This window comes from Lycorma delicatula, chromosome 8 (genome assembly GCF_047948215.1).
Source record: "Lycorma delicatula isolate Av1 chromosome 8, ASM4794821v1, whole genome shotgun sequence".
In the NCBI taxonomy this organism is placed as follows: Eukaryota; Metazoa; Arthropoda; class Insecta; order Hemiptera; family Fulgoridae; genus Lycorma; species Lycorma delicatula.
Window position 1 is genome coordinate 23,685,279 of NC_134462.1, and position 144,179 is coordinate 23,829,457.

The following is a 144,179-nucleotide window of genomic DNA, read 5'->3' on the forward strand; positions in this document are numbered from 1 at the left end:
TGAAGAAGCTGCAGGAGTTGGACCAGATTCTGGAGCGGGTGCAGGCTCTGGTGCAGGTGCTGGAAGATCAGGTTCAGGTTCTGGTGATGGTGCATGTTCTGGTTCGGGTACGGGAAGATTAGGTTCAGATTCTGGTGCTGGTGCAGGTTCAGGTGCTGCTGCTTCATAAGCTTTTAGGACCCAATGTTGACTGTATAAATCCACCACTGAAGAAGAAAAATGTGGCTCCAGTTTATAAAAAATAATTAATATGATTTTTCGGAACCGTTAGAAGAGTCATAAATATATAATTATTTTTTAATAATTAATATAGAAATAATTCTCAAGAATTTCGTTTGACAGAATATTAAGCATATTGTACTATACATGCTGTTAAATCACACAAATTTCAGAATTGTGATTCCATCATCCAATAAAATACATGAGATAATTTAGTATTTTATTTTTTATGTCTTAATCTACGTTATTACAATCAAAACAGAATTCAGCATTTTTGACGAAAGATTAACCTGAAGAAAAGGATATTATTTTATATTCAGATTATAATTATTTTTATTTTACTTCGGCGGTAATTACCTTTTTAACTTAACACTAAATAAATTCGGTTTTACATATAAATGGTCAGAGATCTAAAAATGGCACCTCAACTGGAATAAAATGAAGAGAATGCACACATAAAACTCAATAAAATAAGATTTAAAATAATAATAAAAAAACAAACAGACTTGCAATGACGATTTACTACAATGAGAATAAAAATAATACTGCGTGTCCCAAATGTAACTCCTTAAATAAAAGCATCTAGATCTCAATCAATGAAATACGATTTAACTTGTTTTTTTTTTTTTATATTGTCAGCATTAAAATTAAGAGTTTATCTTGTTCATAGTTGAATTTCAAGTTTCAATGTTGACAATATTTCCATAATAATGGAAGCTTTTGTTTTCAATGTGTTGCAAAGTTTTTAACCCTTGAAGCTCGTATTATTTTTTTTTTTTTTTTGGCTGTTGAAAATATGTTTCGTTGTAATGGTGAGTAATCACAATATATGTGAAGAAAATGTTTGACAAAAGTTTCCAGACATTGATATTCCATATTGCAGTACTGTAAAAAACTCAACTAATAAGTATCGAAAAATTAAATCTATCAAAGTAAGCCATCTCTCCGAACAGAGAAAAAGTCCAGTGATATTTCTGATCGCATTGCGCAAAGTTAAAAAAAAATTTAATAAGGAAATTGGCACAAGGAGCAGAAATTTCATGTAGTATGCGCAGAACAATAATAAAACATTTAAACCTGCACCGTTACAAAATAATTTCAATGTATTAATTACACGATACTGATTTTTCTGAACATGTTGAATGTTGCCAGGGATTTTTGGATTTTATAAATGAAAAAAGGCATTTTTAATGTGTTTTTAAAAAAAAAATAAAACGTGCTTTCATTTATCGAGCCATGTCACCAGATAAAATATTTGTGTCTGGTCTGGAAATAATTCTAATAAGATCTTGGAACGGCCATTATATGACAAAAAAACATGAAATTTGGCGTGTTATATTATGTAAGCGGATTGTCGTTCAGTTTTTCCAAAATACAATTAACTGAGAATCATACTGCAATGAAATCATTTATCGTTAATATTATAATATTACCATAATATAAAAATATTATTTATTATAAATTTATGATAAAGAAAGGAGGAATTAAATTATAATTTTATAAGGAAGAAAGATCTTAAGGTTACTTCTAACAAGATGGAATAGCCGCGCACAACGTCAATGTTTCGTTAAATTTGCTGCGTGAAGTTTTCGGAGATAGGTTCATTTTAAAGCGCACCTGGCCATCGAGATCCTCAGATCTTCCATATACAGATTTTTTATTATGAGGAACAATGAAAGGATCTAGTTTTAAGAACGATCCTCATATTCTAGATGTATTAAAAAATTATACTACTGAATTTATAAAAAGCGATCACGCCTTTAGAGCTTCAACATGTTTTTTCAAAGTTTGAAAACGTGTTTAGGCATGCCTGGAGGCAAACTGAGGCCATATTGAACATTTCCTATAAATAAAAATTCATTGTATTATTCCTGTAACTATCATTATTATTTTAAAATAAAGAATTAAATGTTGTAAACATCGGTTCATAATTTCATTTGGAACACACGATATAATCTGCTCTAAGAAATAAAAAGTGATACTTATTAAATTAAACAATATCGAATTTTACAACTCCAAATATATATAAATAAAAATATACGTGTTCGTTTTTTCAAAATGGTAAATCTCTTAAAGTTCTTCACCGATTGCTTTGAAATATTAACACAACATTGCATTCGAATATGCGTGTGTTTTTATATGCCTACTATTTATATACCTATGATGTCACACATGTGACAGGTAAAAACATGCTTTTTGAAAAACAGCGCTATCTGTTGGACGGAAAAGCAACACACACTATACTAAATGAGTCATTTCATTTCAATGAGTCCGATATGTGTGTCAGCTATTGACTAAAAAACTACTGGACCGATTTACGCGCGGGGGAAAAAGGGAAAAAGAGAAAAATCGGTAAAGGGAAAATCTAAAAGGGAAGAAGGTAAAAAGAGAAGAAGGGGAAAATGGAAAAAAGAAAAAAGGAGAAAACAGGGAAAAGGAAATAGAATGAATGAGGAAAGGAGAAAAAATAAAAGGTGAAAGGGGATGAAAGAGGAATGGGAAAGGAAAATAAGGGAAAGAAAAATAGGCGAAGGAAAGGAAAATGTGGAGGAAAAGGGGGAATTAAAGGGAATATGTTAAAAATGAAAATGACTGTCTACAATTTTTTTAATATTTTCTATAGTTTCATCTCTTCCTACACGTTAGTGTTCTATGAATTTTGACCAAACGGTAACTGAAGGTTGTTAAGAGTTCAACGCATCCTTATCGAACTCTTTGGAGATTTTGTCTTTGTAAATATTCGTCGTATATTGTGTTTCCTATCCGGTGAAAAAATCAACGTGTTATGAGTAAAGTCGAACTATCTCATTCCACCTTATAAATTCGTTCTCGGTGGATACACAGTTTGTGATATTAAACGGTAAACTCAGTAAATGAGCAGTAAAGGGTAAATAATAATATACCCTATATTATAGCCTATATTCCCTATATACCCATTATTATTAGTTAAATCGTAGCAATTTTTAATTATACAATTTCTTTTTGTTAAATCATAGATAAAAGAAATACCTTCTATAGAGTAGAATTCCGATAAAAAAAAACTAAAAAATAACATTGGAATTTAAAACAATTACCAGTCCGACTAACGTTACGTACATGTTATCTACTTTTTTAGCTTAATTATTAAGTAAAATATTATTGTTTTTTAGTGATGAAATACTGAATATCAAACTTATGCCAAAAATTAATAAAAATTCTGTTAAAGAAGTCATCAGGATATTTTTTTGTGTATCGTACGTCACGAAGATATCAAATAAATACAGAACAGTTGATTGTATGACTTAAAAACGATTTTGTTTCAAATTAACTTAACTTAATCGCTGTTGATCTGTCCAATATAATAGATGAATGGTAGTAAAACTCTGTTTCCATTTAGGATTGGCGGTTGTGGAATTCAAGTCAGTTTATAGTAAGTAGAAATTAATATAATTTATTTATAGGCACACGATATGCTGTACTGTAATAACCAATAAATAAAATTGCACAACTCTTATCCCAAATACTGTTAAATATGCTTTCATATGTTTTCAGAATAATAATGCAATTCTTTCCAATAATTTTATGATCCGTAATATATTTCTACATAAAAATTAAAAGAGTTAGACCCAAAAAACAGAATTTTTTTTTAATTGGGAAATAAATTTTAAGTACTGCATTCATTTTCTAAAAATATTTTAATTCTGGTTAAGTTTAAAAAAATTTATTTAAGTAAAGTTTTGTCTAAATCTAATATTCCCTTCAATGGAGGCTAAAATAAGAAAAATAAAATTTTGATAAAACTTTTCTGCATTTTAGATCCGGGGATATAATTTTAAAAGGTGCTACATTTCTTGATAGCTCTATATATAAAGTATAAACTATCAAAAAATTGTTTGAAATATTTAAACCGAAGAGAAATAGAGTAAAACAACAAACAAAAAACTTAAATTGTATATCAATTTTAAGAGATGGGGGTTGATTTTTGAAAAAAAAATTGTTTTGATTAAACAATATAGGTAACAAATTTGCTTTAAAAAAATTTAATCTAAAATACCTCTGAAGAAAATCGAAATCTATTTTTTTACGAGGTCCCCTAACCTCCTTAACAAGTTTTTTAAAAAAAATCATTATGATAAATGTCTCATATATAGAAATATTTGGGCCAAATTTGGAGAAAATCGGTTCGATGAATCCTGAGATATAAGGACAAAAGTAGTGTGACACACGTACATACATATGTTTTTTTTGTCTAAATAACTATTTAGATCCTAAAACGTAAAGATTTGCAAAAAACACGAACCCCATTTTTGAAATTATCTTATATTCTTTACCTTTTAATATAGCTATTCTACCTATATTCGCCAGAAAAGTAAAATATAACATTAAACTTATCATTTTAAGTAAATAAACATGTACAATATATATACGAGTAAAAAATTTTGTGATTTAAAAAAGACGTAAAAACAAAAATTAAAACGTAAAAACTCCAGCGATACTACAACACGAACGATTTTAAGTGACGAGAAATTTATGAAAACTGCACTTGATATAACGAAACTCAAATCTATGTAGAATTAAAATTCAAGTGTAAAGAAATTGGAAAAATTTAATAATCCAAAAATTAATTGTATAATTAATTAAAACTTTTTTCACATATAGAATTTTTAAAACGGTTAAATACATGACTAAATTTTTTACCTAATATTTGATGGAATTAACACTTTCTACACTTTTTTCAGGTGTAACCGATATCGAAGAGAATCGATCGAACAGAACAGAACAGAATGGTGACAGATTTCCTGGTTTTGTTTTCGGTTCAGGTGCCGGTGCCGGGTGGAGGTTTTGGTGGCGGTCTAGATTTTGGAGGTCCCGGTATAAGTGTTGCAGGTGCTGGTTCAGGTAATGCCTTGCTCGGATTGGGCCACTGGTTTAATTTTTGAGCATCATCAGAAGAGAGTAGAATGCACTCTATCAAAACTGATTATTTTTTTTTGTGTAATAATCAAAATTAATAATTAATTCTCTAGACATCGAAAATTGTTGTATCATTATTAAATTACCGGAATTAAAAAAAAAAAAAAAAATTAAAATTACATTTACGAAAATATGTATTATTTAATATAAATTATTTTAACCACTTGTGACGATTATCCTATAATTTTAAATAAAAAATCTGATGTGGACACCACATGACTTCCTTGTATGCCTATTAAATTACATATATACCCATTTTTCTAAAATGAAAAGTACATAAAATTTTATTTCATTAATAACTTTTGATATTTTTTTTGTTATTATTGAAATATTATTTATTTAATTTTTTTTTTGCAATCAGAGGTTAATAATTAATTATTAATTAATCAATATATTTAAATTTAAAAAAAGTTAAAAAAATGAAATGAAGTTTGATTCGAACCGATATGCCTTCCCCTTGTAAGATCAAAATATTTCATTAATTATAATTTATTTGGCTATAACTCTGGAACCAATGAAAATAAGTACCACTTATGATACATCGTTGAAAAGCTCTCAATGCGGGCTTATTACTGCAGTTAAGAAAAAGTGTAAAATCCAAATTTTACACTTTTTTGGGCACTTTTAGTCCAGTCGATTGCAATCAAAAGGCGAGGTGCACAACTAGATGCTACAACAGTCCTAAATCCAAAATTTAACATCCTACGGCTAATCGTTTTTGAGTTACACGAGTTACATACGTACATACGTACGTACGTACAGACGTCACGCCGATACTAATCAAAATGGATTCAGGATGGTCAAAATGGATATTTCCGTTGAAATCTAAAAACTGAAATTTTTCGCGATCACAATACTTCCTTTGTTTCGTACAAGGAAGTAAAAATTAAATTAAATAATTTTATTAGCAGAGCTCTATTATATATAGTAGTTAAATACGTATTATGCAGCGACTACACAAATGCATTAACTATCATGGAAGGTTATTTATTCAATAAGGTGTTGTAAATATGAAAAATATTTGGCTTTTAAATACAGTTTCTATATACACATATTTGTATTTATTTAGTGCAAATAGTATGCATTCAGTTATCTGAGAAATCACATAAGTAATCATAAGAAATCTCCATACTCAATCATCACGAGTAGTGCTGTCTAATTTGATAATTGTCAAATTTTAAATTTTTTTTTGTGTAAACCACTAACTAAAAAGCTTGGTAATCTGAGTAGTTCACTCGGTATTTTATATTTATATAAAAATAAGAAACATTTTTTTTTTTTTTAAAGACAAGCCATTTTTAAAACATAAAAAAATCGTTCTAAAAAGTAAAAAATAATTTTTTTTCAAGAAAACTACGTTTAGAAAAATTTTCTATTTATGCATGACTAAAAAGAAAAGCGTGGGGAGGGCACTCATACGGAACGACTTTATAATTAGAGCACGCCCCACGCTTTTCTTTTTAGTCGTGCATAAATAGAAAATTTTAATAAAATTAATTCTCTTAAAAGTAATTTTCTTGAAAACAAAATCATTTTTTACTTTTTAGTACAAATTATTTTATTTTTTTTTTTTTTTAAGGAAATCATGTTTTTAAAAATTATTTTTTTTTATTTCCTACCTTTTAGTCATAATTAATGAAATTGTAAAATTTTATAACTTAATAATTTAAATCTTTATAGCAACAAAGTAGGTGTTGATTTTTTGTTTCAATTAGTTTGACGGATTTGATGTTTGGTGGTTTGTTACTGCAAATCGAAATGTAGAAACCACATTAGGATAGCATCGTTTCGTACAAATTTCACAGATGCTATTACATTCTCCCGTAGTGTAAGATCACCATTCAATTAATGACGTCATTGACACTTAGGCTCTAAAATAATTTCATATATCGTCTCTAATTCCTACATATATAAATAGCGCCGGCGTTGACTTTCCAAACGCGCTTCACGGTCTTGAGGTGTCTCTGTTGCACGATATTGCGTTCGCGCTGGCGACGAAGTGGCAATCGAACTTCACGCTGTTCTGACGTTTAGATAGATCTCAACTGCACTTTGTATCGGTTATGAATATCCAATTTTACCCATTTGACTTCTTTATTTCATTTGCTTCTTCTTTCTTGGTATTATGTATTTATTTTCTTTGTAGAATTTTATTTCCTTGCCTACATGTCTGCTGAGATTCCGTGTCTTTCGACACTTTTAGGTGGAATTCAAAAGAAAGTTACCTATTGTAATGGGTACCATGGGTTCGACTTCCGGAAGATTTTGACATATCTTCGCCTTTCACATCTCCCAGACCCCAAAACCAACGTCAGCTCAAATGTTTATATATATATATATATATATATATATATATATATATTTCACTTTCTTGTGGACACGATAACTGCCGTAATTTTGCGCCAATCACCTTCAAATTGTTCCTTAAAAATAACTCGTCCCAAAATCTCGGTCGAATTTGTTAACGGCCAAAATCGGACCAAGGGGCTTTTTCGAATAACAAAAAATATCGCTATAACTTTCTTATTAAGTAAAATATCGAATTCGTTTAAAGTTCCTACTATTCTTTGGATAAGGACCTAAAACTTATATATATATATAAAGTTTTTTGATATCACCAAGCCCAGGGGGTGGAAAAAATGGGTTTCGAAGAAAAAAAAATCATACCTCCCTTAATATGCGCAGTATCGAATCGGTTTAAAATGGTCGTTAGTCCTCTAAGCATTACCTAAAACGTTTGTCTTAAACAATTTTTGATATTACCAATCCCTAAGGCAAGGGATGACCAAAATATTGCTGGAATTGTAAGAAGATGGGGCTTGTTTGCTAAACATAAAAAACAATTTTTCACATACAACCATTGTCGTATTGAGTAAATTTGATGTTTTTCTTAAGTTGAAGGTGAAATCTTTTTTATCCGCTACTTAGCACCGGTGAAATCTACCTCCGCCTTCTGATGTACTGAAAGGGATTTTTTTTTTAATATGATTTCTGAGGAATTATATTAATACGTTTTTTATTTCCTTCACAAAAATTAATTGTTTGAAATCATATTACAAACAAATTAAATTCTTTTAAGTTATAAAATTTCTTCGTATGTTAATTTTACCTCTTTTTGTTGTTTTTTTTATGTGTATAATTAATTTAAACTGACAAGTAAATATTTACTTTTAGTTGTTTTAATTCTTAAGCCGACAAAAAGTATTTGCATGCAGTTTTATTCTATATTATAATCTAAACAATTAATTTTCATTATTATAAATGATACCAGTTATTTATAACAGAATCTGATGATTAGCAAACATAAATTTTTGAAGATAAATTTAAACTAGTTATACGATTTATTAAAATCCGCTTCAATAAGTACCTCATCTACTCATACTGAATCGACAGGTAAAATCAGTCGTTCCGATAACAAAATCTTAATTCAGATCGCTTCTTCAAAAAGTTCCCCTTTTATCTTCGACAACTTAAATATAAAAGTTCTATATAAAAGAAAAAAATTTATAGAAATATATGAAATTAACAATGGAATATTGTATTGTCTCCCGATTTATCTCTCCGTGTAAAATTTCACCACTGTATGACCTCGGAAAATAAGTTTAATTAAGGTTGCAAGATTTATAGACGCGATTAAACCATTTTAAGTTAAAGAAAAGAGTGTAATAATTCATTTTCTTCTTTCTCCAGAATACTTAAGTAATACTATAACTGTACTAAAAATTGTTAAATAATTTAAAATAATATTACTGCAAATAAGTACGAAATTGGCCTACTCAGTTCATAAAACTTTTATTTAATTTTCACCTCCTCTCAAAAAGTGATATTCAATGTGATAATAAAAAATGGAAACTATTAAATAACTTTTCAACAATTAAGCGCAAAAAAATTAAATTTAATAAATGCTCCTATTTTGAAACAATCTATTTTTATTTTCCCCGCTACACCAATATACCGTACTATAGCAGCTACAGCTATAACGGAAAATTATATAGATCGATAAAAAAAAAATCCAAAGAATTTGGCCTTTCTTAAGTTTTTTGCTTTAAGGAGACATTTAAAAAAATGTTTAATTAGAAAATAGATTTAAATAAAATTGTAAATTATCGGCAAAAAATTTTGTATTCCATTGCCCCCAAGTCCAAAAACCCAATTTTTATCAGAACATCTGTGCGTATGTAAATAGATATGCGGTTTGGCCTGTTTTTAATCTTATAACTCTGGACCCCGTTGACCGATTTTCTTCAAACTTGATAGATAGATATTACCTGTCTACCATGAAAGAAAATGGGAGGGAGAATTTTTGCAAAAATTGGAAAAGGAGTGGGGATGTTTTGGCCGAAATAAAATTTCAAATCTTTACTGAGGCACTTTTTCTCGCAAAAATTAAAGTTTTTTTTTATTGAGATCACAAGTTACAAAAACTTTTATTTAATTTTCACCTCCTCTCAAAAAGTGATATTATACGTGTTTCTTTGTATATATATATATATATATATATATATATATATATATATTTATTTATTTATTTATATATAAAAATGTTAAGTTCGTTTGTGTACGGCTTCAAAAACTCAAAATTTCTGCACCGATTGAGCTCAAATTTTAGCACGATATATAACCCGCATCAAAGATTGTTTTCATCTATTTTTAATAAATCTATCTATCTATTTTTAATTTGGAAATGTAAACAAAGGAAAACCAATCAGATCAATTCAAAATGGCCGCTGTCAAACACAACGACCAAATTTCTTTGAATTATATTTAACAGCTAAACATCTGTATTTTATTTAAAAAAAGAAAAACACGATAAAAAAATTTTAGCACGATATATAACCCGCATCAAAGATTGTTTTCATCTATTTTTAATAAATCAATCTATCTATTTTTAATTTGTACAGTTTTTTAATAAATAAGAGGCTAATAAATAAGATGGAAATGTAAACAAAGGAAAACCAATCAGATCAATGCAAGATGGCCGCTGTCAAACACAACGACCAATCACAAAGAGCCCGTATGGCCGTTGCCAATGTAAACAAAATCACAACTGATTAAGTAACAAATTTCTTTGAATTATATTTAACAGCTAAAACATCTGTATTTTATTTTTAAAAAAACAAAAAAAAACACCAAAACAAAAAGAAAAGCCACCAAGAAGGACAACCGCAGTTGGTGATGATATGAATGATTTATAGCGTATGATAATGCCATGCCTGACCGGGATTCCAACTCAGAACCACCAGATTAAAGTCCGAGACGTTACCACTCGCGCCACGGAGGCCGGCAAACATATTCGTTAGGAGCCGAATAAAAACACGACTTACCAATATGGCGTTGTGTGTCAAACCAATTTTATACGGACTATAATTACTTTGTATACGCGAAACCCTTTGCGTATGACTCACCAGAGTCGCCAGGGTCAGGTGACTGGGTCCTGAGTCTCCTGATACCTCCCCCCCCCCCATCGTTGGCATTGGAAGAACGTATGCTCCGTTGAGTCTTCCTCAGCAAATTCTCCATGCTCGGAGAGGAGTCGGGTGAGATAGTATTCCACCACCCCAAAACCTCTCCGGACCCACGGTCCACTCTAGGAATCAACCTCTTCTTCCAGCTTCCAGCAGGTTGGAGACGTCCAACAGCGAACGTTTCACATAAAATCAATTCCTATTCTAACTTCAACTGAACTATGCACTCAAATCATTACTTGATTGATACTTAAATAGCAAAAATACTATGCTCATAAAAAAAAGGTACTGATCGCAACGACTACAATTGTTCCCTACAATTCAATTTATTCTAAGTCCTCTTGATTTATTTAAAAATCAAGAAACCGATCCACAAATTTAACAAGCCTCTAATAAAAATATACCATATTTCTCTTTGCACTGGTCCGTTTTCGGGAGCGAGGTCAGTGCCTACAGCCTCTCAGACCGCAATTCCTTCACAGAGTTCTCCACACATCAATTCTCATCCTAACAGCGAATATTTCAGCTAACCGGGGTTCGATGTCAAATGCCTATCTTGGCGAAGTAGCACCCAGGCGGGCCCCTAGCCACCCGGGTTGGTATTCTATCTATACATCTATAATAACAAGAAAATGTTTGGGTCGAGTTCTGAATTTTTATTGCCAATTTATTCAGTACTTGGTTTGACCGTTTCATCAAAGATAAACGCCATCAAAGTGACAATTGTTATCACAAATGCTCTTTTTATTAGCCATTATAAATTTAATCGCTACATTTGTTCGAAATTTTAAATATTAAGTACATTCGATTCCAAGGTAACAGATATTGTCAAAGAACGAGTGAACGGAATTCAACAAGATAAAAACGTTTTGGTTGAACGGTAAAATTTGTATCTGAATTCCACTGAAAATGGAAATAATTTATCTCAGTTTTCCCCAAGGTTTATATTCTTATGACAACTGAATATTTTTTTATCACAGGACATTTAATTAGTAAATTACCCTATAAATAATTAAAAATGTATAATTGCACTTAAAAGATTGTAGATTAACTAAATCTGTCACCTTTTTTCACGGTAATAATAATTTCCTTTACAATATTGAAGTAATAGATAACATTTTAAGAAATCTGTAACGAACAAAACCCTAAATTAGCTATTTTTAGAATATTACAGTATGAATGTCGATAATCATTAATATTCAATACGTTATTTTATTTCAACCGTACTGCAATTTTTACTTCCAAAGTAAAGTAAGATCAAGAAAAATTTCGGTTTTCAGATTTCACCGGGAATATCCATTTTGACCATCCCTGAATCCATTTTGACTAGTTTCGACATGATGTCTGTACGTACATATGTATGTATGTATGTACGAACGTATCTCGCGTAATTCAAAAACGATTAGCCGTAATATGTTGAAATTTCGGATTTAAGACAGTTGTAACATCTAGTTGTGCACCTCCCCTTTTGATTGCAATCGACTGGACCAAAAGTGCCCAAAAAACCCCAAAATACAAAAAATTTGGATTTTGAACTTTTTCTTAACTGTAGTAATAAGCCCTTATTGAGAACTTTTCAACGATATATCACAAGTGGTACTTATTTTTATTGGTTCCAGAGAAGTAGCCAAATAAAATTTTAATTAATGAAATATTTGGATCTTTGAAGAGGAAGGTACATCGGTTCAAATCAGACTTCATCTCCTTTTTTTAATTTTCTTTTTTTTAATTTAAATATATTGATTTATTAATAATTATTAACCACTGATTGTGAAAAACTTTTACGATAAATAATAACAATTAAAAAAATATCTAAGTTATTAATCAAATAAAATTTTATATACTTTTCATTTTATAAAAATATGTATATGTAATTTAATAGGCTTACAAGGAAGTCATGTGATATCCACATGAGATTTTTATAATTATTGATAGTAGCTGTTTATAGCAATAATTTTGTATTTATATAAATAATATTACACAGGTAATGAAGTTGTGTTATAATAATTACAGATATATTCGGAATATTAAGAATAAGAAGGCGATGATGTTAGACCTAGTTATTAAAAAAAGTAGTACCAATTTGAAAAATAGTTGTTCACCGATATTTATAAACCAGTCGTACTCTAGTCATCTCGAGGTTCACTACATGAACTACGATAAATCAACGAGACGATGACATAGCGACTACTGCAATAGTAGATAAGAAGCCGTGACATCTACTCGTTACGTGCGTGTTTACGGGTAATGTAGTGTGATTTACGAAGAATAGATTATAAGAAAGAGGATAAATATTTCCTAGTTTAATCAATGTACACCGGCCGGCAGTTTATTCCGATATACTTTTTGCTTTTTTTCGGTGTGAGAGCGAATAAGTGATAATACTGTCCCCTCCAATCGTGTGAAGAGGTTCGCGTCATATAAGTCTTTGCGACGCCGTAACAATTCTTCAGTTTACATCGTGACGGCGCACGGAAGCTCCACCACCATGAAACACTTCTATTACTCGGTCAGTCAGTCAATAATCTATATGAGTGTTGAAGTGCGTGTATTCTTATCAGATAGGTTTTTATATAGCTTTATCATAAAATATCTTGCTTCGTAAAAAATTGAAATGTGTATAATTCGAAGTTTATGATGAAAGAAATCTGATTACAAAATTGAAATTTGGATAATTACAGTTGTACTTTCATGCTATAAAAATATTTATTTATGACAAAATGTTTACTGGTCTTATAGATATTTACTCAAATTATTTTTTGTTAAATAAGTTATTTAAATATTACCTGTTAATCTTGTTATAAACAACCGGGTAATTTCAATTTTCGTCCGGGTAAGTGAGTAACAATGAAAATAATAGAATGGACCGAACATTAATTAAATTTATATAAATTAAATTATACTATTAACATATTTTGTTGTTTTTTTATAAATATCCCTGTAAAAAACAGAGAAAAAAGTTATTATAATAATAATAATAATTCTAAAAAATATGCAGGTAATGAACGAATGAATAACAGTACATAAAAGTCAAAAAAACAATCTAATTTCATTATTAAATTAAATGTAAGATCACAGAAGAAAATTAACAAATTAAATTTATTTTTCATCTATAATTATTTAGTTTGTATATATATAAAATTAATTTATATAATTTATAATCTAATAATTATAAACAATAACACACATACCAACAAATATATGTGTGAAATAACTTTTAATTTATTATAATTAATGAATTTCAGCCGGTTTTAAAATATTGTAACTGATATTTTTTTGGACAATTTATCAAATTAATAATATAGATCCTTGTTAAAAAAAAAACTTTTTTTGTTAAATATTTCTTACTTTTAATCTAAATTTTAATGGGAAAAATTTCTATGTACATTATCAAAATTTTCCAGGATTGTCGATATAAAAAATATCGATATATACAAAAAATATATAACATAAATTAACTAGGTGCTATATTTAACATACTAAAAATAAATAAAATAATAAATCATTCTAATATTATTATTATTATTTATATTAATTTTGCGAGTAAAGAGATTACAAAGGTTTTTTATTATTAACTGAAAAAAATACAGATCTTTTTTTTAAATCTGATTAAGTTCCTTTTTATCTTTACATGTTAAAATAACCGAGTTAGATTTTTTCAAACATTTCGGAGCTACAAATTTTGTTGTTTATTTATTTATTTTTTTACATTTTGATTTGTATATATAATAAATTATATAGATTAATCAGGAATGGGTTAATATGCTTCTCGAACAAGAAAAAATTGCCCCCACATTTATCTGAATAAATCTAGGGAAACAGAGGTAAAACCTTGATCAAAGCAGCGTTACAGAATATGCAATTATAAAATAAAAAATAAATAAGAAGAGTTTACATATTAATTAATTAAAATATAAACATACATCTAAAAATGTTAGAATAAGTATGTGAAGGTACTAAATAAAACAAAAAAAATAATGATAATTAATGATAAAATAATGAAAATTATTTAAGCATATATTTTTTAAATTTTAAATGGATATGCAAAAAATTCACGGTTTTTTAAATTTTAAATACCATAATTTAAAAATTCATCGAACTTCTCGTAAGCCGAAATATTATGTTGTGTTACACAACAGTTCTATAGTCTGGTTTGAAAGAGATCAATATTGTTATTTAAATATTAAGAAAAAGTGACTTTTCTATTTAGCAATGAATTTATAAATATAGACACAGGATAAGTTAGCATATTTATTTTACTAAATATCAGTTAAAATTATGTATATTGTTCAAAAACAATACGCCGTACATTAAAAATAATTCTTATTAAATCAAAAATCTCATTTTTTTGTTTTTTGCTCCCTTAAGATAAAAAACATTCTTGGAGTTACCGCGTTTTAAAGTTATCCACCAGACTTATAACCTAAAAATTTTCAATTACTTTACTACTCATAATAGATGAAATAATACATCAAATTACGACTATATGTTTTCCATTTTACTAATCACCTAACTCACACTTATATAAAAATTAAATTCGTTACGTCAATTGTTCAACAATCCAAAGTATTAGAGGAAACTAATGGCTCTTTATTGTACACATAAATTTTGGAATTTCAAGATCAATGAACTTGTCTTTTATTCAGAAAATTTTTTGTTCTCAGCTCCTCAGTTCTCAGGAAATTAAATTTATTACTAATAATGTAAATATATGTACATATATAAAAAAATTAAATTATATTTTAAACAGGAAAGATTTATTAAAAATATTTTATGATTTTGTAAAAATCACATAACAAAATCAGTGTATCAAAAATCACACATAATAGTAAGTGTAATCATAGTAATAAGTGTCACGTATAATAAAAACGACTGATTATTAATATCTGCTAATGTCAACGTTTTATGCAAATAAGTAAAGAAATGATGACATACAGGTATGCGAAAATTTCATTCGATGATGCATGTTAATTTTCACTAATTTTTGCATGTGTGTGAGGTCCCAAAAAATATTGTAATACAATTTTTTTTAATAAATTTCCTTATGATGCTAAAGCCAACAAAAAATTCTAAAAAATGTGTGCGTAAATATTTTTTCCCCATAAGTTGCCTTATACTTTCCCGTCTTGATAATGCTGTAACAAATCTATAAGTGTAGAAGGGAAATTATTGTAATCGATCCAATTTGCGTATATGCGGTTTTCACCGGATCTTGACGATTTGACACTTAAGGAACCCCAAAAACCGGATGGAAATTTTTCCGGATGTTCATATGTACATGTGTGTATTCGGTGTCACACTCTAAATCACCTTACATCTCCAGAACTACTGAACCGATTTTGACCAAATTTTATCAGATTACTTCTATGTATATAGGACATTAAATTGTCAACTTAAAAGGTCAAGGGAGTGAGGCTGTAGGTCAAGGTTATGCTCAGTATGTAGTTTTCGCCTACTTAAGGTCTAGTTTTTCTTAGGTACATTTGTTAACAATTAAAAAATAATATTTGCAAAAAACAAATTTTGCAAAATTGCATCCCCGTCCCAAAAAATGCTCTAAACTAGTGGCTGAGTGGGTATATTGCATCAATAGTACCTCCTGTTACCACAAGGAGCGCTAGTGTAGTGCTGACGTATTTTAAATTAAGTTATGTGTGTAAGCCGTGCATGAAAAAAGCTGCGTGACGGGAAAGTCCTACTGTGTTGTCAGCTTTTTTTTGCGAGCGAAAATATTTTCGCATTTTTGTGATTTAATAACCAATGAGGCGTTGACCAAATTTAAGGACTGATTCAAGATATCAAAATATTCAAAAAGGTTTATTTGGACAAATGCCCTTCCTTTCGCTTTATTTTCCCTTTGTCCGCCTTCTCAATAAAAGAATATATCTTATGAACGGATTGTGATATTGGTGCACATATATATATATATACCCAGCAAAATTTTCTAAAAAATAAACGAGTTTGAAAATTTTGCTTTTAATAAAATAAAAAAAAAAATTATTAATGGTTGCCATTAAAATATTTTAATCATTAACAGCTCCATAAATATTAGTTTTATTTAATTAAAATATTTATCAAACCTTTAATTATTCAAATGAATTGATAAACAGCTAAAATATGGGTAAAATTATTAAAATGGATTATAAAAATTACGCAGCAGAAATATTTTGTGCCTGTTTTCACTTCCTTCACTAATTAAAAAATAATTAATAATAATAGGAAAGAATAACACAAATAAATTACAATTCATAAAATTATTTGAGCACATATTTATATATACGTTAAAAGGGATAGAGAAAATTCAAGGTTTAGAAATTCACAATATTGTTTTTGTAAAAGAAAATTTTTTAATTGAATTTTTAATAAATCGGTGGATTTTTTAAATGTTTCTGTATTTATTAAAATTATTAATGGAAGCATGAAAAAATCCTTTTTTTGTAAGCCAAAATATTTTGTTGACTTATATGAAAACAGATGTGTTTCTGGTTTGATAGAGATGGTTATTGTTATTATTTTTAAGAATAATTGACTATTCTTTTTAGCAAAGATTGTCTGTATATTCATAATGAAATTAAAGCTTTGTCTGTAAGTTTTCCCCTAATGTTTACATTGCAATCTGTTCAACTAATAAATAATAAGAAACCTCCCCCCTCCCACTAGAGAAATGAGATGAGAATAATATGTATGATATGCAAATGAGGTCTAGTCTTGTAAAGGCTCAGACTGGGCATATCTGAGACGTGTAGTTAATTGAACCCCAACCACCAAAGTACACCGGTATCCACAGTTTAGTATAAATCCGTATAAAAAGTAATTAGATCTTACTAGGATTCAAACCTCAGAATCTTCGACTACAAAAATTAGTTTGTTAAACAACTGATTAGAAAGTCTATAAAACTGAATTTAAATTATTAATTTTTAGATAAGTTTTGCTGTTTTAATAAGAGTGGAGATGTGTTTTAATACGTTTGATATTTGGGAGAATGAATTAAATAAATAAAATCTTAAACAATTTTTATAGGAAACATTTTTTTTAGTTTTCTAGAATTCCTTTCTGTATATTATATTAGGAATGATATCTGGAGAAACAATTAAAAGTCAACTTGTATAAATTATACTGTAGAATTTTCAATAGATTCATTAAATAATAAAAAAAGTTTCTTTTAAATATAAGCACAATAAACTAACATAATTAATTTTTATTATTATTATTATTTTGTATAATTATTTATAAATTATATAAATAAAAAAATAATGCACAATTAAGATGCTGAATTAAAAGTTTATGTGTTTTTTAACACTGTAAAACATAATGTCTGATTAATATAAATAAAGAAAATAAAACCTGAAATTCTCTCGAGTGAAAAAGCCTAGAGCAGTGACCTACAAACTAACATATTACACTTCATTTCTATAAAGATAATCATACGTTTATTATATTTATGTTTATTTATAATAATTTGATTATATTTTATTTTATAAGTAACACATCACTGTAACATTTTTTAAAATAAAATACTAAATAAATAAAAAATAATAAAAAATTCAGTCGACAATTTTTCAAAATAAACATAATTATTTCTTAAATAAATACCTTTCTAAGATATGTTGATGTAATATTACAGAAATTCAATTCCAGACTTCGTAAACCTTTTTTTTTCGTTACTATGTGAAAAAACTGATGTAAACACCACATGACTTCCTTATATGCCTATTAAATTATATAAACACATTTTTTTTTTAAATGAAAAGCCTAAAAACTTCTGATTTTTTCATATATTTGTTATTATTGAATTATTATTTATCGTAAAAACGTTTTTACAATCAGAGGTTAATAATTGTTAATAAATCAAAAAAAAAATTTGTTGAATTAAAAACAAAGTAAATAAAGTCGGATTAGAACTGATGTGCCTTCCCCTTGTAAGATCCTAATATTTCATTAATTAAAATCTTACTGGGTTATAACTCTTGGAACCAATCAAAATAACTACCACTAAATGATATATTGTTGAAAAGCTCTCAATGAGGACTTATTACTGCAGTTAAGAAAAAGTCCAAAATCTAATTTTTTTTGGATTTTGGGCTTTTTTGGACACTTTTGGTTCAATGGATTGCAATAAAAAGAGGAGATGCACAACTATATGTTACAACACAATTTCCTAAATCCACAATTTCAACATTTTACGGCTAATCGTTTTTGAGTGCGAGATACATATGTACATACGTACAGACGTCACGCCGAAAATAGTCAGAGCGGATTCAGAGGTGGTCAAAATGGATATCTCCGTTAAAATCTGAGAACCGTAATTTTTCGCGATCACAATACTTCCTTTACTTCGTACAAGGAATATAAAAGAAAAAAACCGTCATTTATTACTAAATTTTTTAGACCTTAAAACTTCAAAGCTAATATGATACAGTCTTTGTGTTACAACAAAAATGTAACAAGTTTAACTGTTAAATTTTTTTAAATTTAAAGATTGTATTATAATTTGGTCACTGGAACAGTAATTTTACTGTCTCAGTTGTTATACAGGAGAAATTACGTTAATCAGGTCAAATTTTTGATGTAGAGGTGTTTTTTAGATCTGGAATTTCCATATCTTTCTCTAATAAAAAGCATAATTTTCGAATTGAAAAATTCTGGAAGGATGTTTTGTTTGATATTAGTTTGTATTTTGCTTGATATCTCCAGACTGGATGGACCAATATAGATGAAATTCCACGATGATTTTTGTATAGATGAGGAATTAATCCCGTTTAATTTTGATCACAATCGGTTAAATGGACAGAGAAATACAAACGTCATGGGTTCTGTATCTCAGAATTTTATCCTTACGATAAGTAATTTTTTTTTATATTATCTAATTCCTCTTTGGTAGCTTAGGTACAAAATAATGGTGTTTGGTCTTAATCATACCCTCATAAAGGGGTGGGAAAAAATAGTTCCTTTTTACTTTCTTGTACGAAGTAAAAGAAGTATTGTGATCGCAAAAAATTTCGATTTTCAGATTTCATCGGAAATATTCGTTTTCACCATCCCTGAATCCATTTTGACTAGTTTCGGCGTAACATCTGTACGTACGTATCTCTCATAACACAACAATGATTAGCCATAGGATGTTAAAATTTTGAATTTATGACTGTTGCAACATCTAGATGTGCAACTTCCCTTTTTATTCCAATCGACTGAACCAAAAGTGTCCAAAAAAAGCCCAAAATCCAAAATATTTGAATTTTGGACTTTTACTTATCTGCAGTAATAAGCCCTCATTGAGAGCTTTTCAACGATACATCATTTAGTGACATTTATTTTGATTGGTTCCAGAGTTATAACCCAATAAAATTGTAATTAATGAAACATTTGGATCTTATCAGGGGAAGGCACATCCGTTCAAATCCGATTTTATTTCCTTTTTTTAACACAAATATATTGATTTATTAATAATCATTAACCTCTGATTGTTTAAAAAATTTTACAAAAAATAATAATTCAATAAAAACAAAAAGAAATATGAAAAAAATATATGTAATAAAAAATGTCTGTAATTTAATAGGAGTACTAGGAAGTCATATGGTGTCCACATCAGATTTTTCTTTTTTATCATTTCTGGATTCGAAGGTAACATTATTGAACTAATTAGATGACTCATTATATTAATATATTAATACATTTATGTCTTAATATATTACGTGACGATCTCATTCAGGAATGAAAAATAGTAAGCCTAATACTTTTGGTTTTTAATTTTGGTTACATTACGGTTACAATGGTTGCTGTATCTCAAAACTTTACTCAAAGAGTAAAATAATTTGTTTACATTAATAAATTTTTGTATTAGAACTTTTATACTTTAATGTTCCACTTGATTTTCCTTTTAAGTAATAGTCCATCGAGAGTAAAGTTAAACAACTCGGAAAGTTACGCAATTCTGCTTCTTCTTCCCTTTTGATACGTCTTTATAAAACCCAGTTACTTGGTATTTGTGGTAAAAAAAAAATGTTAATTAGATTAAAATAAAGATAAAAGCGTAAACTTGCTATTTTATAATCGATTATAAAATAAGATTCAATAATTTATTCAATCTGTGTTAAGTAATAAACATGTTTTTTTATAGGTTTAGTATAATTTATTAAAAATGCATTTACATAAAATATAATTTACATGACAGATTATTCTATTAAAATACTCGTATAATTAATGGTATCGTAACTATAAAAAAACATTTTATAATCTTTTTTTTTTATCTACTTCATTCAGTAACTCTTAAATAAACCATATTTATGTATATAAGAAGGATTTAATTAATGATTATTTTAAATAATTAAAATTATAATCCACTAATTATGGTTTGAATCTATAATCTTCGTTAACGAAATTAAAAACGATAGAAATTTTTGCAATATTACGTTTGCCGACAGCCGTTCCGTTCACATTACTTGAACCAGGTAGTAGCCTTTTTGTCTCGTTTCCATTTAATGTCGATGGCGTCTCTCCTCTATAGTTATAATTTTGTTAAGTGTTTCACTCTTATACAATGTCATCCCGTCTAGCCCGGCAGTTCTACTGCCATCAAATATATGCCTCACTCTTACGTTTAATATCTCCAAAAGGATTTTTTGGCTTCTTCATTTTTTCAGACTTTTTTTATAACAGTTAACCCTTAATAAGGCTTTAGTTTTCTTTCTTGGTAATTTGCTATTTTCGCACAGATAATTTATCATCGGCGCATTGATTAAAGCTTTTGTCGACCTTTGTATTTTCACTAAATCAATGTTTACCAATACTATTTAATACCCGCCTCCAAGAATTTGTATTTATATTAATTGTTAAATATATTTCAATATTATTAAAATGAAAAATAATTATTTAATTAATCTATATTAATTAAATAATTCATCCAAACTATTTAGAACTTCGTTGTTATTTTTTAAAGCCTTTTTATGTAATACTATTCTATGTTTTTATTTGACTCATTCTTATATATGATTATTTATTAAAACAATAAAAAAGTATAAAATGTAAAGCAAACAGATATCGATCTATGATATAATGACTTACTCGATGATCCACTCTTAAATAACACAAATAAAACAAAATATAAAATCATATTAATGTACTAAAATAAAGAAGAATCATAAATTTAAACAGGTAATTATAATCTAGCTTTTAGAACAGGAAAAAATTATACCTAAACATAATTATCTAATAAAAACAACCTCTTAGCATTGTAAACTAAACTGTACCGAATTGTACAATTTTCTAAATTGGATAATCAGATAAAAGAGTTAAACAAAATCAAACTAAATATGTAAAAGCAGTTATTATCAAATAATATAGAATAAATATTTGCTAACTAAATAACAATACTGATAAATAAATATACAAGTTGGTTTTCCCGGCTAAAAAAATATAACCCCATATAAACATCAGATGATACCACAGTGAAAAAAAAACCTAATTGGTCATTGAGAAATAGGTGTAAAAAGATTAATTGCACAACAACGCCAGATTAAAAATTAATTAATTTAAAACAATTTTGGTTTATTTAAATAAATAAACAATTTACTGTAATCGATATAAGTTACGTAGATCACATCAGGAATGAATAGATATATATTACAACATGGATAAAAAAGGATCTATTTTTAAGACCAAGGGAAATTATGATAAAACCTTAACCAGAGAAGCATCTCAAATACAGAATTAATTATAAAATAAAAAATATAAAGGATTAAAACCCATATTAATTATAAACACAACAAATAACTTTCAAGTAAATGCATTAAGATAGTAAATATAAAAAATAATTATAAAATAATTCACAATTCAGAAAGCGTTAATGAAATTTATTTGAACACATATTTTAGTACAAGTTGAACAAGTTCAAAAAAATTCAGGTTTGTTTTTTAAATTAATATCATATAAAAATTTTTGTAAATCAAAATAAGTATACCATTTTTATTTTATGTTTGCTGTATTTAAAAATTGCTTAAAATTAAGTCAACTGCAAGTATCATTACTAATTCTAGCTTCCGTAGCAGAATGTCTTCTTTTATTTCATTAATGAATTGAAAATTTTCTAACCAGGACTGAAACTTAGTTTCAATCCTTGTTAGAAATTATTCATACAAATATTACACGTACAACCTTTGTGTGCGTTAATGATTATCAAATCATCTTATAAAAAAAGCCAGCAAAGAGTTACGTTGATTATGCAATGTGGCGACAGAGGGCTTAACTCTTAGAAGATTACTACTTATGAGGAAAATTAGCTTTAGTAATGGTAGTTTTTACAAAAATTACCATGACGCTTTGTTTATTTAACTCAAAGATTTTACATAGACTATAGTTTTCGGAAATTATTCATTATACGAAAATCTAATTTTTTTAAAATAGTTTATATAAAAAATTAGCAAAAAAATTGATTAATGTAACAAATTTAACTTAATTTTTTGTGGCAAATTTAAAATTTTTATCTGAAGTTTTCCTTAAGCTTCATATATATATTCTAAATATAAGTTATGCAAAGATTTGCATAAGCGTGGAAAATCTTTTTACTCAAGTTACCGAACAGCGTCCTTAGCTGATATACTAATCCTTAAAATTTTATTAAAGTATTAAATTAAACATTTTAATAAACACCTGACGTCAAATAAAATGAAGTAAAAAGTTAAAAAGAATAATAAAGAAGTAAAATCAAAGATCTTTTAACGAATTTTATTATATTTATTATAGTTTTTTTTCAATTTTTTGAAAAACTTTCACGAAGTTCGGTTCATATAGTCTGAAGATATTAAGCAAAATAGTACATATTCATAAATCAGTTCGGAATCTTTCATTGATAAAATTTATTTTTTTTTATTATTTTTTTTTTTTAGCATCAATCTGCAAAAACTCCGATACAAAAATTGGTCTGATTAGCATACCTTCTCTTTTATAACACATGTTTAGCTCTATATAATAATAACTATAGTAGAGTCGAGTAAGTAAAGATATAATTATTTTACAAAAGACCTTAGTAATTTTCAAGATTATTTTTAAGCACTTCTTTTATTCCGTTCGATTTTAAAATAATTCTTAATTTAAATAAAATTCACTGCTTTCTTAGTTTCTAGAATAAATCCAAAATACCGTTTTTGTCGCTATTTGTTTAATTTTAGTAAAAATTAAATCGGTAAGATTCTGTTCTTGTTGCTCATAAATTCGAATATTGTATTCATTTTACAAGGTATTGTAAATGGAATTTATAGTCCTTTCAGGTTATTTATTATTAAATACTAATATTCCCTTTAAATATTTAAAAAAAAAATTCAAACCATAATTAACGTACAAGTATATATATTTTTAATGTACTTATATTTTTATAGACGTAATTTCAGTTCCTTGATGTAAATAATCGTAATTAAATCATAATACTTCCATGAAAGTTACATATATATATATATATATATATATATATATATATATATATACATATATATATATATATATATATATATATACAATGTTTCTAAAATGGTGGGTTGGCTATACTTTTTCGGATTCTACTTGTAAAACTAAACAAAAAATATTCTTAAGAAAAATGGCAATTTCTCTTTCGTTCTCCCACAGTCCGCCATTTTGTTATTTTTATATAAAAATTTATATCTCAAGATCGGTTAAACGAATCACATTAATATTGTGTAAGCGTCTTTGCAATAAAGTTGTAAAATTAGCAAAAAATCAGGACTTAAATACCTTCGCAAATTTCAAAATGGCGGCCATGTTTAGTTTTTAATCCGTTATATCTCCATAAATATAAATTTTATCAAAATGTATGATTAAGCTAAAACATTAAGCCTTTTATTTTGAACAAAATGAAATTTGATTTTATTAAATCGGTTAAAAAATAGCTGAGTTGTGGCAGAAAATTGATGTTGTAATTTTGCGTATGTTTTCATGTCCTTCACTTTACGTTCAATTCGAATTATTATTAATTGTTTTTATTTGTTGTTAATTCTAATATTGTATTTACAAAATATTCTAAGAATATTTTTTGTTTAGTTTTACAAGTAGAATCCGAAAACGTATAGCCAGCCCACCACTTAGGAAACATTCTATATATATATATATATATATATATAAAATTTATTGAATTTACTAAATTCGACCTCAAAAGGGTGAAGAAGGTAGAAAATTTTGAAACAATTACAAGTATTCCCCATTTCCGACTTTACTAAACGAAATATTCAATAGATTTGGACTTGTTAATACTCTTCAAATAAATATTTAAAAACCGTTTTCTCGTTTTCATGAATTTTGATTTTTTGAGGGGATCGACGGTGTACGGCGCGGCGGCTGAACCAACACAACCACTGCCACTGTTACCGCATATGCGACGAGAGTGGCTACACCAGCCTCCGGTTACTTGAATAAAAAAATGAAATAAGAAAAATTGTTCGCGATGAAAAACGTAAGTAATCATATAGCGTGGGCGAAGCCGCGACGAGATGCTGGTTTGTAATAAATAAGATAATCCATCATCCTTTAAATGTTTATTTATTGAGCTTAACACATCATAAGTTTTTAACAATGAATTTCATTCAATCTTTTTAATCGTTTTCTGTCGTATACAGAAACAAAAAAGTGTTGGATTTAAATCAGATTTTTTTTATAGTAATTATCAGGAGCTTAAAAAGGAAAATACCATACTTATAAAGAATAGATACCAATCTTCTATGGACATGATAAATTGCTTGAAAAATAAATATTTTGAATTTAAATGTTATCTTTATTAGTCTTTTTTTATATAAAAAATTATTTAAACTTAAATCGCAGAATATGGTTCATAAATCTGGTTATTTTTATTTTTTAGAAAAAATGCTTTCCTACCTTTATTATAAAGTCTGAGATAAATTATTATTTTTTTTTTTACGATTAGATTTTCCTTTCCGAAATGTGCAAAATATTTCCATGTAAGGTATTTTAAATTACATTTTATAATATTTTAGCGTAGATGTTTGATTTTCTACAATTTTTTTAATAGTTTTCTATTAATTTAACAATTTTTCTATTTTACGTCTCCCGAAATCAGCTGATTTGGAAGTCGAGAGTTCCAGCGTTCAAGGCTTAGTAAAGTCAGTTATTTTTACACGGATTTGAATACTAGATCGTGGATGCCGGTGTTCTTTGGTGGTTGGGTTTCTCAGAAATGGTCGAACTGAGACTGTACAAGACTACATTTCATTTACACTCATACATATCATCCTCATTCATCCTCTGAAGTATTATCTGAACGGTAATTACCGGAGGCTAAACCGGAAAAAGAATTAAAAAAGTTGTGTTTGTGTAAAATGCCTTATTAAGGCCAGGAGAGGATAGCTGTAGTTGAGGCCTACATTCGTTCTGGATCGTTTGAAGAATCGCGTCAAATATTCGTAGAAAAATTTCCGAATCCCTGTATTCCAGCGAAGAGTAGCATACACGATTTAGTAAAAAAATGGCGTACAATAGGTTCAAATGCTAAACGAAATAGGCAACCTTCCGCTACGACTCCATAGGACATTGCCGATATTGAAAGAAGAATTACTCCGAGTCCAGAAGACGCCATTTTTGAAGAATTTTATGCGCAATTAACTGATAATGACAAAGAATACAGCTTCTTCCAATAAGACGGATTAACGTGTCACATATCAAACGTTTCACTGAATCGCGTTCATGCAGGTTTCACAAATGAACGAGCTGTCAGCAGAGGACGATGGCCTTTACGTTCCCTACAGTTATCTACTTGCGATTTTTTCCTTTGGGACTTAAAAGAGAGAGTTTATGCATCTAATCCCCACAATATTGATGAACTGCAGGTGAACATTCAACAAGAAATCAACTCGATTGACAACAACGTTTTGTGACAGACGACTCAATATGATCAATCGAGCACAAAAGTGCATCGATGCCCAGGGTGGTCATTTTGAACGTCTTTTGTAACAATAAGGTAAATAATGCAGCATTTAAATTGCGTTTTATGTTTTTTTATTTAATTTATCCGTATCATTCATAAAATTTCAATCCAAATAACCTACCGATTCTGCAGTGTTTACGTTATGGGTTCAGTTTTATGTTGCTCACTCTGTAGTATAACCATTAAGCCGGGAAAGCAATAATATACCTAACATATAATGGTAACTCAGAAGTGTTAAAATAATTTCTTTAATTACAAAAATTACTTTCACCAAAATCAGAATATACATATACGGGGAGAAAGTAATAAATATTATCTAATTGTATAAGTAAAATTAGGTTAGATCTTAGTAAAAAAAAAAAAAAATAATAATAATAAAATAAAAGTTATGATTTTTAAACACATCTAAATAACCCGTTTTCGAAATTTTTTATACACTTAAATTACTTATGTTTTTTTCTACTTCTTATTATAAAAATAAACATAAATTTTTAATTAATAGAAAGGTAATTAAAAATATATAATTTTTTTATTATGATTTTGACCAACTGTGATAAACAAAATATTTTTGAAAGAAGAATTCACATAAAAATATGAAGCTATGAAATTATATTATTATGAAAATGGGAGTAATTTTTAAAAAAATACTAGGCCATAAATTTATATCGGAGTATCATGAATGAAATTTATTACTAAATCGATTTTTTAACGTGTAGATTATTTCTGACCTCGTATTAAAACTATTTAATTATAAGATTATATAAAACCAAATTCGGCAACTTCTAACCTGAAGATTAACTAATTAAAAGATTAATTACGTTTAGCCTTTTCCAACAAAATTAGGTTTCTAATAGGTAAACCAGTCAATTATAAATCAGCTTCTACACTGTTGAGGCCAAAAAAAAAACTGTATCGCTTGATTTAAATTATTTTCAATTAAAAAGACATTAATACTGTATTATTATTGTTCTTGTTATTATTATTACTATTATTATTATTCTCTTGGGCAAGCCCAGTAAAAAGCATCCTGGCCGGCCCAAAGGCAAGGCGCAGGAGCTATAACTATTGTTCTGACATGCATTGTATATGGTAACATGAACTATTGAATACTATGGGTGAAATATATGAATGAAGGACAAAATACCAGACAAAAAAATGTATGAACTGCCAGATGTTAACGGCCATTGTCCCCCGTCTGCAGCTCCATCTGATGACGATCAGGTGGCCCTTCAAGAACAGGCGTTAGCTTATCGCTCGAGCTTGTGATGTACCGACAGACCAAGCGGCATGTATCCAGCAACGCAGCCTTCTGCATTGGTCGAAACAGATTTGCTGGTGCTCCAACGGATCTTAATGAACCATGCAGAGAACGTGGAATCTCTCCCATCGCGCCCAAAACCACCGGGACCACCGTTACGCTCTCCTGGTCCCAAATCTCCCTGACTTGTTCTGCAAGATCCCTATACTTCACTAGTTTTTCCGTGTACTTCTTCACTATGTTGGTGGACAATGGGATTGTGACATCAATCAGGAAGGTGATCTTTTCCTGCTTCTTGGTCAGAACGATGTCTGGCCTATTATGCTCCAATGTCCTGTCCGTCATAACAGTACGATCGTAGTACAGTTTATACTGATCGTCCTCTAATACAGGCTGAGGAGCATACTTAAAATACGGGACTGAAACGGCAAGGAGACCCAGGTCCAAAGCGAGTCTCTGATGAAGTATCTTCGCCACGTTGTTATGTCGGACTGTATATTCCCTTGGAGCTAAAATATGACACCCGCTAACGACATGTTCGATGGACTCGTTGGTCGATCCACAAAGACGGCACAGGTCAATGGTTACAGCAGGATCCTTGACGACATGCTTTCTCTAGCTGAGTGTGCTGACGACCCTATCCTGTATAGCAAATACAAGGCCCTCCGTCTCAGCAAACAACTCGGCATACTCCAGCCAGGCCACAGACGCATCTCGATCAACCGCTTCATCCATAAGCGCCGCATAGTACCTCCCGTGCAACTCCCTCGAACGCCACCTATCCATCACACTGTTCTCGGAGAAGGTATCCTCAAGGGGCTGAAATTTCTCATCACTGAGGCGCAGTGGGGTTAGATTACTGTCATTTTTTTACTATAACCCCGTGCAGCAAGCTGGATTGGCTCTTCTCTAAGAAGTATTTCCGGAGATTCAGCAGTTGTTTTGCATGAACCTCCCGCAAATCCACTACGCCTCTTCCTCCTCTATTCCTGGACAGGTGAAACCGCTCGACGGAGCTGAGCGGGTGATGAGAGCGGTGTCGCGTGAACGATACACGAATCATTCTATTAAGCCCTTCAAGGTCTGTCCGCGTCCAATTTATCACGCCAAAGCTATAAGAAATCAACGGAACGGCAAATATGTTAATGGCCTTTACCTTATTAGAACCACTCAACTGGGAACTCATGACGGCTCTTACTCTACTCTTGAAGCCAGATGTAAGGGCCTGTTTCGCTCGACTATGGCTAATTCCAATATCCTGCAGGAAACCAATGTCTCACCACGCTGCATTGCATTCATGAGTGCAGAAGCATCCATCTGCGGCACTTCACACGCCTCAATCTGCGACCATTTTCCTCTCTTCATAGCATTGACCCTATACTTGTCAAGACCAAAACTCATGCATATGTCGACACTGAACCTCTCGACTAATTTGACAAGTTGCCGGATCCCTTTTTCAGTGTCAGAAATAAGCTTAATATCATCCATATACATGAGGTGGCTAAAACTGTACTGCCCAAGAGCAAAACCCTTCTTGGACTTCTGTAAGATGGAAGACAGAGGGTTCAACGCTAAGCAAAACCATAGAGCGCTCAAGGAATCGCCCTGAAAAATGCCTCGGTTGATCTGTGTTACTCCGACCTTAACGGGGTTCTTATCTGGAATAGTCAACAAAAGATTTGTGCACCATTTACTCATAACGACACTTAGGCACTCAACGACAACGGGATCGACTTTGTAGAGACGTAAGACCTCTATCAACCAGAAGTGCGGAACCGAGTCAAAGGCCTTTCTGTAGTCTATATAACCAGTATATAGGCTGCCCCGACTCTTCTTTGCCGTTACAGAGATAACGCTATCAATCACTATCTGCTCTTTGCAGCCCCTACTACCCTGACGACACCCTTTTTGCTCCTCAGCTAAGATCTGATGCCTCTCAAGATGCTTATTGATTTTGGCAGTGAGAACAGAAGTAAAAAGCTTATATATTGTGGGGAGATATGTAATAGGTCTGTACTTGGACGGATCTGCCTTCGCAGTAGAAGATTTCGGGATCAGATAGGTCATCCCCTAGGTGAAAAAGGTCGGCATTAGACTTGCATCTCGCAAGATGGCAGAGTAAAATTCTGCAAGACGCCAGTGAACAGAAGAAAAGCGCTTGTACCAAAAGTTATGCACTCCATCAATCCCAGGCGCCTTCCAATTATGGGTTTTCCTAATCGCCTCCTGTACATCTTCTAGAGTGATTAAATTATCTACCATTGTCTGGACTCTATCAACTCGTTTTCGTTCCTCACGAATCCACCTTGCCCCACTGTTATGTTGTGAGGAACACGACCAAAGCGGGTCCCAATAACCCAAGACCTCTTCACTAGTAGGGGACGCGTTCACCTGAGGTTGTTGTTGAGGTGAAACTTGCAACCGCTTATACAGCTCCTTTTGATTGGTACGGAACAAGTGAGCTTGTTCCCGGCGCATTTTACTCTGCCGATACCGCCGCAGCCGACATGACAGTACCATCAATCGTTGCTTTAACAAATACAGAACTTCATGGCCGGTGGTGTTTTCCGGGTTCTATATGTTCGGATTATCGACTCCGCCGCCGATCGGATCCTTCCACTGGGGTTAGCAGATGTTAAGAAACTGGACAAACGACCAATCTCTTTTCTCAGCTTATCGACTTTCCTACACAGTCTCTCCTCCCAAGGTGGACGCTGAGGACTCTTACGCATTGCAGAAGCGACGATTCGCTGGCCATTCGCTTTGACTGCCGTAATCGCACCGATGTACACTAACTCATGGAGCTCAGTTATGGAGGGTACTAATCTTACTTTTTCTTCAAGAATCTCATTAATAAGGCTCACTATGTTCCTCGTTCCGCAATTAACCCTCAGCCTTGGTATACGCTGTCTGGCCGACGGATCCATACCACCATACAGCATCTCGTTCTCAGCAAATTGATCGGAGAGGGGATTGTCGGCTCTTATCGTTTCTTCTACAGTACTTTCATCTGAAGATGGGCTGGACAACAACCCTAACTCCCTAGAAACATCAGCTCGGATTAACGCCACCACATCCGCAGGAACCCTATTAGACTTAAAAAGGGATCTGCGCTGATCCAGGATGTTTTGGACAGTCTTACATCGTAGCTCAGGGAACTTCTCAACCATCGCTTGGTGCAGCGGAACACTATACGGTTTCATGTCCGATTCCATTTTTGTTATAGTTAGGTAGGTACGGTAAAGGAAGGCATTATGTTCATCTGTCCATTAACACCGCTTCCTACCCCGGGGTTCTACAGCACTGGGTGACTGAACTTCAGCCACAACAGAAGCCACAGAAGACGTTCCAGGCCTTGTGGTACCATTAGGTGAGGCGTCGCCACTCGCTCCAGCACTCCTCATCCCAGACTGAACATCACGACGGCTCCCAAGGGTGTCAGCCCGCAACACCCTACCACCCCGGCATTAATTCACATCGTTGTACTCCATTAATTTTCAAAACAAATGGGTAACAGGATAAGCTCCTGCGGGCAAGGCTCCGACACCTCTAGAAACGGCCGTCCCTAACATGGGAAACAGACGCCGACCAAACGCCGCCCAATCTGGAACAGACGCGTTGGACTTAAAGTACCTGTTATGGTCCGCGGGTGGGCCTTTGAAGAACACCACCTACCCTGTATATATACAAGGTCTTCCTCTATCCGCCACCTTGAGGACGCGCTCAGTAGGGAGACAGGATCCCCCCTGGGTTATTATTATTATTATTATTATTATTCATATTTGCCCTTAAGGACAGTGTTTGAATTTGAATGTTTAATGATTATGCGATCTTTAGTTGTATTCTCCTTCTATTTCTCTTTCCAAAATCTCTTCATTCTTTTACTATGTTCTTTTATTTATTTATTATTAGAAAGAATTTAAAAAATCCTATTATAGATAATAAATCAAAAAATAGACGTTTAAATATACACATCATTATTTTTACTTTGTTAATCATTAACAAAAATGCAGTACTCAAATTAAAAATACAAAATTACAACGTAATAACAAAATTACAACAAAAAATTGGAATAAAAAAAAAATAATAACTCTTTTTGACCAACTTTTCGTTTCTGACGCCCTCTGTATTTCGCAATCAGAAACGTACTAATTTTCAGAGTACAACGGTGATAGATAGATACGTTCGATTAACGAGTAGACCCAACAGATAAGCATTAAGTTTAAACTCACTTATCACTGTGATTAATTGCATAAGTGTGTATGAAAATACACCAATACAAATTTAACAAACTTGAAATTGAGATCAAATTTCTACGTACACAACTTTAGATAAAATACTACAGTATATCTAAATTTCAATGAAATCGATCTAATAGTTTTGGAGATTTTCGAGCCACAAATTTGATACATAAGCCTATATTTATAAAGAAAATTACACTTTAAATTAATAGTATTTTCAGAACAAACACCTTAAAACGTAAAAAAAAATTCAATTTCATTCCCAATTTTGCCGTGCTACCTAAAGTCTTTCTTCTTCGAAGTCGATAAAAAGTAAAACAATTAAAATATATAATTTTATATATATATATATAGTTATATATATACAATAGTTTTACTTGTATAGGATTAACATGAACTTAAAATCAATATTAGAAGTTATTTACGTAGATAGATATAACTTAACAAACGATAAATATATCAGTACTGATTTTAAAACGTGAAATCGATAAATAATAAAAGTAAAGTTCAAAACTATCCAACATCGATAATCGATCAAATATGTGAAAATTATTTAAATATATGAGAAATTGGAATATTAAATTAAAACAGCGGTGAAAAATTATGTATAATTTTTTTATAAAATTTCAAAAATAATATTAAGGTATAAAACATTTTGACTCGAAAATTGTCAAAACTACTAGTTCAATTTCATTAAAAATGAAATATTGTGTAGTAGTGTATCTGAAGCTGTGCATGTGAAAATTTGATGAAGATTGGTTGAGTAGTTCTTTAGTTACGCTCAATTTAAGGTTTACAACAGACAACCTCATTTCTATTAAATTCATTTTGAAGTTATCAAACCTCAATTTGAGGTATGTTGACTTTGTATTGGTATAATTTCATACGCTCTTTTGCTGTGAGTCACAGTGGTAAGCGAGTTTACAGTAGATGCTTGTGTGTGGGACCTAATCGTTATTTTTAATTATTACATCAAATTAAACTTAAATTATATAATAATTTAAGTTTTCTTATAAACCAAAAAAATATTTTAATATTAAATTTAAAAAAATTATACCTCTTTTGTTTTTTTCATTTAATTTATGTTTTGTAAATTTCTTGTACAAAAGATTACACAAAAAATATTATTAAAAAATATTATTAATAAATTCCGAAAAATCGTCTTTTTTTTATTATATATAAAACTGACACACACAAGAAAATTTTAGCTTTCGTTGGAGATGGCATCAGAGTAAGGAATACGCATAAATATTTGTATGAGATATAAATAATAAATATATTATTATTATTGTTACAAAATCGCGTCACTTTAAGGAAATTTACAAATTTATATATATTTCATATAAATATGAAATTTGTCGAACGCTATTATCTTATAGCGATCTATTTTACGGTATGATATTACTATATCATATGCACTCATGTGGGGAAATAAGGAGGCAACTTAAAAATTTTAAATTAAATGGGGGTAGGATTGCGACATCATTTTAAAGGGCATTGAAAAACAAAAATCTTCATAAAAACTTAAGACTACGTCAACCATAACCAAATCAGTAGTTTGGCAACTTTTTATTTTTTTTCACAGCTAGTTTCAGAAGCGGACAAAGAATACCAAAAACAGTGGTCTCATTCCGAAAAATATATTCGATACGATGTAGAAGCATTAACAAATTTCATTAGTTCTATGTTTAATTGTTGAAAAGTTATTTAAGGATCCCATACTTTTATAAACACCCGACAGACACACATACACACACACACACACACATAATATATATATATATATATAGTACTGAATTCATCAAGGTCTTGAGAGTGACAACAATAAAAAAGATATTTATATTTTTTTATTGCTTACCAGCTGTAAAGATATTAAATGGCTGCCATTTTTATTGGGATGTCGTAGCCCAAAGTGTTTTACATCAAAACGTTTGTTATTCGATGCTCTTTAAAATGATTTGACACAATACTACCCTTTTTATTTAAATATTTTGAATTACCACTCATGGAAATGTTATCAAGACAGTAGAACGGTGTCGGCTAAACCGAGTCAGTTGATGGCTGAGTCAGCTTATTGCATCCGAAATAATTTGATTGAGGATTTTATTAAACACACACACACACACACACACACACACACACACACACACACACACACACACACACACACACACACACACACACACACACACACACACACACACATATATATATATATACATACACACACACACACACACACACACACACACACACACACACACACACACACACACACAACTTTAAATAAATGAATTTCTTTATATAAAACAATATTATATTCTAATAGACGCAGTCATAACGTTCTTTAACAATAACTAACGCACTAACTAGTATAGAAGACAAATAGGAATCAAAATAACGAAAAAAAAAATAATAAAAAGAAGAGAAAAAATTATAAAAAGCATGCTAAGAATAAATAAATAAAAAATTTAATTAAATTTATAAAAAATAAATTCTTAAATATTATTTAATTTATTTATAAAAATAAGTTCTTATTTTTATTTAACTTAGTTTAAACTTGATTCTAGTTTAATACTTCGTCAAAAAATTAAAAGAGTTTTTGTCAAATTATTTACCTAACTTGAATTGAATTATTAAAAAGTCTCAATTGTACGTCTTATTTAATACACACGTCATTTCTACAAGAAAAAAAAATAGAAATCTATAACAAAGTTGAAAACAAAAAAACAAGGTAAAAATGATGAGCCAGTATTCAATTATACATTACTTTATAAACTATTTTTTTTGTAATGAAACGTAATGCAATAACAAACCAAACAAAAGACATGACAAATGATTACTGGAGTAACTAATAATAGACTTTTAAATAATCTATTTGTGTATTACATTTACCCGTTTCTCGATATCCGGAATAAATTTCTTTGTCACTGAAGTTAATAAATAACATTGTTTATACGTAGACTTGGTTATTATTGTAATATTTTTTTTTCATATTTTATCAGGTATTTTAATTTGTAAACCGAAGTTAAAGTATTATTTGTAGGTTTTTATAACATCACGCAATTTATTCTTGTTTTTATTTATGTCGGTAAATAATTTTTAGAACTGTCACTACAATTATTTAATGGAATTTATTTACCGACAGATAATATAATGCAAGATGCACATAAAATTTAAATTATTATGGAAATTAAACAAATATATATTAAGACTACATGTAGTTGTATAAATAAAATTTATATAAGCAAATAAATTCTTAATTAACTTGAACAATTTGATATTAACTTGTACTTTTAATTCATCTATTAATGAAAATTCTTGATCATTGATGAGAATAAAAGATAAGATAGTCACACGCGCGCACGCACACACACACACACAACTTAATTTATAATTTTATTTAAGTAATAGCAGATCCGGCAATGCCTTCCTATTGCTAGATTTGAGTATATAAATATAGATTAAATGAACACAATTGAAAGTTTGATAAAACATTCATAAAATAAGCATTACGGAACTACACAAAATTTAACCTTACTCTTTCTTCCTTTTACACTTCTCCATTTCCTTTTTCCCCTTTTCCCCATTTTAATTTTCCCGTTTCCCACTTTCATTTTTACCATATTCCTTTCCCCATTCCCCATTCCCCCTTTCCTATTCGATAATTCCCCCTTTCCGTCACATTTACCTTTAATTTCCCAATTTCTCTTTTCTTATTTCCCTTTGCCCTTTCCACTTTTTTGTTTTTTATCCTTTCTCCTTTTTATTTCCTTTTCCCGATTTTCCTTTTCCCCTTTTCCTTTTTTCCATTTTCCCCTTCTTCTCTTTTTACCTTCTTCCCAAATACGTTTATCGATTTTTCCTTTTCCGATTTTTCCCGATTTCCCTTTTCCGGGTTTTCCCTTTTTCTCTTTTCCCCGCACGAAAATCGGTCCAATAGTTTTTTAGTCTATATCGGACACATATCGAACACATTGAAATGGAATCGTAAAATATTTAGTAGACGTGTGTTGCTTTACCTTCCAACAGATAGTGCTGTTTTTTTTAAAAAAAACATGTTTTACCTGTCACAGGTGTGACATCTTAGGTATATAAATAGTAGGTATATAAAAACACTCGCGTATTCGAATCATTGTCAAAATTTCAAAGCAATCGATGAGGAACTTTCAAAGATTTAAGATTCTGAACAAACGAACATTTACATTTTTATTTATATAGATATGTTTTGTACAGCGTACATCAGTGCTACACTAGCTCTCCTTGTGGTGACAGGGGGTACTAATGAAGCAGTAATTACTACTTATCCACTAGTTTACAGCATTTTTTGGGGTGGGGGTGCAATTTTGAAAAGGTTTTTTGCAAATATTATTTTTTAATTGTTAACAAATGTGCCAAAGAAAAATAATAATTACGCGATATCTCGAGATACTGAGAGTGATCTTGCTCTACAGTCGTACCCTCTTGACCTTTTAAGTTGAAAATTTAAAGGCATCAATGCCCGAAACACAGAAGTAATCTGATCAAGTTTTGTAAAAATCGGTTCAGTTGGTCCGGAGATATATAGTGATTTAAAGGCCAACATCCAACACACACGCGTACATACGAACATTAACATTCAGAAAATCTCCATCCAATTTTTTTGGGTTCCTTAGGGGTCAAAACATCAAGATCCGGTGAAAACTGTATTTGCCCAAATTCAACCGATTACAATACTTTCCCTTCTACTGCTGTAGCGCTAACGGAAAAGTAATATTAAATTAGTACGTACAAATTAATTTTTTAATTTTTTTTATGTTAACAATGAAGTATTAAATGAAAACGAACGCACGAGGTATTTAATGTAGGTACTGATTGCAATGTTGAAAGTAAATTTCTGACAACGAGCATAGGTGTCGGCTTAAAATGAAAATTGAACATAAATAATTTGATAGGAAAATTATATATAAAGGAAATATTTATTATTACAAAATTTCATTAATTAGAAAAATATTTTTAAGCCTATAATGCCTGTAACAAATATTTTTAAGAAAACAAGCTGATATCCCTATTGTTAACTAGATCTTGAGCTCTGAATATATATATATATACTTCCAAATATTTATATATTTAAATTAACGGTGTTGGTCTTCAAAAATCCAATATATGGACAGAAAAATTGCAACAACCGATACCATGATCGCATTTTTCCCTCCGGTTAAATAAATAAATCATTATTCTGTTCAGAACATAATAAAAAATTACATATATTACGTCATTATAAGATAATGTCGCGTGTTCGCGGCTCGACCTGATTATTAAGAGAGAAACTAAAAATATTTTATAAATATAATTTATATTAAATAAGATAGAATCTTATAATATAAGATAGAATAGATCTAAATAAAATCCCTCTGAAAGAAAAATACCAACTTACAAACAATAGAAAAGGTAAAAAAATATATATATTGATAAAAATAAAAAAGGTAATGCAGACCAACTAAATTAAGGCCTGCTGTGATCTAACATTCACTGATTGTAAAAATACGTATTATTATTTTAATATAATTATTACCAAACGTTTTATGAATTTTTATGGTAAAAAAATAATTTGAATATCAGAATGATTTCAAATTATGTAAAACAATCAAATATTAATATATAATAAACTAATGAATAATCGCGTACTTAACATCATTAAAAGTTGCAATCCCTTGGCTTGCAGAAATACGAAAAGATTTACAACACACCGGAATACGCTGGATGGGATCATAGACAAATACACGAACAGAAACGAAATAGATAAATCGGAGGTTAAACCAGAAGCGCCGAAGCCTAAACAACATCGTCCGAAATGGTCTAAAGAAAGAAAGACGACCTTTTCCGAAAGAATGAAAAAATTTTGGAGAGAAAAGAAGAATGCCAAGCGGAAGAAATATGAATCGTGAATGCTTAACGTTTTCCATTGGGAAATTCTCGAATTTAATAATAATAATAAACTAATGAACGAAAATATTTCTACTATGTATATCTAGAAAGACAAAGTAATTTCGCTGGAAAAATCTTCCAGCGAATTATCTAAAAATAAAGTTGAGTAAAGAAGAAGAGACCAAAAAAAGCAACATCATTTAAGAACCTTTAAAAAGGTTTATCCAAAACGTTCTGTTTGATCAAGAGAAGTAAGAAAAATATTTTTATTTTTTTTTTTAATATTCATACACTTCGAATTGAGAATCTTCCCCTCTTTTGAAGAAAAATCTTACAACATAGTTGTAGGACTTTCCCGACACTAGGCTAAAGCCGCGATCCGGGAATGTCGTGCAACTGTGGGTCGTTTCTGAAGCACGGCATAAACACACAACTTAATTTAAAATATTTATTATTTTATAAAAAATTTTTTTTTCATTTATTTAATTCACTGATTCTAACTAAAGCGCGCACACATATCGAATTTAATTCGCGTGAGTGTGGCAGTACTAGCGGCGACGATCGAGACTAACGTAATTATCAAAACTAATAACGTAAGTATCAAGACTAATGTAATTTTACTATTTACATAGAATAAATTTCGCTTGTGTGGTCGACAGATAGGTGTAGCCGCAGGGCATAATACATCAGGTATCGAGTCGATCGGGCAATCGAGTTGGAGACAGTCAGACGAGTAACATTTTTACATTTCAAATATTATTTATTTATTTAATTCCACCGTCCACTTGTGACGTCAAAACATAGGAGAAGACTACAACAGATGTACGTCAGTGCTACACTAGCGCTTCTTGTGACAAGAAGTACTATTGACGCAATATGTTCACTTCGCCACTAGTTTAGAGCATTTTTATGGGGTGAGGGTGCGATTTTGCAAAAAACGTTTTTCTTACAAATATTGTTATTTTGTAATTGTTAAAAAAAAACAATGTCATATAATCTATATGACCTATAATTGAGAAAAATATGACCTTAAATCTCGTCAAGACTGGTCAAAATCGGTCCAGTAGTTATAGAGGTATAAGGTAATTTACAGGTAAACACCGAATATATACTCGTACATACGAACATTCGGACATCCGGAAAATTTCCATCCGAATTTTTGGATTTACTAGGTGTCAAAACGTCAAGATCCGGTGAAAACTGCATATATCCAAACTGGACCGATTACAATACTTTCCCTTCTAGAGTCATAGAGGAGCTATGTAGACAGAAAAATAAAAGATTAAATAAAAAATTAGATAAAATTAAGAGATTAATTTTATAATTAAAATATTTATAAGAAACAAAAAAATACAATTTAGAATTATACATTCCATTAAAATTATGTACAAAACTAAAATAAAACTAAATTAAAATGGGTTAATGGTATGTTTAGTTTATTAAGGGTTTAATTTCTATAATTATTATTTATATTTATTTCTTATAGGTGGTGGTGATATGTGTAGTTGGAACAGTTATATCCAGTCCAGTAACGTCACCAACTCCAAATTCACAAGACAAATCAGATTCTGTCAAAGATTCAGGAAATAGACAGAAGAAAAGGTTAGTTTATTTATACAATTCTTTTTTTTAGTTTCTATAATAAATCAATTTTATTACGATTTAGGTTTGGACTACTTTTAAATAATAATTGGAACTTTATGTTACACAAATTTTTATTTCTCAAAATGTAGATCGTTAAAAATAAATACGAGCAAGAAAAAACATGAAATTTTTAAACCTATGCTTTATTTCAAAGATTTATTCCGAGATACAATACTTATGATGCAGAGTAAAAAAAAATTATTTTAATTAACCTAAAAAATTTATAAACTTTTGATAAATAATCTATGTATACAAGAAACTTATTATGTATCTGTACAATATATTTATCATTTAGTATACTTTATTATCATATCGTCATATGGTTATTTACCCTGAGGTAGATCCATCGTGCAAGGTCGAAAACAATTTGAGGTTATGTTGACTTTTCTTTTTCGGTTTAGCCTCCAGAACCACCGAAAGGTATTACTTCAGAGGATGAATGAGGATGATATGTATCAAAATGTAAATGAAATGTAGTCTTGTACAGTCTCAAGTCGACCATTCCTGGGGTGTGTGGTTAATTGAAACCAAACCACCAAAAATAACGGTATCAACGATCTAGTATTACAGGTTATGTTGCCTGTGTAATGGTGTATTTTTTTTTTTTTTTTTGCTGTGCATGCGTTTTTTTTTACTTTTTAGTGAAATTTTTGGTTCTTTTTCGTAATCCGCCGACAGTCACTTTTCAGTTTTTTATTCCAAATCAGTAGGTATTTGGAGTTATTTGAAGAGAAATTATAAATATAATCTAACCAAACTTAACACGCTTGTTTTACTTACTAACTTATTTTTTTATTTCTACTCGTCGATTTTATTCAAACATGGGTCTTCCAAATGTACCTGTGAGAGGTCCAATATAAGCGTCATACTTATAAATATAATCTAAAAAGATAACCTACGCTCACTTCGCTCGCTAGTCAAGGTTAGCGAGCGAAGCGAATGTAGGTTAAGTTTGGTTAGATTATATTTATAATTTTTCTCCAAATACCTGCTCTTTTTAAAGAAAAGACAGAAAAAAGTGGCCGTCGGATTCCGAAAAATTTGCATTAAGAAGTTTATTTTACTTTTTATTTTGAGCCAATTCGATTTAAGAAAGTATATTTTTCATTATTTTATTTTGTTTTTAAAAAAATATCAACTAATTCTAATCTAAAATTTTACAAAAAAAATCCGTGATCTATTAAAAAAAATAGCCACACATGTAAAATGCACAAAAAAATTAAAAAAAGATGTTTTTTACTCATAACCTCAGAATTTTTTTCCACCTTAAATTAAGCGTAACTCAAAAACGACTCAACAAATCTTCATCAAATATTCTCGTGTACAACTTCAGATTTACTATTACAGACAGCTTAACTAAATCTCAGTGAAATTTATTCAGTAATTTTGGAGATTTTCTTGCCACAAAATTTTATACTTAGGCACACACACACACACACACAAACACAAACACAAACACACACATATATATATATATATATATGTTTATATCAGGAAACCCGATTTTAGGTAAATGGTATTTCTGTACTTCTCATACCTGAAAATGTAAAGAAAATTCCTGTTAACCCCACACTCCCACTAGCGAACGAAAGTAATTCCATTCTTTCTCCGAAAAGTTGGTAAAAATATTTCCTCTACGGTCTCAATACAATCTTTGAAACTTATTTTTACAAGTCTCTTAATCTGTACCTCGTTCACTGTAATTCATTTAAAATATGGCTTCGATTTCGAAAAATAAGTTTCTAAAATTGTACTGAAGGCGTAATGGAAAAATTTCAGTATAATGTCAAAATTCAGTGCAATTTATTTTAATTTTTTTTTAAGTCGATTAATTTTTTTAAAAAGTTTTTATTACTATTACAGATTTTGATATTGGCGTTATCGTAATAAGGAGTTCTCTTCCTACAGAAGTGTACACAGGTGAAAATTTAAAACCGTTATTCCTTGCAACTTCGTGAAAGTCGTTTATCGCTCACTGAAATTTATACTTCATCGTAACTTTAGTGTTGCTGGCATAATTAATTGCCAAATCATCAAAGTATAAATACTTTTGCTAATTTCTACTGGAATGGTTAACATCACTTTATTGATGGCGATCGAGAACAAGGTACCGCTAAAACCGAGCCTTGTTTCTAACTTTGTTTTCTGATGAGTACTCATTGTAAACACATATTTGAAAATTACGATCGTTCATATAGTTGCCAAATAATACTGGTAGATTGCCGTGAATGCCCCATTCATGTAGTTGAAGCACTATTCAATGACACCAGGTCATGTAGCCTGTTTCCTTGTGATATAGCTATTATATATAATACTTTCTAAATTGATCCGTTGGTCAGTAGTTGTGTGATGTGAGGATAAAAGACATTCTCTTTCTAAAATCCAACAAATAAATTGTTTATTATTTTTTCAAAGAAAATAGGATAACCATATGATAGGATGGATAGGTAACCATATGAATCTGTCAGATTTTTTATTTTTTTTGGAATTGGAACAATTTGTGATTTCTTCCCCTGCTGTGGGTACATTCCATCCCGCCATATCTGATTAAATAGTTCTAACAATCGGTACTTAACTGTCTGATCATGACGTAATGAACTTCGTCTGGACCAGAAGCTGTATTATCGGTTTTATCCGACTCTTTCGTAAGTTCTTCTATTTTGAATGGTACATTATATAAAAGATTCATTTTAGTTCCGAAATTTAGCACACCGGATGTTCTGGGGATATACCTTGATGCCGAGTCAAATGTAGCATTCGTTATAATATCGGTTTGATAACTCCATTTGTTTCAGGAAATATCGTATTAGTAGTGAAGCTGGTCCAATCTGCCTTATCAAATAGCCATCTTTTGGAAATGGGATATAATTTTCTTGTAGCATCAGTTGTAATTTTCAAGTTGTAGTCTCGGCGGAAATGTGTTACTTGCAGGCATATACAAATTGGTTCTACGTCAAATGCCAAGTCTTGCAGCTCATGGATGTTTACAAACATCCATTGATGTTCCATTGAAGAATCGACTTGTTTATTTTTCAACGAGTTAATATCGTGGTTTGCCTTTCGGCTATCTTTTTTTCCTCTTCTTCTCCATCTTTTGAACCGCTTCGTGTTCGATAAGAATATCATCGCCTGTGTAGCACACGGCCTCCGAGTCAGACGCCATCGAAGCAGTGGAGAACGACGGACATGATTCGGTGCCTGGTTTAGACGGCGATTGAGAAGCGTGAACGGGAAGACCCCTACGACAGGAGTTGCACCAGTCACGTTTCAATCCTAGGGGAAACAGACTCCCTGCTTGGTTTTAGGTAGTCTCTATCATTTTGATGAGACCACCTCAGATGTACAAGGTTTGGAAGCCTCCATAGAAGGCTCCGAAGCAATCACTTTCTTCAGGATCTCATCTGACAGATTATGCAAACGAACATGAACTTCTACTTTATTATCTGTCTTCCTTTGGTCAGATGTTCTTTTGTTCTTAGTCGACGTATTATCCGGTGGCTTTATCTTGGACTACGGTTTTAAAACTTCCTTATGAGAGAGACTTATTCTATTGTCGATTATTCTCTTTATCAAATAGCCAAAGTAGGTGCAAGCTTTTCAAGAAGCTGGTCAGAATTCACAATTAGAGCAGGAACAATAGTCGCTGCCTGAGCATAAGTTGTTATTCTAGGCTTACGGTTGTTTACTGTCTTCTTCGCCTCGAAATAGCTGACCTTCTGCAGGGTAAATATCTTACCTTTGTAAATAAGACCGTTTTTTGATCGGCACGAATGCTGTCCTTCGCAGTTTACACAGGCAGAAGGATCTTTGCATTGTTCCCCTTCATGAACCTCTTCACCACAGATGGATTTTTCTATTTTTCATATCTGGCCGCGGTGTGGCCAAAACGTTGATACTTAAAATAGCTCATAGGTTGCGGCATAAAAGCACGCACATCCAAACAGCGTTTTTTTCGGCAGGGTTGGTCTGTTAAAGGTGAAAGGTAAAGGTCTGTTAAAGAGGCAGAAGATAGAACTTCGCCGTTCTTTTTCATGTTCAGCCTTCGGCACTCTATTACTCCTTGCTGTGACGGCTACTCTGTAATTTCCTGTTCAGTACAATTCAGTAGATCTCGACGGACCACAACAACCTTTGAGGTATTTAGGGTGCTGCATTGAATCAACTCGTACAGTAAACTCGCCTATGCTCTCTTTAGTCCAAGGGTCTTCTACGACTGGATGTCGTTAATAATTTCTACCTAAAGTTCGTTGTAGGTTTTCTGAATTTCCTTTACTGGTCTTCTGGTGCAATCACTTATTTCACGAGGGATAAGAAAAGAACTTACCCTCGCAAAATTACCACCTTCTTTCGTAACTCTGGATACGCTGATCTAGGTAAATTGTTCTTGAAACAGCTTTCTGCAAACTCTTCAGTTCATTTTGTATTCTTTTTGACTCATAACTCTGACTCCGTTTCGCTTCTGGCGACACTACCAGTTCAAGACTAGGGTGTTTACGTTAACCCTCTGCCACGTTCGATTGTTGTTCAAATTGTATGACTTTTAAAGCAATAATTGTAGCTTCTGTAGCAAGGCTAGCCGCCGGGGTACACCCCCACTTTAGGGCTATCAACTCTTGAAGTCCGGCCCGGTACTCCGGTGGAACCCTTATATGTCCTGCCAGAAAGGGGATGCGCATTCTCTGCAATGACTCCAAGCCTCTACACACAGAAGCTTCCAGGGCTCACGTGCACCAACATACATGGGGACCCTAGCTACATGTTTGCCATCGTGGGGGGCATGTGGTCAGCGGAATGGTCTCCGTTGCACCTGCAATCACTTGACTCTGGCCGCCACATCGCCAGCGCTAAAGGTGGTGTGAATCCATTCCTAATCGTTTTTAAATGTTCATATCTGCAGGCGGCCGAAAAGTTAAGTTATTGTAGTGACATGTAGATGGAATTAGGTCAAAGAAATATTAACATTTCCGAGGAAAATAACTCGGAGCCCCATTAGCCAGCTATATATGTACAGTACTTATATACAGTTTTTTCCGACCTTGACGTGGAATATAGATTGTATGTTCTTGACATAGGGATTATTTACCTCAGGGCAATATTAATATTAATATTATTATAAGACTATTATTATCATCGATCCACACATAAAAGGATAAATATTAAATTTGTTATAGTGATTTTTATTTATACCTATGATGTACTACTACATAGATATATAATTTTAATAGAAGCGTTCTATTCTAGTGAAATATTGATTGCTTTCACTAAAAACTATAAAGAATTCTTACACATGCATACTTGAAAGCATGATCTAATTTTCTACGGAGAAATACTGGAAACAGTCGGGTGTGCTAAAATTTAGTTCCATTTATAATAGAATATAATTATTATTTTATAATATTTTCTTTCCCGACGACTGATATTTATAAAATTTATACATAATTTATAATGAAATAAATATAGGTTATTAATAAAATTTATCTCATAAATGCTGCAGCAATAATTTATAACAGATTAATTTTTTATGAAAAAACTTGCACGCGATGTATTTTAACACTTTTCATCAAGAATAATATATACGAGTATACATAATGTATTTCTTGTAAGAAAAAAGCAACCCACTTTTATAAATTAACTACTGTATCATTTTATTATGCGATTTAATAATAAAATGTTCGTACATGGAATAAAAACAATTTTATCAATTTTTATTTTACCGAGCTTGTATTGTACACGTCGGGTATCGTAAAATCGACATACCATATATAACCTGATATAAAAAACTACTCGTTTCCATAAATAGGATAGCTATTATCGAATTAAAAAACATTCCAGCTCTAGAGCTTTGCTACAAGAAGGAAAGTATGGTAATCAGTCAAAAAATGGGGTATAGGTGTTTTCTTGCATTTCTTGACATTTCATGACCCAGGGATCCCAAAATCCCAAAAAAAAGGGGATAATGTTCTTACGTATGTGTGTTGGCGTGTCTGAAGCTTAATAACGTTTGACTGGATAAACCGATTTTGATGAAATTTGGTACAGAAGCTTGTGTATATAAGGCAATTTGTTGATAAAAGTTTGGAGTCAAACTTTTCCCTCAGGGGGAGCGGTAGATATTTTTTATGGTCAATTTTCTCAAAGTTTTGGAAACATAACCCCATTTTATGTTAAGCTCAGTACATGCGTACATGCTTATCTTACCACTTTTAACAAAATTTTTGCCATCAAAATTCTCCCTTTCCCAAAGAATTGAAAAAGAGCTATCTTTTTATTTAATGAAAATTTTTTAACGAACTTTTGTCTTCCTGGGAATAGTAGTAGTAGTATAAACGACCGCAAAAAATAGGAGACAATATTGGGAATAGGAAAGCCGATCAAAGTTTAAAAATATCGAATTTTGAGTAATTAACTTCAGAGAAAGCGATTCTGACTAGTATTAAGATTTTTACGGCTTCTATCCGTGTGAAATGATACAAATAAAAAAATTAATATCCTTTTCTAGTATGTAAAATGCACGACATATAGACTTCCTCCGGCTATTACGCCAAGGATAGAGGTTTTAGCTGTTATAAAGAATACACGCTTGTAATAATTACAATATAACAATAATAATAATATAACATTTTTATAAGTTTTTAATTCAAAATAAAATTTTTTGTTCGAGACCTTTTTGCCAATTATATTGTCATTTGACAACTTTTAAAATGCCCTTTCATGATTACTTGGAAGAAAATATTGTAAAACAGGATTGAATTGTTTTTTTCTTTTGCACGTACTTTAACGAGAAAGATGGGATGATAAAATGGTAGATAAAAAATTGCTAGATCCTTGCCTGGAATCGAACCGAAGACCAAATAAAGAACATAGGAAGGAGAGAAAATTAATTTTTATGTCCTATTACTTTTTTTTAATGCATCATAAATAAATTTCAAAAATTCATCCGGATAACGGTCTACTTGTAAATATTTCAAATAAAGATGTAATCGACAGCTATAATTTCAGTAATTTTAATTTCTATATGGTAAAAATACGTTAAATTTTTTGTGCATGTTTCATTAAACCAAAATCTGACTGTCCATGCTTAAAACAGACATACATCTAGAAAAACGGACTAAATCGGAATAAATGACTGGTTGATACTGATGAATCATTTCAACCAGTATAACTTTAAATAATGAACTTTTCTATTAATTTTATATAGAACGAATCGATCACGTAAAAACAAAAAGCGTGTAGTAATTTACAAAAGACAAACGTGTGTGTGGATATATATATATATATATGTGTGTGTGTGTGTGCGTGTGTTTGTAGAGAGAGAGAGAGAGAGAAAATTATTTCATTCATTTTATTCTTTTAAAAATATAAAAGCTTATAGTTTCTTAAAAGAAAAAAACTGTTTACTGTAAATTTTTGTCAAATTTAAAACAAATTTTAAATTAACATAATACCTGAAAAACTTACGTTTTCTGATATAACTTACATAAAACTGATTTTATGTAACGTTTTATTTCATAAAAAAAATTACGTCATCACCATCCTACAAAAATGTGAAACAAAGAAAAACTTTGTTTTAATCACAAAATTGTCAAATACCTAATCCAGTTTTGATAAATGAGACACCAAAATAAAATTCCGTCTATTTATAAATATCTTTCACGGGAAAAATATGCTAATCTTTCAAAATATGATTTAGTCAATGACTCAAAAGATTACAATAAAAAAAAAAACCTTTCAGCACGCCGGAAAGTGGAGGTAGATTTCACCGGTGCTAAGAAGGGGATAAAATAGATTTTCATTTTAAAGTTAAGAAAAACTTCAAATTTATTTAATACGACAATGGTTGCATGTAATAAAAAAATTTCACATGTTATCATATGACAAGCCCCATCTTCTTACAATTCCAGCAACATTTTTGGTCATCCCTTGACGTAAGGATTGATCATATCAAAAGATATTTCCGACAAAAGTTTTAGGCAATGTTTAGAGGACTAACGACCATTTTAAACGGATTCGATACTGTGCCTATTAAGGAAGGTATGATTTTTTTTTTGTCTTCGAAACCCCATTTTTTTCACCTTCTGGGTCAATGTTTGGTGATATCAAAAAACTTTATTTAGATACGTTTTAGACTCTTATCCAAAGAATAGTAGTAACTTTAAACAAATTCGATGTTTTACTTAAGAAGGTTATAGCGATATTTTGTTTTTTCGAAAAAGCCCCCAGTTCCACCCCCATAGTCCGATTTTGAGGGACAAACTCGACAGAGGTTTTGGGACGAGTTATTTTTAAGGAATAATTTGAAGGTGATTGGCGCTAAATTACGGCCGTTATCGTGACCATAAGAAAGTGAAATCTATATATATATATATATATATATATATATATACTGTATGTATAAATTTATTAATCAACTTTTAAACTGATGGTGGTTTTGGGTTCTAGGGAATGTGAAACGCGAAAATATGTCGAAATTTTCCAGATGTCGAATCATGGTACCCATTACAAAAGGTAGCTTTCTTATGAAATCTACCTAATACATTGATTGATACGACATGCTCTCAATTTAATTCTTTCTTACTGCCCAGATATTTACATTATCTGGAAAATTTATGCCTAAAAACCTCTTTAAAGATCGATTAAATGCAGTGTTTAAATACAGTAAAAAATCATTCAGATCAGTGATTACTGAGTATTAATAAAAAAATGTTATTAATACGTTCTAAAATTTTGATTTATGTATAATATAAGGCTGCGTGTTACAGTCATGAAATAAGAGAAAATTATATAATAGTACGAATATTATTCAGCATTTTTCACCACTTATCTAAAATCAATTGTTCTTTGTTATGATGTAAAAAAAGACATTAAAATTATTTTAAACGGTACAACATTTCCTGATAGTCCTGTCACAAATATTATGTATTTGTTAAAAAAAAATTAAAAATGAAATTAGTTTTGCTGCGTATTTTTGTTGCTATATATGTAATTTACAATTATAGGAAAAAGTGACGTGTAATATTTTCATACTTTCATTCTTATACAATAAAATACAGCAGCTGGTTTTTATTCAATTTTATAAAAAACATTTAAAAAATACTAAAACTATGCTTTACGCATATGCTTTACTGTTACGCTATGCTTTTATGCTTTACTGTGTCTATGCTTTACGTAACTTCTTATTTAAAACCGATTAAAATAAGATTAGTCAGTTTAAAATATTTATGTAATTCAATTTACAGTGTTACAGAATACAAGAAAAATATAGAATTGTAGGATACAACAATCAGGAAATAGGTTGGTTAACCTTTTCGTTTAGGAATTTTTCCACTGCATAATGGGCCTTGTTAACAATACTTTGTGTAGGTACGCAACGGTTGCGATATGTAAAAACATTTTTAGGGATGTAGCATGTAGAGAGTCTAGCGAAATAAAACGACTAGCACTAGATAGGAAACCTTGAAGAGCTTCATGTCTCAGACCAGTCATTTGACTATTTGAAAAAAAAAAAACAATATTTTATAAGCGAATAGCATATGCCTACAAAGTTTTAGCTTTTTATTGATTAAAAACTGTCAGATTGTTTTATTTATTTTTAATTTTGGTTCTTTTTTATGAACAGAATAATTATTAGTATAATCTAATTACGTACAATAATTTTCAATTTTGAAAATAAAATTTTTTTTTAATTATATTGCCTGAAGGGCACAAAATAAACAATTTTTAAATCTGTTTACACAAGTAAAGTTAGATGAAGAAAAATAACTTTTTCCCTAAATGTTATTAAATTTTATGTTTATTCCATTATCTACAAAAAAAAACCTCAATCATTGATATATTAGTTGTTGTGTAATTTATAAGGCGAAGGAAGTATAAAATTATAATTTACGTCGATAAGAAAGAAAAAATACCACAAATAAAATATATTTTACTTCTATTTATAACATTGTCATTAACACCTACAATGATATTTTTAAACGAAAACTAGTATTTTATTTATGGTGTTACACACATTTCAAAGAAAAGTATTGTATTACTTTCGGTCGCATGGTGTGAGTGTAGGGTGAAATTTAATTTTCTTTACGTTTTGAGGTATGTATTACGAAGATATCATTCACTTAAACTGGGATTTCCTTTTATATATATATATATGTGTGTGTGGGGGGGGGGATGTGTGTGTGCGTGTGATTCTACTTAACATACTAAAGAAAAAATTTTCAGTGAATATAGGTCCGAAAACGCATATTTTTCTGTATGTCCGTCATTTTGTGTATTCTAATAAAAAGATTGTTTTTCAAGAATGGTTGGAGATAACGCAATAAAATTTTGTATTTTATTTTAAACTAATATTTTTTTTAATAGGAAAAAAATAACGATACTCTTCGTTGACAGATTTCAAAACTGTAATCGTTTCAATTTTTCAATCTTAAATATCTTATGAATTATTAGATTCATTAAATTGTGTTGTATTATAAAATAAAGATTTTTTTTTGTGAACAAAATGACACCTTAGTCGTAAAATTCCGACGACAAACGACAGAGTTATTGCAAAAGGTAGGCCTAAATTGCTATTGCAGCCATCTTGTTTTTTTTTATTATCGTGGTTTCTGATTAAAATTGCTAATTTTAGCAAATTTAATCAGAAAATTTGATTTCAAGGGAGTAACGATAATAAAAAAAACAAGATTGTCGCCACATTGATCTACTTTTTGCAATAACTCTGTTGTTTGTCGTCGGATTTTTACGACTAAAGTGTCGTTTTGTTCACACAAAAATGCTTCATAAGTTTTATAATACAACACAATTTGATAAATCTAATAATTCCTAGAATATATTAAAGATTGAAAAATTGAAACGACCGCCATTTTGAAAATTGTCAAGAGTACCTTATTTTTTTCCTATTAAAAAATATTAGTTTAAATTAAAGAACAAATTTTTACTGCATTATTTTCAACTGTTCTTGACAAATAATTTTTTTTTCTTAAAAAACACAAAATTGCGGACAGACAGAAAAGTATCGGTTTTCGGACCTATCTTCAGTGGACATTTTTTTCTTCAGTATATTATGTAGAATCACCTCGTAGAGTTTGGTCTCATCTTTTAAGGACATTGTGTGTGTGTGTGTGTGTGTGTGTGTGTGTGTGTGTGTGTGTGTGTGTGTGTGTGTGTGTGTGTGTGTGTGTGTGTGTGTGTGTGTGTGTGTGTGTGTGTGTGTGTGTGTGTGTGTGTGTGTGTGTGTGTGTGTGTGTGTGTGTGTGTGTGTGTGTGTGTGTGTGTGTGTGTGTGTGTGTGTGTGTGTGTGTGTGTGTGTGTGTGTGTGTGTGTGTGTGTGTGTGTGGGTGTGGGTGTGGGTGTGGGTGTGGGTGTGGGTGTGGGTGTGGGTGTGGGTGTGGGTGTGTGTGTGTGTGTGTGTGTGTATATATATATATATATATATATGTCTACGTATAAAATATTGTGGCTCAAAAATTCCCAAAATTGCTAATTCAATTTCATTTAAATTTAGATATGTTTCAGAAGTGTGTGTTTCAGAAGTGCAGTTGTACATGTGAACATTTTATAAAGATTGGTTGAGTCGTTCTTGATTTACGCTTAATATAAGGTCGAAACAGATTTGAGCGGGATAAATTAGAATCGTGGTTCGTTATGCTGCTGCAAGTTGGAACATTGGCGTTTCTTTATCTGCTTCTTTATCTTTTATCTTTATCTACATTTGAGTTAAACATGACATATTTTTTCAAATACTGAAAAATTTAAACAAATTGTTTTATTGTAGTGCGTTTTGATGTGTAACTATTTTTTATGGATCAAAGATTTTCTTTTTTTTTTTGTAAAATTTTAGATTAGAATGAGTTGATACTCTAACGCAGTTGAGAACTGCGTTAGAATTTTTCCTACAAAGAGTATCATCAGGACGGGTCTACCCAAAAAAAAAAAATTATGAACGGATGGTTACACCAACCAAGAACTCGCATCCAGTATCGGAGTTGCTCTTCCAGTTAATTGTTGATCGTCAGGTTCTCTAAAAAGAGTATATTCATTACAGTAACTAAAAGCTTTTTTTATTAGCATTTTTGAGAAAGCTACATGTAACTTCTAATTTACTTGAACGTACTTGAATAACTATATTGCAAGTGAAAGTTAAACCTTCTTTTTATAAGATTACAAATGTTATAAAAAAAGGTATAAAAAATTTAAAAAAACGAAACTGTAATTTGGGAAAATTGCTATTCGATTAAACCCAGGCCGTTGGTTTAGTGAACCTTCCTAAAAAAATGACATTATTTATCTCGTACGTAAATTTAAACTTCTTATAATCAACAAAAAACACTTGTAATTTTTTCGCGTCTCGTACGAGAAAAAAGTTCTTTGAGGCAACTTTAAACTCAGGGAATTTATACAATAACGCTGGTCCACAAAAGTTTTTTTTACTCAAATAATTTTGGTTTATTATGTTTTTTATTATGATTCCAAATATGGCTTCAAAATTAAGTTGTCATTTTTTTTGTAATTGTCATTCGTAAAAAATTAAAATTGTTAAAACGATTTATTTTCTCTATAAAGATTAAACACTTGTAAATATTTGTTGTGAGTCAATGTTTATATTAGTAATGAAGTACTGATTCATTTATAGCATATTTATAAATGGTTGAGAGTGGAAAAATAAGGAGTAACCGGCGTGAATAATATGGTATTACATCTTTTTGACAACGATACTAACTCTTTACTAAGATTCATTCTTTCTAGAAAAAAATTATTACAGTAATATGATTTAATTAATAGCCTTTATTAATGAGAACGAAGAATTATTTTCGTTCAGGCTTTCATGGGAATACCACTGCGAGTTTGATCTTTTGTTCTATTATTACTTTTTCTGGTAGAGAAGTATATTGATATTGTTGTTCATAAATATTTTTATTTTGTGTTTCGTTTGTAATTCATTTAAACTTGCCTCTTAGTTGTATAAACCATCCTAACAATTTTTGCTACGTATGTAGTGATTAACTTTTAAATCTAAGAAGAAATATTATTCCTTAGATTAAAAAATCATATGAACTTTATTTTGGATGTAAAATTTTGGGAGATAAGGTCAAGACTTACAACCACTCACATCTGCCGTAATTCTTGTATAACTTAACTAAACAGCTGGTTAAATGGGAAGTTCCGATATATTCTTTTTGCTGTTCCTATGGGATGATGAGAATCTAAAGATTATTTTTTTAGTACAAAAATTAAAGTAATCAAGTAAATACAAGAAATCTGTTGCATACTTCCAGCCATAAGATACTTATTCCATACAGAGAAGAGTTACTCGTTCCAGTTCCATCAGAAACATGACGTTTAGAAGAAAATGTTTATGATGAAGAACGCTGTAAGGATTTAGAAAAAATAATGTTAGAAGAGGATCCAGTTATCCATGGTTTTATTTTTTTTTTTTAACCTCCGAGAACACCTAACGGTGGTCCCGGAGGCTTCAGAAGATGCAATAAATGATTTATAGCGTGTGTGAAAATCCCACTGACCGGGATTTGAACCCGGGACCTCCGTATGAAAGACCGAGACGCTGCCACAAAGGCCGGCAGTTATCCAAGGTTCCTTCTTTTTCCTGTTTAGCCTACGGTAATTACCTTTCAGATAATACTTCAGAGGATGAATGAGGATGATATGTATGAGTGTAAATGAATTGTAGTCTTTTACAGTCTCAGTTTGACCATTCCTGAGATGAGTGGTTAATTGAAACCCAACCTCCAAAGAACACCGGTATCCACGATCTAGTATTCAAATCCGTGCAAAAATAACTGACTTTACTAGGACTTGAATGCTGGAACTTTCGACTTCCAAATCAGCTGATTTAAGAAGATGCGTTCACCACTAGACCAACCCGATGGGTAGTTATCCAAGGTCAGAGCTCTAAACATCACCTCTGGCTTTGAGGTTAAAAAGCTGGAACCTTCTCGAAACACTAAAATATTTTTTTCCGTGTTAAGCAGCGAGAATTCAGCACCTATTTTCCTTATAAAAGAGTTTAGTGAACTTCAATGAAGTAAATTTTTTATTGGATTTACTGCGATAGCATCACAATCCTACGGAATGGAACTTTTTATAAATTCTTCTAAAACGAATTTGGAAGTCATCCAACTTCATAATGGAAATGAAAAACGATCAGTTTCTCTTGCTTATTCAAGAAAAATTATTCTCGAGACGTAAAGGTGAAATTTTATTAGGATTGTTGCTCAGTCATATTAAATACTGTTGTTTCATATATGGGTCGTACAGTAAACAGAAAAAATACACTCAATTATAATAAAAATTAAGATAAAATCATATTATAGTCTATATAATTCCTTGTCAGATTTTCTTTAAATCCGTGTTACTAAAAAAAAACCTTACCCCCCAATCAATTTTTATTTACAGATTTGAAATCAGCATAAAAGAGCAACATTAACAGCGTATAAACAAACACACATTAAATGCAAGTAACGGAAAATTTTTTTTCTCGTAAATCAATGCAAAGATTATAACTTTTTACATCAATTATAATAATGAGGAACGAGAATAGTTGCAATTAATTTTTTTCACTTTACGCTTCCTTTCGCGTTATAATTTGTATTTATTATATTTTCAGAAACTTTTTTAAGAAACTGCACTCTCTAGTTGGAATTAGACCTCAAGTCTTTCGCTCTTTTCCGTCTTGATTGTCAAACAATTTTTCATTATTTTCGCTCCCTGAAATTTCGTTCGTATGAATTACGGAAACTGCCTGTCTAATGGTTGTAATCGAAAAATTATAGTATTTTCTCACCATTACAACTTTCCGCGAAAATAATGATTTTTTTCTACATTTTTCTCGTTAATTTTTTATGCGTTAGATATAAGCCTCCTCAGGCGAGAACACGATTGGTTTTGGTGATCGGTTCCGAAAATAGAACCGTTGGAGTATGTCCGACAAAAACGTCTCTCGCATTTATTTGCCTCCATTTAAGTGCTGAAAAAAAATTACAGGCAAGTAACTTTTTTCCTGGAAAAGTTCAGTAAAATCTTAACTCGTTAATCTTTATGTAATTTTCCAGCGGTAGAAAATAAAACAATTTTCCGATCTTCTTTGTTTTTCAAAACCTCCTTACGGATTAGAATCTGTGTCGATGAGCGAATGAGGAGACAAGTACAAAACTTTATTGAACAGAATTTACCAAAGTGCGTTTGTATATATATATATATATATATATATATAAAAGAACATGTCGTGAGTGATTCATTATCAACGCCCAACAAAAACTACTGAAGATAAATTGGTGTACATGTTCTTCTTACCATTTAAGTGTAGACTAAAAAGGATCTTTTGAAATTTCACGTTTAAAGGGTTAAAGTGGAATAATAATGAAATCTACAATTTTTTTAATTTATTGGTAACAAATGAAGGTGCAAAAATTAATGTTTTTTATGTTTAATCTTCATGTGGATATTTAAAAACTAATTTCTAAGTTTTTTGAATTTCCAAAGTTAAAATGGATTAAAATTTTTTTTTAACCGTCTGTTTTTCTTTATTTCTCGGTAAGAAATGAAGATATCAACTTGCTTTTGGTGTGTGTAATTTTCATGTAAATATCTAAAAAATCAATTTCTATATTCTTCGAGATTCAGACCTTGAAAGGGCAAATTAAGGTAAAAAAATATTTGAACAATGCTTATAAATTTCCCCCATTTCATCAAATTATTATATACTATACGAGATGTTCACAAGATTGCGCTTGCATATACTCTTCAGATAAATATCTAAAAACGATTATAGGGTGTGAATTTCGATTTTTTAAGGGGTGCGACGATGAGCCCCGCCCATTTCTTCGCATCGAGTAGTAACTCGATGCGAAGAAATGGGCGGGGCTCAACCAACACAGCCATTGTTTTTATATCTACGACGTGACTGGCTACATCTGCCTATGATTGCTTGATTAAAATGCATTAAATAAAAGTAATAAAGAAAAAAATTAGTAACGAAGTTGGTCACTTCTTAGTGATGTTTGTCGGGAAACGATAAAAATTGGGTAAAATACATTTTTACCCGAAGTACGAAGTACGAGTAACCAGTTATAAGTAATATTTTTAAAATGGAGGCAGACTATTTTGAAACCTACACTTTTAGATCACTCAAAGTTTCGGGTCCTATACTGACCAAACTGTGGCTCTGAAGAAATTACTCGTACAATATATTGATATTTTTTGTAAGTTGAAAAGGGTTTAACTTTTATTTATCGTTATTATTTTCACAAGCATGAGTTTAATGAATACAACGGGATCCACGAAGCAGAGCCCTCTGACTAGACCGCAAGTAACCGCATAACGTCATATATATTTATATATATATATATATATATATATATATATATTTTTTACCTTAAAGTTTTTACGTTATTTTAGAGCTGGAAGAAATTATTTCATTTCTTACGTTTTAATTATTTTTCAAAGAGAAAAGGTATTCAGTAAAACCAATTTAGAACAATAAGAAATTAAAACCCAGAAGTCTCTATTTTGAATTCCTGAACCTAGAATTTTTTTTAAATCGTGAGTGTATATAAATTAAAAAACACGGATTAATTAAATCGATTAAGCCGATGATAATTTAATACGTATTTCTACATTTAAACGGAAATATATGACCTTAAATGATGAAGAATTAAAATTGTACTTTCCGAAATCTACTTTCAACCTTTTTACCTTTTTTTTAAAAGGATTCCACAAGTATTTTGATAAAAATAGGTAAAATAATAGTGTATATTATTTTTTTTACACTATATTATTTTATTTCACACTAAAATCAATGACATTGAAAGTTAATTAAAAAACCACACATATTTATAATAGAAAAAAATACTACGGAAAGTAAAAGATCTTGACGGCGAATTAATTTCTTAAAAATAATTACTTTCTTATTTTTATTAGGATCTAACTAAAAAAAAAAGAAAAAAAACTAGTATGATTACTCAACTTTCCCGTAGTGTTTAATATATAGTTTAAAACCAAATGAACTCTTTCCCAGTGAAAATTGATTTTTTTTTTTTTTACTCTAAAGATTTGATTAAAGACATAAATTTTAAAGATATGAAGACATAATTTTTTTTAATTTTATTTATTACATACATTCTACTATTCTTATCAAAAGAAAAATATTAACAAATTTAAATATCTGGCATTATTTGTCAAATATTAGTACAAATCAAAAATGTCTACACTAAGACAATATATGAAAAAGTAATTAAAAAAGACCTAAAATAGCAAATTTTGGTAACAAATATAATTAAAAATTACTCTATCTCTGAGATAAAACTTGATTCCTTCCCTCTTAACGCTTCCTTAATAAAAAATAATTTAAAGAATTACTACTTAATATTTATGGAATTAGTAAGATATAGTATTATTTAAGATATAGTAAGTGAGGGCTTGACTTTTAATTAATAATCACAAATTATAACCTGTTATTGGATTCATTTATTTATTTATTATTTTTTTAAATTATAGTTGCACTACTTTAGAAAAAAAGAAAAAACCCACCGACTTGGTTTAGTGGTGAACGCGTCTTCCCAAATCATCTGATTTGGAAGTCGAGAAGTTTCAGCCTTCAAGTCCTAGTAAAGGCAGTTTACTTTTATACGGATTTGCATACTAGATCGTGGATACCGGTGTTCTTTGGTGATTGGGTTTCAATTTACCACACATCTCAGGAATGGTCGAACTGTGACTGTATAAAACTAGACTTCATTTACACTCATACATATCATCCTCATTCATCCTCTGAAGTAATACCTGAACGGTAATTCCCAGAGGTTAAACAGGAAAAATAAAGAAGATAAAAAGAAAAAAAAAAGATTTCTTCACACTTGAGTTCGAAAAAATATTTCAGTCACAAGAAAATGAAGTAATCGGGTTTTTTAAAAAATATTTTACAGATTTACTCATTGTCTTAACACTGACAATTTGCTATATACGAGTATCTTAGAAGCATAATACAATATAAATTAGTTTGTTCTAACATGGTACCGTTGGTCAAGTACAATTACTGTATATATAATATAAAATGACGATTAATTATTATATATATAATTTAATTATGGAAATTTTATAGTTTGATATATTTTAATCATAAATTATAATTCCTCTTGAAGATGGCAGAATATCCGAAAGCGCTCGAGCGAATGAAATAATATATTGCTAACCAGTTTATAATATTATATACAATAATAAAATATATTCCTTTCAAACATTTAACTTCTGAGTTTGGGTAATGGATAATTATTTGCTGATCTTAACAGATTTAATATTTTTTATTTCCTTAAGTGCACATTGCGGATCTGTTCAACGAGTGAAAAATCAGCAACCCCTCCCACGACCAATGAGATGAGGATGATATGTATGACACGTAAATGAGGTGTAGTTTTTTTACAGACTCAGACCGACCATTCCTGAGACGTGTGGTTAAATGAACCCCCAATCACCAAAGTACACTGGATTGTCTACTGTCTAGTATTCAAACACGAATAAAAGGCACTAACCTTTACTAGAATTTGAACATCAGAACCTTCGACTTCCAAAATCAGCTGTTAAACAATTGATATGCAACTATAAGTTAACCACTAGACCAGCCATGCGGGCTGACCTTAATTGATAAGAATTAATTCTTTTTAACTTGTTTACTATGTCTTAAACAAAATCAAAACGGATCGGTTAAAAGGCTACAAAAACATTTTAAATACAAATTTTTAAACAATTTTTTTTTTGTTTCTGCAACTGTTAATGTATTTTTGAAGGGTTAATCAAGAAAATTACTGTTCCATAAAAAAATTTCAATAATTTTTGGTAAATTTAAAAATAAAACAAGTAAATTTTTCAAAATTCCAAACCTCGTCGAGGTTAAGCAGCATCCTCTTCTCTATATTACTTCACCTATTTGTTGAAATATCTTACAAAATTAATACTAAAACCACCATACCAAATATGATTATGAATTAACGATTGTTAATCAACATAAAGTAAAATCCTGGCTAAGTAGTAGCGTCTCGGCCTTTCATTCAGAGGTCCCGGGTTCGAATCCTGGTCAGGCATGGCATTTTTCACATGCTAAAAAATTCTATTCCCATATCCCACGCACAAGCTGCAAGCTTATGCGGCGGTATCAGACCCAAAAAAAAAATTTATATATATTAAAACACGCCCTCGCGCACATAAAACACATTTTTTACCATATCTGGACTTAATAGATCCCAAAACATGAATGTTATAAAAATATATTATTGCTTACACATAAACGACGTGTTATGATAAAATATTACATAAAATTGCAGTTTTAATTATCATTTTTATTGTGGCATATAAGACGACAGTAACCACCTAATAGGCTTCAAAAATTTAGAGAAAGAGATGTAGATAATATAGTTTTTCTTTTTCAATTATTACTCTATTTTTGTATTCGCAAATGGAAAGTGCTACAATATCTACAATTTAAGAAGCAGACAAATTTCTTCGAATAAAAATTATTTGCTATGTTTACATAGCAAATAATTTTTATTTGGCTCGGTAGTCGATAGTCAAGGTCAGAATTTTAAAGACCTTGACTATCGATTACCGAGCAGAAGATAGATAAACTATTATGTACTTTTATAACAAGGGACGACCGGTAACCGCCTGGAAGACGTAACTTCGATCGCACCCGTGTGTTGTGGCGCAGAATCACCCCCTTGTCTTCGGACTCTTCCTTATGTCTGCCCGTAGGGGTCCCCCTTGGATCATAGAACCAATCCGACAGGCCCTTCTGGAATGCCGAAAAGCACCTCATCAAGAAGGCTATCCAACCCGTTACTATCCTACTCAGGGTCCGAATATGCACCGCTCGCATACCCCCCGTCAAGCGCGCCCCCACAAACATACGAATAAATAAGCATTTTAATTTTCTAAAAATCAGTATTCATATTTAAGGGCGTCTAATAATGATCTGACAGCTCCGTTGTCGTATATTCAAGGCTTTTTTAGGAACCCCCAACAGATGATATGCTTAAGTCGGAAATATGCATTCGCATAATATATATTTAAAAATAATAATGAAAACGTTACTGTTTTATTAAGGGACTTCAAAGCAAAACATTACTTTTTAAATCCGTTGCGTACGAAATCAATTTGATCTTCCCACAAGAACTTCTCATTTAATAATGCACTAACAGAACTTTTAGTTCCCTTTAAATGAACTATCTTTATAAGTAAATTATTACACATTTAGAAATTGCTTTTATAAAAATATTGATGATTATCAGTCTAGTATAAGCTCTTTTATTCATAAAATCCTACTTACGTAGAAAGACCGAAACTATTTTAATTATATTTAATAAAAAAGTTATATTACTTCTTCATCTCAGGAGTACCTTATCTCAACTTATACGGTAATATTTTTTTCAAACCTAAAACTCAATATTGAGAATTTAAGACATCGGCGTATAAAATTTCACTTTCAAATGTTAAGAATCAAATAAGTTTGAAAGATACTATGTCTACTCATATAAAATATTTGTACAATAACATGCCAGAACTACGATACAAATTGATGATTGCATATATGCTGATGACGTATATAGTTCCGCTTAGTGACCCTTACCGCATAATACAAAATTTCTTTTGGCTTAATAAAATAAAAGATTAAAATAAACCAAACAAAAATGATACACATGACTTGACACTAATACGTGTTTTATTACTTCTGTGTTTTTTTGTTTTTTTTTTTACATACATTCCCCAATAAAATAATCAGATTCGCTAAAACACTTAGTTGTTACACTCGACTAAATTGACGCGGATATCACACATAATTTACAAACCACAAATTTCTATAATATTGTACAAAACTTCCTTTTATAATTACATAGGTGGACGATATTTTATACCGTTATTTATCACAACAGACCACATTTTGATTTTTTTTGTTTTGAATTCAAGACGAAATTTTGAAATTTGTTTTCTATCTATATGTAAATGACATTCATTTACATCAAGTTTCTCATAATTAAATTTTACACAAGTTTATTAAAAGTTTATATTTGTTTTTAGCAGTTTAACGGAGTTTATTCAGTCAAATCTAAAAAAAAATCATTTTTTTTAACACCAATTTTTTTAATTTTGTAATAGTTTTTCCTAAAATAGTAGAAATACAGTTTTCAGAAAAAGATTTATTCAATTTTTTAGGTTAAATAAAACATAAAACCATAAAATTTAATGTTTAATCTGTGTTCCAAGAATTTCAGTAGGATGGCTTTACTTCACCCGCAAAAGAGAAATTAGCGTAACACATTTCGCTAGTAGTAACTAGAAAATCAAGTATTTCCGAATATATGTTTATAAAAAAATGTTTTCCTGTAAATATTTTCCGAATCGGCTCCCGAAAATATTGTAGTCCAATTTTTTGAATTACCTTGTATATTTATAAATAATTATGCGGACATTCAGATAAAGATATGTACGTCAAACATAGAAAACAGTGCTTTTACCCCAATTTGGTTTTCACCCTAGATTTCTCAAAAAATACTGCAGATACGGTTCAGGGAATTATTTTATTCGATTTTCCAGGTCAAAACCCATACGAAATCACTAATTTTGACAATTAACATCCTAAAAATTCCAGTACAACCTTACTTCACCGAGGTAGCTCAAATCCGAGCAAAATCTTTTACTAGCCGTAACTCAAAAACGACGCATTTTAGGACATATGAACTTTTTCAGTTATTTTCACGAGCAGAATAGGTTGGGAGAACTTTCTGATACACTCTGGATATGTATTATAGTTACATTGTAAACTTGATATATATTTAAATTATTTATTAAAGAATATTTTTAATTTAAATATTATAACATTTAAAAAAAAAATTAATCCTATAAAAAAGAACAAAATTATTGTTTTTAATATTATGGATATCGTAAATACGAAATTAATTGAAATAAATTGAAATGTTTAAATTTTCAAGATCGCTAACAATGCGGTGAAACACGATTTCTTTCCAGTTTAGAAACTTTTATTAATTAATTTTTAAAAAAATATGTATTTATTTACGTATTTACGAAAATATTTTTTTTTTAAAAAAGAAGAATAAAACGGAATAAGAATTATATTATCAACAGAGAACGTACAATTTTAAATAATTTTAATTCATTAGAGTTTTTTTAGTATAAAATTAAGGATACACAAGTGTATTATGCATGTTGGTGGTTCCCTCTTGAAACCCACAAGTTGCGAATATTTATATAAAGTAGTACTTAAGTACTACAACCCACTGGGTTGGTCTAGCGGTGTACTCGTCACTGCAAATCAGCGGATTTCGAAGTCGAGAGTTCTAAGGTTCAAATACGGATTTGAATAATACATCGTGGTTACCGGTGCTCTTTGATGGTTGGGTTTTCTATTAATCACACGTTTCAGGAACAGTCGACCTGAGACTATTCAAGACTACACTTTACTTTCATATATATTATCCTATTTCATCCTTTGAAGTAATACCTTAGTGTGGATCCGGAAGCTAAAGAGGAAAAAAAAATACTTAAGTACTACAGACGATAAAAATAGCGAATTTTTTCTTTTATTTTAGTTGTAAATGGCAAATGGTAAGTATGACTGTAAAAGAAAAATCATACAACCAGGAATTATCAACTGGTGAAAACAATTCACGAAAACATAAACAAATAAAACAAACTGAAGTAAAATAGTGGTAAAAGGACCCTACCCAAAGACGGAGTCAAAATTACAAAACTTACTAATTCGTGTTTAATTTACTTAATGATATATTTTTTATTTTTAATTTTAAGTTTATTTTACTACTTAAATATCATTATATGCAAAGACTTAAAAAAATTATTATTTATTACATCGCTAGAAAAAAAGACAGGCCTACTGCCCGCTGCGAAAATGTTACATGGTTTATGCTTCATTTCACATGATTTTGTTAAATGTCTCTGCCAATTTTAACTAAATAACGTTCATGCATTTAGTGATATATCAACAACAAAAACTTTTCCAACGAAAGCTTCAGTCCTGAACATTTTGGCTGATTCTTGAGTTGCGATTTTTTAACGCGGCTCTAACCCCAATGTTTTCCTTTTTTATCCCCAAAACACATATCGTTCGTATCAAGAAGTATAAATCGTTCAAGAAGAATAAATCGTTCGTGTGCTGCCCATCACCATTGGTCCGTTCTGCACCAATAGCAGCTAAAATAAAAATGTGAGCACATACAATAAACAAACAAACCCAGATACCATCCTATTTTATAGAGAGTAATTTTATTATTATTATTATTTATTTTCAAATAAAAGTTCTGTTCTATTAACAAATCCATGCTGTATCGAATGAATACTTCTTAAATTATTTTTTTATTAAATTAAAATCGCCTGTATAATTTTTTTTTCGATTTTTACTTCGGTCTAAAATTTTTTTTAAACTTTTATTTCCTCTTTTATAAAAAAATTAAAAAGAAAATAGGACATCTACATTTCCTTTCTTATTAAAAATAAATAACTAAATATATATTTTATTCAGATCTATGTGTACCTTACATCAGATAAGGAAATTGAGAAGTGTGCTATTCTACAGTAAAAAAAAATAAGATAAATTCCTAAACACTTTTCTAGGTGGATCAAGCAAGGGAAACCCGTGTTAAAATCCTACTAAGATAAACCCTATCATTAAAATAAGATAGATGTAATTAATGATTCATATTAATTTACAAAAATATCAATTTAAAAAAACTGTTAGTAAGCTTTTCAACAGATCATAAAAGTGAAAAAGAAAGAAAAAAGCAGAATATCAAAAGCATTTAAAAATAAGAAAGAGGTATTGTAACTTTAATAACGTAGAAATAAACTTGAAGAAGCATCTTGCGAATTTTTTTTTATGTTCTTATAGGTATAAAAAGTGGACATTAACGAGACTGAACAATAAAGAATGAGAGGGGGTTTGAAATTCGGCATGCAAGATTAAGAGAAACAAAGAGGGTATAAATGGAGAAATACAAAGAAGTAATCTAAAAAATATTTTTTTCAAAATATCAACTGCACCTCTTAAAAATGAAATATTTTGTTCTATTTTCCATCGGTTTTAATATTAATTTTTTTTTTTAGTATTTTATACATCATATATACAGTTATCAAAAAATGTCTGCAATTTTCCAAAATATACACCTCGAAATTTAAACTCAGGAAAGGTTTTTAAAATTGTTACATTCTTATTTTAGACTTTACTGATGGGTGGAGTCAGGTTTACAGAAAACTTTACTTAAGCAAATTTGTTAAGCTTAACCAACATATGAATAATTTTAGAAAAAACCTTTTTAATTTATACCCCCATCTCTAAAAAATGGAATGGAATGCAAAGTTGGCGGGAGTTTCACAATTTCTCCCTACGAATCGCAGAACCTGGACAGTGTCCTGATTAAACCTAAAAAATGTAATATTCTGTTTTTTTTTTTTGTTTTTTACAAAAAAAAAACCATATTAACTTTTATTATTATTTTTTTTTTTTCTTTGTCACTTGAAGGATAATTACAATATAAATAGTTTTGACTCGTATAATATACCGAGGACCCAAAATAAGAAGCCTTTTTTTTCAATATTATCATAAAAGTTATACTTTATTTTTTCAATATCTTTTAACAATTTTTTTAAAGGATTTTTTAATACAAAATTTTTATTAATTTCATAATAATTTTTTTTCTTGAAATTTTGATGATTAAATCTTACTTTAATAATCATTAAAATCAATAAAAAGTTCCATTGATACGGTGACTCGAAATTCTTTAAAAATTCCGAAATCTTTAGTTTGTTACATTTAAACGTTTATTATAAAAAATAAGATTTCTAATGATACAATTTTTTTCAGTTTTTTTTTTTTTTTTTACTAAAACGTAAATTATTACTTTTATCCATTTAATCTATTTATTAATTACCGTATCTACGAGTATTATCATCACGTATCATACAAAGCCTAAAGATAATTATAAAGACCTGTTCTACTATTATATAAATGAGATTACAAATTAAAGCGTAAAAATTTACTTTATTTCCTAAACGGCGAAAAATATATAACATTAAAAATACATAAAATATTGTAAAGAATTTCTTTTTTTATTTAATATACTTAAAAAAATAATAATAAATTATATCCAATTATTTAGAAAGGTGTAATATTTAGTTATTTATCTTAAAATATTTTTTTTTCTTATTTTATCTCGTTTAGAAAACAAAAATAACATAAAATTTACTCGTATTATTATATCAGATGACAATGAAGGTAATTTGTACGGGTTACAACGTATTTAGGATAAAATAGCTCTAATATAGTTTCAGTAATACTAAAGAAGCTAAGTCGATACGACGACCCGTGACGAATTCTTGTTTAAAATGTATTAATAGTATGAATGAAGTGTTATTTATTACGTTATCTTATAGTCTACGTTATTAACAAGGTATTCTTTTTAGCGAGACAGAAAAAAGTAAGTATTTAGAAAGTTTGACTAATTATGCTGGTAGAAATAAAATGCGAAATAGATACGTGTATGTATTAATCGAATGAGAAAAGAGGAAACGTCGTAGAACGACCCAAAATGAGGCCAATTATTATTAGTATTGTTACGCCCACTGAGAAGCACATTAATCTATCCATTATTTCAAAATCCTTGAACGAGTTCGGTAATGAGTAATCTGCTTCTTCATTTACTCCCAATATTTTTTCATACAGTTTTTGAAATTCTTAAAGACCTTTTTTTTCTGTTTAGCCTCTGGAACCACCTTCAGGATTACTTCAGAGAATGAATGAGGACGATATGTATGAGTGAAAATGAAGTGTAGTATTGTACAGTCACAGTTCGACCATTCCTGAGATGAGTGGTTAATTGAAACCCAACCACCAAAGAACACCGGTATATCCACGATCTACTCATCAAATTCGTATAAACGTAGAATTCTTGACTTCGGAATCAGATTCTTAGAGATCTGGCTGTACTTATTTATTCTGTGCAATTATGTTGTACATTTCGCTGTTTCAAAGGGACTCTGGTGGAGTTTTACTTTAGGATTATCTTGTATTTTCTTCCCAAAATTATTTCTTCCGTGATTTTAAGTTCTTCTAGATCTTCTTCGACCCACTGGTTCGGTCTGGTGGTGAACACGTCTTCGCAAATCAGCTGATTCCGAAGTAGAGAGTTCCAACGTTCAAATCCTAATAAAGCCAGTTACTTTTATACGGATTTGAATACTACATAATGGATTAGCGGTTTTCTTTGGTGGTTGGGGTTCAATTAATCACACATCTCAGAAATGGTCTACCTGAGACTGTAAAAAACTACACTTCACTTACACTCATACATACCATCCTCATTCATCCTCTGAAGTAATGCCTGACGGTTATTCCCGGAGGCTAAACAGGAAGAAAAAAATTATCTTCGATCTCCTTGAACTAATTGTAACTGTTCTTCACTTTATAATTCTTGATTTTATTGAAGTTTTGTTTCATCAGTCTGGTCTTTGGCATTCGTAATATGTGTCCATAATATCTCTGTGTCTTCGTTTTCTCATGGTATCGATGATTGATTCTGACATGGTGTAGAAAATATTTTTGGGAATTATCCAACATTTTCCTTGGACTTGGAGTTTGTTGTTTAAAATGATTCTGAGAACCTTTCTATCAGTTATTTAGAGATTAGATTGAAAAGAGTTTCAGGTGAAAAACCAATTATTAACAGTAAAACCTCATCTTATCCCCGTAAAACCTCATCATTACTCATGCTTTGTTTTTTTATATTAACTTACATCGCGTTAAAATGAAATAAGTTTGTAGAAAATTAAATCGCCCGTTTATTATATACCAGGTGATTCAAAAAGGACTTCACAACTTTAAAAGCATATAAAGATTTATTAAGAAAACTTACTTATTTGGGTCAGGTTTCATTTTATATAAAAACAGATCAATTTTTTCACCCAAAATTCACTTTGGTTCGATATGGCTTCCATTTGTAATGAGATATTCATCCCACTTGAACTCGATTTCATTCCAGACTGTAGTCAGCAAGTTCGTTACCTCTGCAGCTGCGACGTTAATTCGAAGTCTTAGCTCAACAAGATCAGCAGAGAAGAGTAGTGCATAAACTCGATCTTTAATGAAATCCCATAAGAAAACATTTAGCTAGGTCAAATCTGGGGAGTAAGGTGGCTATGCAATTGGACCTTCACGACCAACCCACGGACCTGGGAAGGAATCGAGTATCAATAAAGTCTCATACATCTACGCGGTAGTGAGGTATTCTCCGTCTTACTGACACTATTGACGTCCATCTTGGTGGTCATCGTCTAACTATAGAATTAGAACATTTTGAAGCATGTCCAGGTAAACGATACCATTTACGGTTGCCTCCTGGAAGAAGAACGGTCTTTTTTTGCTTAGGGCACAAAAAAATTGACCTTAGGGCTATCACGAATGTGCTGCAAAGTTCATGAGGGTTTTCGTTACCCCATATTCGGCAGTTATGAATAATTTGTGCTTTTTCCAACCGCCTTGCCACTGATGTGAAATGTTGACTCATTACTAAAAATTACATCGTCTAAAAATGTAATGCAATGTAATGTTGCCTGCAATTCTATCCATCATTTCCACTTAAAACTGCAGCCAATCATTTTTGTCGTTATCTGTAATGTGTTGAACCACGGTTAGTTTGTACGGCATCAACAGCAATCGTTTACGTAATACGCACGAAACAGTCGTTTGTGGAATTCCAGTCTCATGTTACGCACGTCGAGTTGATTTCTTCGGACTAGTGCAAAGCTTTTTCTGAATTGCTCCACTGTAGCTTCAGAGAGCGTGGGCGTCCTGGTGATTTTGTATGTTTAATAGAACAACCTGTATCAATGAAAGTTTCGAGCCAACAGTAAATTGTATGCCTACTAGGAGACTTCCTACCATTCACTCCATGAAAATTATATTAAACTGCAGTTACTGACAGCAACTCGTGGTACAAAAGCACACAGCGAGCACGTTCCGCACCAGTAAATCTATCCATTTTTAACAACACTGATGGCTGAATTCGGTATTAATGAACTATATGAGTCAAAATTTGATGTGTTTTGATATTAAATGCGACCACAACCGAATCTGTAAGTTATCTAAATAAACTTAATCTTTAATATTTAAACTTAATAACTTAATAAATTTAATATTCTAAACTTAAACTTAATATCTAAATAAAGTTTTTACGTCCTTTTTGAATCACCCGGTATATAAAAATCTTGTGGTTTCTGATAGTTTGTTACTCCTACACGTAAAAATTACTCAACCGGTTGAATTGAAATTTTACATTAACATAGTTTTTATACCGGGAAAGAACGTAGGATTATTGCCATTGAAAAATATTTCACTATTTCAAGATAATAGCGGATTTAACGGCTTGCGGTAATAACCGGATTACGTTTCCTCTCCGATACTCAACTTTACTATGGCCAAACCGTTGCTTAAATTGAATTCAGACACCACTAGCTGTATTTGATATAAAATTTTCTACAACAAAGGTCTCTTTTTTTTCGTTTACGATATCTCTTTCGGTTATCGAGAAAATTATCTTTAAAGATAAAACCAGTGTATCGTGTACATTTCTTTAAATTTGCCCTTCACTTTTAAATGCCTACAGTTTCTATTTAATTTTTTTTTTTTTATGACAATAAATAAGTTATTAAGACAGACACTTTAAGTGGCTGGTTTCCAGTTGGAGAATCAATGCCTTTCGCATGAACAACTGTATGTGGCTTACTCCAGAGTCTCCTGTGGGAACAATCTATATGCATACATTCCAGAAAGAAAAGCATTAAATACTGTTTACATGTTCATTTTTTAGAATATATTGTTCACAGATTTTTCCACAAAAACACAAATAAAGTTAAAAAAATAAAATAAGAGAATAATAAAAAAAAAGAATAAGAAACGAAGTACGATTACTTCCTCGCAGTTTTCTCTGTAACGCTAAGAACAGGGCAAACTACTTTTTACCCGTACGAAGGACAGGTAACCAGCTATAACTATGTTTTTTAGATGGGGTGACTATTCTGAAATCTCCATACTCCAGAAAGTTTCGAGTCCTTTGCTGACCGAACTATTACTATGAAAAAATTACAGTACACTGATAGTTTTAATAGACTGAACAGGTTTTTTATAAGTATTATTCTCACAACCTTAAGTATAATAAACACTGTGGGTGCACAGAACGCCATTATTAATATCACTCTCCATAAAAAAAGGATAGTCCATGTGTTTGTTTGTTGTATGTGCTCTCAATTTTATTTTAGCTGCTATTGGCGCAGAGCAGACCAATGGTGGTGCGCCGGACGGCTGCACGAACGATTCAATCGTTCGAACCATTTATACGTCTCGAACAATTCATTCGTTCGAACGATTTATACTTCTTTATACGAATAATTTATCTAAAATTATACTCGTGTTTTGAGGATAAAATAGGAAAACATTGGGGCTAGAGATGTGTTAAAAATTCAGAATTCAAAAAAAAACTTTAGAATATTCAGGATTTTGGCAAAAACGTTTAACAAAATCATATGTAATGAAACATAAATCATGTAACATTTTCGCGGGGGGTCGTTTTGTAGTTATTGATAAAACAAAAACAATAACAAAATATTTTAAATTTATTTTTAATTTTTAAATGTAAAGGTCAAATGAAAGTCAGATTTATATTAATCGATTAGTGTAATAATAGGTAAACGACATTTTAGTAGAAGGAAATTATGTGCAATTGCAGACAGAAACTCTACCTTATAAGTAGAACAGATGATTTTATATTTTTAACGGAATATTAATATTAATTTTATGTCCAATAAAAATGTTTACAACAGACGGTAAATCATTTTTTTTTCATTATAAATTAAAAAATTAATTTCCTTTTTAAAATTAAAAATTATTAAAATAACAAAAAAGAAATATAACATTAATTCTATAAATTTCGAATATTTAAATTAATCATACATTTCAATTTTTCATAGTCAAAGAAAGAACGAACATATTTATAAAAAATCATAACTCATACTTTTAAAAATCTGACAATGGAATTGCTATACATTTCCAGACTGACAAAATGAAGGTAAATTTCGAAAACTGGTTTCATGAATGATTTCAAGATTTTTCCTTAAACAAACAGTTTCATTTAAACAATTTTTTTTTTTTAAATAAATTAAATTCATATTACCAAAATGCTACATTTTTTTTTTTAAGGAATCATCTAAATAAATAAAATTGAAAATGAAAAATTAGTCAATTTCTTCAATGTCTTTCAAAAATTTGCACAACATTTTAATACGATAAATTCTAAATTTATAAATAGATACTTCAGTAACAAGCTTGACAAAAATCAGTTCGTCCAGTTGTATTTACACTTAAACGAAAATAGATACATCCATCGGGAAAGATGTTTGAGTTTTTTTTTTACTTCCTTGTACAATGTAAAATAAGTATTATAATCTCAAATTTCGGTTTTCAGATTTCAACGGAAATATCCATTTTGGCCATCCCTGAATCCGTTTCGGCGTGACATCTGTCTGTAGATATGATCTCGCATAACTCAAAAACGATTAGCCGAAGGATACTGAAATTATGGATTTAAGACTGTCGTAACATCTAGTTGTACACCTCCCCTTTTGATTAAAATCAACTGGACCAAAAGTGTCCAAAATTCAATTTTTTTTTGGATTTTGGACTTTATTAACTTTAGTAATAAGCTCTCATTGAGAGCTTTTTAACGATATATCATAAGTGGTACTTATTTTCATTGGTTCCAGAGTTATAGCCAAATAAAATTTTAATTAATTTTCATCAATCTAAAAATTTCTATTTAGATCTTACAAGGGGGAAAGCACATCGGTTTGAATCAGACTTCATCTCCCTTTTTGGTTTTAAACTTTTTTTTTAATTTAAATATATTCAGAAGTTATTAATAAAATTTTATGTACTTTTCATTTTAAAAAAAAAAAAGTGTATATGTAATTTAATAAGCGTACAAGGAAGTCATGTAGTGTCCACATTAGATTTTTCTCTTAATGGTTTCTTTAGGGTGGAAAACGTTGAGAATTATCAAAAACCTTTGACAAATCATCCTTATATAGCTACGTACGAGCTCGTATATAGCCGGGAAAGTAAAAATGTAATTTTTAAAATAACGGGTCAGGAGAAGAAATGAAGATAAATAAATATGAAAAACATTGTTGATTTTCAACAAGTAAAATCACCTCGAATTTCGCTCTAAAAAATCATTTTGCAAAAAGAATTTTATGATTAGAAGATACAAATAAGGTGCTCGGAAGAATATATTGCTCATAATTTAGTTAAGTACTTTGGATTTTGTTTTAAGGATAACATTTATACATACTCATATTAAAAACGGACAGGGTGTTAGATATGTAGGTCATTTTAATAGCATGTTACTTACTATAAATAAGCTATAGCAAACAAGATATGTTATAAATATATTTGATCTTTATCGAAATCACACACCTTATAACTGGTAGGCCTACATATGTTAAAACCTGACCTACATTTAACATATGACTTCGAGAACATTAATTAAACATGAAGTAAATAGATTCTGATATCACTCTAACCGATTACAAATATAACTAACTGTTAGCTAACACGTTATAAATATGGAAACAGAAAATAATGGTACACGTTTTTATGTTAATATTATCATCATTTATCTAAAATTAAATTGGCTATAATTTCTAAACATGCAACTGAGACATTTATATTTTATAGGTATGTTTTTATTGCATTTATAAGCTCTGTTTTCTACTACGGTTGCTGAATGTGCTCTCATCTATGTAGCTTATTAAAATAAATGACACAGCTAGCAAAGGGTTGCATGACTTTCCAGGCTTTGCTTTTGACAGATTTTTATTTGAAATATTAATAACTTAATTACACAATATTTTAGTGCACAATGGCGAAAAAGAGAAAAATTTCAGTAAAAAGATTTAAGTCTTACTTAACCTTCCTGACCAAATTATATTTATCAACCAAAATGTTGCTATATTTAGAGTATAATTGCTAAAAAAAAATTATAAAAATTAAGAGCTTAAAAACAAAAAAAAACTGAATATATATTTTTCAGAGGTGAGGAATAAATTTAAAGATAGTTTTTTCTAAAAATATTCATATATATATATATATATATAGGGCAAAGCTTAACAAATTTGCTTAAGTAAATTTTTTTCAAAATCTAACACTCCATCAACAGAGGCTAAAATAAGAAAAAGAAAATTTTAAAAACTTTTCTGTATTTTAGGCTAGAGGTCTATAATTTTTTTTTTAAGTTGTTGACATTTCTTTATAGTTCTATATTTTTTCCGGTCTCACAAATCGTGTATTTACAATCGGCTTCGATTAAAGAACCACAAGTAAATTGCATTGCAAAAATCACGTGAAGGTCGTTTCCAGCGAACACCTTTAATAAACAGTAAATATATAAATAAAGATATATATAAGCTCTCTCTCTCTCTCTCTCTCTCTCTCTCTCTCTCTCTCTCTCTCTCTTCTGTTTAGCCATCAGAACCAGCGTAAGCTATTACTTCAGAGGATAAATGAGGAGGATATGTATGAATGTAAATGAAGTTACTCTTGCACAGTCTTAGGCTGACCATTCCTGATATGTGTAGTTAATTAAAACCCAACCACCAATGATCAACCCACTGGTTTGGTCTATTGGTGAACACGTCTTCGCAAATCAGTTGATTTCGAAGTTGAGAGTTCCAACGTTCAAATCCTATTAAAGGCATTACTTTCATTCGGATTTCAGTACTAGATAGCGGATATTGGTGTTCTTTGATGGTTTGGTTTCAATTAACCACACATCTCAGAAATGGTCCACCTGAAACTGTATAAAATTACACTTCACTTACACTCATATATATATCATCCTCTGAAGTAATATCTGACGGTGATAACCGGAGGCTAAACTGGAAAAAAAAACACCAAAGATCACCGGTATTCAAAACCGTATAAAAGTAACTGCCTTAATAGGATTTGAACCTTAGATAAATAAACTACATATACATAAAAAATCTATATAAATCAAAACACTTGCATTAATTGAGATGACAATGACTCAAAAGTTCACTATAAACTAGTGAAAAAACAAATCAAAAAAGAATCCACAACATTATTAAACAATAGATACAGATAAACAAAATAGCAACACAAGTTCAAGGAAAGAAATAGAAAGACGCTAAGCTCCTCAGTAAGGCATAGTAAAGACGTTTTTCACATGCCAGACACCGGACCAGTTCACGTGTCAATCATATATCCCAAGTCTATCTCAAGTTGACGTTTCGGTCGCTGGACATCTTCACTGTAGTCTAGGAGATTAACTACTAGAAAATTCACATGATTGTCTAATCGCTGTCTGTAATTTAAACCGAACCGTTGTTATCTCGTCACAAACATAAGTCAATTCAAAACAGTCGTGAATTTCCTCATTCCAAGCGAACCACGGTGCCTCTGCAATAGATTCCGCCAACCTTGAGTTCCTATCTTACAACCAATAAAACCTCTTATAATAGCTTTAGGTAGCTTCCTTTTCTGTTTCACGTGGTACTTCCACGTTAAATGACGATCAAGGCGGAGCTCAAGGTACCGAACCCGGTCAGAATGCGGGATGACGACCCCGTTCAGATGGACTTTAGGACAGTCACCCCTTTTCAATGCAAACGTAGTATGACTTGACTTATTCGGATTTACTTTTATCCTCCATTTTGCTAGCCACTCGCGCATCAGATTTAACATCGATTGTAGCTTTGTGGAGGCTAAGTGCGAGTCCTTGTCAGCGGCGAGGATCGCTGTATCAACAGCAAACGAAGCGCCGGTGACATTGTCCGGAGCTGTAAGGTTAAATTAAATATCGTGTACAGAACTGGTTCTAAGATAGAGCTTTAAGGACCCCTGATTTGATATTAAAGAATCCAGATAACTCACCATTACATCTGACCTAGGAAAAGCGAAATAGTCCGGTAAGACCAAATAGAATGGTTGAGGACGCTACGTTTCAACTTACGAAACTTTATATATGAAATATAAACTTTCAAAAAATTTAAAAAAATGATTGAACCGAAGGTAGATAGAGCAGAAGAAAAAATAACATATATTTCTATTTTAAGAGGTGGGGATTGATTTTTTATTAAAGAAAATGTTTTTTATTATTTATATATACATGTACGTAGCAAATTTTCTTCAATAAAGTTTTCTCAAAAATGCCTCTGAATAAAATCGTAATTGTTTGTCCACGATACCCACATTCCCTAAACGAATTTCGAAAAAAATTAATGTGATCAATTCCCCACATATAGAAATATTTGTGCCAAATTTAAAGAAAATCGGTTCAATTAATCCTGAGATATAAGGTCAGTGACACGCATAAATACATGGTTTTTTTGTCTATATGAACTAGTTGGATCCTAAAACGTAAAGATTTACAAAAAACTCGATACCCTATTTTTTTAGCAATTATAATATTTACCCCTTTAATGTAGCTAGCTGTTCTAACTGTATTCGCCAGGAAAGAAATATATATATACTTAATACAGATTGTTAAAACATATATACACTTTTCGTAAAGTATGGAAACCCTTAAATAACTTTCATCAGTTAAAAGTATACAAATGAAATATATCAAATGCTCCTAAAATAAAATTATCAATTTTTCCGAATGAGATCACCCCAACCAAAGCTCCCACAGGGAACAACTGAAAATTTTTAAACGGTAAGGTTGTAACACATCATTTAAAGGACATTTCGATGAATAAAAAACAAGCTCAGACAATCTTAACAAAAATGGAGGCTATTTAATATTTTTCATTCCTAGTTTTAAAAGTGGAATTTTTTAAAGTTAAAATTAGCTAAATATAGCTTCAGTAATTGTTAAATAACTGCTCAGCATTGAGATACATTAAACGACTTTAACTCAACATAACCTATTTTTAAAATGATACCATTACGAACCATGTTTTTATTTTTAAACATTTATCCATTATCTTTTTATTATTATGATATAATTATTAAGAACTTTTTTGTTATCTACGCTATTAAAAATATTTTTTTATATTGAAAATGGCATTATTAGTAGATAATTCTTTCCTAAAAAGAACGATGCTTAGTTTATAGTTTTTTCAAGAAATCTTAAAATTCTATTTTAAATAATTTTCAAACACTTCTGATTTATCGTAAACGATAATGAAATTATTGAACTATTTTTTACTTCCCGTCTAGATTGCGCTGTAACTGAAGTATAGCTCTAGAAAGAAAAGTATTGTAATCGGTCCAATTTGGGCACCGAATCTTGGTATTTGACATCTAAGAAACCCAAAAAACCGGATGGAAATTTTCTAGATGTTAATGTTCCTTTTGTACGTGTGTTCGGTATTGGCCACTAAATCACCTTATATCTCCAGAACTACTGACAGATTTTGACCAAACTTGGTCAGATTACTTCTACATATAGGATATTGATGTCGTTAAATTTTCAACTTAAAAGATCACGGAGATAAGGCTGTAGAGCAAGGTCCACCCTCAGTATCTCGAGATTTCGTCTAATTAAGGTAATTTTTTCTTAGGCACGTTTATTAAAAATTAAAAAATAACAATAACTGCAAAAAAAATTTGCAAATCGCACCCTCACCCCAAACACTGCTCTAAACTACTGCTATGTTGTGACGTCACTAGAATGCATGTTGTGAGCGCTAGAATTAAATAAATGGATAAAATTTAAAGTGTAAAAAAGTAACTCTGTGTGGCTGGGTCTCGATAACTCGATAGCCCGGTTGGCTCGGTATCTGGTACGTTAAACCTCGCGGCTAGCTAGTATCCCGCCTGTAAAAGCGAAATTTTGTTCTATGTAAGTTGTAAAATTACATTAGTTTAGTCAGTACCGACCGTTGTCGCTAGTACCGTCACACCCACGCGAATTAAATACGGTATGCGCGCGCGCTTTAGTTAGAATTGTTGAATTAAATAAATGAAAAAATATTATATTTAAATAAAATGATAAATATCTTAAATTAAGTTGTGTGTGTATACCGTGCATCAGAAACAACTGTATTGTCAGCTTTTTTATATTAAGGGACGAACTTTTCTTAAAAGTTGAAGAGTGAAACATCAAGGAAGTATCAACATCTTAATGCACCTGGAAAATACTCTACTGTCGATTTATTAAATTTATATGAGGGATAACGAGAGCGCATGACTCTTTCAAAATACTGGCTGGAATATCATCAATTCCTACGGAATACTTGTTCTTTAATATTTTAAATAAAACTTCTAACTTCCTTCTTATCAACAGGAAATAAAAGTACCGATTCATCGACAAAACTATTCAAGGTGGCTTTGTTTTGTATATATCAATATTATTTTTGTTTGAAATATTGTTGGAAAAGAGATTATAAAATTTACATTTTTCATTTGATGTTTACAAATTTTTGAATTTTTTCTAAAATGGATTTATCTAGTTTTAGTATCTATATAGATTACCTTCGTTTGTGTGTGTCCACGCGCCCACATTCGTATTTATACTAGAGAGCAATGATATATAATATGGATCTATACTGAAAATAAATTATTCCCTCATAGAATACATGCTTTCTCTTTCATATTTATTTTCATTTTATGTAGCAATATTTTTTTTTTTACCTGTATAATTATTATAATTTATACCATTATGCGCTCTTCACTATTAATAACTTTAAAAAAAAAAAATCATATTATGTAACGTTACAAAAAATATTTCAAATCTCAATGACTTTCTTTAAAATATATATATCTATATTTACATAGAACAGTAGTAAATATTAATTTTAATATAATAAATTTTAGCAGTTATAAACCAAACCACTTTTTTAAATTAATATCACCGTCGACTGTCATGGTCAAAGACATCGCAGAAAATACTACCACTATGGTGATCACATCAAAACTGGGATGTAGGGTTTTTTGAAAATATTTACGTTTTAGCATCCAATTAGTTCATCTAGACCAAAAAACATATATATATATGTGTCAAACCGCTTTTCGCTTTATATTTCAGGATTCACCTAACTGATATTCTTCAAATTTGGCTAAAATATTTCTATATATTTTGCTTGATAATATTAATTTTTTTTCAAAATTCGTTAAGGGTACAGAGGGATATCGCGAATAAATCAATTTCGACTTTTTTCGTAGGCATTTTAGAGAAAATATTTTTAAAGGTTTGTTACCTAAAACGCATACATAAATAAACCAAAAGGAATGTTTTTCAAAAAACCACCAACCTCCACCTATTAAAAATGAAAAATATGTTTTGTTGTTCTTTTGCTATATCTCGCTTCAATTTAAATAATTTTTTGAAAATTTTTATTTCATATATTAAAGCTATCGTGAAATGTTTACAACTCTTTAAATTATAGTCCTCACACCTAAAATGCAGAAAATTTTGTGAAAAACTTCTTTTTCATATTTTAGCCTTTATTTAAGGATTTTTTAGATGTAGATAAAACTTTATTTAAGCAAATTTGTTAATGTTAACCTGTATACGAATATTTTTATAAATATATTTCTTAAAAGTCATCTCCCACCTCTAAAAAATATACGAGTACATTCTCTTTTCTGTGTATTTTTTTTATTAAAAATTTAATTACTTATATATTTGTGTATTTTATATTTGTTATAAGTACGCATTTTTAATTTTGTATTTAACATTATAATATCTTATTAAGAACATTAAAAAGTTTAGTTATCAAAAAGATTTTCTAATCAGCAAAGCTGAGAAAACTAATTAAAAGGTTTCCTGTGAACAATTTTGTGAACAATGTAAAAGTTGTGGAAAATATTGTTTGACTTGACCAGCAAAGCTTCTTCTTCATCTTTCTTTATCTGCTTAGCCTCCAGAAAGACCATAAGGAATTACTTCAGAGAATGAATGAGGATGATAAGTATAAATGTAAATGAAGTGTGGTTTGTTTTCTACAGTCTCAGACCAGCATAGCTGGGAAATCTATTCAATACTTTGCCAACTACTTTTTATCAGGAGGGGATCAATATCTTCTTTGAGTTCTGTTAATTTAAAAAAAAAAACAAAAAAAACATTTGTTTTAGTTAGTATTACTCTCTCAATAAATTCTGTTTCACTAAAATTGTAATAAACAAAACATACATACACGCACGAATCAAGAGTTTGCCTGCTTCAGTTTTGTTTAAAACAAACAGAATTTCTAGAAATATAATATTTTTTAAGAGAAGAATGATTTGAATGTTACTAGACGTTTTTTTTAATTGGAGGGCTGGTTCTCCTGGGGCTATGACATCAAACTTGTTTGACATTGTTAGCCATAAACTCATCAGACAAATTTGTCAAATGTGTCAAACTTGTTTGACATCATTATATTTTCTACTTCTCAGCCAACTAGAATTATGAGTACCATGACTTCCTTTATAAAACATTATTTTTACAAATTTATCTAAACCTAATTTTTGTTCTTTTTGTGCAGCTTATGGTATTTCTGATCATGAGTATCATCAACTGCAATACTGTAATTTAGGCACGCAAAAATAAGATGAGCAATAAATATCTTTAATTCTTTTCAGGAAGAAAACCGCATGTGTTATTAAAAGTATTGTAAAATCCATCTTTATGAAAAGGAATTTCTATGAGATGTCTAAATATAATTTGTCTGACAACTTAACAAAGATTATTTGAAGAATAACAAACCAATCTATGCTAAAGATATTCATAATATTAAAAGAGTGTGTTATGATAACTTAATATCCAATTTTGACAATATATATAAAACAATGGGGACAGTTATGTAAAGTGAGAGTGGATTTCAAAATTAAAAAGACAGATAACTTTACCAAAACTACAAAAACCTGACCTCCACTTTCTCATTTTCTAGCATTAGAAACAACAATAATACTGATTCATTTCAAACAAAGGCATTCACCTGGAATAGTTTTGTTAACAAATCAGCCTCCCACTGATATCCAGGAATTTAAAACCTGTTTGAGATGTAAAAAGTAAACAATCAGTAGATAAGGATGAAGTTCCTGCCAGTATTTTAAAAGTAATCTGATTTTACTAGCTTTTACAAATTTTTGTTGGCCTCCGTGGCGTGGGTGGTAGCATCTTGGCCTTTCATCCGGAGGTCCCAGGTGTGAATCCTGGTCAGGCATGGCATTTTCACATACACTAAAAATCATTCATCTCATCTTCTGAAGTAATACCTAATGTGGTCCCGGAGGTTAAACAAAAAAAAAGTCTTACAAATTAAATTAATAGAACTTTCAACAACACAGAATTTCCCAGCTGCCTTAAGACTTCAGTTGTTTCTCTAGTCTTCAAGAAAAGTTAGGCACTTAATTTATAAAATTAAATAGATCAATTCCAGTAACGACGATATTTTAAAGTATTTGAAAATTTATGAGACTTTAAACATTTCCTGAAAAGCATAACATATTGTCAGAATTTCATCATGGTTTTTTTAGGAAAGTATTAGGTACTGACATAGTCATTTCCCAGTTTCTAAAATATATTTAAAAATAGTGTAGATAACAAAAAGGTTTTGTTTTATAATTTCTTTTGCGATCCTAGTTAAGCATTTGATTGATTTAGTTCCATATTTTTTTATTAATAAAAAATTAGTGTAAAATAAAAATTATTAATTATGGTATCAGAGAGGTTGCTTACAATTGGTTAGTCATACCTTACTAATCGTAAACAGGTAATTGAAATTTGATCTTTTGATAAGAATATATTTATAAAATGTAGATCCTTACTTCAAGTTGTAGAATGTAAGTCCAATACCAGAGCTATGTTTTTCTTGTTTTTTATTAATGATTTGCGATAAAATCTTAAACCATTCATTATCATCCATCTCACCAATAACATAGCTGTATCTATATCCGAATATAATCATTTAAAAATTCTATATTAGCAATTTAAAAAATGTTTTAGCAGATGAACTGAAATCATCTAACGTTAAATATGGATAATACCGTATAACTGTGCTTTTCATGTAGGAATAAGAGAGCTAATTGTGTCTAATTAATGATAATAATGTTTATCATGTCCATATTGTCACTGTTTATTATATGACAGATTCTCTTGGAATGATTAAACTGGTCATTTGTAACAAACTGTAATGTTCTGCTTTAAAGCCCTGTAATAAAATACTAGGCTTTTCATCATTTTATTATACCACATATATTCTCATCTGAAGAATGATAATATTATCACTTGGGGAAGTTTATTTAAACTACAGTTAAAATATCTTCTTATATAAAACAATATTACTTGACTATGAATTTTATTAAAACTAACTAATTAATTAATAAAAGAAAAAGGCCAGAATTTCCTGCAGCTCCATTCCATTAACGTCTTCTGAATTATTAATTATTTTTAATATTTACTACCTGAACGATTTACGTTAACATTGTTTCATGTACTTCCATTTTATTGTTAGTATGGACTTTAGTCTTTTCTATTTGTTGTTTTCTAATTGATTGTGTAATTTATGATGCTGTTTTGATTATTTTGATCAGTGTTTTTCTAGTCAGGTAAATACTGGGGCAGTTCCCTTTTTTTACCTTAGAATAGCATATCTGTTCATTCCTGATATGTTTTATACTCCATATTATTAATATCAATCCAAATAAATAATATATATTTACTTTTAGTTGTACCAAAATTCTGTAAGTGAAAATTAAAAATGTTCAAATGTAAAGATATCAAAATTTCTTCATGTTAAAGAGGTTGCTAGAGATTACAGGTGTTGCAATCAGTTATGATCTTTTAGTAGATTTGGAGGATAGATCATAGAAACTGGTATATCTATGATAAACTACACTTGTGTAATCTTAAAATAAAATTTAAACAATTATATTATTTCAAAGCTGGATGAAATGAAGGAGAAAAGGTAGGGCGGTGAAATGAGTAATTAATTTTTAACATTGAGAAAAGTAAACAAAATACACATATTCATGTATATGTAGAAAATATATTCATAGAATATTAATAATAGATTGATCTAACTGTGCTGGAGTCAGGTGTTATATCTGTCTCCACAGCAATAGCAAACTGTAATAATTACTATTTCATATTCCTTTTCTTTAAACACACCTTTTCATTAAGTAATACTCAATGACTACAGTATGGTTGGAAATTAATTTGCGGTGACCAACTATCTCCACAAAGGTTTAATTACATTTATCCCAGCATCTTTTAACATTAAACCATGGTAAACAAATGTTAAAAATTTTTTGTAAACCATTGATTTTACAAGTAACATACCAAAAAACTATGTAAATTAAAAAGTGGTCGAATTTTTAAGATTAAATCATCTGCTTAATAGAATCATTTAATATTATTAATTATTTATTTTTGTTATAACACCAGTCCATTCTTTTCTTGTTTTGATTAATATGTAAATAGCTGATATTGAATTACTGCCTACTTCCAAGATCAAGTGTTCTGTTTCCTGCAGAAATTTGGCTCAATAAAAATAATTTAAGTGAATTAATTTAACTTGTTTATTAATTATCGATTGATATTTAATGCAAATGTAGATTATTATTATATCTTAAACATCTATAGATATATATATTATGTTTTATAACATTTTACAAAATAATATTTTTATTAGATAATATTTCTGTTTCAGTGTTGAAATTCACGTGGCACACCACGCAGGATGGGTAGGAAATGATGGAGGAGGATACGGGACAAATAGTGAAGGAGGCCAAGACACTGGAGGCTACAGAGGAGGCAACAGTTACAGTGGCGCTAGTTTTGTTAAAGGCCATGGAAACAATTACGGAGATAGCTATGAAGGTGGAAGAGATCATGTAGGTAGCTATGGACCTTCATCTGGCAGCTTTGGAGACAGCTATGGTGGTGGAGGAGGAGGAGGTGGCTATGAAAGTAGCTACAGTGGAGGAAACAATTTTGGAGGAAATGCAGGACATAGTGATAGTTATAGCTATGGAGGAGGAGAAAGTGATCATGGAAACAACTATGCTGGTGGAGGAGCTTATGGAGGAGATACAAGTCATGTTGACAGTTATGGAGGGGGAGGAGGAAGTAGTCATGAAAATAGCTATGGAGTTGGAGGCTCTGGAGGAGGTGAAACCCATGGTTATAGTTATGGAAGGTATGAAGGAGGTCATAGCTATGGAGGAAGTGGAGGTCATGTAGGTAATGGTGGCAAAAATGGAGGTGGCTATTTAGAAGGGCAAGCCTATTCAGGTCATAGCTACAGCGGTCATAAATATAAAGGAGGAGGCAGCTATGGTGGGAATGGATATAGCGGGGGTGGTTATGGTGCAGGCAGTTATGGTGCGGGTGGACATGGCGGACATAAAGGGGGTGGATATGGTGGACATCAAGGGGGCTTCGTTCATGGTAGTGATAGCAAATGCACAAAGAAATTAATCTGGAAAACACAATGGGTACAAATATGGAAGACGGTATCAAAAAAAGTTTATAAACATGCTTGGAAGAAAGTTCAAGTGCCTATTTGGAAAGAAGTAACCATACCAATATGGAAAGACGTAAAAGTTCCGGTGTGGGAAAAGGTACAAAAGCCGTACTGGCAAGAAATAAAAGTTCCTGCTTGGAAAGAAGTCACGGTTCAGAAGTGGGACAAAGTAAAAAAACCCGTATGGATTGAAGTACAAGTACCACAGCAGAAGGAATACAAAATACCAAAGTGGAAAGTAGTGTATCAACCAGAATGGGTCAAAGAATGGGTTCCTGGGGATAAAAAATTAGGTAAAGATGAACATGGATGGGAATATACGACTCACGGATTATGGAAAAAGAAACTTACTTGGAAACCAGTTTGGAAAAAGGAATATGAAATAGAAAAAAAACAAGAATGGCAGATACAAAAGAAATTAGAATGGAAAGAAGAATGGAAACAGAATTGGGTTAAAGAGAAAAAGCAAATTTGGGTAGCTGATAAAAAACTAGTCTGGAAGGAAGAACCAGTAAAAATATATAAAAATGAAAAGAAACAGGAATGGGTAAAACAAAAGAAACAGGCGTGGAAAGATGAATGGAAATCTATTGAAGTTCCGGAATGGAAAGATGTTAAAGTTCCAGAATGGAAAAAAATTGTGACGCCAATGTGGGAGAAAGTATGTTTAACTGATGATGACTGGAGTTTATAGTAGACTGCATATAAATTAAAGAATTGTTTTTTATTACCAAAACTTAACACTTCATTACCTGTCATTTGTATTATAATTGTACAGTAACTTTTTGTATAAAACCATAATTATAATTTTTTAGAAATTTTTATTATAATATAATCTTGTACAAAATAGATTGTAAGAAATAATTTCTTCATATTTGTTTTAAAATATGTTAAAATAAATATGAATATGTTTAATAAAATAAACAATAACTTTATTTTAAGCATATGTAAAAATAATAATTATTGTAATAAATTTTTGTAATAAAAATACAATTTCATTTTAATCTTCTTCATATAATATGAAAATTTTATGACTAATTAAAAAACAATTATTTATGATACAATCACTTTACTTCAGTTCCTAAATATATTTTAACCAATGAAATATTTCTGACAAAATCTAGAAACATTAATTAAATACAAAAAATTACTATATTTACATTATGTTAATAAAAATCAATTTAGATGCTTTATCAGAAGTTTAGAAATAATGGCTTTTTATTGCACTCTTAACCAAAATATCTCATGATCTCTAATCAAAAATTCTACACTTCACTTTCAAACCATGATGACGATGAGTTTTTTTTTGTCTTCAGTCATTTGACTGGTTTGATGCAGCTCTCCAAGATTCTCTATCTAGTGCTAATTATTTCATTTCAGTATACCCTCTACATCCTACATCCCTAACAATTTGTTTTACATATTCCAAACGTGGCCTGCCTACACAATTTTTTCCTTCTACCTGTCCTTCCAATATTAAAGCGACTATTCCAGGATGCCTTAGTATGTGGCCTATAAGTCTGTCTCTTCTCTTAACTATATTTTTCCAAATGCTTCTTTCTTTATCTACTTGCCGCAATACCTTTGATGATGAGTTAGCCAAAACAAAATCAAAGCAATTTATGAAATAATAGGTAAATAATGTAGCCCATATAACTAAAAAATTGATATATATATATATATATATATATATAATATTTTTTCAGCCTCCACAAAGTACAGAATTAGAGAATATTCTTGCCTTTACTTTCTTATATTCATCAAAACATTTTCAGGCCTAAGCCATCTTCAGTGACATATTTTATAAATTCTTGATTTGTTTCACACATTAATTTTATTAGCTTTTTACATTTTATTTTGTAAAAATTGTCTATTAATAAAATTTAAAAACTTTTATCTTGTATATACAAAGATAAAATATTGATAAATTAATAGTTATTACAATACGTTTTCATTCTCTTGACTGAATTTTTAAAATGTTTTTAAAATGTTATTAATAGACAATTTTTACAAAATAAAATGTAAAAAGCTAATAAAATTAATGTGTAAATGTAAATAAATCAAGAATTTATAAAAAAATATCACTGAAGATGGGCTTAGGCTCGAAAACATTTTGAAGAACGTAAAAAGGTAAAGGTAAGAGTGTTCTCTAATTCTTTACTTTGCGGAGGCTGAAAAAATATTATACACCAGTTTTCACAAACTAACACACACACACAACACATGTGAACACACAAACTAATTTTGTCTTAATAAATGATCCCATCATATCAAATAAGAATAAAAAAATGAATAAATTTTCTTCATTCAGAATGGTAAATTGAGGAAAGTTAATGTTGCTAAAATGAAATTTCTAGGATGTGTTCAAGTGATGATCAAATCCTAGTTATGACATCAGAATAAACTGAACATGGAAACTACCCTTGTGAAACAATGCAAATAAAGAAAAAAATTGATTTCATTGATAATTCTTAAAAATGCAGAGTGACAAGATTCTGAAAAGATTTATGATTTGGAGTGATATAGAAAAGATGTTATGTTGAATTGAGACAAGCAGTTTACCCAGTGATGAGTAAATTCCCATCACTGTTCAAGTGCCTATTTGGAAAGATGTAGTTGTACTTATATGGAAAGGCATAAAAGTTCCAGTATGGGAAAAGGTACAAAAGCCATTCTGGTAAGCAATAAAAATTCCCACTTGTAAGAAGTAGCAGTTCAGAAATGTGACAAACGAATTTTTTTAAGAGAATATTCCAAGAATTATTTTTTAGAGGGAATTTATACCTCAAACCCTCCCTTTCCTCTAAAAATATATACTAATAAATATAAAGGACATATTTGTACTAGCCTAAATATAATGCAACAGGTTTTTTCTTCTAATCATTATTTTTAAAATTAAAAGGAGTGGTTTTTCAAAGTATTCTTCTGGAAGTAGATCTTCTCGCATTACCTTGAAAGATGTCAAAATAACTCAGCATAACATTAGTTATTTATTTTCAATTTGTTCAACTAGTGAACAATAAGCAACCCTCTCCTCCCCCACGATCAGTGAGATGAGGATGAAATACATTACATGTACAGACTCAGGCCAACCATTCCTGAAATGTGCAGTTAATTGAACCCCAATCACCAAAGTACACGGTATCCTCTGTCTAATTTTCAAATAATAACATTATTCAATTAACCACAAGCCTCAGGAGTGATCTACCTAAATCTGTTCCAGACTACATGTTTACCAGTACATTTAGATTTACACTGCAGCTATGTCAGATCTAAGAAGCCTGTAGAATAATCACATTTGCCTGTACATACATCCAGACCTGGCAATAGTTGGAAAAGTGGTTGGAGAAATATATATTTAATATGATATATATATAATACTGTAGTAACATGTATACACTTAAACACATGTAGTGTTTGGTAAATCTGTGTTTGTTTATGTTGGCAACCCCATGTAACAGATGACAAAAATGTATACATAATTTTAATCTTAATAAAATAGTCAAATGGTACAATCAACACAACAATAACTGAATATTAACTATTATAATTTTAATTATACTTTTATCTTATTATTTACTTTTATGTTATTAATATGTTATATATGTTAGCAGAGATTTATTCTAACATAGTGGCAGAGTGTGATTGTACTAATAAAATGGGTGAAAATAAATATTAAATGGCTACTGAAAGTTAAAAAGAAGAAAAGTTCTATTTTCCAAATATTCAAAGCTAAGCAAAATAGCATACATGAAAATAGATGATATTGTGATACTGATTTTTGATGGGACTAATTATTCAAAATTCTCAAATTTTTGGATTTTAAAGACTTTTTGCAAGAGAAAAAGATATACAGATAATATTGATGTTTGGCAAGCAGCTGATATTAAAGCTACAAATTATATCTATAGTGTCATTTCATATAAACTACTACTTGATTCAGCATATAAAACTTTTTCATAAGTTTGATGAAATACATTTGAAAGGATCTATGAGCATTATAAATAATATGGTGAAATAACCTTGAAAGAATCAACCTGAAAAATTACTCCAGAAGTGACTTTTTTTATAAATTCAAGAAAACAATAAATGAGCTGAAAGTGGCTGATAAAAAAAATCACTGTTCAGGAAAGTAAGGTACATGTAGAAAGCACTAACCCCTTAATAATATTGGAGTAATATTGGAGACTTATCAAAGATAATATATTCTATTATCAGGAGAAATAAAATTGTTGAGTACCTGAAAAGTAAAACAGCATTTAAATAAATTGAAGAAATAATCAAACTGAGCAAACTGAAGGATTTTTTCCTAAGTCAAGTGCCCTTTCTTCTGAATTGAAAGGAAAATGTTTTTATTGTGGTAAAGTTGGTCAAAAAGATTGCTATCATCTGCATGGAAATAAACAACAAGAATTTATGGGCAAAATCGAGGATGGTCACACAGTCGAGAAAATCTTCAAGATAGAAACAGTCGAGGTACAACAAACTGGTCAACGAATAATCAAGATCAAAAATAGGATCTTCGTTTCAACAGAAATTCTTTTATTACTGAAGTAAATACATCTGAGATTAATAACAATAATAAAATTAGGTTAGGTTAGAGTCATATAAATTTGATACCCAATATTTTTTAATTAAGAGGGAGTTGTGAAACATCAATATATGCAAAAACCTGGATATGCTAAGTATGAAATTTAGGATTTTGCAGATATTGATGTTTCACAACTCCCTCTTAACTAAAAAACCACAATCTTTGTATTGAAAAATTCCTGAAGTATGTATTTATTATGTACATACATATGTGTGTATGTTTTAGCACATGAGTATACTGTATATATGTATCCATGTTTTCTGTTTTTTGATTGGTAACTCCAGATGGGATGGATGATTTAAATGAAATTTGGCATGATGTTTTTTATACAGGTGCCATTCAATTTTAGTCACAATCAGTCAAAAGGTCAAGGAGATACAGACCTGACTGATCCTGCACATTCAAATTTTACCAATTAGCTTATTATCTCCTACATTGTATTCTGCATACTAACCAGAGAATATCATAAAGTATGTAAGTATTGTGATACTAAATTAACACAGTTACAGAGACCAAAATCTAGTTATTAAACAAATATAAATTAAACTTTTTTTAAGAATTGCAAACTTCTCAACTTTATACGTACTTTGAGTACGTATAAAGTATCTTTTTCACATTAACCATATTTAAGCTACGGAACAGATTCAGATTTTTTTTTTTATTTCTTTCTGTAGACATTTCATTGTTTTATGCCCAAAACCAAGGTGATAAGCCATCGGATCTCTGAGGATTTTGGGGCAGGTATAGCAATTTAATTACTACTTAGGTTATAATCTAAGCTATGGGGGCTTAGAAAGCAAATAACTAAAATAACTGCAATCTTCTGAATTATTCTTTCTGAAGAGTGCCAAAAGAGTCACCAAACTTGATATGATGAGAAATTAAAAATAATTACAGGAGAATTACAAAATTATGACAATAACAGAGTACAGAATCTTTACTTACATCAACATTCAACTATCATCATACAGATGATAGTAGGATATCAAAAATGGTTTTCAATTATCAACCAAAAGTAAAGAGGCAAATAGGAAGGACCAAGGAATAGATGAAGGTCAATTTATTACACTATGAAGCAAACATAGAAAATATATTTCATGAAAACTGTTCAAAATCCTTTATGATAAACAAACAAACCTTCAAAAGCTACAGATACGTAAAAGCACGTATTGATTAGCCTTCAGTATTGTACACAAGGTTTCAAATAATTTTGTAAAAACTGATTTATTCATAAATCTGTACTCTTAAATGTTGAATTAAATATAATTACAACTTAAAATGGTTTATTTTATTAAAACTGGACTTCATTTAGAGTTTTATATTTTGGGTAATATAAAAATTTATAATAAATCTCAAGAAAATTTAAAATATCTATAATTATTCATAAAAGGTTATGGACTCTTGATGTAATGTTTTTCAATGCCAAGGTTTCTTATTGTTAATAAAACAGTGCTTATATTCAGTCAGAGAATATAAAGATCATTATCAAAGTTTTCACAAAAAAAAATTCATACATTTAACTTAAAGAAGATGCCACAACTGTCTGAATATATATATTATATATATATATATATATATATATATATATATATATATATATATAGTGGTTTCTCTGTGAGTTTTTACTCTTTTACACAAAACCTACTCAACTGAAAAAATTGAAATTTTGTATGAATATTTTTTTTTATACCTGGAAAGAAATAGAACTATGATGTTATGAAGTGTGAGAAGGGCTGGATTTATACTGCACAACTTATCTCTTCAATATTGTTAAAATAAAAATTAATTGTTAATTTTCTGTTCCACTGACATCCACTTCCTTTAAATTTGTGGGCAAGGTAGAGCTCTATATAATAAAGTAAAATAGGAAAAGCCCCATTTAAAAAAAAAACTGACTGAATTACAACTATTTAAAGACACACTTAGTATATAAACATAAAAATAATATTTAAATGAACTTAAAAAATTAAGTAAAAGAAATATTTTTGATCTTTCAGCCAATATTTCTAGACATTTTAAATTAATACTCATATATAAATATTTGCAACAATAAATCTGTCAAATATACATATGAAAAAACATTAAAATATACCAGAAGAGCCATTGGCCATGGTAATTCAAATTAAATGCACTTTTTAAATATATGTCTTCATAATCGAAAATACTGCCAACAAATTATCAGCTGATGACAGTATGAGAACATCAGCCCCATTCACTGAAGATGGTGTAGTCATAAACATGACTGAAAATATTTTTATCACTCTTAACCATGCAGCAAATTCAACAAACTTATAGAAAATTTTTTTTTAATTTTTTTAATTTACTTTTTTTTAAATTAAGTTATTATTTATTTTTGTTTTTGTAAATTAAAACTATTCTAAGGTATACTTAGTTTCTTTGTTCATTTCCTCATTCAAAAGTTATTAAGTTATTTCCCAAAGAAGTTGTAAATTTTACATTATTATTATAAAATAACAGCTTTTTTTATGAATAAATTTAAGTTCTAGAATACTTTTGTTTTTTTTCTTGATGAATAAATTACATACATAATCTTGAAGCTTGTCTGTGGGAATATGGAACTGGGACTTTGTACATGTCGAAAATACTATGCCTGACCAGGATTTGAACTCAGGACCTCCAGATGAAAGGCTGAGATGCAATTACTCTGCCACACAGATCGGCACACAAGTTTGCCAATATATTAATATTAATATTGCCAATAATTATTATTTATATCAGCAAACCAGTTAAGACTCTGTGTCAGGAATATCCTAAGCATATTTGCCTAGACTACTATTTCCCATATCAAATTAATTATAGGTAAAAACATGTAATAGTGTAAACAGGTTCTTTTAAATATTTTTATAAACTGTTACTTTCACTAAAAACTGTTATTTTTCCATGTCAAATTTCCTTTTGAATTATTACAAATGATTGATAAATAAAAAGTTGAGTAATATAAAAAGATTTCTATGTAAAACAGTTTCCATTTACAATGTGAACTACATTAACCTTCTATTGAAGGTTAGTGTGTGGTTCAGTTAATTCAATAATGAATTTCATTATTTTGTATGACTGAAATAGTTTGTTCCTTATTTTATCCTTGTATACAAAACAGTGTATCATAATTCTAAAATCCCAATTTATGTTAAATTCACTATAATTATTTTGTTTTTGTTACTAATTTGTGCCTTACTCACTGAAATGTTCTGAGGTCCAAATTTATATCTCTTTTTTTAATTATAATTACATGGAATTTAAGATAAAATGAAAATTTTGTATAAAAATGTGCAGATTGAAAAGAAAGAAAGATTGCTGCAGTGTACTCAAGAACTGCTATTTTGGATGTGGCACCTATTAATTAGAGGTAGTGATATTTTGTGATGATATCATTAATACAACCTATTCTGTTGTATTTAAACCTATTTTGATAAAGTAATTAATGAATCCATATTCTTGTTTTCTGTACATGAAAGTGAAACTGATCATATAATTAAGGAATTAAAAAAGGTAAGATATCCAATGGCTGAGATGGTAATAAAAAAATTTAAAAAAACATTTTTTATATGACTTTGTCTGACCAAAAGATGCAGAGAACCACTTTTAAGTAGTTGGCTTTACTGATTAAATAACTGTATTAAATTAATTAAATGTATCTTAATTAAAGAATATTTCCTTACTGTTTGAAAATTTCTGTTGCTAATCCTCTTTTTTAAAAAGCAGGTAAAGATAAATTTTAAAATACTGTTTTCTCTTTTAACAACATTCTCAAAAACCCAAGAAATTTACAATTTATCCAATTCTTAAATATAAATTTTGTGCTTCATACACAATTTGATTTTTCAAAAGAACTATCAAAATATTGATGCTAAATTTGTAAGAGGCATTTTGAATAAAAGAAAATGCAGAACCATTCTTTTTTTTATCTATAAACAGCAAATGACTCATTCAACCATAGTGTTTTATTTCATAAAAGAGGAGGTCTGTCATTAGACTTTTTTGTACAATAATTGATAGGCTTTATATATAGGCTTTATATTTAGAGTTTCAGTTGAAGATGACAATACTGCTTCTTCCTTTAAATCAGATATTTAGTTAATAAAAGAGGATGTGCCACAAATGATCTATCTGACATAGTTCATAGTTTGTTGTTAGTTATTTAAATAATTCATTTGATTAGAACTGTAGAAAAATTACTGAGAATGCCTTAAGCTCAGAAATTTTAAGAATATTTAATAATAACTTTGTTGAACTCATGTGTAACAAACACTGTCATGTTATTAACTTACATCATTGCGATGAAGAATGAAATGCATAAAAAATATAAAATTTTTTATGTATATAAATTATGTATTAAGTATTTATGTAATTATGTATTTCTATTTATATAATTTTTTTATTAATCATGAATTAAAATAATATGCAGTGATACTTTAGATAGACAATGTAAAAAGCTAACCAACAGTTCATATATTTTAAAGAGATTAATAGACTTGTTTACGTTAAAGAAATTTTAGTAATTTATTATGGGCTAGAACATCCATAATTGTATTATAATACCTGTTATTTTATAACATTAATGTAAAATTTACAATTTCATTGAAAAATAGCTTAGTAACCTTTGAATGAGGCAATGAACAAAGAAGCTAAGTATATCATCAGAATAGTTGTACTTTCCTCTATTACAATATGACATTTTTATCCTGAAAAGTATAACTTAATAAAAGCCTTTACTAGTTGGAAATCACTACTACATTGAGACACCAAAGCATATCTCATAAACCAACTTTACAAATAACTTCAGATTTTGAAATGGGTCTCATAGCAGCCAACCTGTTAAATAAATAACTGATCTAAATTGGTTCATAAATTATTTTATTGTTAAAAAGCTATATTTTATTTGTAAAAAAACATTATTTTTATATTTAGTAATTATTTAATTTAAAATTGTTAAAAATTAATAATTTAAAAAAGTATAAAAGTATGATAGCTTAGAGAAGTAGTATGTATAAGTATGATTGTAAGTATAATAAAGCATGGTAGTATGATACTGTCATACTGTTATATGTAGCTAAGTATGAGTACCAACTTACTTATTACAAATAAAAGGATTACTTGCAAAATGTTTAAATTAAAATGTGTATTTTATTTTCATTACAAAACACAAAAGTCTTTCTCCCCTTTTATTCGTCTACTATCTATAATTTCCCACTACTTGTTCCCTTATCCTTCTGTTACCACAGTATCTCATATTATTATCCTTCAACAATCTATGATTACTTCAGTAGCATTATTTTCATATCAGATAGTTGACATTTACACTCTTATTAAAAGCAAATTCTTTTGGTTCATCATTATCGTTACAGCAATTATCCTTCTCATTAGTTAAAATCGTGCTACATACAAATTTTGCTATTTCTTATTTGGAATGATTCCTACATCATTTCTTTCTTTTTTATTTCCTAAATAATACATTATAACATCATTGGTTGTTAAACTCGTCTTTTCCTTCCCAACTTACTTTGCTTACTAAAGTCATATCCATTCAATTTCCGTTTCTCTTTTTAAAACTTATAATTTTACTGCCTGCATTAGTGTTCTTGTACTCCATGTGCCTATCTGTAGCTTCATTCCATCTCTCACTGAATATTTTTTAGCAGCTAATTGCCTTAACTTATGGTTTTCCCCCCAGATTTGAATGAAAAGCAATTTTACCTCCAGAAAATTTAACAAAAGAAGACTGTTCCATGATGCTAACATTTGGAGAATCATTGGATGGTAATATTACATTACATTCCATTTACAACAAAATTCTGCCTAATAAAAGATATAGAAAATGTTATATTATTTTGGAATTTCTGAGTTCACATCATGTTAATGAGGGCATAATTTCATGTGAAGACATAATAAGGCTACTAATTTTTTTCATTGACTCTGCATCTTGTTAACTTTACTGTAAAGTGAAGCAAAAACAAAAAAATTACAGGACCAGATTCCTTTCATGGATAATACTATAGCTAAATGTTTGCTTATGATATAGAAAGAACAATAAATACTACAGGAAAAATAAAAAATTTTTAATTTCATGTACTAATGGAATCACACCGCCACACATTTTTAGCTGAATACCAGTAAATTACAAATCTCAGAAATTATCAACACCAGATTTAAAAAAGGAAAAATTTTTAAAACATGTTACTTGGAATGAAAATATATGATAGATTACAAATCAATAACATATCAGTTAGTTCCTGTAACACTTCTTTAATTCGGAAATGAAGACTGAAAAGCTAATAATAATAAACAATAATAATAACAATAACAATAATAATATCAGTGGTCAGTTAAGAAAATTTATTATTTATCTTCTTTTTTTTTTACTAGATATCACAGATAAGTAATTATTAATTACTTTTTTAATTTTTAAACAAAATTAGACAGGCAAAGTATATTACATTTAATTATTTTCATTAGTTCACAATTTATATAATTCATGAAAGATAAAATAATAACTCGCTTTTAGAATAAGGTCAGTATAAAATAATATAAATATATATAATTTATTTATAAAAATTATTGCATGATAACGAATGATATAATATTACTTCAGGAATTGAAATAAAGACGCCAACAATATTACACAATGCAACCCACCATACAGAACTGATGATTGTGTTGCATCATGAGATTATAAAACCTTTTTTAAATCGACCACAATACTGTATTTCTAATATTTATACATTTAAATATAATATTATTCGAACACTCAAAATAAATATTATTGATTAATTTTTTTTAATTATTTATATGCGCAACATTTAAATATATTATTCGAACACTCAAAATAAATATTATTGATTACATTTGATGATAAATTTATTAGTTGTTGTTACAACAATTTCCTCAACATCTTCTTTATTTATTTATAAAAAAGAATTACGTTTATAAAAAAAAAATATTTATATATGAGACCAGCGCATACCCAAAACACCCAAGGGAAGGCAGCTAAAAATTGTTTAACGGAAAGGATCCTCTAAATTGTGAAAAATCTTTTTAAAGTGCATTGAAAAGAAAACATTTTGAAGTAAATAAATTCAGTTTATGACAATCCTTACCAAAATGGCATTTATTTCATTCATTTTCATAGCTAGTTTCAAAAAGTCTACAAACAAAAGTAGGTGTCTTAAAGTAAGGGGGTTTAAATTTATTTTTTCTATATTTAACTTGTTCGTGTGCGTGTGCGTGTGCGCGCGCGCGCGCGTGTGTGTGTGTGTGAAGTATTTTTATAAAAATATAAATATATATATATATCATCGCTTTAATTACTTTATATCATTTATTTTAAAATAACTAATTGAAAACTGATGTAAGATTTAGTAGATGTAAAAAAATTTTTTTATAACAATTTCATGACATTGAAACGATCATATTTTCTCAATTATACTAGATTTCTGTAAGCATTTTATTTTTAATTAATTTTATACATTTAAAAAAACTGATTTTCAAACGATTTGTATCGAATCAGGTTTTTTCAATATAAGTATTGAAAAAGTTGTAAATCCTTCGTCATTAATAAAATATCAGGATACAAAATAAAAATTTCAACAAAATTAGTTCCTATCGTTTAGAAATTAAAAGCAAAACTAAGCGAAACCCAAATCCCCGATAATTGCAAGTATCACATATATAAAACACTTTATATGTAGAAATTACATACAGTCAGTGTAGGAGTAATATTAATTTATAACTATCAGACTTCAAAAATTTCTTAGAATATCTCAATCCAATCTTAAGATATTCATTTTTTTGAAAAAAAAAAGAACACAAAACACAGACAGAGAATGTACTAAGAAAGAGGATCAGTTCACATGAACCTTTCTGTTTAATTTTATGTCCTGAATCAACTTCTTAAGTTTCGGGACCTTCATTCCCCCCCCCCTCTCTCTCTCTCTCTCTCACACACACACTCACTCATCCACTCTGTGTGTGTGTGTGTGTGGGGGGAGGGGTATAATATAAGTTCAACAGACGAAAATATCGATATTCAATAAAATCAACTCTTTTACGTATACAATATTCTATCCCTAACACAATAATGGCGGCTATTAACTTAGCAATAAATTAAGGCATTTTTTTATCCTCCAGGACCACCGTTAGATATTGCTTCAGGGGATAAGATGAAATCCAATTTTGTAGCGTATGAATGCTATGCCTGATCGGGATTCGTACTCGGGACTTCCGGATGAAAGGCCGAAACTCTACCACTCGCGCCACGGAGGCCAGCAAATTAAGTCATTTAAGAAGAAAGAATTGCATTATCTATATTTATTCGTAATAAAATTCAAATGAACTTTTATTACTGTTCAAGTGATTATAGCTTTATCCGTGACAAAACACCTTGAAATTATATCGGTATCATAAAACGCATATAATAACAATAATTATTATTATTATTATTATTCTGAAATTGGAATTAGAGAAAAAATTCCGTCTCAAAATAAAAAATTATTAGATGTGTTTTAGTAGTTAAATTTATTTTTATTCAATAGATCGCAGCACCAAACTATTTGATTTCGTAAATCAGTATAACAATTCAGATGCGTTTCCTTCTTTTGAAAATTACAGAATTAGCTTTTGGCAACTTAAATATATATATCCTGTTGTATTTTATACCCTGAAATGTATATACCCTGGTATATATAATTCCGGGTGTTTGAGACCAAACACACTTCTTTATTTGAAATAAATAAATCGCAAAATTAAATGTGAGGTATTAAGTAAACGTTAATTCAAATTTAAAGCAGAATGATATTTTTTATAAAAACCTAAGTATCGGAAGATTCGTTTTAAAATTACAGGCAAAATAAAATCGTTTTTATGTTAATCTATTAAAAGCATATATTGCACAGCAATTCTTCACATGGATAGGCTTAATATTAAAACATTTTAAACTAAATTGAATTAAAAGGTTTATTTTTAAATTTTAAATAGGTGAATGTAATATATTACGCACTCAAGGATGATTAAGTTTATAATAATTTTTAAGACCGATTGTCACCAAAAAATGATTTCATTTTGAGTAAAAAAAAAAAAATATATGATTCTCGGTTAGATAAAGATCACCTTGATAGTATGACAATTTTAGTATGAAAAAAAGCTAATAGTGAAAAAAAAACATAAAAAAACAGAAGGAATAATACTACAGCGATCAGTTTGCGTATGTTTTAAGTCATCCATCCAAGCGTTAACCTATTAAAATCGGCCAATTTCATAAAAAATTAAAAATTATAGAAATCACAAACGTTTAATCGGCAAATCTATTAGTAATAACTTAATAATAAATCTTTTCAATTTAATTGCACTGAATGATCACTTGTGAGGGTGTTCAAATAAAAATATTTTAAACCGCTGATCGATGAACCTCGGTTTTAATTGATCAACTGGGAATCTGTAATACGTACAGAATTTAACGGGAAAATTTAAAAGCTTGATTATTCATTTTAAGTTTAGGGGAAAGCGCTGAACTTGATGATATACTGTCAGTCATTTAATGCCATATGGAACTATAACACAGTGGTCAGATACACATCGTTCTTTCTATGTTAAATCGTTTTATAAAATTGATGACTTAGCGACAATTGTACGAAGGTTGTTTTTCATTCGATTTAATATTCCTCGTCACGGGCAAGTTCTGTTTGTTTGTGCAATTAACTTACGGGTTAAATATTTGAAAATATCGAGTCCACACCCGAACGGCTGCATAAATAAGTAGAATAGTCGATATTGGAAACCTGAAAACCTATTACTTAGTCCGTTTTACATAAGGACTAAGTTTTCGAAATAATTCAGGTATTAAAAGATGCTAACTTGGTTGCTCGCATAAATTTTTTCAACAACTGTTGTAGCGTTTGGATGGTGATGAAACCTTAATCCATCACATGTTAATGTCAGACAAGGCACATTTTTACCTGAATGGCTGCATAAATAAGCAGAATAGTCGATATTGGAAAGCTGAAAACTTATTTCAGTTACATGAGGAATTGTTGCATAGTCCGAAGGTCCCGGAGTTGTGTGAACTTTTGTTATCTGGCATTATTGGATTATTCTTTTTTTTTCAAAACGATCGAGGAACCTCCACACTACTGAAGAGCATTACATAGGCATGACCACAACATTTTTGAGGCAAGAATTAGTTAGATGTACATAAATTACGCGCCTCCAGCAAAAGGAGATAACACTCATTCCACTTGTCTGTTTATTATTGGTTTAAGAGAATTTTTCCCAACTGACGATCCGATTAAAATAGCATTATCCCAAATTGGATCGATTATAATACATTCTCTTTTACATTTATAGCGCTAGACGGGAAAGTAAAACTAAAAGAGATATCCTGTTTTTTATTAAATAATAAAACATATTTTCTGTTTATAAAATAACTAGCAGACCCGGAAATGCTTCGCTATTGCTAGATTTGATTATATATATATACTCACACACACACACACACACAGATTAAATTAACACAATTGAAAGTTTGATAAAACATTAAAAACTGAACGTTACGGAACTTCACAAAATTTAACCTTTCACTTTTTCCCTATTTCCTTTTTCTCCTATTTCCATTTTCCCCATTTTTTCTCTTTTCCTTTTTCTTTTTCATTTTCCCCCTTTTACTTTCTCCCCCTCTTTCTTTTCCCTTTTCTCTTTCTTTTCCCTCTTTCCCTTTCTTCTACTCACCCCTTTCCACTTTTCTCCGTTTTCCCACTTACCCTTTTTTTCATTTCTCCCTTTTCTGCTTTTCCCTTTTCTCCTTTTTCCCGCACTTAAATCGGTCCAGTACTTTTTTAGTCTATAGCGGGGACACACACACATAGAAACATTGCCAGTTTTATATATATATATATATATATATATAAGAAGAAAGTGTGTTTGTATATCTGCTTGTTTCTTAAATATCTCGTCACCGGCGCCACCTGGCGAGTATAGTTTTTTCAAAAATATTTATTTTCACATAAATAATATGTATTCTGAAATGAGCCAAATCAGTTCAAAAATACAATTTTTCTAAGTATCTCAAGCCCAGCGCTACCTAGCGGGTCTAAACTAATTCAGAAACCTTCGCGGGAGTGCGCGCAACAACTCACCAAAGTGTCATCGCAATCGGATGACTGGTATAGGAACGCACAAGCGACAAACAAACATTCATATATATATATATATATATATATATATATATATATATATATATAATTAAATGTTTAAACCGTAATTTGATAAAATAATTAAAAATCACAAGCATAACCTGCACAAAAGCTTCAAGTTTAAACTAAATCAACCTCAAATTGAAGTTATGTTGACTTTTTTCGACCTTAAATTGAGTGTAACTAAGAACGACTCAACCTAGCTTCATCAATTTTTCATATGCACAAATTCAGATACAGTACTACAGCATATCTAAATTTCAGTGAAATTGATTTAACAGTTTTGGAAGTTTTCGAACTAAAAAAATCCTCCAATCGCACCATGCGACCGAAAAAATATTGTTTATTGTCGACCTATATATATATATATATATATATATATATATATATAATCCTGATAAATTGATTTAATCAAGAACTTCATTTGTTTATTATTTTTTTTTTCATTTTAAATGTATTTTATATTTTTTTATTATAAATATATATAATACATACAAGGGAATTATATTTTAAGTAAATAGTATCTTCTTACTCCTTATACATCAAAATGAAAATTCAATTTTACCCCCAATCCCACCGTTATACCGAAAGAAATATAGAAATTTTTCTTTGAGAAGTCGGTAAAAATGATCAATGCCTCCTATATGTAAATATTTGAGCCAAATTTGAAGAATTTCGGTTCAATCATTTTTGAGATATAAGACCAAAAGCAGTGCAACACACATACGTACATAAATACATACATATAATTTTTTTTGGTCTAGATGAACTAGTTGGATGATAAAACGTAATGACTTGCAAAAACCCAATTTTTGACATGATCACTTTACTTTGCCCTTAAGTATAGTAATTCTAGCTATATTCGCCGGGAAAGTAATAATAATAATAATTTTACACTCCAGTGTATGTTTCCGTAAATTTTTATATTTGTGATAATCTCTTAACATCTAATTACCATCCAATTACCTCTCAAATTACGTTTATATTATATCAAGAGTAACATGTATACTTGATACATGTTATTCTTGATTACACCTAAACCGATTTATATTTTGTCCGTTCAATTCGCCTGAAACAGTTGCAATTTTTGCGTTAAAAAAAGTAAATTAATAATGTTATATAAATATATAAACAAATAATTTAAATGTGCATTAAAAAAAGAGAAATTTTATCAATAGTAAAAATAATCTATCTATATTAAAAATAAATAATATATATATATATATATATATATATATATATATATATATATATATATATATATATATATATATATTACAAATAATAATAAATTTCTATATTTATCTATTAATAAACATAAATAAACAAACAAACGCAGAATTTACAACAGCTAACGTCATGATAAGAAATACAAAAACAAAGAAACAAAAATATTCTCCAGAATAAGAATAACTTTTTTAAAAACGGAAGAGGAAGAAAAAATGTTACGAAATCATGTTATTATGAATCTTATTTGTTAGTTATATTGGTTTAACTATCTTTAAGAAACGTCAAAAATAATTTATTTTTAATATACCCCTGAAGGAACGTATCGACCGATAAATAAAATAGAAAAGACCGATGTCGTGAACTTTCTCTTTTATATTATGAAAAACGAGTTCTCCTTCATTAAAAGAAAAAAAAAAGGCAGATGGACAAGGTCAGAGTGAGGGCTTCCATGATCACTTTCACCCTCGTTTAAAGTCGTAACATGAGACGAGTGTGTCAGCCTCGCCTCGTTTCCTCCCACACTCAAACCTCTCTCGACTTACTTCTTTTTTTTATTTTTTACTAAGCACAAACTATTTATAATAGTGAGAACAACCTGTAACTGTAATAATTAAATAAACACGATACCGGATAAATAAATTGTGTGCGTTCACAGGTGAAACGCTTTTAAATTATATTTATACAAAAAAAAAGATGACTGGACAAAAGTTTATAAAAATATATATACTATAAATAATATGTATTGTATTTCAGTTATTTCAGGAGGAAGAAATGTAAGCGGTACTTCAGTTGACCTACATTTCGATCATCGATAATAATAAAGTGCAAAGGAACACGCTGTTATAAAAAGAGGAAGAGTACTTTTAAACGTTTATTGTTTTCGTTTTTTTTTTTCTTTTGTTTGTGTGTCTCTACAGTAGGGACTAATTTGTGAAATTCTTTTTTCAAATAAATAAGGCGTTGTCATCTAGAGTATCGTATTTATTTAAAAAAAGATTAGTCAGTGGTGAATAATGATTAAATTGGAACTATTTCGTCCGCTTAAAATATGGATTCTGACAGATATTTACATCAAAACATAGAGAGAAAGAGAGAGAGAGAGAGAGAGAGAGAGAGAGAATCGTTTTTTTTTTATTTCTCTGAGCCTTATATAAAAAGATTATTTTTATTAAATGCACAACTTTTGCGTGATGTGGAGGTACTCCATCCCGTTAAAAATTAGGCTCCCCACAATTTTAATCTACGAAAACACAAGTTCTCTTAACATGTTCGAGTACACAACAACCGTAATAGTCTGCTCATGGAAAAATGGCTAAAATTTCGATTATGTACGATACCATTCCAGACATTTACTTTTGAATAGTTGTGATTGAATTCTACATCAACAGAAATGAAGTTTAACATAATCATTTACAAATTGAACTCTTTGTGATTTATCGTTACTTTTAATTTCATAGAGTAGCTGCAGTTTATCAGCACAAAGTTTCAATCCCTTAACAAACAACATCATGACCGATATTTATAGGAATGTTTAGTTGTTAACTAACACTACAAATCCAGCATTTTGGACTTCGTTGGAAAAACAGCCGAATTTTTTATTTGTTTTCGGCATTTATTTTAAAACTACCCGGTGCGTCCCCTTTCAAAACGCTTCAAATTTTCAAATATTGCTCACACCACTAAATACGCTTTTGTCAATCGGAAATTTCTACGATAGATTAACGTATCAATTTCTTTGTACGAAACTGCGAACCGGTACACTCACAGTGTTTTCTCTTGTAGCGACGCCATGGTACTGAAGCCCGGGCTCATAACAATTTGGCCTGTGCTACAGTTTAAAATAGCTGCTATCTAATGTTAACTAAAACATAATTCTTGTCGTTTCACAATTACGCATAAAACTATTGAATTATGTAAAATAAAAAATATATCCATTCTTAAAACCCCCGACGTTCTTTTTCAGACACACGGTATTATCTTCCGCAGTTCAGGTTGTACTGCCTTCTATAGAACCTAAATATTTATTTCCATTTATTATCCAGTGGATTCTCAGCGTTCTTCGGTACTTAATAAATTACTATTGGTTTTCTATACTCTATTGCACCTTCATTTCCTATATGTAATAAAATTACCATACGAAAATAATTGTCGTTATTAATACATCTTTCTAAAAATAGTAAAAGTAAATCGATTCCCGGTGCTTATTTGACACGTAGTTCTTTAACAATCGGTTATATTTTTCGAAGATTGTGAAATTCGTTTACGGATGTTATACAGAATTTTTATCTGTTATCGTCTGGTAAACGTGAGTTAATAAATGATCAACTAACTGTTAATTGTAAGCTGAACATTATTGAGTCGGAAACACAAGAAAATTACTCAGAATGTAGAAATGAACTCGGCAAAGGTTAGAAACAAGAAAATATATAGGGAAATACTCGACAGTTATTTGTACAAGTTTATCAGAGTTTCAGAGTTAAAAACTTAGTTGAATTCGACAAGATGTATCAAGGAATATTTCACAGTTTATGACGTCAAAATAAGGAACGTATATAAAACTGTAAAAGAAATAATCTATAAAGTATTTTGTAGTAATAACCTACAAAATATCTAAAATAATGTATTTCGTTGTGAAATATAATTTATCATACTAATAAATTATTTTACTAAATACGCGTAGATTACGTTATTCATGAAGGTCGTAGTTAAATTTTAGCGTGTAAATACTATTATAAAATACTAGCTCTACCCGCCACGCTTCGCTGTGGCACATTGTGGTTGCATGTTTGAGAAATGAGAAAGAAAACAAAGCATACGTTTCATAGAAGTTTAATTTTGCAATACTTGTGGATATACAATATTTTTTTGTTTTTCCACTGTCTGCGTAGATATAACGGCTATCTAGTTTGACTCGGGAACACGCAACTAACAGTTGCCCATGTGAAAAGCAATATCCGCATCTAAATCTAAACCACACAATTCTAAAGATTGACCTTGAGCTTTATTGATTGTGACTGCAAATGCCAATGGAATTGGGAATTGCAATCTTTTAAATTAAAATGGTGTATCGGTCGGGATTATGGGTATTCAAGGAATGAGGACATCTTCACCTTTGAAAGGCCCCGTTAAAACCGTTGCTTCCACTACGTTATTCATCAATTTCTTAACTGCAAGTCGCGTGCCGTTGCAGAGTTTTGGCTGATTAATATTCCGCGACAAGATAATTGTCATTTTTTGATCGAACCGTTGCTAGAATCAATCTAATGAGGAATGTTTTCCTAGTTCCTCCTGGCGCATCCAAGAAGAAGGTCCCCCAACACCGTCATTTATCATTTGCATTATGCGATCATAAATGCCTTTCTTTCATAAATGCCATAAATGGGTTCACGCATTAATTTGGTAATGTTTGATTGGACATATGACTGAAGATCACCAATGTTGTAACTCTGTTCACGGCGTAAATCCACATCAAATGAAGCAATCGCAGCTCGGGTGGGTACTGGCATTCCCAATTGACTAAGAACTTTATTTGCAACAGCTAAGCACTTGTCTTCAATATTTATCAATGCTTCATAATCAAAGGCGCAGCTCAATCACGACACGATCACACAAAAGTACCTCGATAAAGTGAATATTTAATTCAGATTGTATAATAATCTGAATCAGATGCAAGTGGATATGTTTTTTGTTTTTTTTTTTTGTTATTAAACAATGTAATTGGGAACAGGTATTGTTTCACATGTGACTGCGGTTGTCGTTAGCTAGTATGGCGAGTGTTCCCCTCGCTTCTGGCAGATGGCGCGGTTACTGGTACACAACTGACCGTTAAAAACTGTTTTCTCGCGGTCGCGGGTATGCGACTGATGCGAAAAATAAGTAAAAACAATCTTTAATGCGGGTTATATATCGTGCTAAAATTTGAGCTCAATCGGTGCAGAACTTTTTGAGTGTTTGAGCGTACACAAACGAACTTAACATTTTTATATATAAAGATAAATGGGCTGCGAAAAAAAGCCCTTAAGTCGTGCGAAAAAACACATCATTTTAAATGCTTACAAAAGCAGAGTAATGCTTACTAATTACAGAATAATCAAATGGCGTTGATTTCAGATCTTAATAAACTGCTAACGTAAGTAGAAGTTGTGCTGCTTCAGTGTACAACGTGATTCTCGAGTATGAATCTACTAATGAATTACGGTCTCCAAAGAAAACAAAACTCCGCAGGTCAATTGAGAAAAAGGTGTGAGATTTTGATAAAAACACCATTCGTAAAAAAATTACACGAATTTGAATTATTTAGAAATAGTTTAGCGGTGTATTATTTCCTTTGGAAGAGAATGCGGTTATTGTCTTTGACAACGCTTCTTATCATTAAACGAAAAGAATTCCAGCCGAGTTATAGAAAAATAATGATATTAAAATGTGGCTTAAGAGGTTTAAGTTAATGTTCAATCATTGCAAAGGGTTTCGCGTATTAAAAGTAATTATAGTCCGTATAAAATTGGTTTGACACACAACGCCATATTGGTAAGTCGTGTTTTTATTCGGCTCCTAACGAATATGTTTGCCGGCCTCTGTGGCGCGAGTGGTAACGTCTCGGACTTTAATCCGGTGGTTCCGAGTTGGAATCCCGGTCAGGCATGGCATTTTCATACGCTATAAATCATTCATATCATCATCTGAAGCAATGCATAACGGTGGTTTCGGAGGTTAGAAAAAAAAAACGAATACTTAGTTGTGTGGTTTCAGTGTTACTAAGAACGCTAAATGACCAAAAAACGATTGTTTGGTCATTTAAAATAACCTAACAAAGGGTTTTGGTCATTATGTAGGGATATTATTTTCTGTATATTTGGTTATTTCGACTTTTTGTGTTTGCATAGTCTTGTCTATCTGGGCTATAAGAAAGTTGGGTGTTTTAATTTATTTACTGTAAGACATCCACTTGGTGGCTTTTCTTTTTGTTTTGGTGTTTTTTTTTTGTTTTTTTTAATTAAATACAGATGTTTTAGCTGTTAAATATAATTCAAAGAAATTTGTTACTTAATCATTTGTGATTTTGTTTACATTGGCAGCGGCCATACGGGCTCTTTGTGATTGGTCGTTGTGTTTGACAGCGGCCATCTTGCATTGATCTGATTGGTTTTCTTTTGTATACTTGTCATCTGATTTATTAGCCTGTTATTAATAAAAACTGTACAAATTAAAAATAGATAGATTTATTAAAAATAGATGAAAACAATCTTTGAAGCGGGTTATATATCGTGCTAAATTATTTTTTTATCGTGTTTTTTTTATTTTTTTTAATAAAATACAGATGTTTTATCTGTTAAATATAATTCAAAGAAATTTGGTCGTTGTGTTTGACAGGGGCCATCTTGCATTGATCTGATTGGTTTTCCTTTGTTTACATTTCCAAATTAAAAATGTCCAAATTAAAAATGTCCAAATTAAAAATAGATATATTTATTAAAAATAGATGAAAACAATCTTTGATGCGGGTTATATATCGTGCTAAAATTTGAGCTCAATCGGTGCAGAACATTTTCAGTTTTTGAAGCCGTACACAAACGAACTTAACATTTTTATATATATAGATTTAACAGCAAGTTATCTAGCAGCCAGCCTCCGTGGCGCGTCTCGGCCTTTCATCCGGAGGTCCCGGGTTCGAATCCCGATCAGGCATATCACTTTCACACACGCTACAAATCATTCATCTCATCCTCTTAAGCAATACCTAACGGTGGTCCCGGAGGTTAAACAAAAAAAAGTTACGTAGCAAGTGTGGCAATTAGAATAAATTTGCAAAGGTTACAATTGTAAACTTAAATGCGATTCCTGTACACATACGATCGCCAAACATTTCCAACAGGAAAGGGCTAAGAATTAATGTATTCTTTAAGTATGATTAAAAGACAGGGTTAATATAAAATACAGGGTTAATATAATATTCTATATAATTAATTGGGATGTGCGGTTACAGGATACACAAGTGAAAATTCTTTGAAATTTAATTATTCACATGAAAAAAATCGTATATTTAAACAAGACGGGCTCACGGAATTTTTAATTTATAGTATGAATATCTTCCTAGGATAGAACCTAATGAATATTAAATGTAGTTAGTTTCCTCAACACGTAATTTGATGTTATTTTTAAGCGAATATGGTTGTGTTCGTTACTAAGAACATATTTTAAAAAATAATAATGCAAGAAGCGTATATAAAATTCATAAATGATACACAAAAACCTAACGAAAAATTAATTCTTCATAAAATAATAAAAACATATTGATCAGCATGCAACTTAGAAAGAAAAATAAAACAGTTTCCCTAGTAACTAAAGTTTCATAATCCAATATTTATTAATTTTAGAATAAATGTTTAATTATTAAAAACTATTTATAGAATAAAAAAACCTGAAAAAACTTTATTTATGTGATATAACTTTAAAAAAAAGGTATTTTTTTACTTTTCACAAAACAAAATATTTTGTAGGAAAAAAAAACAGAAAATTATAGACAATTTAGTGTTCTTCAAAGTTTATCCTACTCATTCACACTTAGGTATCGATTAAATTTTAACTTTCAATCGTGAATTATGAGTATAGCAACATTTATTGATTTTATTAGTCTTACGCTGGAGATCATTATAAATTACTATTTCTACTATTCTACAAGAAATTGATGCGGGTTTTAGTACTTTATAATGCGATATATATTTAATAATATTTTTAGAAGATATTTTACCAAAAATAGATCACGTTACAAACAGTAACACGATCTGATTCGTTCCCTGGGAAACAAAAGGGAATTACTTCTACATTCATCTGGAAGAATTAAGGGAAACCATACTATCCGATCACCATTATCCGATCCAAATTAATAAAAAAAGAAAAAATTCTTATAATAAATATATTTTTTTAAAATAGCAATTCAAATAATAGTATATCTTTTATTACTATTAGTAAATATTTATGCAACCCACCGGGTTGGTCTAGTGGTGAACGAGTCATCCCAAATCAGCTGATTTGGAAGTCGAGAGTTCCAGCGTTCAAATCATAGTAAGTCAGTTATTTTTACACGGATTTGAATACTAGATCGTGGTTATCGGTGTTCTTTGGTGGTTGGGTTTCAATTAACCACACATCTCAGGAATGGTCGAACTGAGACTGTACAAGACTACACCTCGTTTACACTCATACATATCATCCTCATTCATCCTCTGAAGTATTATCTGAAAGGTAATTACCAGAGGCTAAACAGGAAAAAGAAAGAAAGTACATATTTATGCATTACATAGATCACTTCAGGAAGGGGGTAAATATGCTACAAAATGTCTAAATAATAGGAATTATCCCAGCATTTTCCTGGATAAATTAAGGGAGACTACGGTAAAACATGATCAAAGCAGTATAGAAAAATTAATTACAAAATCAAAAATAGATATGATTATTCCACATTAATTATTTAGAATATAAACACAAAACTAGGTGAAGTTGTAAGTATAAAAAACATCTATAAAATAAAATCAGAGAAGGCGTTAATAAAAATTATTTGAGCATAAATTTACGTATGCGTTCAACAAGATGGTCTTTCGCGTTAAGTCAAAGTATTGTATTTAATTACTTGAAAATATAGAGTGATTCAGGTAAACAGGATATTTTAAAAATTAAATATTATTATAAAAAAATTATGTTAAATAAATTTATTTATAATATTTAAATACAAAACACTATGTCGTTTATGAAAATATTCACAAACTTTACTTTTTGAAGATCAGATCTTGTAGTTGTGCTCCGTCTCCACGCAGACATTCCTGCACTCATAATGAAATTTATCACAGTTCAACGCAATATTTCAAAAGGCATTTCAGCAATTGCTATTCGGATCTTGGCTTTTAGTTATTCTGTCATAGCAAATCGACTACTATACACTTTGCTTTTGAGATGGACCCCCCCCCCCCAACAAAAAGAAATCCCACACTGACAAATAAGGAGACTATGGGATATCACTATTTCTCGCAAATTATACGTTTGCCAAACAACTGATGTACACCCCAGCCATCAATATTCGTGCTGTGTGTAGTCTCATCCCATCTTGTTGAAACCAAGCGTTATCAAAAATTTGTAGAAATGTCTATAGTTTTTGCGCAAAAATTTTTTTCAGTTATCGATCTGATATGACTGTAGTCGTGAGACCATCCATGTTTTCAAAAAAAAAAAAAAAAATAAGGGTCTATTATGTTATACGATGACACAACACAACCTAAGTAATCCTTCTTCTTGTATAGCGCTGGTGTAGGCGTATAGGATTTCTCTTTTGCCCAAAACGGTAATTTTATTTATTAAAGATTCATTTACGTTTAAACGGGCTTCGTCCAACATTCATTGTGTTCGTTTATCTTTACAATCAAAGAATTGATGGCACATTATGCGTTATTTATTATGCGTTTATTTTTGGTTTCAATTCCTGGCCGCTCTCAACTTGAACAGATGGTAAAGTAAATTTTACAATATTCTTCGAACACTTGAACTATGGATCTTAAAGACACAACAAGACAGTTGGCAAGACTACATGGCAAGGTGAAGTAAGCTGATTTCTATATGTAATTCAGTGCTGACACTCCCCCACGGTTACAAACACAAAGTTCCGAATTTCCCATTTCCTTGAATCACAAAGTTCTGTTATTTGATTTAACAGAGGTAGAAATTATTTTTTTTACAGACGAGTTTTTTTATAAATATAAGGATAAGTTAACATTTTCAACTTTTTAAATATTATTCTATGAGTTTCATACTTATAGGAGAATTAACAAATATAGTACGTTCATAATAAAATAATAATTTTGAAAGATGTTAACCGATAACATTTAAGTAATGTTATTTAAATAAATACAAAAAAAACACCTAAAATTCAGGTATATCTATAAACTATGTGATGGAATCTACGTGGCGGAATGGTAGCGTCTCGGTCTTTCAATTGGGAGTCCCGGATTCGAATCCCAGTCAAACATGGTATTTTTCACCCCACAAATTACCATTCCCATATCCCCGTGAACATGCTTTTCAAATTTTCTACTGTAAATTAATTTATTAAGCAAAAAAAAAAAAACAAAAAAAAAACATTGTTTTTGTAAAATTAAATAAAATTTTTACTTTTTTAGGAATTTTGAAAAAATAGCAACCGTTATACAGAATGTTTCTAAAATGGAGTACTGGCTAAACTTTTCCGGATTCTACTTGTAAAACTAAACAAAAAACTAACCTTTAGGAAAAATGGCAATTTCAAAATGGCGGACTGTGAGAGAACGAAGGAGAAATTGCCATTTTCCTACGGATATGTTTTGTTTAGTTTTACAAGTAGAATTGGAAAAAGTATAACCAGCCCACCATTTTAGAAACACTATATATAAATAACATAAAATCTAAGTACTACGTTTTGTAACATGAAAGTATCTTATTCCGTTTGTTTCCATTGATCCATCCAGTCAAATTCTAGAATTCTTTTCTTTTATCCAAGGAATCTACCCATTAGATAGAGGTTTGATCGACATGATGTAATATTATACACTGATTATAATAAATGGTTTATTTAACAGTTGTTTTTTCCTGTTATTAAAAAGTACAGATAAACATATTAAGGAACCGCTAAATGCAAATATATATATATATATATTTTTAATTTTTATATATATATATATATAAAATTTTTTTAAAAAATTCTAAAACGCAATCGCAGTGCCGCCTACCGGATCCAATTGTGAATCTTAGCCATCCCACGATCAACAACAACACATAAATAAGTTAAAAAAACATTTTCTATCGGATCAAATTGTGAATCTAAACCATTCTCGAATCAACTTAATCACACACACAAAATTTCATCAAAATCAGTCCAGCCGTTTAGGAGGAGTTCAATCACATACACACGGACAGAAGAAATATATATAAACACTAGCGGACCCGACAGATGTTGTCCTGACGTGGGATTGTTCTGTAATAAATGCACGACACATAAATATAAGTAACTTATTTATATTAAAATTAGCAGGAATGTGGACCAAATTTCATTAATATGACTATTGGTATGACTATTATCAGTTTCTGATTTTTGAATTATTGTAATGGGTTTTAATTAAGTGTAGTATGGTTAACATTTATTTTCACTAAATATTGAGATGTCTGATGAAAATTGAATTAAAAAATCGAAACGTCGTAAAATTAATAATTATTGTAATTAATAAATTTTCATCCACATTACTGCTAATTTTTACCTAAGATCATTCTAAAAAAGTACCTCCTACATTTTTTATTTTTTTTTTATTTAATAATTTTGAAGTTTCATAACCATGTGATAGTTAATTAATCAATTAATAAAAAAATTAAAGCGTTGTAAAAAAAAGCAACACAGTTAAAATTTTAGTAGACATTTTCTCATTCTTTATTTTAACATCTATTTTACTAAATTTTAGAACATTGTAAATTAAAAACAATTTTAGAAAAACTTTCATACAATTAATCGGCTACAAAGATTATAACTTCAATTTTTTATTTTAACTTTAAAATATAATTATTATAAGTAACTTATATTTTTATTTTATAAATGTTAAATGTTTTATAAATGGTGAACAAGAAAATAGGGAAGAGAGTAGAGTATTTCAAAACGCATAGCGATAGAATCATTGTAATAATAAGGATAAAACCAAAACCTAAACCGACAACGATTGTTAACGTCTATATGCCTACAAACGCCCATGATGATGATGAGGTAGAGTGTGTATACGAAGAGATTGATGAAGCAATTAAACAAGTAAAAGGAGATGAAAATTTAATAATAGTTGGGAGATTGGAATGCAAGCATTGGAAAAGGCAAGGAAGGAAATATAGTGGGTGAATACGGGCTGGGCAAAAGGAATGAAAGAGGGGACCGACTTATAGAGTTTTGCACGAAGTATAATTTAGTAATTGCCAACACCCAATTTAAAAATCATAATAGAAGAATATACACTTGGAAATAGCCAGGCGATACTGCAAGGTATCAGATAGATTATATCATGGTTAAGCAAAGATTTAGAAATCAACTCGTTGACTGCAAAACTTACCCTGGAGCAGACATTGATAACAACCATAATTTGGTGATAATGAAATGTAGATTGGGGTTTAAAAACCTGAAGAAAAGGTATCAGATGAATCCGTGGAATTTAGAGAAGCTTGAGGAAGAGGAGGTAATGAAGATTTTTGAGGAGGACATCGCAAGAGGTCTGAGTTAAAAAGATAAGGTAGAAAATGTAGAAGAAGATGGGAGAATGATAAAAAGGAAATTCTTAAATCAGCAGAAGCAAACTTAGGCGGAATAAAGAGAACTAGTAAAAAACCTTGGGTTTCAGATGATATATTGAAGCTGATGGATGAACGTAGAAAATATAAGAATGCTAGTGATGAAGAAAGTAAAAGGAACTATCGGCAATTAAGAAATGCTATAAACAGGAAGTGCAAACTGGCGAAAGAAGAGTGGATTAAAGAAAAGTGTTCAGAAGTGGAAAGAGATATGAGCATTGGTAAAATAGACGGAGCATACAGGAAAGTTAAGGAAAATTTTGGGGTACATAAATTAAAATCTAATATAATGTGTTAAACAAAGATGGTACACCAATATATAATACGAAAGGTAAAGTCGATAGATGGGTGGAATATATTGAAGAGTTATACGGAGGAAATGAATTAGAAAATGGTGTTATAGAGGCAGAAGAGGAAGTTAAGGAGGATGAAATGGGAGAAACAATACTGAGATCTGAATTTAAGAGAGCATTAAAAGATTTAAATGGCAGAAAGGCTCCTGGAATATACGGAATACCTGTACAATTACTGCGCAGTGCAGGTGGGGAAGCGATTGATAGATTATAAAAACTGGTGTGTAATATTTATGAAAAAGGGGAATTTCCCTCAGACTTCAAAAAAAGTGTTATAGTCACGATACCAAAGAAAGCAGGGGCAGATAAATGTGAAGAATACAGAACAATTTTAACTAGAATTCTATACAGAAGAATTGAGAGGAGAGTGGAAGAAGTGTTAGGAGAAGACCAATTTGGTTTCAGGAAAAGTATAGGGACAAGGGCAGCAATTTTAGGCCTCAGATTAATAGTAGAAGGAAGATTAAAGAAAAACAAACTAACATACTTGGCATGTACAGGAACCTGTACATGTACAGGTTCCTGTACATGTACAGGAACCAAACAGCAACAGTAATAATTGAAGAACATAATAAAGAAGCCGTAATAAGAAAGGGAGTCTGACAAGGATGTTCCCTATCTCCGTTACTTTTTAATCTTTACATGGAACTAGCAGTTAATGATGTTAAAGAACAATTTAGATTCGGAATAACAGTACAAGGTGAAAAGATAAAGATGCTACGATTTGCTGATGATATAGTATTTCTAGCCGAGAGTAAAAAGGATTTAGAAGAAACAATGAACGGCATAGATGAAGTCCTACGCAAGAACTATCGCATGAAAATAAACAAGAACAAAACAAAAGTAATGAAATGTAGTAGAAAATAACAAAGATGGACCACTGAATGTGAAAATAGGAGGAGAAAAGATTATGGAGGTAGAAGAATTTTGTTATTTGGGAAGTAGAATTACTAAAGATGGACAAAGCAGGAGCGATATAAAATGCTGAATAGCACAAGCTAAACGAGATTTCAGTAAGAAATATAATTTGTTTACATCAAAAATTAATTTAAATGTCAGGAAAAGATTTTTGAAAGTGTATGTTTGGAGTGTCGCTTTATATGGAAGTGAAACTTGGACAATCGGAGTATCTGAGAAGAAAAGATTAGAAGCTTTTGAATTGTGGTGCTATAGGAGAATGTTAAAATTCAGATGGGTGGATAAAGTGACAAATGAAGAGGTATTGTGGCAAATAGATGAAGAAAGAAGCATTTGGAAAAATATAGTTAAAAGAAGAGACAGACTTATAGGCCACATACTAAGGCATCCTGGAATAGTCGCTTTAATATTGGAAGGACAGGTAGAAGGAAAAAATTGTGTAGGCAGACCACGTTTGGAATATGTAAAACCAATTGTTAGGGATGTAGGATGTAGAGGATATACTGAAATGAAACGACTAGCACTAGATAGGGAATCTTAGAGTGCTGCAACAAACCAGTCAAATGACTGAAGACAACAAAAAAAAATAGGAAAAACAGACTCTTAGCCCAGTGTATTATTTTATAATTTATTTATAAATATTGTTAATGATTAAGTCTCACCCCTATGTACATAATTATAACAGGTAAAAATGAATATATATTTCTTGTGATGTATGTTACAGTTAGTTTATATTTTCATTTGGTGTTCACATACTGCAGACAATCAGGTAAGTGCATGTGATACAGACAGACTATATTAAGGCTTACTCATTTGTCTGTAGTAGATGTGTAAAGAAATTTTTCATTTTGGTGAGAGATAAGAAACAATGAAATAGTAATCTGAATATCTTAGTATAATGTGAGTTTTATAAAAACCATCCAAATAAGAAAATGTGATAATAAAAAACGAATTCACATTTTAAAATGTGACATTTGTAAATTGTAAATCAAGGACATTTTAAAATTTCCTTGAATTATAAGTAGCTAGAGTAAGGATAGTATATTGAAAGTCATCCTTTAAAACGTGGCCTGCCTACACAATAGGCAGGCCAAGTTTGGAATATGTAAAACAAATTGTTAGGGATGTAGGTTGTAGAGGGTATACTGAAATCAAATGACTAGCGCTAGATAGGGAATCTTGGAGAGCTGCATCAAACCAGTCAAATGACTGAAGACAAAAAAAAAATAAATAAATGTTATAATTTATTTTACAAACATACATTTTTATTTTCAAAGAGCCGTTCAATACTTCATAAGTTGCATAGAATCAAATGAGAACTGACAATTTAAATTTGTAGGTTAAGTTGATTGTTATTGACTGCACGTGTATACATCATTAAAATTCGAGAAAAATCATGTAAAATACTCACTTCAATACTGTACCTTACAAATTTGCACAATGTATATTTTTTTAATTACACTTTAAAACGTTATTTCAATAAATAATCATATAATATTCTCAATAACCGCGCAATTCTAGCAGACTCGGCAATGCTTCGCTATCGCTGGATTTGAGTATATGTAGATTACATGAACACAATTGAAAGTTTCATAAAACCTAAAAAACTGAACGTTAGGAACTTCACAAAATTTAACCTTTCGCTTTATAAAAGTCAGAATGTAATAAATCCTAACGGTACAACAACAGCACTACCTATCGGATTTAATTCACACCACTCTCTAATCGCAGTATTCGGTGGAAAATAATTTTTTAACGAAAAGGGTTGTGGCTGCAAAATCGTTACAATTTATTAATTGTAACGATTAGATGTTCAGTATTCTGAATATTAAGAAACTTACAAAACATTACGGAACTTCATAAAATTTAACCTTTCGCATAAAAGTCAGATGTAAATAAATCCAATTGTCAGAACAACACTACTTATAGGATTTAATTCAAACTACTCTCTAAACACACCGCTCCGTTAAAAATACGAATTTAATGTAATAATATTAATGTAATAACATTAAGCTACGACGCAAGTAATTGATATGCGAAAAAGCAACAAAATAAAAAAAATTCCTAGAATCTGATCGCAGCACCAACTACCGGGTCTGACTGATATGCCAAAAATTAAAAAAAATTTCGAAAACGCGATCGCAGCGCTGCCTACCCGATCCAACTGTGAACCTTAACCGTCCCAAGATCAACAACAACACAAATAAATAAATTAATAAAAAAAAAAACATTTTCCAGTCGACCAAATTGTAAATCTAAACCATTCTCGAATCCCCTTGAACACACACAAAAATTTCATCAAAATCGGTCCTGCCGTTTAGGAGGCGTTCAGTGACATACACACGCACAAAAGAAATATATATATAAAGATATATATTAAGAGAGACGTATTTATCTGTTAAAACCGAAGCCCCCGGTAGAATTCTTTGTTTAGTCACAAAATAAAAATAAACAAAATCCTGGAAAGGTCTATAACCATAGTGACCCCTTCAAATCCCACAGATATCAAAAACATAATAATTTTTTACATCTCCCACAATTTTATCCGGGATCCATCTCCAGAACTGTGGAATTTGGGAGTATCTAGCTAACTGCAAATTATTCATACAGAACCCGACTTCTTAGATTTGTCATTTAATAGTAATACAATTACTGTTACTAAGGTAATACAATTGTTTTGTTTTCGACATATTATTCTATTTTACAAACAATCCTTCTCTCTGCCACAGTCAACGAGCCGAGGACGCTCCTCTCGCCGCAGATAATTTACAATTTATGTATAACAAAACTACATGTTTTTTTTTTAATTATTTACAAAAATATTTTTTGGATATTCATCCATTAATATACGTTAATTTAAACGTTCATCTGATACATGGAACTAATATTGAGTTTTAAATTATAATATTTGGCAATTAAAAACGTAAACAGTTACATCTTGCCTATATACTGTATATGTGACTCTATATATATGTATGGATGTGTGTGTATGCGCGCGCGCGCGCGCGTGTACATCTTCTGTTTATATATAGAAAGAGAAATTTTTGTGCGTTTCTTTCATACAGATCTATAGGGGTTTGAATACTAGATCGTGGGTACCGATGTTCTTTGGTGGTTGGGTTTCAATTTCGACCTGTGACTGTACAAGACTACACTTCACTTACATTCGTACATATCATCCTCATTCATCCTCTGAAGTAATACCCAACGGTGATTCCCGGAGGCTAAACAGGAAAAAAAAGATCTACAGTTTTATTACGATCGTGAAAAAATTGTCCACACTAATAGTTGTAAACGAGAGGAAAATTGTTATCTGCATATCATTTTCAAACAATACTAACCATCTTTTTACTCGCTCAGTGCAGCTTCTAACCAACTCAAATTTTATAATTAAGTTTAAAAAATGAAGCAAAAAAATGAAGTTGTTACTTTGAAAGTCCATAATTATTGGAAAAATGGTTTTCGAAAAGTAAGACAATTAGAAATGGAATAAAAATAATAATATTGGGAAAATAATTATGTTGGAAAATTAATAGTTTTGGAAATTTTCATTGGAACTTTTGACTCCGTACTCTTTAAACCTATCAAAATCCACCGAAGAAAATAAAGATTATTAATCAGATAATACCTGCAACCGAAAAAATCCATCCGTGTGTCAGAAACACCTGAACAACGGGAGCTTTGTCTACATCAGTAGTGTATCAGAGCTTCTACGTCAAGAACGAGGAAAACGTTGAAAGAAAGAAAGCTTTGACTGCACCAGAAACGTGTTACAGCTTCTATATCAAGGGCAACGGAGTCATAACCCTAATCGATAGGGTTTATATAGAGGGAAAGAAACTACGAAATTAATGTTCTTCAAACATTTCTTGAAGATAGACCCTTATTGGTCACAAACCAGAAGTAAGTATATGACACTGTTCTTCTAAGTCTTACACAGGCTAGAAATGGTGGGCTTTGTTTCCTGGACGCACCCGGGGGAACTGGAAGAGCATTTCTGATAATCATTTTGTTGGGCTGAGATCTGCTAAAGAAATGAAATTTCCTTGCCTAAGACATTCTGTGGAATAGCATCTATACTGTTAGTTGGCGGCCGGATAGCACATTCAGCTCTGAAACTACCGATTTCAGAACCTTTTTTTTATTAACCTCCGGGACCAACGTTAGGTATTGCTTCAGAGGATAAGATGAATGATATATAGCGTGTGTAAAAATCCCATGCCTGACCGGGATTCGAACCCTGGAACTCCAGATGAAAGGTCTGAACCTGCATCTCGGAAACTGCAGATTTCAGTGCAGCCCATTTGCAACATGAGCAAAGGCTCCGGTCAAGCGCAAGTGTTCAAGCAGTGCAAACTAATAGCTTGCGACGAATGCACCATGGTTCACAAAAGGGCACTAGAAGCGCTTCATCTTACTTTGCAAGATATCCGTATATCTTGCCCCGTGATAAGAGTTGAATTTTGGGTGGTGCTGTTGTCCTCCTGGTAGAAACTTTTCAACAAACCCTGCCAGTAATTCCGCTGTATACTTCAGCCTATGATCTTAATATCTTTCTTATCTCATCAACCGTGAGGAGATAAATGCGTAAAATGAATCTCAAAACGAACATGCGGGTTCACTTACGAGGATAAACAAGTGCAGAGTTGTTTGCAGAACAATTTCTGTTACTTGGCAATACACAATTTTTCCTGTAGACTCCACTACCGGTTTAATTTCGTTTTCCACAAATTTCTGCAATATGACCCGCCAATCATCGACCCGCCAAAACTGACTAACGAAACAAGCGCATCATAAATAATTTGTTGCCCAACATAATAGAAACCACGATCATCAACAGGAATGCCGCAGCAGAAAACGTATTTATCCTTCGCATTCTGTTGATACCCAGTGATTTAAATATGCCTTTTGAGTTGAAACAATTGCAGTCTCCCTTCGGCTTACAATCAGTATGAATATCGTTAAGGTATAGGGCCATCACTTTGCGTGGCATTAATGTGGAAAATTCATGTTTTTCGCACAGCCAATTATACGAAGGCGCTCAAAAATTATCTACCTACCTTAAAAAGAGTGATAATGGAGAAGTAGTATAATTTTTATTTTTCAATATAGGTCCCTTGCAATTCCACACACTTATATAGCCTGCACAGAGTAAAGAAAATGTTTATCCTTCGCCTTAAAATAACCTGAAACAGCTGCTTTCAATTCATCATCGTCGTGAAAACGTCTACCCCGAAGGTTTTTCTTGAGGTCTCTGAACAGGAAAAATCACTGGGGGGGTCAGGTCTTGACTGTAGGGAGAATAAGGAAGTTCTTGAAATCCACACTCCCTCAAAGTTTGCTTTGCAATATGTGATGAGTGGATTGGAACATTGTCATGCAAAAGCAAGATACCTTTAGTGAAATTTCCTCGCCGTTTTTCCTTTATTACTGCCTATAGCTTCTGAAGATATTAAGCATAAACGTTACCAGTGATTATCTGCTTGTGCTCTGTGTATTCAATCAACAAAATTCCCTCACTATCCAAAAAAACTGCGATCATGATCTTCCCAGCCGATGGTTGGGTCTTGAATGTTTTGGATGTTCGGGATCCTTTGTGTTTCTACTTTGTGGACTCTTTTTTGGTCTCAGGATCCATATTTCATCATCATCAACCTGCTGAAAAATCCGTAAAATTCCTTTCACACAGCTGCAAGTTCTCCACACTCAACTGCGCATGACATTGCTTCAGATGTGGTGTGAGGTTTCGTGAGACCCATTGAGAACTGACTTTTTTCATGTGTAAATGGTCATGAAGTATTGTTATAATGGTTCCTTTGGACACCCCACGTCATTCTGTAGCAAGTATGCAACCCTAACATGCCTGTCTTCCATAACCAACCTGTCCACTTTCTGGCAGTGTCGCGTGTGGTTGCTTCTGCAGGTCTTCCGTGGCGGGGATCATCTTCGATGGATTCCTTGCCCCGCTAAAATTGTTTGGACTAAAATTTCACTTGGTATTGTGAAGGCGCGTTATCATCATACACAGTCACCATCCTACTATGAATATCCTTCGGACGTTTCTCTTCTTTCATGAGAAACTTTATGACTGATCGATGCTCCAATTTCTGCTAATCCACTGCCATAGCCGGGTTACTACCTTCGGAGAACTACTGCCTCAACATGCGTTAAAGAGATTCAATCACAATTAGGTCACAGCGCGCACACACACACGCGCGCGCACGCACACACACACACACACACACACACACTATGAACTACATATAGATATCAAACACATCTCAATACGTAACTCGCAACACCCCAATGTAGATAACTGTTTGAGTGCCACTTGTATGTAGTTTGCTTAAGATTCGTCATGCCAAATAATTCATTTGTCTGTGCTTTGGTCGAACAAACGAAAAACATAAGTAGTGTACCGTCAAGTTTTACAGTAAAAGCTTTGAGATAAATAAAACTGTTTTCGGTATGCCATCTACTAATTCCTTCTTCTCTTCTTATAAACATACAAGAAATAAAAATATTTAAATGAAGCCACCTGACTGTATTCAGCGCAAAGTCCGGGCAACACTGGGTAATCGACCTAATACATATATATATATATGTATACACACACACATATCTATCTACACATATAAAAATATTAAGTTCGCTTGTGTACGCTTCAAAAACTCAAAATGTTCTGCACCGATTGAGCTCAAATTTTAGCACGATATATACCCGCATCAAAGATTGTTTTCATCTATTTTTAATAAATATATCTATCTATTATTAATTTGTACATTTTTAATTTGGAAATGTAAACAAAGGAAAACCAATCAGATCAATACAAGATGGCCACTGTCAAACATAACGACCAAATTTCTTCGAATTATATTTAACAGCTAAAACATCTGTATTTTATTTTTTAAAAAAACACGATAAAAAAAATTTTAGCACGATATATAAACCGCATCAAAGGTTGTTTTCATCTATTTTTAATAAATCTATCATCTGTTTTTAATTTGTACAGTTTTTTAATAAATAAGAGGCTAATAAATCAGATGGAAATGTAAACAAAGGAAAACCAATCAGATCAATGCAAGATGGCCGCTGTCAAACACAACGACCAATCACAAAGAGCCCGTATGGCCGTTGCGAATGTAAACAAAATCACAACTGATTAAGTAACAAATTTCTTTGAATTATATTTAACAGCTAAAACATGTGTATTTCATTAAAAAAAAAAAAAACACCAAAACAAAAAGAAAAGCCACCAAGAAGCATGACTTACAGTAAATAAATTAAAACACCCAACTTTCTTATAGCCAAGGTAGACTTAAGACTATGCAAACAAAAAAAGTCGAAATAACCAAATGCACAGAAAATAATATCCCTACATAATGACCAAAAAATCCTTTGTTAGGTTAAATATTCACTTTTGTCTGAATTTACAGAAGGCATTTACAACGAAGCATTGATAAATATTGAAGACAAGTGCTTAGTTAATGCAAATAAAGTTCTTAGTCAATTGGGAATGCCAGCACCCACCCGAGCTGCGCTTGCTTCATTTGATGTGGATTTACGCCGTGAACAGAGTTACAACATTGGTGATCTTCAGTCATATGTCCAATCAAACATTCCCAAATTAGCGCGTGAACAGAAAGGCATTTATGATCGCATAATGCAAATGATAAATAACGGAGTTGGGGGGACCTTCTTCTTGGATGCGCCAGGAGGAACTGGGAAAACATTCCTCATTAGATTGATTCTAGCAACGGTTCGATCAAAAAATGACATAGCCTTAGCTCTTGCTTCGTCTGGAATAGCTGCGACATTGTTACCAGGTGGAAGGACTGCGCATTCAGCTCTGAAGTTGCTATTAAACATGCAAATCATCGAGACTCCCACGTGCAATATTTCCAAAGCATTCTGTATGGGAAAAGTATTACAAAAATGTAAACTCATTGTTTGGGATGAATGCACGATGGCAGATAAAAAAAATCGCTTTTTTTATTTGCCATCCTGCACATACGCCACGTACCATACGTACCACGTACGCCACGTACGTGGCGACACGTACGTTCATTCCAGTTGACTACGAATATGCGTGTCCAGTTGCAGAATGATCCATCAGCTGAGGTATTCTCACGACAGTTACTGGACATTGGAAAAGGACAGCTGCCAGTCGATGAGACGTCTAGACGAATATCATTTCCTGATAATTTTTGTAATTTAGTAACATCGAAAGAAGAACTTTTCGAAAAAGTATTTCCTGATATTCAAATTAATCATAGAAATCAAGATTGGCTCAGTGAACGAGCTATCCTTGCCGCAAAGAATAAAGATATCTATCAACTTAATAATGTTATTCAATCCACCATTCAAAGTGATGAAATTACATATAAGTCAATAGACACCGTTGTGGGAGCAGATGAAGTAGTTAATTATCCAACGGAATTTTTAAACTCACTTGATCTGCCAGGGATGCCACCACACATATTAAAATTGAAAATAGGTGTGCCAATTATCCTGTTGCGGAATATTAATCAGTCAAAACTCTGCAACGGCACGCGACTTGCAGTTAAGAAATTGATGAATAACGTAGTGGAAGCAACAATTTTAACGGGGCCTTTCAAAGGTGAAGATGTCCTCATTCCTCGAATACCCATGATCCCGACCGATACACCATTTCAATTTAAAAGATTGCAATTCCCAATTCGATTGGCATTTGCAATCACAATCAATAAAGCTCAAGGCCAATCTTTAGAATTGTGTGGTTTAGATTTAGATGCGGATTGCTACTCACATGGACAACTGTATGTGCGTGTTCCCGAGTCGGCAAACCAGATAGCCTTTATATCTACGCAGACAGTGGAAAAACAAAAAATATTGTATATCCACAAGTATTGCAAAATTAAACTTCTATGAAACGTATGCTTTGTTTTGTTTCTCATTTCTCATCCATGCATCCACAATATGCCACAGCGAAGCGTGGCGGGTACAGCTAGTATATATATATATATATATTCAGTAATTTAATCTAATGGATGAAATCGGTAAGAGTGAAGAAAAATCACTGCATTTCATTCATGCTAAGCCATCATTAGAAAGAGCGCACAAGATGAAATAGCGCACATAATTGTTTTTTTAAGACTAAATATTATATTACCAGCGTTAGTAAATTCATAGCATGATGGATTCTAGAATTGCTGTTCAATCATAAGAAGATATGAAATATTAATCTATTAATATAAATTTATATCATTCTATTTATTATAATAATCACATTTTATTACAATTTATCGAAATTTATTAGTTCAAATTCGATCTATGTCATCCTACTACAAATATGTATGCCTAAGATTGTAATATAAAAAAATTATATTGGAGTTTTCTTCTAGGATAGGACACGTAAATAAAAACGAATATTGGTACAGATTAACCGTTCCTGAATACCTAACTCAAATTTAATAAATTTAGAGATCCATTAATAATATTACATTAATTCTTTTCAAAATAAAACTAAATCGAAAACATATTTTTGCTTGAATTCATTAATTTCAAAACAAAAAATAATATTATCAATTATTATTCTACTTTCATAGTTATTAAAATTTTTTTTGTAAATATTCTGTGTACATTTTAGTAGAAAAAACATCTTAATCATCTTTTTAAAACATATTTTAAACTTTCAACTTTCTAAAACATCTTTTTAATTTTAATGATAAAATTAAAGACATTAATTTAAATTGTACATTTAAAATAAGTTGTACTACATTTGCAACAAAATCTACAGTCCTATTATACTGCTTAACAAATCCGCTAGGTATCGTGAGCAGCTCACATTATAACGTATTCAAATAGAACTTATTTATTTTCTCCATTAACAATCTATATACAAATATATAGTGAGTTCCCTGACATATCTAAAACAAATTACAAAATAAAATTTATGAATTAAAAATTATTTAAAGAAAACAGAAGTGTAACAGATACCGGGACAAAGCAATCAATTTAACAAAAGTTATAATAAAACAATCCCTCTTTAAAATACTAGTACCAATTCAAAAATATAAAAGAATGTTAACTTAAAATAAAATGATATTAATTAGATTTTTTATTGTTCTGTAGGGTCGATGCAAACTAATGAATATATTCAAAACTATAATGTACCTATACAAAAATCACTATAGGTAAATAAATCTTATATTCTGATCGATACATAATAAATAAATAACAGATTATATAAATTAGTCATTATAAAATAAATTATAAGCTAAAAAATAGGCTTGATAAAGTAATTAATTATTTATAATATAAGAATATGATATATATATAAAAATTTAAATTAAAAAATAATTTTAAAAATAAATAACAATTCAGAAGGCATTAATGAGAATTATTTAAATACAATTCAGATGTTTAATTGTTTGATTGTTATTATTATTTAAAAATTAATCAAGAGGTTTGTTTATTTTACAGAAACAATATTCTCTTAATTATCTTTTAAATAAATTGGTGGGATATTAGATGATTAATTAAAAATGGTAATGAAGGCCTTTCTCGTAAACCGAAATATTATTTTGAATAAATACAAAAATAATTTTTTTGCCTTGTTTAATGGAGATGGATATTGGGTTTTGTATTTTTTTTAAAAAAAGATTATTTTACTATTCTTTTTGCCAAAGATTGTAATTCATAAATATAAATATTTAGATGATTCATATTTATCTGACTTCCCAGTTATGCATCTTGAAATATCATTCTGATTTTTTGAACAACTACTACGAGGTGATATATCACACCTTAGTATGAAATAAAAGCGTAATGAATATTATTTAGTAATCATGAAAAGCTTAGTGTTTTATAAAGGTATTTCAAAGAAAATAATAGATTTTATTATTGATTGAGTTTATTTGTAACAGGTTTTGTAAGTTATAAATAAAATCAATCTGATCATTCATACTAAGCAAATTTCTCATCTTAAACACCAAAAAGTTTGCATTATGAACTACAGAAATATTATTGTTTTAATTAACGGGAATCCTAGTCACAAGATTAATAATTTTTTGTCTTTCTGAGAAGCACAATGCAACATTCTTTTCGCATGAAGTTAGATGATTACAATTCATCCTGTGAATTTTGAATTTTCAAGTCCCTTAAAAAAATAATATTTAGATATAGATACAGTTGTACCGTCTGTAAAGAGGATAAGAAATATTCAAGATTTTCCAACAATGTATTAATAAACAATAAGAAATGCTTTCGGTCGAGGGCATTTCCTGAGACACACCACGTACTACATCTTGAACTGTTGATATCTTGAAGTTACTGTTTCCAGTATCTTAAAAGTTTAACAGATTCCAGATTTAAATTATTATAAACATTGAAATCCATGTTTATAATGAAATACATTATTATTTGTAACTCACTTTAAATGTCCCAGAATGGCTAAGGATCTACTTAAAAATACTACTCTCATACTGGTGACAAAAAATCCTATCTTTAGCTAATTTATACTTGATAAAACTAACGATTAATTGAACAAGGGAACAGCACCGGTCTGTTTTCACCAGGATGTAGAGAGAAAGCCTAATGAATAGTGATACAGTATTAGATGCACTCACTAGCAATGTATCTTTGTCAATCAGTCTAGAGTTCCATAATAAAGGATTATCTTTTTTCTGATAGATTCTACAATTTCATATTATTTCTGCTTATTTAAACTTTATTTATTAAATCTTCTATTAAAATTACACTTTTATGACTGTTGTTTTAGCCAAATTAGTTTTATATTTGTTGTAAACATCAGAAAAATAGTCTAAAAATTAAATTTAAAAAAACCAAAAAATAAAATTACAATAAATAAAAATAAAATAACATTTATTTCCACATTATCCTCCCAAACTGATGGTTTCTCGACCATTTTTAAGTAATAGTACTCAAAATAAGCTATACCAGTCTAATGACAGTTATTTTTCTGAATTTAAAATTGTTATATTAATTTTTATTTAATCTTAGAAAAAAGATTTGACAACAAAATTGTGTAATATTTTTCTGGCATTGGTCATTTCTTCATGTTATTTGTTAAATGAAAAATGTTACCTAAGATTTCGTTTTTGGAGTGGAAGTAATTTATGATAAAGGTTTTTTTTTGTAAAATTATCATTATATATTTAAATAAACCAAAAAAGATTTAAAAAAAATTTTTTAAATAGTATTTTTTTTTGCTTCCCCACCGCCAAAATCACCTTCCAAGAAATGCGATTACTATGTTAAACGGAAAAATAAAACAAAATTCCTCTGAAAACTGTACGACCTATAAAAATTTAACTAAAATTTTATTTTTTCGAGAGGGTGAATTATGATGAAATTCTATCATAATATTATTATTAAAAGTTTAAAAATCTATATTTTTAAACTTTTATTAACTTCCCCACCAATAATATTGCCTTTAAAATACTTTTGGGGGGCACTTGGACTACTACTTTGGTTAGGAAAACATTTTAAAAATCTGTTAAAAACTTTGTAATAAATAAAAAGATGCTTTTTTGATATTCAGGAAGGGGAAAATTTAATGGTATGATAAGCATGTATACATGTACTGAGCTTAATATACAGTGACATTTGAATACTAGATCGTGGATACCGGTATTCTTTGGTGCTTGGGTTTCAAGTAACTACACATTCCAGGAATGATCAGCTTGATACTCCACAAGACTACGCTTCATTTACATAGATATCATTCTCACTCATCCTCTGAAGTAATACCTTACGGTGGTTCCGGAGGCTAAACAGAAGAATATAAAGTTGGGCTAAAAGTGCAAAATTTTGAAAAAATTTACCCTAAAAAACTATATACCCAACCCCTTGGATACCAAACCTTTACTAACAAATTGCACCATATACAAGTCTCTGTATAAAATTTCATCGCTTTATCCAGTCAAAAGTTATTAAATTTCGTACACGCCAATACGCGTACATACGTAAATCAACTGTTTTAAAGAACTGTATCATTAAAACAAAACCTTTAGATATAATTGGCCGAAATTTTGAACCTACATGAAAATTTTAATAATATTTTGAAGATTGTTACAGCTGGCTATAACAAAAAAGTAATGTATTTGTTATTGGTCAAAAGTTGACTCTCTTCGGATTTGTTTGCATTTTTCGACGTTCCGAGATCTTTAAATCCTAAAATATTAAAATCTATGTTTTCCAGAATTTTCACCTTTATTTTTTGTGTATAGATGAATATGTAGTCTTAAATATAATACATGTAGTCTTAAGATTATATGGAAAGTCAGTCTTAAAGGTCTTCATATTAAGACACGAATTGTTAACTAGACGATAAAAAAAAAAGGCAGGAATAGGATTGTATAACTTTACTGGCTTTGCCCTAGACAGATTTTTACCTCAAACACACCACTGGGTTTTTAAATATTAATGACTTAATTTTTCGAACGTTAGAGTACAATTGTAAAAAAGATCAAAATTTTTAGTAAAAAAATTTAGTTGATTTAACCCTCTTAATCAAATGATGGTATTATTTTAAAAATTATGCAATATTAAAAGTATAATTAATTAAGAAAACAAATATCATGTGGACACCACATGACTTCCTTGTATGCCTACTAAATAACACATACACATCTTTCTAAAAAAAAAAAGTACATAAAATTTTATTTCATTAATAACTTATTATTTTTTTCATATTTTTTTTTTATTGTTATTTAATTATTATTTATTGTAATTTTATTTACAGAGGTTAATAATTATTAATGAATCAATATACTTAAATTAAAATAAACTTGATGTGGACACTACATGACTTCTTTGTACGCCAAAGTACACAAAATGTAATTTCACTATTAACTTCTGACTTTTTTATAGTTATTATTGAATTATTATTTATTGTAAAAGTTTCTTTTATAATCAAAGGTTAATAATCATTAATAAATCAATATATTTAAATTTTAAAAAGAAAATGAAAAAAGGAAAACGAAGGAAAATGTTGCAAACAAAGAAAGAAAAGAAAAAAAGAAAGAATAAAAAGATTTAGAGAAGATGGTAAATTTAAAAAGGAAGAAAACGTTAAGACCAAGGAAAGAATAAAAAGATTAAGAGAGCATGATGAATATAGAGAGAGAAAATTTGAAACTAGAGAACGTGTACAAATTATGATCAGAAGAATTACATCAAACCAAAGATCGATTAAATGATTGGCAGCAAAAACGAAATGATTATCAACTCCGACTTAGAGAGAATATTGTTCGACAACATCAGAGGAGAGTAATGAACTAAAGTTAAGAAGTTTTTGCAAATTTATTAAAGATCGGTTATGTATGGCCTCAATGTATATGTTGTTCTTGTAAGGATCTATTTTTCAGTCACTCTGTTAACTTTAATGTAGATAAAATTAAACAGAAATTCCAGAATAATTGAATAAAATGAAGAGAAATTAACCTAGAAAATCCAAAAATAATACGATTCTAAATTATAATTTTTAATTAGTATTAAATAATCAGATGTTTCACAAAAACTATTATATTTACACATATGTAACAATGCCTATTATATTACATATACACATTTTTAAAGTAAATAAAATTTTATTTCGCTAACTTAGGATTATTTCATTTTTTTTTTTTTTTTGAATAATTATAATTGTAATATTTTTTGTACAATCACGGGTTAATAATTTATAAAGTAACATATTTAAATTTTTAAAAAAATATTAAAAGTTAAAAAAAATGATGAAAGCTGATTCGAACCGATGTGCCTTCCCCTTGTCCTTAATGCTTCATTAATTAAAATTACATTTGGCTATAACTCTGGATCCAATTAAAATAATTACCGATTACGATATACCGTTGAAACGCTTTCAATGAACGCTTATTACTGCAGTTAAGAAAAATCCAAAAACCAAATGTTTGGGGATTTTGGTTTTTTTTACACTTTTGGTTCAGTCGATTGCAATCAAAAGAGGAGGTGCACAACTAGATGTTATAACAGTCAAAAATCCAAAATTTCAAAATCTTAACGGCTAATCGTTTTTTAGTTATGCGAGATGCGTACATACGTACGTACAGACGTCACGTCTAAACTAGTCAAAATGGATTCAGGGATGATCAAAATGAATATTTCCGTTGATATCTGAAAACCGAAATTTTTCGCGATTACAATACTTCCTTTACTTCGTACAAGAAAGTAATTAATATCGTTAAAAATTTATTTGGAAAAATTTTAAAGAATCAAACCCGAATCCTTAAAAATGTTTTTTTAAAAAAACAACTTTTGAACCTTAAAAAATTTGATTTTATAAACGCTCAATTGTTAGCTTTGCTTTACCAAAATTATTTTTCTTGAAACTAGGCGTCAATAAGTTGTAGTTATTAAATAACATGAAACTGTACTCTTAATAATTAAATAATATAGTTATATAAAATTATAACCGTTAGATGGCGCTCAAATCATTAAATTTCTAAGATTTTCTCTATCCTCTGCATATTACATTATTTAGTCACCCACAATATAATCTGAATTCACAAACTCAAAACATTTTTTTAAGCCTGCAGGATGATGTTAATTCTTCTTGAATTTATTAAATTTTAATTATTACGTAATAATTTTAATCTTTCATCAATTTTAATCATCGCTTTACATGTGATATAGATAATGTCTGGATTCACGACAACCGACCTCCGTAACTGAGTAAATAGCGTCTCAACATTTCTTGCGGAGGTCCCGGGTTCAAATCCCGGTAAGGCATGGCATAAGCAACCAATTTTCGACCAGGCTAATAACCATAGCTGTTCGATTCCCGATCCTTCATAACACAATACGTCAAGATTGGGTCGGTATGATAATACAAGGATGATAAAAAGAGAAAAATCAATTAAAACCATAAGATCAGCGTCACAAAATATAGAATTAATTAATTAGAAAATAAAACATAATTAAAGCACAAGCTAATTACTTATATTTAAAATATTAACACAAAAAAAAAACTTATGTTATCTAGTTACAATTGGCAAAAACACTTAACAGAATCATGTGTAATGAAACATAAACCATGTAACATTTTCGCAGCAGGCCGCAAAAATGATTTAATGATTTGAGCGCCATCTAACGGTTATAATTTTATATAACTATATTATTTGATTATTAAGAGTACAGTTTCTTGTTATTTAATACACTACAACATATTGACGCCTTGTTTCAAGAAAAATAATTTTGGTAAAGCAAATCTAACAATCGAGCGTTTATAAAGTCAAATTTTTAAGAGTTCAAAATATGTTTATTAAAAAAACATTTTTAAGGATTCGGGTTTGATTAAATTTAAAAAATATATATTTATAAAGGTATTAATTACTACTTCCTTGTACGAAGTAAAGGAAGTATTGTGATTGCGAAAAATTTCGGTTTTCAGATATCAACGGAAATATTCATTTTGACAATCCCTGAATCCATTTTGATTAGTTTCGACGTGACGTCTCTACGTACGTTTGTACGCATCTCGCATAACTCAAAAACGATTAGCCGTAAGATGTTGAAATTTTAGATTTAGGACTGTTCTAACATCTTGCTGTGCACCTCCCCTTTTGATTTCAATCGACTGAACCAAAAGTGTTCAAAAAAAGCCCAAAATCCCTAAACATTTGGATTTTGGGTTTTTTGTAACTGCAGTAACAAGCGCCCATTGAGAGCTTTTCAACGATGTATCATAAGTGATACTTATTTTCATTGGTTCCAGAGTTACAGCCAAATGAAATATTTGGATCTTACAAGGGAAAGCACATCGGTTCGAATCAGACTTCAGCTCCTTTTTTTTAATATTTTTTTTTTTTTTTTTTTAATATAGTGTTTTATTAATAAAATTATTAACCTCAATAATAAAAAAAAATTAATATGAAAAATATCAGAAGTTATTAATGAAATCAAATTTTACGTACTTTTCATTTAAAAAAAAAAATGTTTATATGTAATTTAATAGGCATACAAGAAAGTTATGTGGTGCCCAAATCAGATTTTTTATTTCCAAAATACAAATATAATTTTAGATAAATCGTTCGAAGGAATGAATCGTTGTGCGCTGCGCTCAGCCGCCCGGCTCGCCACCATTGGTCCTAGCATTGTACTAGCAGGTTACCCGTCGCGGCATCGTCCACGCGATAGTTGAATTTTAAACATATGTATTGAATGTTTTGGAGTAATGCTTTTGCTTATTAGATTGCTATGTTTAAAAGATGATGTCAGAAATAGATAATAGAACTCCTGTTCTTATCATTCATCATCATAGTTACTTGCGGGTTTCAAAAAAAAAAAAGAATAAAGTCTACCCTTTTTTCCATCGAATCGTAAGCCAAACCAGACTTTTATTTTCCATGGGCGCAAACGATTTTCTGTACAAATCCCTGGAATCTTGCACTCATATCAATTTTGCGATGCTCTATGAATTTCAGCATGATTCCTTTGACACGTAGCTGCAGCGGCTCTATGTACTTCTTGATGCCTATTTTAATAGGCTACTACTGCAGCTCTATGGACCTCTGAATGATTTTGTTGATACTTTTTCACAGCTATTCTATTACCTTCTGGGTTGATTTGTGCATACTTTTTCGCCGCTTTTTTGACTTGAATCTTTCTTGTTCTGTACGTAAAACTCGCACGACGCTTTTTATTATTTCTAATAGGAATAGTTGAAGAAGAATTTTGTGAAATGTTGTCTGCTAAATCAGTCAAATATACATCGAAATGACCACCATTAATATTCCCAGTAAGACGCAATCTTTTTACGGGCAATGTATCAGTATCAAATTTCCAATAAATATTGCAGTTGTAATAAACTTCAAATAAAAATGGAAAATCTTACCAGCTGCAACTAATTAGCAATAACCACCGTAGACTGAATGAATTGACATTTCGCGTACATATTCCTCACAAGTTGGAAAGTTGTCACCATTTGAAGATTGGTAAAACGTATGAGCAAAGTAGCAAAATCAATCCAATGATCAGCCACGTACGAAACGACTGTGTTTCGTACTTCCTGGCATCGTTCTTCATCATTGAATAAGTGAAAAGCAAGTGCTCGGAGCAGGCATGCACCATCTCCTTTGATAGGTTTAACTGTTTAGGATATTAACGTGTCGTTGACAGTTATCTTTTCGATTAACATGTTTATTCACTTTTTGAAACACTACACTAATGGAATGGAATGGAATGCAAAGTTGGCAGGAGTTTATTACTCCCTACTCCATCGCAGAACCTGAACAGAGTCCCTTGCTGCTGGATCATTCTAATCGGGCTTGTTTTTTTTTTAAAAGGGTTAATTTTAAATAGCGGGTCTAATTTTTTCAAGTTTTGTTTATTATTATTTAGTGTTTTAAGGACGGATTTAATTGCATTCCAATCCGTTGTTAAACCAGCGTTATCGAACCCATTTTACGGGCCGACCGCGGAAGGCTAGGCTTATAAAGCCTGTCCTCCCGACGTAATTCCCCTTCAGACCGTCCACTGAAGTCCTTTCGGTGCTAACTCTTTAATAGGCTAGCAGGAATACGCCACAACGGGGCACTACCTGTAAGGAGGGAGCAATGCGTCCCCTTTTCCGGAGGAGTCGCAATTGCTGGGTTATTTTATCTTACTGTAAGTTTTGAAAAGGAGAGGTTGTGTAGAAGCTCTTCATCCGCTTCTGGTATGGCTGCCCTTCAGGACGCATCTCTGCTGGGCTCTGTTCCGGACTCCAGTCCGTGATGTTGAGACGAGTGGCTGGTCTTCCTTCTTCTTCATCTTCATCTTCTCCCTCTTCTTCTTCCGAAGACCTCTTCGTTCTTCTTTGGCCTGCACTTTCCAAGAATTGGTAGTAACCGAAGTTACATACCATTAACCTTGGAATTCCCGAAGCCCCGAAGGGCTGAACGGGGGAAAGTGCAGGTTTCTTCGTCTTCTGTGCTGTCAGTGGCTGCTGGGCAGGTCGCTGCTGGGCAGGTGGCTGCTGGGCTGATGGCTGCTGGGCTCGTTCTCTCTTTCTTCTTTCTTGAAAGGAAAGGAAGGTAATAGGGAACTTACAAATGGTGATACCTATTCGCGATCGCGGTTTTGGGGCGGCGATTTTCTGGAAAGAAGTAAACAGAAATTATTCACTCCACACTACACTAACCTGTTGACTCATAAAAAATCATATGACTTCTTTTTTTTATATGTTTATAAACGATCGGTAGGAAGAAGCAACACCAACAAATAAGGGCCAGAAGAAATAAACAATAAATAACAACATAATAATAAATTTTAATTAAATTATTAATAAATTTTACTACCGTAATCCATTCATTCAATATCGATTGATCTTAAAACACAACTATTTTCGACAAGTCACAACTATTTCGACTGCTAGTACAAGTCGATACTGAAAGTACTATCGATTATTCATTTGAACCCCTTAAAATCATTTATTTGAACCCCTTAAAATCAAAATTTCACAAAATCCTTTTTTACTGCACGCCTACTTGAAGATACGAAGGTACCCTGCAAATTTCAAGTCTCTGCCTATAATAGTTTTGGCTGTACGTTGATAATGAGTCAGTCAGTCAGGACATTCTCTTTTATATATAGAGATATATAATAAATTAGATTGGTTTTAAAAATGAAAAGAAATATTAATATGACCTTTCCCCAAGCATAATTCAATAAAACCACTAGTCCAAATTATCTAAAATTTAGCTAAAATTGGAATATGTAAAACAAATTGTTAGGGATGTAGGATGTAGAGGGTATACTGAAATGAAACGACTAGCACTAGATAGGGAATCTTGGAGAGCTGCATCAAACCAGTCAAATGATTGAAGACAAAAAAAAAAAGCTAAAATTAGTTATCAAGTTTATAAGCTTTTCTATAGATTTCTATAATACTTATAGAAATATATATTAAATATATCATTTAATAATATAAATTATTTAACGTAAAATAATTTAATTAAATATATTTAAATTTTATAGAAATTTTTTCTATAATTAATGTATTTTATAAAACTGTAATATATTGAATTAAACAACATTTTGTTTAGCAACCAAAATAAAAATATAATTTACCGATAAACTGGCTCAAATTAAAAAAATAACCACTGGTAATACACGTTACTACTAAATATACCTTTAAAAAAAGTCACGAATTCCTATATAACTTGTAAACAAATTATTAATAAATAAAATATATATATTTATATTTTATATTATGGAACAAAATTATTATATACTTTAGTTGTAGACAGTTATAATAGAATAAACATCTTTAAAAGGCCAATTATTCGTACTTATAATAATTATGCCATATAAAGAAAGTGTATAGGTTAAGTAATAAAACACGTCTGTTGTCATTATTAGTGAATCAGTTTACGTCATATCTATTAGTTGTTGCTTAGATGACATGAACATATACGTGGTCTAAAAAAGAAAAATATCACGATATTTCAAACGATTTAGAACTTTCTTCTACTTCCATTTTTGTTAAAAAGTTAAGTAATCCACCTACAACTTCCTTTAAAATTACAATAATGGTATAAAACTTTTTCTTATTTATTTTTTTATTGTATTCGTATAAATAAACGGAAGTACAGATAAGGTAATTCATAATTCTGGTTTAATTTCAATAGAAATTTTTATTAGTTATTATTAAAATATATTATATCATAACAATCCTTTAGTTATTTATTTTTTATTTATTATTTTTTTTTTTTTTTGTAACAATAAATATTTAATTCACAAAAATTCTATTGATAAGTACGTAATTAAAACACTACTATCTCGGAATATTATGATCGAAACAATTTTTGATTTCTATAACAAAACAATTTTTTTTTTTTTTTGAAATGATGTAATTTTTAATTTTCTAAGATTCTTTAATGCTAAACCCTACTTTTGTGGGGAATGGATAATAATTATCTAAAATTTAACTAAAATTAATTATCAAATTTAAAATCTTTTCTATAGATTTCTATAAAACTTATAGAAATATAAATTAAATATATCATTTAATAATATATTAAATAATAATCATATTTAATAATATAAATTATTTATTGTAATATTATTTAATTAAATATATTTAAATTTCATAGAAATTTTTCTATAATTAATGTATTTTATAAAATTATAATATATTGAATTAAACAAAATTTTGCTTAGTAACCAAAATAAAAATATAATTTACAGGCTCAAATTAATAAAAAATAACCACTGGTACTTTTATTTACCTTCAAAATATTGTTCTTTATTTGTGATTTAGGTGAGGTTTAATAAGTGAGGTTAATACTGGAATTACTAAAGCTATTTACAGCAAATAAATTACGTGCAAATTAATATGAACACTTTTAAATTACAACAAATTTTATATTTTTACTTAGACGATTATATAATTTACATTTTCTTTAGTATGAAATAAGTCAGCATTTAAGTCTATTGAAACACGACATACATGTCCGTGGCGTGATAGTGATAATTTAGTCAAATATTCGCATATATCATTATAACTACAATGAAGCATAAAAACAAGATTGCTCCAAGAGGTGCCCAATTTTCCGACGATGAACAACCAATCATAGTTGTAATACTTGAGTGTTGCAGAGAGGATAAAATTTTTCACGAGATATTTTTAACATTTCCGTAATCGAATAATCGATTATTCTTTAACGATTGTTACTAAATTATTTTGTGAAATAATCTTATGAACCTGTAACGTTCTAAATTAGTGGCTACAAAAAATAAAACATATGTATTTACTATTTCATCCCATTTCGATTGCTATTTCATCGCCCATTTTCCTTTTACGACATACAACCGTGTATTTTTAATTTTTTTTAAATATATTTTTTTATTATTTAAAACATGAATCACAAGATATCGTCGCACTATTTCAATCAAGTTTTCTTCGTTCATATTTATTAATAGTATTTTTAATTTAGTAAATAAGTAAAATAAATAATAAATTCAGACGATAATAATAAAGTATAAAATTATTTACTAAAGTATACGGAATGTTCCAGGACGAATTCGCTGAACTTCAAGTAGATAATTTTTTACCTGTTTTTATTTCTTTCACTAAATGTAATAAAAATTATTAATAATAAATAATAATAGTAAATTAATTAAAATTATCACCTTGCATTATGGTGCGCAAGCGTACTGCCGGGTTAATTATCTGCAATAATTCGATTGTTTGTCAACGGATTTCTACAAATGAGGTGTCAATTTGTTCAAAATAAAATGCTTAATAAATTTTGCCGTAAGTAAAAATTTGATGAAACAAATAACAAAGATATTGAAAATTAAGATGGCCGAAATTTTGAAATTTTTAAGATGATGTTTACAAACATTTTTTATTTTGTTGAATAAGAGTCTTAGATTTACCAAATTTAATTGAAGTAGATTTATCCGTTACTGAGAAATTTTTTTTGTTGAAAATCACTGGCGTCCAGAAGGAAAACAAAGTAAAATAGGATTTATGTCGATACGAACTTTTTTGCTCGTTTTTGTGTCCTCAATCAGTTCCTGAAGTTCGATGAATACGTCCCGGAACACTCAGTACATATTTTAAAAATAAAAACGCTACCAATCAGTATCATGGCAATAACAACCGAAAAATATTTTTGACAACTAATCTTATTTTTACTGTTTACACGCGGTCTTTGGATTGAGTGGTAATGTAGTGGAAATGTCGACTAAATGTCGATAGTTTGAACATGTCGATTACACATAACAAGGTAACAATATCTTTTATTACACGTTTTGCTTGAATTTCAGTGCATTATCAAAACACATCATTATTGGGTCTGAATAGACTATTATATACTGAGTTCATAATTACGCGACCCAAAAGGGATGCCGATCTTACATTTTAAGTTTATTGTTACAAGATTCCTAGCGAGACAGACATTTTGTTGAAATTTTACCAGACAAGGTTAAATAAAATATGTTGATCACACCCTCTTCGTCTGAATCAGTAGTTTTGCAGCAGTACAACAAGCTTGTCGTTTTCACAAGCCCCGTTCATATTTATTTTTTTGAAACATTATTTAATCACACTACCTACCTTATTTTGAATGCTAGAAATATTATTTTTTGTTAATTTTACCAACAGCGCAGTACCAAATAAACTGAATATTTTTCATTCAGTGACTAAATTTCGTGTAAAACAAATGTAATCGTAAGTATGTATGTTGATTCGTTACTGATAAATGATGACTTTGAAGACTCACATCAATCGCGTTTAATTTTTTAAAAAAATCATTCGGGAAACATTGAACTGGACTTTTGGTTGGACCGGATTGTTTATAAGGGCCGTATCGAATTCGGTAGACCAAGAACTTGAAGAATTTCACATTAACAAACGACTTCAGTACTACAGATAGTTCAAACGTTCCATTCGAGGTGGTGTGAGTGTTTTAGACAATATTTTTTATTCGGAAGAAGTACGGTTTTATCTTTCAGGATATATTAACGGCCATAAAAATAAAGAATGGAGTTATAAAAATCCTTACATTTATCATAAAAGATCATTCCCTTCTCAAAAAGCTGGTGATTGGTCTACGATTTCACGACAAAAAATGGTCAGACCCACCTTTTTACTTCCTTGAACGAAGTAAAAGTATTGGATCGCGAAAAATTTCGGTTTTCAGATTTCAACGAAAATATCCATTTTGACCATCCCTGAATCCATTTTAACTAGTTTCGGCGTGCCCTGTACGTACATACAGACGTCATACATACGAGATATGTACGAATGTACGTATCTTGCATAACACAAAAACGATTAGCCGTAGGATGTTTAAATTTTAGATTTAGGACTGTTGTAACATCTAGTTGTGCACCTCCCCTTTTGATTGCAGTCGACTGAACCAAAAGTGTCTAAAAAAGCCCCAAATCCCACAAAACTTGGATTTCGGACTTTTTCTTAACTGCAGAAATAAGCCCTCATTGAGAGATGTCAACTACATAAGTGGTACTTTTTTTCATTAGTTCCAGAGTTATAACCAAATGAAATTTTAATTAATGAAATATTTGGATCTTACAAGGGAAAGCATATCGGTTCATCAGTTTTTATTTAATTTACGAAGTATGTTAAATTATTACACCGGCACCCTTAATTTACCCCCGTACTGGGGGATGTTTGCAAAAGTAATGGTGGAATTTTATATTGTGACCTGACCTTAGTAACTGTGCAAAATTTCATCAATCGGCAATGTCAGGAAGTATGTTAAATTAAGGATGCCAGATTTGAGGACAAACATGAAAAAAAAACATTGTGAGTTAAAGAAAAACAAGTAATAAAAAGGTCAGGGAGGCAGCCTTCTGCTGAGGATGTCTTGGCCTGATCACACGCAAGAGTGATCAGGTCGGTGCACTTCAATGACGCATGAAGGACCCTCAAGGTTTGAGGGACGGGCGCGCGAGGGTATGCATGGAGCATACTCGGACTCCGACTATTGGTAAAGACGAGGAGGGTAAAGCCCTTCTGCGGAGGGGCTTCACGGCAACCAGAAAAACGGAGGTCATGTTGCCCCAATGAACCAGTTGGGACCCCGGTGGGAATGACCGATGGGAGGACAGTGCTGACGGGTGGCGGTTAGTCTTTGCCGCGTCATATTATTAGGTCAATCGAGGCAACGTCTTTTAGGCGGTTACCGGTTGACCTGGTGTGGTTAAAAAAAAAGTAATAAAAAGATCCGGCCTCCGTAGCGCGAGTGATAGTATCTCGGTCTTTCATCCGGAGGTCCCGGGTTCGAATCCCCGTCAGCCATGGCATTTTCACATACGCTACAAATTATTCATCTCATCCTCTGAAGCAATACTTAACGGTGGTCCCGGATATTAAACAAAAAAGCAATGATTTAAATCTTTAAAAATAGGCATATTGCGTTCAAATTTGACCTTTTTTCCACCTAACCTTGGCGATATAAGGAATGAATACGGTGAACATTTTCATCAGGATATATCAATGATGGAAATACGATACCAGCGAATATGAAATCCAAACATGTTTGCCGATACTATTGGAGATTCAAAAAGGATATTCCAGAGGTTAAATCAGGAGAAAGTTAAAGAACATCTTATTATAAGCTATATAATTCCTTTAAAAAAAATCAGGATTTCTTTAAATACATATTACTAAAAAAAACCTAGACCTCCATTCAATTTTGGTTTGAAGATTTGAAATCAGCGCAAAAAAAAATATTATAAGACTTACCTTACTGATTACATGTAACAGAAAAAAACTGTTTTTTTTTAGTTTTTTTTTTTTGTAAACCAGTGTTATTATTATTATGTCATTACTTATGCGATGTACATGCAGCAGAGGGTTACTCCTGTTATATGATTTATAAACATGTATGTGTTTACATGATACAAGGAAGAATGATGCGTATAATTTCTGTACGGCCCGACTAAATCCTGCTGACAGATAAATTGATTACCTATGTAGTCCAGGTAATTTTTTAAATTATCAAGGTAATTAATTTGTTTCTTATTATTCCATATAAATTCTATGTAGACTGAAATAGCTATAGGCTCATTAAGCATAACAGAATGAGTATGCTTTATAAATAACTTACTTATTATCTTTTCTCGATTTTACCCGACGCAAATACACATAGTCCGCTCATTTGCACGCACACAGCACAAATTAGTACTTTCTTAGCGACTTCAAATATATAGTAGTTTCTTTCAACTACACGATTAACGAATATCACCGCCTTAATCATCGCATCACTTTCATTTTCTCATCATGAACTGTACTCGTAATAAATTCTCCTAACTCGTTACTCCTTATTACTCGATAATATCTTTATATTTAAATAAAATGTAAACGTGTAGACTAAACGCTACTGAATTACTAATATTAATAATAACAAATGGGAAAAATTAATTTATTAAAAATTATCTAAAAATCATATTATTATAAATCTCCAACTCGACATAATCAACATCACAAGAATCGTATAAATAACTTCAATTATAACCAGTTTTACAGTTATCATCAATCTTAACATACATAAAGTTATAAAATAAATGAAAAACTTTTTTCAAAACCAGGTTTACATTTAAATTATGAAATAACAATAATATAATTTTGTTTTCTTTTATTTTAAAAGAAGCACCCGATTCAGAGGAGGAGGCAATAAACTGTCTCAAATTAGATCTTTGTTTTCTGCATACTCTGAGTTGAGACTGTTTAAAAAAATCTGATGTGGGCACCACTTGACTTCCTTATACGCCTATTAAATTATATATACTCGTTTTTTTTAAATAAAAAGTACATAAAATTTTATTTCATTAATAACTTCTGATATTTTTTCTTTTTTTTTATTGTTATTTATTATTTACTATTTATCATAATTTTTTTTTTAATCAGAGGTTAATTATTAATAAATCAGTATATTTAAATCAAAAAAAAAAGTTAAAAAAAGAGTATTTGAGGTCTGATTCGAACCGATGTGCCTTCCTCTTGTAAGATCCAAATATTTCATTAATTATAGTTTTATTTGGCTATAACTCTGGAACCAATGAAAATAAGTACCCTTATGGTATACGAGTATTGTTGAAAATTTCTCAATGAAGGCAGTTAAGAAAAATTTCGAAATCCAATTATTTTGATTTTGGACTTTTTTAGACACCTTTGGTTCAGTAGATTGCAATCAAAAGGGAAGATGCAAAACTAGACTTTAAAACAGTCTTAAATACAAAATATCGACATCCTACGGCTAATCGTTTTTGAGTTATGCGAGATACGTATAGCCTTCACACCGAAACTAGTCAAAATGGATTCAGGGATGGTCAAAATGGATTTTTTTTTTGTCTTCAGTCATTTGACTGGTTTGATGCAGCTCTCCAAGATTCCCTATCTAGTGCTAGTCGTTTCATTTCAGTATACCCTCTACATCCTACATCCCCAACAATTTGTTTTACATACTCCAAACGTGGCCTGCCTACACAATTTTTCCCTTCTACCTGTCCTTCCAATATTAAAGCGACTATTCCAGGATGCCTTAGTATGTGGCCTATAAGTCTGTCTCTTCTTTTAACTATATTCTTCCAAATGCTTCTTTCTTCATCTATTTGCCGCAATACCTCTTCATTTGTCACTTTATCCACCCATCTGATTTTTAACATTCTCCTATAGCACCACATTTCAAAAGCTTCTAATCTTTTCTTCTCAGATACTCCGATTGTCCAAGTTTCACTTCCATATAAAGCGACACTCCAAACATACACTTTCAAAAATCTTTTCCTGACATTTAAATTCATTTTTGATGTAAACAAATTATATTTCTTACTGAAGGCTCGTTTAGCTTGTGCTATTCGGCATTTTATATCGCTCCTGCTTCGTCCATCTTTAGTAATTTTACTTCCCAAATAACAAAATTCTTCTACCTCCATAATCTTTTCTCCTCCTATTTTCACATTCAGGGGTCCATCTTTGTTATTTCTACTACATTTCATTACTTTTGTTTTGTTCTTGTTTATTTTCATGCGATAGTTCTTGCGTAGGACTTCATCTGTGCCATTCATTGTTTCTTCTAAATCCTTTTTACTCTCGGCTAGAATTACTATATCATCAGCAAATCGTAGCATCTTTATCTTTTCACCTTGTACTGTTACTCCGAATCTAAATTGTTCTTTAATATCATTAACTGCTAGTTCCATGTAAAGATTAAAAAGTAACGGAGATAGGGAACATCCTTGTCGGACTCCCTTTCTTATTAGGGCTTCTTTCTTATGTTCTTCAATTGTTATTGTTGCTGTTTGGTTCCTGTACATGTTAGCAATTGTTCTTCTATCTCTGTATTTGAACCCTAATTTTTTTAAAATGCTGAACATTTTATTCCAATCTACGTTATCGAAAGCCTTTTCTAGGTCTATAAACGCCAAGTATGTTGGTTTGTTTTTCTTTAATCTTCCTTCTACTATTAATCTGAGGCCTAAAATTGCTTCCCTTGTCCCTATACTTTTCCTGAAACCAAATTGGTCTTCTCCTAACACTTCTTCCACTCTCCTCTCAATTCTTCTGTATAAAATTCTAGTTAAGATTTTTGATGCATGACTAGTTAAACTAATTGTTCTGTATTCTTCACATTTATCTGCCCCTGCTTTCTTTGGTATCATAACTATAACACTTTTTTTGAAGTCTGACGGAAATTCCCCTTTTTCATAAATATTACACACCAGTTTGTATAATCTATCAATCGCTTCCTCACCTGCACTGCGCAGTAATTCTACAGGTATTCCGTCTATTCCAGGAGCCTTTCTGCTCAAAATGGATATTTCCGTTAAAATCTGAAAACCGAAATTTTTTGCGATTACAATACTTCTTTTACTTCGTACAAGGAAGTAAAAATTAAAATTGAATGTAAAATACACATATTCTAAATGATAGAATTGCTACAATAAGTCACAATGCCTCTATCTGAAGAAAACAACACAAAATTTAAATAAAAAATAAATAAGGATATATATAGTGATTCACTTAATGTTACCGACGCTTATGAGCTATTAGCGTAAATAATGAAAAAACTTCACAAAAACATAGGTCTGGAAACGCTCCGTTAGAGAGTTAAAGATTTCGTCCTGATTCCTGGACAAAGAATGTAGTAAAACCACATCGAAATTCTAGGAACCCAAATTAAGGGATAAACTTGATGGTTTCTTATGGTATTTGACCTGAAAAATTGAATAAAACTGGTTCCAGAAATATCTCCAGTAGTTTTTATAATTCCCAACGTAAAACAGAAACTTTTTGTTTGAAAATACGTTTTTACTTTCTTTTACGAAGTAAAGGAAGCTTTTTGACCATCCCTGAATCCATTTTGACTAGTTTCGCGTGACGTCTGCACGTACGTACGTATGTATCTTGCGTAACTGAAAAACGTTAGCCGTAGAATGTTAAAATTTTGGATTTAGAACTGTTGTAACATCTAGTTGTGCACCTTCCCGTCTGATTGCAATCGACTTGACCAAATTGTCCAAAAAAGCCCAAAATCCAAAAAAATTGATTTTGGACTTTCTCTTAACTACAATAATAAGCCCTCATTGAGAGCTTTTCAACGATATACCTTAAGTGGTACTTATTTTCATTGGTTCCAGAGTTATAGCCAAATAGAATTTTAATTAATGAAATATTTGGATCTTACAAGGGGAAGGGCACGCCGGTTCGAATCCGACTTCACTTCCCTTTCTTTTTAATTTAAATATATTTATTTATTAATAATAAGTTTAAATATTTATTAAAAATTATTTAAAAAATGTTTATAATAAATAATAATTCAATAATAAAAATTTTAAAAAATTCATAAGTTATTAATGAAATAAAATTTTATCTACTTTTCAAAGTAAAACAATTGTGTATATGTAATTTAATAGGCGTACAAGGAAGTCATGTGATGTCCACATCAGATTTTTTTTATGTTTACAATACAAAAACCTTGCTAAATATAAATAAATGCGTAAAATCTATTATTAAACGTGAAAATACTGTAATTCTAAGAAAGTTGATGTAAAATAGTTTAATAAAAACCAAATACAAGTTCTAGAAATTTGAATTTATTACCAACACTTATATGAAGACTATTAAATGTTATCATCTACAGAAAATGAAGTTAATATATGATTGACAAAATGTTAAAGAAATAAAAATGTAATTGATACATTAAATAAAATTTAGAGTAAGTTTTCAAAAATCTATTTTTTTAACTTTCTTCACCACTTTAATGGTAAAATTTTTAAAAATCTAAAAATTACTTTTCATGTTCACATGAAAATTACACATACCAACAATCAATTTTATATCTTGCTATCCAGAAGTTCAAAAGACAGTAAATTTAATTGTTTCTCAATTCTAACCCTTTGAAATCGGAATTTCAAAAACGTCCTTTCATAGTGTGCACTTACATCGTAAGAAGAACGTGTATAAATATTTCATAAATTTATTTTCAGTAGTTGTCGCTGGACATTGAATATTAATTACTCACGATATTTTTTGTATATACTACTCGTGTATATATATATATATAACAAGACATATTTTACTTAAAAATATTATCTTTATTAATCTCTTGGGTTAACCAATCAACTATACAAACTTATAAATTAAATTTACTACGTTTCACTTAGTATTCTCTAAGCTTCCTCAGGTGACAATACTCACATCACTCACATCATACAGAATTCTCTTGCATACTCAATAGTTCATTTATAAGTTTGTACAGTTGATGGGTTTATCCAAGAAATTAAAAAAGATAATATTTTTAAGAAAATATGTCTTGTTTTTATATTTAATTCTATCCAATCAAGAGGAAAATAAACGTAAATAAATTAGATTTAAGTATTTACATATATAAGTATTACATTTATATTTATTACATTTAAGTATTTATTCATATATATATATATATATATATATATTTACAGATGTCTTACGAAGAAACAAAAAGAGTTTCAGGGCATATTCTACAAGTAAATTTAAGAAGTTCATAAACGCATAGGTCTGGAAACAGTTCGTTAAAGATTATAAATTGGATGGGTATATAGTTATAGATTGCAAAAACTTTCGCTCTGATTCCAGCTCCAACGGTAAAATAAAGCTACTGTGAAATTCTTGAAACTTATATTAACATATTGGTTTGAGGTAAAAAATCGAATAAAACAAATCTCAAAATTATATGTCTAGTAATTCTTTTTTTAAATTATTGTAAAACAAAAAAATTGTATCGCGAAAGATTTTTTTTGGTCTGACAAAAATATTTTTTTTAAAAATCTGTTAACACAGTTGTAGGACTTTCCAGCCAGATTTTTTTCTGATGCACGGCTTACACACACATACACATACAATTTAAAATATTTATCATTTCATTTAAATATTTTTGGTTAATTTAATTCAATGATTCTAACTAAACAGTGCGCGCATACCGGATTCATTCGCGCGGTTGTGGCGGTACTAGCAGTCATTCTAAATACTTTTTACACTTTTAAATATTATTCATTTATTTAATCCCACCGCTCCGCTGTACGTTACATCTAAGTTGACTACAGCAGCAATACGTCAGTAGTGTATACATTAGTAGTGCAGCAATACATTACTAGTGTATTACAGCAGCAATACACTAGCGCGCCTTGTGTGAGAGGGGGTACTAATGACACACTCTACCCTCTAGTTTATTTAGAATATTTTTGACGTGGGGGTGCAATTTTGCAAAAAATGTTTTTTTTTTAAATATTATTATTTTTTAATTAACAACTGTACCTAAGAAATAAAAGACCTTAATTAGGCGAAATCTCGAGATACTGAGAGTGAACTTGCTCTACATCTTCACCTCCTTGACCTTTTAAATTAAAAATTTAATGGCATCAATACGTCCCATATATAGAAGTTATCTGACAAAATTTGGTTAAAAATCGGTCGAGTAGTTCTGGAGATATAAGGTGTGAAACCCCGAACACAAACACGTACTTGCGAACATTTCCATCTGGTTTTTGTGTTTTTGGAGTTTCTTAGGTGTCAAAACGTAAAGAACCGGTAAAAACCGCGTATGCCCAAATTGGACCGATTATCATACTTTCCCTTCTACAAATATAGCTCTGCTACAGCACTAAGCAGGACATGTTAGGGGTGTGTGTATGTTCGTGTGTGCGCGTGTGCTGGACATACTTAAAATACGATTAATTTTCTTTAAATTATTGAAAAATTCAATTCTAAGGATAATTTTTTGTTTTTTTGAAATATTTATACTGAATAAATCAATGATTATTTAAATGTATGTAATTTCCTTTATGATTCTGACGTTTTATCAAAAACGTTGTAAAATTTTAGAAAATAAAAAAGTGTTCGAAAGAAAAAGATGTAACTAACAAAAACTACTAAACGATAGATACAAAGAGAAGGTATCAATTTTCATTAGACTTTATGCTACAAAAATATTATGTTCCTGCGAGCAATATTCATTTTCCTCTCTATCTAGCTTTCTCTTCTACATCCAAACGTCTTTCTAAATCATGTAGTATTATGGTTCGTTTACATAATCCAGTAGCACATTTAATGCAAAACAAATATGGTATTGGATAAATAAAAACTTGAGATAAATCAAACGTTTTTGTTTTGAATATAACAAGTACATGTTAGGGGTGTGTGTATGTACGTGTGTGCGCGTGTGCTGGAGTATAAAATTAAAATCAGGAAAAAGAGAATGAAGGAGAAATAACGATAGAATAGCAGCAGCTATGAAGTAACATAATTTAAGATAAAATCTTTATTAGGACGTGATTATACCTATGCAATGAACAAGCATTGATGATTTCTTACTAGCAACACGGTAAAATCAATTCAGATGCCAATAATGATTTTG

The 144,179-nt window shown here is 30.3% G+C and overlaps 1 protein-coding gene across 1 annotated transcript; it reads left to right on the forward strand.

Annotated features, from left to right (window-relative positions):
* Window positions 1-13,053: 13,053 nt before the first annotated feature.
* LOC142329360 (uncharacterized) lies at window positions 13,054-82,972 on the forward strand. The gene is made up of 3 exons (XM_075373869.1): window positions 13,054-13,146; window positions 39,471-39,586; window positions 81,365-82,972. Exons 1-3 carry the CDS (start codon window positions 13,126-13,128, stop codon window positions 82,872-82,874), a joined length of 1,647 nt encoding a protein of 548 aa, XP_075229984.1. The 5' UTR covers window positions 13,054-13,125; the 3' UTR covers window positions 82,875-82,972.
* Window positions 82,973-144,179: the final 61,207 nt, after the last annotated feature.

Coding starts and splice junctions, on each gene's coding strand:
- LOC142329360 (XM_075373869.1), top strand. CDS start 13,126: ATGAAACACTTCTATTACTCG. Junction 13,147..39,470: donor TGAAACACTTCTATTACTCG/GTCAGTCAGTCA, acceptor TATTTCTTATAG/GTGGTGGTGATATGTGTAGT. Junction 39,587..81,364: donor GGAAATAGACAGAAGAAAAG/GTTAGTTTATTT, acceptor TTTCTGTTTCAG/TGTTGAAATTCACGTGGCAC.